This window comes from Pholis gunnellus (genome assembly GCF_910591455.1).
Source record: "Pholis gunnellus genome assembly, chromosome: 1".
Lineage (NCBI taxonomy): Eukaryota > Metazoa > Chordata > Actinopteri > Perciformes > Pholidae > Pholis > Pholis gunnellus.
Window position 1 is genome coordinate 5,007,254 of NC_136528.1, and position 129,218 is coordinate 5,136,471.

At 42.3% G+C, this 129,218-nt stretch overlaps 3 protein-coding genes across 3 annotated transcripts; 1 reads left to right on the plus strand and 2 right to left on the minus strand.

Annotated features, from left to right (window-relative positions):
* Positions 1 to 28,562: 28,562 nt before the first annotated feature.
* On the plus strand, positions 28,563 to 41,948 carry pepd (peptidase D). The gene is made up of 15 exons (XM_079168463.1): positions 28,563 to 28,668; positions 30,932 to 31,115; positions 31,626 to 31,753; positions 32,020 to 32,083; positions 33,865 to 33,912; positions 34,809 to 34,870; positions 35,451 to 35,495; positions 36,335 to 36,410; positions 37,206 to 37,252; positions 38,159 to 38,227; positions 38,614 to 38,691; positions 38,959 to 39,107; positions 39,516 to 39,700; positions 40,389 to 40,580; positions 41,562 to 41,948. Exons 1-15 carry the CDS (start codon positions 28,652 to 28,654, stop codon positions 41,703 to 41,705), a joined length of 1,488 nt encoding a protein of 495 aa, XP_079024589.1. The 5' UTR covers positions 28,563 to 28,651; the 3' UTR covers positions 41,706 to 41,948.
* A 12,194-nt stretch (positions 41,949 to 54,142) lies between these two features.
* On the minus strand, positions 54,143 to 90,450 carry thsd4 (thrombospondin type 1 domain containing 4; the record flags this gene model as incomplete). Its single annotated transcript, XM_079165970.1, has 17 exons — positions 54,143 to 54,285; positions 54,462 to 54,606; positions 55,020 to 55,199; positions 55,341 to 55,514; positions 55,945 to 56,118; positions 57,031 to 57,235; positions 58,000 to 58,129; positions 58,275 to 58,475; positions 58,692 to 58,788; positions 58,920 to 59,095; positions 61,730 to 61,934; positions 83,137 to 83,273; positions 85,957 to 86,059; positions 87,081 to 87,513; positions 88,585 to 88,910; positions 90,138 to 90,204; positions 90,422 to 90,450. 17 exons carry the CDS (start codon positions 90,448 to 90,450, stop codon positions 54,143 to 54,145), a joined length of 2,925 nt encoding a protein of 974 aa, XP_079022096.1.
* A 5,230-nt stretch (positions 90,451 to 95,680) lies between these two features.
* Positions 95,681 to 120,434, minus strand: lrrc49 (leucine rich repeat containing 49; the record flags this gene model as incomplete). The annotated part of the gene is made up of 11 exons (XM_079163451.1): positions 95,681 to 96,038; positions 97,882 to 98,035; positions 100,097 to 100,206; positions 101,520 to 101,705; positions 103,058 to 103,292; positions 108,371 to 108,466; positions 108,976 to 109,151; positions 110,466 to 110,549; positions 112,521 to 112,668; positions 114,588 to 114,649; positions 120,300 to 120,434. 11 exons carry the CDS (start codon positions 120,432 to 120,434, stop codon positions 95,823 to 95,825), a joined length of 1,602 nt encoding a protein of 533 aa, XP_079019577.1. The 3' UTR covers positions 95,681 to 95,822.
* Positions 120,435 to 129,218: the final 8,784 nt, after the last annotated feature.

Here is a 129,218-nt window from a genome sequence, read left to right on the forward strand (position 1 = left end):
AGTTCCATTTACATGTCCTGTGCCCTGGCAAGGGCTTTGACTTGACAGGGTCAGCCTGCTTTGGCTTTGTCTTCTCTTGGGACATCATTAAATTTCTGCTCCCAGCACCTGAACCTCTTTTAGGCATCTGATCACGTTCCTCTCTTGTCTCCCTGAGCTATAATATGTCCTCTTCCCATGCCCTGCCTCAATTTTTAAAATAATAAAAGTTCCTCCTAAGACTGGTCTCTTTTTATTCAGCCGTCTACGGAGATGAGGCTGTGTCGGATTGTCGCAGTGTTTGGCCCAGATTGTGTCACTTAAGGACGGCTGCATTAAAAATCATCATGATGTAGTAGTCTGCTCTACGAAGCCAAACAGGGAAATGAAAAGAAATGGTCAAGGTCAAAACAAGAGTCTGGAATTCATTTGAATGAAAAATATAGCTATTAAACAACATGTACTTGCTTTTGAGTAGATGTTCTAATTACACTGTTTTGTTTTCTTTTTAAAAGAAAAGATTGTGGGTTATTCTCCATAACCCACAATTTAGTTGTTAATCTGCTAGGTGTACACTAGAAAGTCATATATTCCTGCTAGCCATTAACACTTCCCTGCTTTTGGAATAAAAAGGCCTAATTGGCCTACCATGATATGTATACCCTAACCCAAACCATCCAACGAGTGCTAGCCAATCAGAGGCAGAGTAGGGCGGGTCATAACTTTTGCCAATTTAGGGGAAAAGATGTCTTACGAGGTTGGCCTTTCTTGAGTCTTGTCATCATAGTCAGGCTGCCAAGCAACCAGCGGTGCAGTGAGCAGCTGAGAAACTCCCTGGAGTCTCTGCTGTTTCTGGAGCTGTTTCCTGTCTTTATGCTACAGATATATAAATGGTATCAATCGTCTGATATACCTCTTTGCAAGAAGACTAATAAGTGTATTTCCCACTCTCAAACCCGTGGTGGTTTATTGTGTTGTGCACTGTACAGTTAAAAAGGGTTTTCCATTTGAAATGCATTATCATCGTCCTTTGAACCTAAATTTGCTTTTGACCGGCAAACCAGTTGTTGACAATACCCTGGACATGAGTGTACACTTACCAATCAGTCAATAGAGGAAATTGATTAGATGCGATGATTCAGCACTTCCTTTGTGTTGTCCTTTGTTCTGTGGCAGTACTGTCAGACATGATGACCTTGTACAGACGGGGGGGGGAAGGTTTCATTTTAAACATTTAGCCGGTGCTGTTATTCAGAGCAACTTTTTAAAGGACAATTGAGCATCGCTTTTGATGGACACAGTGTCAGAAACCTGTAATTTGTGGCAACTTTCTGTCTCTTATTTTCAACCGTCAAATATAACTCAGACCTCCTGACTTACAGTCACCTTCACAAGCCTGCAGTGAAAAAGACATATCGATATTTGAAACTGGTGGAGGTGGGTGAAAAAAAAGAAGCCATTTTGTTTCATTTTGTCATACCTGTGCTGGGTAAAGACCAATAGATACAAATGTTTTACAGTCTCTGCTACCGAGCAAACTACATTTTCTGACTTGAGTAACCAATTGAGGAGTAGTGGAGCTTCACTTCCAGCTGTCAGCCATCTGTGCACCCATCGCCACCGACTCAGAGGGCAGTTGAAGGGCAAATGAAGTGCATTGAGGGGGTTTTCTTCAAATTCCACAAAGCTTCAAAAGGGAAAACCTGTTCATGTGTTAAAAGAGTTGTCCCTTTTTTTTTGTGACAGTGAACGGATTGTCTATGTTTTTCTCCTTTTCCGTTAGGGCTACAGGGTTTTTCCGTTCTCCTTTAGTGCTCCTGTTGGAGTCATAATCAGGCAGCAACACGCTTCTAAAAAGTGAAGCCAGTGTGGAGGTGTCATTCTTTCTTAATTGGCAGGTTGCTACTACAAAGTGTTCAGGTCTGTGAGTTGTCTGTGTTTTTGTCTTAGAACTTAAACCTTTTGACACATTTTTTCAGTTCATGAAATGTAATTGTAACCTGTTTGCTCGCAGCATGATGGCTACTAATAATGTGTTGCTTTTTCATTTTGGTCTGAAAAACATGTAGACTGTATCCTTACAATTTAGTAAAGTATGTACCACCCTTTCTACCATGAAGGAACATAACGTTCCTCAGCAATGTCAGCATTTGTTCGGTAGTATATTTACCCTGACACAGATAAGACAGTGCCTCTCTCACAGCTACCCAGAATTTTCCTTTGCTCCTCAGAACGAACCAAGATAAGATTCAGTGCTGGATTTTGTCTGCTTTGAATGGATGATTCCAAACAAAATGCTACGGGGATTCTCGGGTAATTGTTTAAGCCAATCGGTTGCAGCGCTGTATCTAGAGCCATCTTCCTTGTCGAAACAACAAGCACGGACCACAATGCTGTACGTCTCATCTCATCATTGGACCGATTGTCCTCTGATATCGTTGTCAGACTCTCGGGTATGTGCTCAGCTTGTCCTGTTTGTGTAATGCAGCGTGATAAAATGGGTTTGTACCTGTGATCCTTATCTGCTCCTCTTACTGTGCTCAAGTTCCCACGTGGATGCAGCGTTTGACCCGAGGGCTGACGATTATAAATGAAAAAAACGGCATATTGCCGGTGGGTTTCTTCTTCTTCTTCTTAATCTCTCCATTCGAGGCACTGAGATATTACACCGTGCATATGAGATGTTCTGGTGACTGTGTGCTAATTAGAATGCAGACAGGATGTGGCGGAGCAGGTGCAGGTGAAGGAGAAGTAGGCTACTAGTGGACACGGAGGTGACTGGAGGGCTCTGTGAAAAGGTCACGCGAGGCAGCTGTGTGCCCACTGTGAAGGATAGTATATGAGACGAGGACGGAGCCAGTGACCCAGCACTCTCAGAGCGCCCTGACAGGCCAAGCTCTGCTTGGCGTACCTTTCATGAGACACAACCTGGTTTCTGACCTGCTTTCATCTCAGCAAAACAGCAAAAAACGAATGGCTTCTTTTAAAAAAATAAAAAATGTTCCCCCCCCCCCCCCCCAGCGTGGCCAATTCCCTTGATTGCAGTGAGAAGCAACTTTTTGAAATTCTTAAACTTCATTACCCAGCATAATGTGATCAAAGTAAACTCCACACAGCCTTCTCATGCAGCAAAGATGAAGCAAATAGAGTGACACCACAGGCTCTCAGTTGGTGGGGATGGCAGCCTCTTCTATACCGCAGCCCGAATTTCTTTCTTTAGATTCATGCTGATAAATCTGGAGAATTTTTTTACATCAAAACATGCCCACCGTAGCTTGAAATATAAACAAACCATTGTATGGAGTAAAAAGTGCATTCCTTTTAAAAAAAAACACTTACAGATAGTTCCACGGTTACATGCATTTTTAGCCGTGACGGGCTCAGTGGTAATTAAACCAATAAATCTGGAAGTGCACCTACTGGGCTGAACAAGATGCCGTTTGATTCTGTTGTGAGAATGGGGAAAGGACAGGGATAGGATGTTTAATAACCATGGGGATTCAATCTGTCAAGATTAGAAAGCATTTGGTGATTTCATTAATGAGTTGTGTTGCATTGAGTGATCACAGTCAGAGGGGTCTCCACAGTCAACAATGGTGGAAAATGTAATTACTCTGAAAGTAATTATTCATTCGAGCTTTGCTCCAAGGATGACTTTGAAAACATGGTGGTTGCCTGATGGCAGTCGATGCCCTTGCCTCGAGTTTTGACAGGAGTGTCAGCTGATAGAACCAGTATTTATTCTTGCATTAGCACAGCTAGTGCAGTTTTGTAAGTTTTGTAACTGGAATGTAATTCTGATCAGCCAGTTTCCAGACTACTTTGTGTTGCTTCTGAGACCGAGAGGGAAGCAAAAATTGATTGGGGCTGGAGCAAAAGTGCACTTCAGTGTGGCTCAGTAAGCAAACAGCAGACAGCGGCTTCCATTTTGAATGAATTTATTTTCAAACGTCTGTTGAGGTTTAAAAGGACCGTTAGTAAAAAAAGAAAATTGTCAAAATGAAATGACTTTTTTTGTGGAAAGAGCGTCTTAGCTTCAGGACTCTGGGAGAGCGTTTCCCTTTGAGACAAGCTATTAATTATGATGGTGCTCTCCTGCTACCACGTAAATATTGTACCAATCAAATTACAGCATTGATATCATCATTTGGAACCAAAACATCATGTTGAGACCACTAATGTATGTGTGCTATCTGTAAAAAAAGATTTAAATCTCAGTTCGACATTGAATTTCATAACTGAATGATAATTGTTAAATTAGATTAAGTCTCGACATTAGCACTATTTATATTATTGTCAATACTTACGTCTGTATAGGCTACTATTAATTAAAACACGTGAAAGGATCAAAAATAAAAAGGTTTCTAAGCAATGGTCATTTCTATCATGACACCTAGCAGTGTAATATACTGCAGATACATGTTAAACTATGTTCTGTATTTCGACCACTACTAAAGCATCACACAGCGTACTCAGCTGATGTTGTCTTGCCAGGATGGTGCAGGAACACCAAGTCTCTGCATGGCAGCTCTGCTCTAGAGCCAAGTTTGTCTTCCTTCTTCGCCATGCATCATACTACTTGTTCAGTGGGATTGGCGTCTGCTAAACATTATACATCGAGCATGAAAAATGTTAAATTCCCTGTGTCTCTGTATCACTGCGTTCATTGGGCATGTGGAGCACATGGACTGAAGCCTCAAAACGTGCTTGAAAGGAATTTTTTTGGCATCGCAGACATGAATTTGTTCCATCTCATGAGCTACACTTGGAATATGAGTCTACGATGGCTGTGTTCTCACTCCCAATGCATCTAATACTGCAGCTTGGTCGGTGCTCCCGAACGTCTGACACCGATGCACAAAGGCACTATTTAGCGTCTGTGTGGGACGCCCCAGGCTTGCAATGAACCCCAATGTAAACATCCCAGTCATGTGACCTTTTGCATCTCGTGAGCTGTTCATCACCTGACCCACCTGGGGCCTCTAGTCGCGTGAGTCATCGGTCCCTCAATGTGTCTTGTTGATCACTCGTTAGTCACATTAGCCGTTAGTCAAGAGAGTCGCCTGACATCATAGTCTGAAGCTCAGGAACACTGACCAAGCTCCCTGCCTTATGGAAGGGGCACGAACAGTTCATGTCCAAGGTAAGAGGGGTCGGCTACAATCTTTCTTGCTCGCTTCAGGGTCCTTGAAGCGAACAAGTCATGGAGGGACGGCAGATTGCAGCCAATCACCCTCTCGGCAGAGCGAATGATGTGCTGCAGTCTGCCCTTGTCCTTGGCTGTGGCTGCAGCGTACCAGACCGTGATGGAGGAGCAGAGGATGGACTCAATGATGGCTGTGTAGAAGTGCACCATCATTGTCTTTGGCAGGTTGGATTTCTTCAGCTGCCTCAGGAAGTACATCCTCTGCTGAGCCTTCTTGGTGACGGAGCTGATGTTCAGCTCCCACTTGAGGTCCTGGGATGTGATGGAGCCCAGGAAGCGGAAGGACTCCACCGCGTCGACGGGGGAGTCACACAGGGTGATGGGGGCTGGTGGGGCTGCGTTCTTCCTGAAATCCACAACCATCTCCACTGTCTTTAGATCGTTGAGCTCTAAGTTGTTCAAACCGCACCAGGTCACCAGATGATCAGACTCCCACCTGTAGGCGGACTCATCTCCACCAGAGATGAGTCCAATGAGGGCGGTGTCATCCGCAAACTTCAGGAGCTTGACGGACTGGTGACTGGAGGTGCAGCTGTTGGTGTACAGGGAGAAGAGCAGAGGGGGAAAGAACACAGCCTTGGGGGGAACCGGTGCTGATGGTCCTGGAGGCTGAGACGTGTTTTCCCAACTTCACGTGGATCCGATTTCAGCCTGATCACAGCATTCAGCCTGCACTGATAATAAACGTTTGCTAGATCCTGGAAGGGTTTCATAGAGGGTTGGTGCCTGTTTTATTTGATGCCGTTTGATGTGCTTTTTTTTTGTACTTTCAGGACTAAGCCAATACTTTTGCAGTCCAAATGAATTCAAAGTTGCTGTGGAGATCTATTAGTTTCTTGTCCTCATTTGTTTTACTGAGATTTGCTTTGAAATGCAGTATGGTTACATACTATAATAGTATTATTATTATTATATTATTAAGGACTGAATAACGCACTAGGACAGCTAATCATTTCAGTATAATAATTATCAAGTACAAAAGGTAACATTTCTAAAGTTGTGGTTGTGTCATGTGATTCGGTTTTGTTGCTTGGTTAACATGCTGTATAGCTGCCCTCAGTTTTACCAGTAGCCTGACACCTTAAACCTGCCTCTTGTTCCCACATCAGCCACCCAGTACTGCATATAGACCGGGCCCGTTTGCGTTCAAGCCAGTGTTGATGTTATCTCCTTTTCCGCCAGCACCTCCTAAATGTTGCCTTCATGAGTCCACACAACTCGGTACAAAGTGTTACATCTCAGAGCAGACGTTGTTAGGACATTGAGCACCAACACCGTGTGTATTATTATGTATTATTATGTAGTGTATTATGGTACCCAAAGGAAGCTTCATGGAGTTATGACCCTGTCAAAATGCATGAACTCCTAGTCATCAAATTTATCTTAAGCTTTTACTACACTGCGTATTGTATAAAGAAATATATTTGTGCTCAGCTTTTACCACAATATGTACTGTTACATTGTGGTATCAAACCATAATGAATTCACAGTGAATTAAGGTCAACCTCTTCCAAGAATTAACAGACATTTATCAGAAAATTTCAAAATCTTCAACCAAGATGAGTTCAAAAACAGTAACCCACTCATTACAGTAATATGCTGTAGTCCATAGTCTAGTCTTCTGGCTCGCCAAATCTCTGCAGAATTAATTCAGACACAAAAGCGTAAACCTCGACACAGCAGAGAGAATATCGGTCACTAATACTGTGCAGTGTCGGTACCATTAGTACCCTTATTTCTATATCTCTCTTGCTGAATATTACTTAAGTGTATTGAGAAGAAATGTAATTATGGAAATCACTGAGTTATTCAAAGAGATAAAGGTTCAATGGAAACCTCACACAAAGTTACATTTATAATATTTAAATCTGTATATTAAGTATTGAAACCACTAAACTACAGAGACTTTTGCTGCTATTCAGTGGACTGTATATAGAGTGAAACAGTGTGTGAGACCAGCTACGGTACAGTGTTGGGAGTGCCCTCTAATGACCAAAACTTGGAACGACCACAGTTGACTTTAAATGTATGGATGTGGATGTGTATATTAAGAATAATAACTCTGAGGAGAAAAAGGAAAAAGTAAGCACCAAATAATTGTCTGAAAAATAAAACACTCAACCAGCATTAGGCAGCACATTCGATGTAAAGTGTTCCAGTTCCAATTTCACCTGCAAGGTAACGTGCATATATGTCTCGCTGTCAATGCAGACAACTGTGGCCAAAAGTCTTTTTGTGGCCGAAACAGAACATCTACACAAACACTAAAACAGCTTTTGTTAAAAACTATAAACGTGTCATTCAACCTTTGAATGATGTCTAAAATATTGGCGAAGTTACACAGTGAAGTGCGTAAAAAGTCAAAGCATCCACATTTTACTCCAAAGCCTATGGATTCTTTTTATGGAGTTCATGTTCTTGCAAGATACACTTTGTGGGATTCCACACATAAGAGCATCATTGTAAGTCACTTTGGATAAAAGCGTCAGTTGAATAACTGCAACGTAATGCGACATCATCACGCCTCTGCCCCCATGGTAGGTGCTGGTGTCTAAAAGATTGCATAGCTTAACAGATCGGGCTGCGGCACTGTGAACACGACGGCGTGCTATTCGTAATGACTCCTCTGTTTTGTGTTGCTTTGTAAAGCAATAAAATAAATAGATTCGCCGTATCACTGTGGAAACCGCACTTCCTCTGTTTGCAAAACCCCTGGAATAAGGTGGAACATGCCTCAGTGACCAAGCTAATATCGCCACATCCCAGGTGTCTTAATAAGGTTTTTCATAGAAGGGATGTCAGATTCTCCCACACAGTGTACACAGTTGACATGCACCAATTTATGGGAAGAATATTATCCAAAATAAACATGTGTACTATGCCAAATATAGAATTCCAATTGTACCCAATGTATTGGTGTTGCATACAGCACCAGAAGGTTTCTGAGGCTCGTGGAGAAAAATAACCTCTTTATTGTAAAAAAAAAATAAAACTCCAATCCAACTATACGACATACTTTATGAAAGTAGACACACACATTGTGGCTTAAACGGGCTTACCATGTGTTACACGGAGGGACGTTTCAGCTTTACACTAAATGTTTTTTTTTGGGAGGCTTACAGTACTTTTGGCTCTCAGGGAAAATAAATCACATTTGCTGATTTTCAGCATGCCCACACTCACTAATCCTGTTTGTGTTCCCTCCTGTGCTTCTTGCTGTAGTGATTCTAATGGCACTGAAATGAAATGAGAAGTGAACAGGGAGATTTTTCGGAAGCTGCTCCATTTTGAGCTAATACAATTCAAAGTGAAGATTTCTTTCACCTGCAGCAAGCACACAAAGAGCTCTTAGATGGCAGGAGAAATCCAATGCCCGGCTACACTCCCCCAGTAACATACCCTGTGTCCTCAAAAAGACTTAGTAGTTGCAAAATGAGTCCTTTTGTCAAATCTCATTAGCCCTGCTGAGAACATTTAATATCACCCGTCTTGTTTTTACTCCACAAATGTAAACGGAGGAGTTTTCAATGTGCTCTCCCAACAGATTTGATAGAAATCAATGGCGTCGAACAAAAAGAGTGGAGAGGTCTGCACTCACCTCATGTTTTCCTTTTTTTCTTCTTTCTAAAAAGCAGCAGGAGAACATGATGATGATTGAGGCAGCTGTGTGTGTGTGTGTGTGTGTGTGTGTGTGTGTGTGTGTGTGTGTGTGTGTGTGTGTGTGTGTGTGTGTGTGTGCACCTGTACAACTGGGATGACAGGCTGCATGTCTATTCCCCTAACACATTTGATAAAATAAACAATTTCATTGCACTGTATGCATGTGTTTTCTCTTACAATGTAAAAATAGATAGAGGTTAAAGCTTAAAGAGTTTATTAAAGATATATAGAAATATACATACATTTATCAACATGGTTGAGGTTTAGGCACAGAAACGATTTGGTTCGGCAGAGATCATGTTTTTTCATGAGAATACGTTTTTTGTTCGGGGAAACATCATGGTTTGTGCTAACCTTTGTCACTATGGTTACAATAATTACTGTTTTAATAGCTGTAGGTAGAAAACAGGAAATGACCAGCAGTCCCCTGTGTTAATCCAACATGTTGTCGACCCACCCGCCGTGACATCCTGCCTCTGCAGACTTTGTTGCCCTATAATGCCGTCACATTATACACTTCTTTGAGTCGAGGGATAATTCCCACGAGAGGGCTTTGTCACCATGACCGTAAACACATGTCACTTTGAGGCGCTCGCGCCAGCATAGAAAAAATAAAGCCAGAAAGGGGCTGTGGTGACATTTGGACCACCATAGTTACGTAATGTTGAAATAGTTTCTGATAGACCTTTAAAAAGGGAATTTCACAGTAAATACAGTGTATTAGATAGAGTGCTCATATGGCACAGGCTTTACTCCATAAACTGGACGTATTTCAACACATCAGCTGATACCAAGTAGCGGTCTAATACCACTGCTCTCTTTGCCACCGGTGTTTTATCTGTGTACAAGAGACTAAGCTAAGTCTGCAGCCCTCAGTAGCTGACTGACTGTAACTAATAGCAGAAACACTTTATCTGTGTGTCCAATGTAGTCAATGACGATGAATCGATGAAGAAAGTGTACAGGGAACTGTGATTGATCCACATTAACTACAGTGTTCGGATCCCATGATGACGGACACCTGATCCACTTTGTCAGGTCAGTATCGGTGACAACACCGGTGTCAACATTTTAAGGGGGGGGGGGACCAGGGGATCTTTAAGGGGTTATAGAAGGTTAACAGTGTATGCCACATAGAAGTGCTGTACGTCATCTGAAAGCTGGGAACCAGACCAATAATTTGAGACGGTGGCCCAGCAGTGTGTGTCAAGTGGTCATTAATCAGAAATAAACAATAATTATTCAATTCATTGATTAAAAGAAATTGTGAAAGTGCAAAAGGGTTCATGATGGAAGTATATGACGGCCATTCCCATGCTCACTTATGTCTCATAAGTTGTTGCTGCAATGTATTGGTTGATTTGTTTTGGCTCTGCATTTAACCTATTTTTAACACTCCAAAGTGTTGAAAATCCCTCCAAAATACCACACGAAGAGACACCATAGGAAAAGGCATGTCTCATATACTGCAGATATTACTAGTTCTTTGTTCCTTTTTTAAAAAAAGAATCTAAAAAAAGAAAACTGGTTGAATATAACTCAGTATCTAAATAGTTCTGGTGTCCTACTCATTTTGGAGTGACAGATTGGGATTTTAACTGTTCAACCTTGCACTGGCATTGAAATGGATTGAGTCACTCTTTTTTTTTTTTACTCTGCAGACCACTCTGTTCCCTAATTGGAGAACTAGAAAATGTGACTCATCTCCTCATAATCTTTTAAGGCGCTCCAAATTACATTACAAACAAGGTCAGAGCGCATTCGGAAATAATAAGATTTCGATAATAATTTTTAATCCCCCCCAGCTGTTTCGACAAAATGGCGTTGCTAATTTATTTTGTACGTCGGTGCTGTTCCAAATAAACAGTTCGGGGTTTGACTCTCAGTACCAGAGATTACAGCTCCCCCCCCCCCCCCCCCCCCCGAAGCCTAAATTGTTGAGTTGGTCCTGAATCCGTCTGCCTGCAACGTCAGACGGTGGAGAGACTATCTCACCCCTTACCCCCACAATGCACTTGGGTTAGGTTCATTTAGGTGTGACCGTGGGATTGGTCCCTCCGGGAGCAATTAGCTCTCGCTAAAGGATCCGGGATGGTGGGGAGCAGCGAGATGTCAAACAATGGCTTCGCCCCTCGTCAGCTAAACGCCTGTTACCCTCGGCTCCTGAGAGCGTGTTGTGTTTCTGCGAGACTATACTCCCCAGCTGCATACACTGCGGCTCAGAGCGACTTCAAACTACCCTGCTCCTCTGTGTAATGCCATGATGGGAGGAGGCGTGTGTGTGTGTGTGTGCGTGCGTGACTGAATTGCTTAAGTAAAAAGCGATAAACCCATTGTGTTGTGTTCAAATCCAGTCGCCCATAAACCACAAGGTGCCTCTTTGTTAATCAAACTCTCAAACATGCACCCGCTTCCCCGTCCAAACCTTGACGACAGGAGACACCTCAGATCAGAGCCCAAAAACTATCATCCAGCTCTCAAAGACTGATGCAAAGTAGATGAAACTTTTCAGAAAACAATGATGCCGGGTGCTCCTCTTCAAAGTCTCATTCATCTCTGCCAGTCACCCTTCAGCGCTGTCAATTAATTCATCGCGCAGAAACAAAGCGCTCTGGATTTGTTCCTGCGATTCCAAAGGCAATGATTTCACTGGGACGCGCTCTCTATGAGATGATAATATATATCCCTGCTAATGGCTGCAGTTAGCGGCATTAGCATGGTGTGAGAGCAACGTCGTCTTCGACGACACTGATAAAAGTTTCGGGGGCGTGCTATGATATTCTTTTTTATCTTTTTCTGAGGCACAAAGACACCTAGTGACAGGAAAAGACCAGTTGTTATGGTTACAAGTTATAAATAGAGCTGCAAGGAGTGGAGGTGACAAGGGAGCTGGAGAGTTTCCAGGATGAAAGAAGCAGATGAAATCCACCCCACAATCCCTCGCTGCAGATCTGCTAATTTACAGGGGGGGGGGGACATCAACGCAGGCAGACTTTGAAACGTCAGTCGACGGAAAGAAAACTTGTGCCGCATCAACTAAAGTACGCGCATGAGCTCACCTGAAAAAAATGTAAATCGGCTGTTTTTATTCCCCGCCGCTAAGTTGCCGACTGATATCTGTGGCAAGAGCTGTGTTAAGGACTGCTGTGACGCTGCAGTTTTAAACGTGTGTTGTTGAAATAGAGCAGCAGTGCGATGTGGACGGCTTCTCTTGTCTGCTGAGGCCTGTGTCGCCAGCCTCTCCTGTGATTTCTGGCATTTGTGTCATGCACATTGTTCCCTGCCCCAGTGATCCAGCACCGAGGGGCCTCCTGATACAGTCCGTAATTAGAAGCAGCTCAAGGATTTAATGAAGAGGCGCTCACTTGATGGCAGCATGCGCTTGAGACATTGCCAGTGGCTCCGACTTCAAAGCCGGAGATACGGCTCGGCGGCAAAAAGCCGGGGAAAGAGCTGCGACGAGATAACAAGTCGTGGCTTTTTTTCTTTTGATTCGCTGTTTAGGTTTGCAGCCAGCGAGGGCATGCAAACGGTTGATCAGTGTGGCGTTGCGCTACTGGGCAATGGGTGTCATCAGCAATAGAGCCACGGTTAATGATGCGAGTGGGAGGCGAGATAAGATGAGTTTCCCCCCCCCCCCTCCTGCTGATTCCCAGCCGGTAACTACCGGGATCACTCCCTATCGTCTACTTCAGAGCGCGCTGCCTTCCAGAAACAAACTCTGGAGGCGCTTTGTGATCAACCCCGAAAGGCTTAGAGGAGGAGGAGGAGGAGGAGGAGGATGTGTTTCAAAGTCATGTTCAACTCTCTTTGACTCTTACAAACCTAAAAAAAAAAAAGAGAGAACTGTAATTCCTCAGGAAAAGTTAAATGACATTTGCAGTGTATGAATGAATATCAATGGCAGCTGTTGGGTTGTTCCAGTTTGCGCGTGAGGTAGGTAAGTATTGGTTAAGTGCTATGCTAATCACACGGTACATGGTGTTGTGTGCTGGTCTGTGAGGATTAATGAAGTAGATAGTGTCTTCAGCTGCATCGCTGAAGCCGCATATTCATTTCATATTAACTACTGTATATTCCTCAGACTTCATCCCGCTGATAAGATACTTTCCTTTTCATGTTGAGATGTTCAAGTCCCTTCAAGTTGCATTGAGCTGTTTCGTAGCCCCCCCCCCCCCCCCCCCCCCTTTAAACTGCCACATAAGATCTTTAGGGTATATACTGTACACTTGTACACACGCTGACTTTAAAGCATTGTGAAGAAGGATTTAAAGAGATAAGCCGTCGTTTTTTCACATGTTTCTAGATGTGATTACAGACATGCGTGCGAAATCCAAGAAATCAGGAACACAAAAAGCAATGACAGAGGATTTCTGCTGCATTTCATGGTGTTCAAAATAGCATAAGTCACACGGTCATTATCTTTTCCGCTGGTCCCACAGATCGTCCCTGTCGCCAAAGAAAGACCACTTGGTTGTTTTTTACTTTGAAGGCAAAAAGTCTGTTGAAATAAAATCCTTTCTAAAACATGGCATTACCCTCCATCCAACACGATTACATTTGAAGAATGACAAGTTTGGGTAGACTTTCTTAGTTTACTTTCTTTTTCTTCTGTTAGTTTAAACCAGGTCTTAAAGGAATATATATTTTGTATGTTCAAGACCCCATTGAGGATCATGCACACCACCTTTTAGTTCTCAGATGTTTTATTCTTTGGTTACATTGAACAACCAATACTTCATCACACAGAAAGTAGATGCAAGATACATTCATGAGCAGCACTTCACTGATGTTTTTTTCTCTCTCTTTTGTGAGGGATGTTCAGTGTCCTGTTTGAGTGCTGTAGATAAATAAACTGACTTTTCCCACTGCCAAAGTCATTGTAGATCAGAGCATCACAGGAATCAGGCTCTTGAGGAATAAATGAAGCCTTGGCGTTCTCTCCTTTCAATCTTCTTTCAACATGTATTGAAAGTAAAAAAAAATACTTCTTTTTTTATTAACAAAGTATTATGTGTTATTACACACTTTTACCTTCCAGAGCAATATGTCACCTGAGCATAGCACAAAGGTCTGTTTGTGCTCTCTGGCATCACGTGGAAACTGGAAACAAGTGATTTGTTTGGGGCTAAGGATGAAATGCATTGCATATTCCACCGTCCATCTTTGAGTTAAGCTTTTGCTTAAAATGACTGCTGGACATCCGTTTGACATATAGACTGCATATAAGAAGTTTGTTTGTGGACTGTCGTTTTGAAGCCTTGAGTTTGTCATTTTGACCATCGCCATCTTGGCTTTTGTCTCTCGCATTTTTTTTTGCAACCAGAAGTGACACGAGAGGGCGGAGATAAGTACAACCGAATGCTGAAAAAAGATTGTTTTCAGGCGACCAAAAAGGTTACAATTAACTTCCATGAACTGAAAACACAGTACTGTGAAAGGGTTAAAGTTCAAAGACGGAAACACACAACTCCCAGACTGGACAACGCAGTGGTGGCAACTGTCAATCACAAGGTAGCCCCGCCCTAAAGCATACTCTGCTTTATTGTCTATTTTACTAAATGGGACAATATTTACTAAATGAACATCACGCTGTGTTGAAGAAGACTTGAAACTAGAGATTGAGACCATAAACTCATGTTTACAATGTTTATTGAGGGAATAAATTGAGAAGTAGTCATTTTCCCATAGACTTCTATCTAATGAAATCAACGTCAGAAAGCTTTGCACGTTTTATTTGTTATGTTAAAAAAACAGAGTTCTTCAACAGGGGGTCCGCGGAGGTACTGCAGGGGGTCCGCGAAATGTTTGGTTGATTAGACAATTTTTTTTTTTTTTAAACATGAATCTGTCCATTATTTTAATAGTTCAGTATTGTATGCAAGATAACAGGTATGTTTATTTATGGCAGTGGCACTAATAGGCCATCACTCATTTTCGTTTTCACATTTATGTTTAAGATAAAAACGTCAATTTGAATAGCTTGTATGCATGATTATCATGCAATTAACAGACAATGTTGATATTGGCATTGGTATCAGTTGACAAGGTATGTTTTTAAATGGCAGTGGCACAGCCACCCTACTCACTGTACCTTGCAGTGGCGGGCCGTGCATTTTATACCTGGGCCTTCACTGCTGAAATACCACCTTATAACCACTTGATGGCGCCACAGCTAGGATTATTATTAGTTTCTTGGACTCTAACTATATACGTATTCATATTAAACCGTTCGGTACTAGTCTTACAAACCAAACAATACGTTTGAATAATACTAGTGCATTTAGAAAATACAGAAGCTTAAATTGTAGGAAATATAATGTTTTCTGCGCTCACTAGGAGACAACGGTCTGTGTGACCTCTGAACCGGAACAAAAACAGCTGGGGCTCTGCAAGTGTTCCGGGAGGCTAGGCTAACTAGCTTAACGGAAAAACAACAGCAGCAACACGCATTCTGCTACACACTCAAGGGCCATTCAGATATTAGATGTAAAAAAACGAACCAGTTGACTTACCAAATGCTGATCACATCCTCTTTTCTTTGTTGACAAAGAGTTTAATCCCACGGTTAAATCCCAACTCACAAATCCGTTTCTCCTCCTTCAGCCATTTAGTGTTAAAAAACAATCAATTTGAACTCTCACTACTCAGACTAAGCCTCTGCTGTAAGTTTCATTTCACAATAGTCACGTGCTCGCCCACTGACCAATCACAGCACACGCTGCATCTCACTGCAGAGCTGCTCCTGAAAACTGAGCTGCACGTAATGCTGACGTGCTTATAGGCCAGCTAGCAGCTCTGGCACGTCAAAGAATACACCCAACATGTCAAACTAAAGATCTGATTGGTTGAACACTATAACAATCAACAATATCGTCCCCATTCACTTAAACTGCACATTCACTGGTGAGTCTGCAGGCCTGGGGCCTCTCTTCTACCTAGAGACACAGAGGTGAGATCTGATTGGATAAAAGCTCTACTTAAAACAAGCTTAGTATTGAATGCACAATAACAAGATATGTTAGGCCCAGTTTAATATAAAACACAATTTTATTCAATATATATAGTCGGGGGTCCCTGCTCCATCTCTTTATCAGTTTGGGGGTCCTTGGCCTGAAAAACGTTGATGACCCCTGTTTTAAATCATATGTAAGGCTGTAACTAATATTTATTTCGTCATCAGTGAATTTGCAAATAATTCCTTGGTCGAATAAATGTCAGAACAGCTCCTTTGTATTAATAAAAACCCTCTATATGACATTTGAAGAAAAGCTTTCAGCATTCAGCATCTACTAGTTTACATTTTAAGCAGTTCGCATGTTGATACTGAGTGTCCCTCTTTACATGAATCTAATTGATTCCTATTGTCATAATGAATTCATCTAAAGTTCAAGCCAAAACCAGGTTAACTGTGGTTTTGGCTGCAGATTGTACAGCTAAAAATATCTTTCCTTAGACACTTCATCATGATAAAAAAAAAAAAAAAACATTTGATTGCATTATCTTGATAAATGATATTAATATTTTAATCTAATTTTATCTCTGGCAGGAGGGGCAATTATTTTGTGCTGATGGAGTGTCACAGCTAAATGAATATCCAGTTGTCACAGCCCACCGCTGAGGACAGAGGGCACCGCCGTGTGAATATAAAGCCCGATATATCCGCAATTAACTTCTACCCTCCATTCCCCTCCGATGCGTAAATAACATTCATGTTCCACAGTTTCTATCAGTTGAGCTTGTTCTGCGGGGTTAGGCGCATTATCAACTCATTACACTGGCACACACACAGGCTCTTTTATTCTCATTAATCTGCCAGTCTCCCCCAACTCTCACTATCTTCACCTAATGAGTATTTATGACCCTGGACTATCCGCTGGGAGCCGCACATACATTACATTTCATATTTTCGTTCATAAAAGAACAGAATTAAAAGTGTTTGAGTGGAAAAACAGCACATTTACAGTCAGAGTGACAGATTAATAGACTTAAAATCTTTAACGGTATATTCCAAATGCAAAACATCGATGGGTATTTTTCATTGCATTGTAACTCACAATGAGGATGTATCAGCCTATCACAATTCACTTGTAGCTTTTCCCCCACCTAGCCATCCTCCACCTTATTTATTAGTCTGCAAATTACACCGCACCTAATAAATAAGGCAGCAAGCAGAGTTTTTCTCTTGTGTTTTTTTTCAGTTTCCATTTCAGTTTTGACACTCCGCATTCACTCCGCAGAGTTAATCGATCTAAATTGGTGTTATTTTCTCTGCAGCATTTGACATCAAAAACTGTTCTTATACACTCTCCCAGCTGTTACACTTCCAAACTCAAACATCGCATTAGAAGAGATTAACAACACTTTCTCTATAATTGTCACACTTTTCTTTGGTCCATGAAAACACAACTGACCTTCAGACTGCTGACACATTTGCATGTAGAGTATGCAGAGCGAGGAGAAGTGCAGAATACAGTCCTGGATGGCCTCCAGTTTTTTCCTTTTTAAAAAACACAGGGAGAGGAAAGGGGAAGTGGAGGAGTGAGATAGACTCTGTGTGGGTGTGCATGTGTTTGCTCATGTGCTGCTCAAGGACTCCTGAAGCCGATCGCCCATGTAGTTCGTTCAGACAGAACACCTGGCCTTTCCCGCCTGATGAAACCAACGCATGAGCTGCAGATGCTCTGCTTTACCCTCTCAACATTTTTTGAGGTCAAATAATACAAGAACATGAAGTCCATCTTGCCAAAGAGAGCCAGCTTAAAATGTTACCCGTGTCGACAAATAACCAAACAAACAACAAAATACTGTAGGCTGTCCGTCATCGTCGTCTGAAACGATACAAAGTAGCACTTTCTGTTTCTGTTGCTCTCATCAGCATCAATTGCATTCAAACAGAGCCGGCCCTGACCAATTTGGTGCCCAAGGCAAGATGTGAGCATGTGGCCCTTGCAGCGCAGCCAATTCCAACTGCATAGCTTTATGTCTTTGAGATTGTTTTTTTTATTTCACAAACAAACCGAAAATAACAACTGTTGCCTCCACACAGCTCTCAACATGGCGACGAACAGTGCTAACAACGCTACGGCTGAATATCATACAAAGAACCTTCAAAGACAAGTGACAACAAATAATAGATACAATATAAATAAGGCTTTCCCTCATGTATTGTGGTGGGAGTAACTGACGTTAACGCTATTTCTTAAATCAGCAAATGTTTCTATCGTCAACAGCAAGCTATCTCTTTCTATTTCATGTTTTTCCCTCCTTAATGTAGTGTGGGCTTTTTTTTGTAACACTTCAAATTAATAGTATTAAAATGGTATAAGTGAAAAAACAGTAAAAGTTTAATTTTGCTTACGTTGTTATGGACGGCGCCCCTAGCATACCAATGATGACTGTGGGCAGGAAAGAGGATGCAAACAGTAGACGCTCCTGCTGAAAACATTGGTCATTTTAGGCATTTGAACAAATGAACAATGCTGTTTCTCTCGTGATAACGGTCATGTAAAAACCGCCTGCCAAATTCACCGTGGTGCGGTTTTTGTCTGGAGACAGTAATATGAATCAACTAGAGAGAACAAGCGGCCCAAATGACGCGTATTTCAAGAACAATGGGACACAGATGGTGTGAGGCAGGTGGCTTTTTATTTTACATAGTGATACGTACAACATCTGCAGGTATAAGATATACTAACAGGTATATCAAGATTTTGTACATTCTGTTACCTATGCATTGTGAAAGGGGATGAGTTGAGAGTGAGAAGCACATTATATCGTTTATGAAGGTGCCTCTGCACCACACCCATTTCTGGCCAACAGCGCTTGCTTTTATCAATGTCTTGTATGGAAAATGAAAAAGACGTCAATGTTCTAATAGATCTCTAAATGCAATTTTCCTTTTAAGATGTCATTGTATATTTTCGGCTTATATTTTACCTTTTGCGTTTTCAAAACACCATTCATGATGTGTGTATCATTTAATTCTGGAAAATGTCTGGTCTATTGTTGTTCATCTCGTTAATATTTTATTTTGACAAGTGTGACGACCCCTCCCTCCCACCAGGGGTCTGTGTGCTGGTTGCTGTCTTCTCTGTGTTTCAGGATGTTGATCAGCAGCTAATGAGCCACGCCTGAGCCTGATGTGATGGTTATATAAATCCAGACATAAATCCAGGGTCTCCTCTCTCCTCTGACTCCTCTTGGCTGTCACGGCTGCTGCTTTGTTTTGATTGTTTGTTTAGTTATTGGTTCTTTAAATAAATGTGTATTTATTACTTTTAACTCGTCTTGTCTCCCTTCATGTTACGACCTTTTGAGCCGGGTCGTGACACTAGATTAACGCTCATACTGTTATTGGATGATGATGAAAGCTGCATTAAACAAATCTCTACCTCTTTCCCCTGGTTATTCCCTCTCAGCCTAATGAAATGTCTCTCAGAAAAGTCATACAGCTGATGACAATAAAGGGCTCTTTACGCAGTCGTTTTTCCACAGCTCCCCTCTTAAGTCCTTGTACTTTGATTGACTGTGTGTAAGAGAAGCATTTGTGTCATTTTAGAAATTGAAACAGATGGTTTCCACTCTTTCTACTCCTGCACTCTTAAACCTGAAGGACATTTTGAGGGTAATAATGACTGTTCCTCGGATCTGCCAAATGCCTGGAACACTGGCACGGGCGGCTGACCTCCGCTGGAAAGAAGTTGCGTAATAATTGATATTATTTAGCAGCTAAAGTGAGGGGCTATAGAGCAATCCAGTTTTAGATTATGGCAAAAATGAATCCAGATGAAATATGTGTGCTGTCCCTAATCCCCTTCAATCATAAACAGCTGTCCTGGGTTATGGATGGGACTGTTGCTTAACCTGACGAGAGAGCAGCCTTTGATCTGGATTTGGCTCTGCCCACACTAACCTGATCCCTTTTCCCCGCCATCTGCCATACTTTTATTACTCCTGTTTTTTTTTTTACAGTATTTGGAAGGCTAAACACCTTCAAAAAGAAGTTTAAATTCCTTTATGAGCCTTAATTTGTTTTTGTTTTTAAGCTTTGCTTTAAGCACACTTTGCTAAGCATGCACACACATACACACACACACACACACATACAAACACACACACACACGTGTACAGGTTGTTACTTTGCATATATGGGTGAGTTCAACCCCAGTCATCACCTTCCTGAAGCCAGTTACAGAATTATATAACGTAGGCTAGTTCTTGCAGCCTGCAGGGAAACAGTTCTGCTGTATAAGCTAATTATTTTGGTACGAGACGGTGTCACTGTTTACACGCGTGAAGGTCAAGGCTGGAATTCACCCAGAGGTGCCTGACATCGTGTGAATTTACATGCAGAGGAAATAAAGAATATTAGCATTATCCTGCTTTATTTATTCCCCTCTCAGGCAGCAAACAAATATCTCATAATGCATTCTGTTTTCCAGTTTCCACTATTTTACATTCAGCTCACATAATTCCACTTTTACAACTAAAAGCTTCTCACTGGAACTATGCAATTTCCCCAAAGAACCACCTTTTGTGTTCCCATATTGTCTCTTGTGCCATTTTGACAGTGCTCATAAATAAAAGATGCATTATTCGGGTAAGGTTTTCCACTTCCAGATTTGTTAACAGTAACCAGTGGATAGCAGCTGTAAAAAAAAAAAAAAAAAACAGTAACCAGAACAATAATTTATATAAATATATTACAATTTTTACCTTCATTCAACAGCTGAAGAGAAAGGAAAAGGAGGACGGGGGGGGACGACGACATGCAGGAGAGATAGCGGGTCAGATTCTAAACCCCAGCCGCTGAAGTAAGGACTCAATCTTAGAACGTGCATGCCCTGTTTACCAGATCACCCACATTCATCATTTGTAAATCCTTGAATAAATCATTGAAGTTATTGACATCAGTCACTTGGTTTCTTATGTGCACATGTAGCTAAGAAAGCTTGCATCTCAGTGGTATTATATGACAACTTTTCAAATAAAACTGGGTGTGGCAGGAGCCTGATGTAGAACTGTGACTAAGTTTTCCAGTTTAAATCCACTGACCTGCTGTAATTAATAATAATACATTTTATTTGTGTAGTGCTTGAACAAAAGTACTACTGTATCAGTTGCAAGTCAGGTTTTTTTAGGCATTTTTTGAGCTACATTGAAGAAAACTACAATTCATCCCTGAACAGCTTGATAGAAGTACTGAGCTCTCAGGTTAACTTCCTACAAGCGTGTTGTGGCCATCAGTGGAAGACTGTGATAGTCCAGGGCAGCTGACGAGTGTAAAGAAACGGGGTACTGAAAAGGATATAAAACCAACTGTTTTTACATCCCAATGGAAATAACTTTTCTAGAACGTCTAGATCTATGATTACTGTCATCTTACTCCACCCAAACGCACAGACCAGATTGATTAAATGTCTATAAGCCAATCACAATGTTCCACATCATCTGAAGTAGACTGCAGCATGGCCGACAGTGATTAAAGAGAAAGCGTGAGGGACATTGAAGTCTATCTATCATATTGTTATCATGCATAATTTGGTATTAAATTGTGTTCAAAGCAAACATGAAATGTTATGTTACTTATAATTGTCAAAATATAATATGAAAGATGTATAGCTTTTAATCCGCTGGCCTTTTGGTCTGGTGGCCATAGAGAAGACTGCTCAAACAGTATTACTCTTTTTCAGATGGATTCGTATGGCAAGTGTTTGGTCAGCCAAGAGAAAGTGATTGGCTCATATTACACACATATTCTTGACTTGCATAACGCAGCTTTATAGTTCCATCTCTGCAAAAACAGAACAACTTGTCCTCTACTCTGTGCAGGGTAATTTACGCAGCTCTGAAGGTCTCCACTGCCTCCTATAGCAGTGTTTATCTTGTTCAGCTCTCTGGAGATCAGCCTCTGCCGAGTCTCCTGACGATAGTGGGCCTCTCACAGGCATATTAACAAGATGGAAACAAGCAAAGCCGACTATATTAGACCATTCATCTCTCGCTCTGGCATCTCGGCAGATGGAGAGGAATTGGCACATCATATTCGTGCCACCAGCACCGCACCCATGGGGATGCAAACGTAGTGGCTGTCAGAACTTTGAAGGATAGAAGTCTTACAGTAAAGCAAAGATGACAGTGCGCTGTTGTTGCCAAATACGAGACTTTTTAAGTATTGATATTTACATTTCATTGAACTCTATGTGTGAGTGACTATTGGTATGCTGATGTTTTTGTCTGTGTGCATGTATTCCAGCTGCCAATTCCTAAGGTCACCTCATAAATAGTTATAAATGTATCTAAACAAATGGTCTGTTTTGTGTTGGGGAAGAATCTGTCCCATAGGCTTATAAAAACATGTAAACCCACTCTTTCATGATATGCAAGGAAATCAATCAGATGATGTCCTGAAGGGTTTTGTTGCCATGCAACCTCGTGGGCACATGAGTGAATAGTCTGTGCAAGCGCAAGGAGATGAAAGAATACACTGACCTTGGAGCAGTGTACATGTCAATTCCACCTGCCAGAGCATGATTCATTTGGACTGTCACACGTGTGGCCACAAATACTGTTCTCCATCCTACAGACACCATGCAACCATCTAGAAAGAGCAGCTTTAAAGGTGCAGTGTGGATGATTCAGATTCAGATTCAACTTTATTGTCATTGCACAGAGTACAAGTACTAGTACAACGAAATGCAGTTTTAGCATCTGACCAGAAGTGCAAAAAGAAGCAAAAAAGGATCAATTAAAACATTATTGCTTGGACCTTTTCTAAGCTAAAACCAAACTAAATTGACTCATCAATAAATGATCTAATATACAGTATTTCAATCAAAAAGCTGGCATGGTAGATCTTCACTGCTATCAGTGTAACAGAGCACAACTATGTCATGTTTTCAGATCAAGACACAGTTCTATATGTTCCATATAGGATAGGAGTAGACCAGACATTCAAATCCACATAGCAAGACGGTCAGATTGGTGGCCATATTTGTGCACCATTCCCATTGTTACCATTGTAGCAGGCTGACTTCCGTATAAACTAAACCCATTTCCGGCAAGTCACTGAGGTGTGGTTTTGCAGTAACGACTAAAACGAGCAGTGGAGTAGTCAGGTTACGAAGCATAGAGAGCCAGAGTAAATGAGTTAAATTAAACAACTAAATGCTTCGTCCACACACACACACACACAGTGTATGAAAGTCCATTGCCATCGCCAGATGAGTGACAACTTTGTTTAGCTCATTTTCTGTAGCATTAAAATCATGGTGGAATTAACAAGCTAGCTAACTAACTTATTCCCCCATGATTAAATTCTACACTCCTTACAGAAAGTGAGCCAAACAGCGGGCTGGTGGCCAGTGAAAGTGCTTGGTCTAACGGTCCCTCCACCTCACGCCCCGACGCTCCAAAGAAGGACAAGCTACCTATCTAACTTACCAACCATCAGTCCCCGGAACTGCATCCGATCTCTTCCCAGTTGAAGACGGTGTGATCCAGAGAGTTACATACAGAAAAAGTAACAGCAGGAGGCATGACATATGCAACATCACACATTTACCACGAAGCCACACTCCCTTTACTGTAAGAAAAGTGTTATTTTTTCCAGCACTGTTCTCATATGTATGCGTTTGTCATAACAACTCTGGTTTCCTTCCTTACTGGAGTAAAAGGGTGTTGTTGTAATTAGCCTAGTGCTGATCTGCTTTAGGAGCTGATAATCAGTGTTACTCTACCTCAAACAGACCCCCCGTAGGCTTTAGCTACAAATTTAACTCAGTTTGTTCAGATAGTGATCAGTGTTTCCATTCAGGTGGAGTTCTATGCGTCATATAGCACAATGTGCAATCAACAGTGCTCTTGTAAGTGCTCTTACCTTCTGGGGCCGATTCTTGTTCTAAAATCAGCGAACAATGAAATCGTATGTGCTGTATCAGAATAATTCATCTTAATAATTAGCATTGACCTACAACCCGCTATGCTTCATGTTGTGAACCAGTGGCGGGCTGTGCATTTTATACCTGGGCCTTCTGTGCTGTCCTACTGAGCAACGGTTATTTGTTTCTAGGGGTGTAACAATACACGTATTTGTATTAAACCGTTCGGTACAAGTCTTACGAACCGAACAATACGTTTGAATAATACTAGTGCATTTGGAAAATGCAGAAGCTTAAATTGTGAGAAATATAATGTTTTGGGTGGACTGCGCTCACGTAACAGACAACGGGCTGTGTGACCTTTTGAACCCGGAACAATAACAAAAAACGGCTGAGGCTGTAGAATACGCCCAACATGTCAAACTAAAGATCTGATTGGTTGAAGACTATGACAATCAACAATACACATTCACATACACAATTTACACATTCACATTCATATCTTTCCTCGCTTTGCCGTTACACAGTTATGTTGATTATTATCAGGATATCTTTCAATGACAAATGCAATAAATACAGTTTTTGTTGGGTATTATTGGAGGGTTCCAAGGTCATAACCTTATTCAAGACATACTGGGACTAATTCTGAGTGGATGTGGCTGCTTGTGTGATTATTAGAGAACACTTTGTAACATCATGAAGCTGCAGACCAGGAAAAAGATGGGGTGATGAAAGAAGAAATGGCTTCAGATGATGAAGACATATTAGACCTGAGGTAATTAGCATATTCTCTGATCTTTTAACTGCTGTCATCATAAATACAATTTATATGGCGTGTCCCGTTTCTCACCTTGGACCAAATTTCGTGTAACCTCAAATAGTCTATCCTCTGTTTACAGTTCACCTCCTATAGGCTGAAAGAAATCTCATCGAGCGTAGTTTTCCCCCAAGCTGTTTAGAATTTAAAGTATTTCAAGTTTTTTGTGTATCTGTTTCTTTTTCTGCAACTCTCCTCACTAACATTCACATTCTGGCTCGCCGTCAAACCTGAGCTCTCTGGTGTAAGTACAGCTTTACACTGTCATACAGCTGCTTGGGGAAAAAGGGCCTTCTGCCTTGCAATTTATAGCTTTGTTACGAACTATTTCCGCCCCTGCTCAAATCTAGAAGTTGCTGTACTATTAATAATATAATGATGTGAGTAACATGACAACAATCTGCTTCTAAAGGATATCTTATGCCACCACGTCGGCCACAGCCGTGGCCTGCGGCATCATGCTTATGGGTTGTTAGTGTGGTCCATTCTCAGGAACGCCTTTAGTGAATTTCTTCTAATTTGGCACAAGCGTCCACTAATTCTGAATTTTGGGGGTCAAAGGTCACTGTCACCTCACGTCCGACTCATTCTTGTGCGAGAGGTATCTCAGGAACGCTTTCAGTGAATTTCTTTCGACTCGGTACAAGCATCCACCTGGACTAAAGGTTGAACTGATTAAAATATCTGGTTCAAAAGTCACTGTTACCTCACAAAACACCTATTTGGCCATTACTCAAGAACTCCAACGCTAATTATGACAATCTCACACAAATATCTAAAAGGATAAAATGATGAAATGATGACATTTTGGACAGACATGGATGTAAACTGAAGCTATGTCTGGTTGGCGAATGCATAAAACCGCAAGGCTGTAATTCTAGTTGCTTTTATGGTGTTTTGATGCGTTTTGGCAGAAGTTCATACTTTTCCTCACTTCTGTCAGACACACGTGGGTCTCACTCACTAAGAACCCACTCAGCAGAATCCATCTGCCTGCAGGCAGCTTTTTACATTTTAATTAAACCCTCTTCTGGTCATTTGAAGAGAGTAAATAATCTGCATCAATGGTGCTTCTCGCCACACTGTTTTGTAGGAGGGATAGTTTCTTGAACAGTCTCATCTTCCACTGGCTTGCATATAAAAGGTCTATAGTTTATTTATCATGGTTGTTATTTTGTATTCCGGTGGTGAGAAGACTTTGGAATGGATCTAAAGTCTCACAATGTTCGCAGAACCTTCTCAAATCCATCATGCCTGATAAAACACACCGACGTTTTCCTATTTTCATCCATATGCTGATGGTCATATTTATCAAAAATTCAGCTAAAAACACAGCTTTCAGTCTTCGCATACGTGGGCAACAGGGAAGCATTACTAATATTCTGCCTCTGTAGCCACTGGAATTTACAGTAACATTTTCCTCATTAGGAATAAATGCTCAATGCAAAATAATTGTTGCGGCTTTATTTAATTGGGGAAGTCGGAAAAATTATTTAGAAATAGTTAAAGGCAAGAATATATACACAAATTTACACCTGGGAGCTGTCATGTTAACGGTTAAGCCTCTTTAGGTTTTTTGAGATGGTTTGAGCAGACTGCGACTTTATATAGTCACACGGTCATCACCGCTTAACTTCTTTTCTGTGAAGAAACACTCTTTTTATTATCTTTAACCAGAAATTGGAATCACGTGTACCCCCAGCTATACCCTGCTTTCTCGCTGGCCTGCATCGTGAATTCATTTTGGCCCTTTTTTGTCCTGACAGTCCTAGTGTCTTTGATGACGCTCCTCCCTCCATTGCCAATGTCCAACGCCCACAGGGAGGAGAGTAGAGAGTTCAAAGCCGAGCAGTACAACTGTATCAGCACAACTTGCAGCTGGCACTAGAGATAAAATGTAGGATGCAGGGGAATTGGCACTCAGTCTACAGTGACAGTGGTGGCTTGAACGCCTGGTGTCCCAGAGTCCTCCTTTGTACTACCAGCAGAAACTCTTTCTCTCTGCCAGGGAGCCATTAGTGGGTAACAACCAAGTTATGGGTGTGTAACCTTAGGATATATATTTTTGGTGTGTCAGGAAGGAGCGTGAATCAAGCCATTGGTTTGTCTGTGAATTAATTTGACTTTTCTGCAAGTTTGTTGTATTTTACAAGAAAAAACAAGGATGACTATAATTGGATTGTACTTTGGCCTTTTCAAAAGTGGCCAATATATGCACATGAATATAATGAGTACTGGGTAAAACTGCCTCTAGTTCAAATCAGGCAAAATGTGCAGAGAGCAATGGCCTCATTTAACTGAGACCACACTTGCAGAAAGGGTGATGGAAGGTTAAGAGTCTTATTAATAATATCCTGAAATCTAAATAAGTCTTCAGTGTTCATTTTTGTATTCAATATTAAGTCCAAACAACAAGCGCACACTTCCAACGTTTAGTCAGGGACAAATTACATTTGTAAATACTTTACTATCTTATTATTATTGAGTTTTTGCTATCTTCCAGTCCAGAAGTTCCAACAGTGGATGGTAAATTTCATATCTACCTTCATTAAGGTTAAAATAAACATTAAAAATAACTTCTGATTCCTAGATTAAAGTGTTTATGAAGCAAATAAAAATGTACATCTACCTGCATCATGTATCAGCAGTCCCTCATAATAATTCATTATTTCTAAAAATCTCTCCCTGCATTGTGACAAAAGAGAGTTGCATCTCCCCCTACTGTTTTTACTGTAAAAGCACCATAACTGAATCAAATCAAAGGAGGCAGTATACTGTACACTGTTTTTATTTGAACGTGTGCCTCTGAAGGTCTCACAAGGTTTTCAGAATATTAAGGTTTTAATATAGACAGGATCTCCTAACTGAGTTTCTCTGCCATAGTGGCTGGAATGGAAATGATTTATATGCATATGTAACTGAAAGTATCTACTTAAAGTTCAAGGAGCATGTTGTAGCCAGAAGTCATTCAGAACAGTCGCTGCTGTCTGAAAAAAAACAAATATGCTTTTGCTGTCTCATTTTTAATAGCTGAATTAAAGGCCTCCCTGTGTGTTTAATGGGTTTCCTAACCCTTGGGTACTTGATAGACTGAAAATTAGTAATTTCTGAGTCCACTCGTTTGATAACGAGCGCTAGAAAAAAATTTATGAATAAATAATTAGTTGATAACATCTGGCACCTATGCATGTGAGTGTAAACAGATAGTTTCCCCTGTAGATTATAGAACATCTAGTGTTATTAGTGTGGGCTCATTTATATTCATGAACATGGATCCGTTCACTTCCTCAGCACATGACCAAAAAAAAGAAAGAACCGAAAGCAGATCTCCTGAGTGACTCTACAAAGTCTTGTGTCTTGCGCTATTCCCCTTTTGAGTTAGAAACAAATAACTATTGTAGGCTATAGCTAAATGATAAGGAATAGACAGGGAGCTGAAACCTGAACGACATCTGCATAACTGTATATAATAGCCATTAAAATTTTTTTTTTTACATTCATCTAATTAACATCTCATTGCAACACATGTTGAGGCATTTTAGCCCCCAGCAGACTTAACTTCATACCTCACCAATGCACTGCAACTGTAGCTATAATTAGAACAACTAACTCTCTAAGAAACTGAAAAATGTGTCAAAAACATTTTGCATGTGGCCTCTGAGTTATTATCTGCACTTGTTTGTGCTGCTCCCTATTGTATTGCAGGATATTGTGTTATTGCATATTGTAAGGTCGTAAAATACCGTTTTGTAATTTTCAGACAACTGCAGCGCTTACAATGGTGTGACATTTAGGGGGTGAAGAATTTACGCCATTATTTTCATTAGCAGCACTTATTTCAGCATTGTTTGGACTGCCTCTTCTTTTAAGCTTTTCACTTGACGGTTTTTAATGTAGTCGATGGTGTTGTCTCGTGCTGACGGCAGCACGTTGTAAACGACAGTCGTAGTTGGAAAAAATAACACGATATGAGCCTCTCAACGTCACCTACCGGTTAAAGCTCTTTTTCTCCGAGACACCTGAACGCAGCACAATATTACGTCAGCTGATACGCGAGGCAGAGCTGGTACAAAACTCACGTGACAGTCTGGAGACCAGCACTTCAATATGGCTGCAGCACCACAGTAAGTTGAGTTTTCTGATTTCGGGCAGCATTTTAGCTGACCAGAACATGTATTTATTTTAGTTGCTATCTTTAAGAGAGTCTTGGTAGCTTCTACTTTCAGTTCACCGTAACATGAAGATGTTACTTCGCTTAGCTCGCGAGCTGCCAGGCAGAGGTGTGCCGTTACTGCACTGTCTCTTTCAACCTAACAAACATGTTGTTGAGTTCTGTTTCGTAATGATGTAGCGTTTGTGGACTTTCTGCACTATCGACATTTGAGGAGGTGTGTTACATCCTTAACAGTCTCTGTGAAAACAAGACATTTTCTCAACAGGCCAAATTAAAGAAAACTTAACTTTAGTGTCAAACAAAAAATACTGGAGCTGGCACACTTTCAGCTGCGTTCAGTAACTCGTTTAATCTGCTCATAGATTTAGCGTACTTCCCAATTCTGAATGTTTAAAACTGAACTAAGCATGCTTATAGCTGCTTTGAAAACCCCCATTTATTTTCTACAGTAAATGCACTTAGCTTCCGACCTTTTTGTTCTGGGACCCCTCACTTTATGCAAAGGATATTCAGAGGTCTTAGAGGTGAAAGTATCCAATATTTCCGATCCTTTGGGAGATTAATTGTGGTTACTGCATTAAAAAACTTTTGGACCCGACGGTGCCCAAAAGGTCTCCGTTTGGTTCCGAGGCTCGGTTCCGAATGTTGCAGAATGGATTTTTCATAAAGAAAGAAAGAAAGAAAGAAAGAAAGAAAGAAAGAAAGAAAGAATAACTTTTTTTTTTTTTTTTTTATTTGTTCGGAAAAAGTCTCCTTAATTTAATCATGTTAACCATTTTACACACTGCAAACACCATTATAAACTATTCTACTAACTAACTAAGAAGATCCGCCACAATATCATGCATTTGACGCCACAGCCAGCGAGCCAACAACTCAGAGAATGCTTCGTTAATCTCGGGCATAGCATCTAACCCGGCATATCACACTGCTAACAACATTAGCATTCCACACAGATTTCAACGGTATCGTCCAAATTACTCTCCGTCAAAGCGTTCAGGAGTTACAGCCAACAAGCCACAGAAAGCACAACTCCCACACTGCGAAATATTAGAACTGTATCATACTGTATAATTTTTCTTCAGACGAACCTGGGAATTATCCCTGTTTGCTGTGTTCATTCTTCAGCTACTATCAACCAGTAACATCTACACAATATTTACTGATCTCATCAAATCTCACAATCCCTTGTGTTATTCAAGCATCAACATTTTTAAAATAGACCTTGTAGTTACAGAACTGTAGTCTCTTTTGTATGGGTTACAATTTTCGAGAAGAGGCCTAAAAAAAGGCTTCGGGTTCAAGAGGTTGTGCATCTGTATGTGTTACAGCTGTTTTGTGTTTTAAAAAGTGCAGTATCCAATTTTGTTTTACAGTATTATAGGTGTATGGTAATGTAGCAGTTTCCATGCATGTATACAGTATCTGCCCAACCTGTGGTGAATGTGCATTGAAAGCTCATGGAAAGCCAGCAGTATAATTGTGTTTTGGGAACACGAGATAACTGCTGATGTTGCAATTGTAAAATAATTAACAAGCTTCATTTTCTCGTGATCACGACGCGACCCACGCAGGCTTGGTGTGATCATTTGATAAAACCGCACCAGCTATCTGCTGTGGTAATCACACCGTGATCTCTGCCAGAGGTTGGACCAAACCTCAGACGCACCTCATGATAACACAATACAACGCCAGAGACGTACTTTTATTGAGGATCTAACTGACACAATCCTATAAAAAAAACAAGTACATCATAAATTTGAAAAGGTGTATATGTATTTATTTATTTTTATCCCTGAGCTATTGCCCTGCAGGGTGTTTGGATTGCAGTGTAGTACACGATTGTGTGTACGTCCTTCAATAAAAACACAATTTACCACATCACTGGGGACGATCTACCCTCACAGAGTCACAGGTACCCCTGTAAACTCAGCCAGCAGCGAATGACACAGAAATCCTTGAACCATAATAAAATACTATGAGGTTATGGATTAACCTTTGGTATATTCCAGGCTGAATCAGATATGTTGTGTTTGTTATCTAATCAGCAAAGCCGTGGGCCAAAGAACAAGATTTATAACCAAGGCCTATCGGTTACAAGCGTGCGTCTCTTGTGCAGTTTGTGACCAGTCAACTCTAATCTTGACCCAAAGTCCTTCAGTTGTCTTTCCGACCAGTACGCCGTCCCATCTTCTGTCTCCCTGTCCTTCCAGAGCCGTCTACTGGCTGGGTAACGACACCCTGAGGGTGTCCGCTGCTCTGTTCGCAGAGAACCGCCGACGACTGTGCAAAGGGCTGAAAGACAAAGACGGAGTGGTGCCGCAGTCACTGGTGTTGCTGCAGGGAGGGGAGCAGAAGCAGCGGCACTGCACGGACACGGACCTCCTTTTCAGACAGGTTAGTTGACTCCGGGGTTAGTCCAAAAACTGAGGCCATCTATGATCCCCAAGCAAGCAGCGAGTTTAAGTCCCTCCAGCACGTCCTGTGTCGGGCACCTCTCCGCTGGTTGTGTCAAAATCCCCTAAAGAGATTCTATCAGGGCACCACCAAAACCTCACCTGGCTTTTGCTCAAGTGAAGTCCGGTTCTTAGCTTGTACGGCGGTGCGTTAATCTCTACCCTCTGTCAAAAATATGTGGGCCAGCCACTCTGCGGAGACATCACTTGTGTTCAACCCCCCCCCCCCCCAACGCTCCCGTCTAAGCTTGCGACTGTAATTGGTTTTGAACAAAAACATCAAAGGGCACATTGAGAGTTTTGTTTGAGCATTCACGTGTGTGAACCGGCTCCTAAGGACAGCATCTCATTTCTACTTTTGTCATCCTCTGACCGGAAGTCACTTTCTGTTCCAGCGGACTGTTTATAATCTCCCTCACTAATGCTCTGGCTGATTCTCTCACTTCTGCAGGAGTCTTTCTTCCACTGGGCTTTCGGAGTAACCGAGCCCGACTGCTATGGAGCCATTGATGTGGACTCTGGGAAATCCGTCCTTTTTGTTCCCAAACTGCCTGAAAGCTATGCCACTTGGATGGGAGAGTGAGTCGCACTAATCTTCAAAGAGCGGCGCACATGGCCAACAATCATCATGGCCGTGAGCTGTAACTTGAGGAAAGGGTTGACAAAGTTGTGTGCACCCAGAATAAACTTATTATATTTGTATTGTAAATGCCACCAATAGCCATTTTAGACTTGCAGACCGCTAGTGTCTGTTTTTAGAGATTGATTCCTAAAAATACCAAATGAGTCTAAGTGTTTTTCTTTCTTTTTTTTTGACTAGATTTGTGTTTTGCATCTGTTGACAGGATCTTTCCCAAAGAGCACTTCAAGGAGAAGTATGCATTGGATGAGGTGCAATACACCTGTGATGTAAGTCTATACAGTTGTCTGTGTGTCCTTGTCCTTTTTTCCCCGTGCAGTAACTGAACCTTGGTGTTCAGTCACCTTCCATGAAGTTGCAGCAAAGGACTTTTTTTTTTTTTTTAGGTGAAACTCATCATTCTTCTATTTGAACCTCTTTGCAAAGATATCGGTGGCACCAGATAGCGGGAACAGTATTCGGTTTGCACGGGAGAAGGTGTCATTGCCTCCATTTTTAGTGCAGAGGGTGCAGTCCATGACATCAGTGGCTATTGACTGAGAAAATGTTGCCGGTATTTGGGTTTACACAGAGTGTGTGTGTGTGTGTATATATATATATATATATATATATATATATATATATATATATTAATTACATTACGCTCCTCTGATGGACATCAAACACTAAAATTCTCATGGAAGTCCCTGGAGAATTTTGGTGTTTATTTTTGAATTTTATTTGAAATCTGTTCATTGTATCTAGTCTAAAACATACACTCCTCCTCAGACAGTCTATAATTGCCTATTTTGAGAGTTTGGGAAAGTGTTTGTTCTGTATATCGGTGTTGACAGCAGATTCCCAGGGGCGCCAAATTGGACGGTTGACGGCTCCAGAGCTATTTTGGAGCTGTGAGTGTTGACAAATCAAAAATAATATAGTCTGACTTTAATATAACAGCTTTCACTGGCTAACAAATCACTCTGTGAGTCTGTGTGTAAATGAGATTAGATTTCCTAATTATTCACAGGTTAAGATGTGCCAATTATCACTCCAATCAACAGCCAATTCTTCCGTGAAGCAGCAGCAGCTCAACACAGCAGGATATGCTGAAAACAACATTACATCGTATAATAATGCCTCTTCGTTTGTTTGACTCAGTTGCTGGTGTTTAGCATTCAGTTGGTAATGCTGCCTACCAAAGGACCTAAAAGAGAACAGTATTTTTTTTTTTATCGGAGCAAGTTCATGAATATTTGAGCGGTTTTCTATGTTTCAAACGATCGCACACGGAATGTGTTTTTGCGCACACGCGTTTATCAGCGTCGCCCTGCTTGGCATGCAAACGGTTCTCCCTTCGCTTGTTGAATGCAGCAGCTTGTGGAGATAAATGTGAGTAATGTATTTTTCAACCTTTTTTTTTTTAAATATCTGGCCAGAGTTTTCTTGATATCCATATTTGTTTTGATCTGTGATGATATGCAGAGAATTCTAAGTACAGGATGTGCAGTGAGTCACATGAGCTTTCTCAAACCTACCTTGGCTCTGCTGCAAGTAAGCTCCACATAACAACAAAAACCAATGTAACACTCCTCGTTTTGTTTATTTATTTGACTGACAACTGTGTGTAACAACTACTGCGCACACGTAGTAATCTTATCCATGCATGAAATGCATTTAAAACAAAAGATATTTTCTTTATTATATTTCTTAGGCATAAGAGCAATTAATCCGATGTCTTAAAATTAAGCTGCAATTTAAATTTGATGTGTACGGGAGGGCTTCTTCTGCAGTGACTGTTCTGAAGTTTAGTGGTATCAATAATAACAGCAATACTCAAATATCACCAGTGTCTCTGAGCGCCGAGTCGGGGATCTGTTATCTGACATTTAGGCTGTTGGCAGCGGAGTTCTAAATTTGCTTGTGGTTTGTCATTCAGTGTGCTGCTGAGTACCGCAGAGACCACGTAGACGCGGCGTCTGCCAGAGTGACCTTTATTCTGCAGACGGAGTCACTGCTTCCCCACTGTGCATCTCGGTCTTCTCATTAATCCCTGTCTGCTTCCTTCTAGATTGCTGATGTCCTGTCCAACCGGAGCCCAGCACTGCTCCTAACACTGGTATGCCGACGGTCTCTCTGTATTATAGCGTGTGGTTGGACTGTGCATCACTCACTCCTACCTGATTACAGCTAGTGATGCAGTAGTTTTATTTTATGACTGATAACAGGACCAATTCTTCAAGTGTCTTGTGGGAGACTTTAACTGAACCGACTGAAGGATGATAGTCTTTAACACTCTAAACCCCCCAAAAATGCCGGCGGGCTTGAAAAGCATGTTTTCTTCAAACAGTCGGCAAAACTACACTGTTTATCGCAGCCAGAAGCTGTAAAAACCGTCATTATCGGGAGATTTTCATCTTTCCGACGGTCCTTGAACACGTTCCACAAAGTTAAACATTTTAATATTTCATGTCTCGTTTCAAATTCCGCCCCAAAAAACCTGCGGTCCTCACGATCGCTTGGAAAAACTGTTGGATGTATAGATTCCAGTGTTTTTCAATTTTCACAGAAGACATGTTTGTGTTTCCTCTACTTCGAGCCATGATTGTGCTGTTTTTCATAAAGGTGCAGGACTTGCATATTGCAGTGAAAATCAAGGCCACAGAGAGTTCAATGTGACGGGAGCAAAAAAACACCCAGAATTGGGGTTCAGAGGGTTAAAAGGTCCAGTCAGATCTGCCTCTTTCTCGCCTGACCACACTAAATAAATTGGATAATATAAATCCATTTCGTCACACGAAATATCTACCTGATTGTTCAACATTTAAAAACCTGACACTTGTATTCATCAACTGCTGAATGACGTACAGTCTGAGAATAAATGCTTTCACCAGATGATCCATCAGCCATCACAGGATCGATCATCAGCCTGGATATGAACCAGTGTTGTATGTTGTATTGACATGTGAATGGTGGAGATTTCACTTGTTTGTGTGTGTTTTTCTCTCCATGCAGCGCGGTCAGAATACAGACAGTGGGAGCATCTGCCGCGAAGCCTCCTTTGAAGGAATTAGTCGGTATGTTTAATCAGCGCCAGTTGCATTAACATAATTATACTTTGTTTAGGGAAGTTATTTTTATTTATTTTATTTTATAAGCAAGGACACAACAGACTCTCATGCATACTGATAGTTTCTGAATAATCTGATTCTAAATATAATTTAATTAAGCAAACAATTTTGCTTGTTGTCGGTTAATTGCAACGTTACTGTTCTCAGCACTCGTCTGTGTTCTTTTCTGTCCACACTCTGACCTTCACTGCTTTGAAAAATAAGTATTGTACTGTATACTTGTTTCAAACCTAATACACACATTTGAATAAAATTGCATTTGATTTGCAAGTACATGCAAATGTTTATTGAGGTTATGCAGATTTAGAGAGAGATCATAGGTCAAGTTTGGTGATGTTGGGTAAATTTAAGGTTTTTTTTTTTTTTTTTTTTTTTTTTTTTTTTACAACGTGGGAAAAGAGGAAGTGATGGAGAAAAATGGAACCGCAGGAAATAGCAGACATTCACTATTTGAGCAATAAAGGCAGAACGTTGTCCAAAGACTCATTTCATGTTTCTTGTTCCTTTTTTATTTATTTTTTTTCAGTTTCCAAGTGAACAACAGTCTTTTACACCCAGTCATTGTGGAATGGTAAGTAAATTCAAATGTGTTTTGTACTATTCAGAAAGCCCACTCAAGATGAGAATTAAGACTTCATGTCTTCGCTCCCTTCATTACCTAAACATTCTGCCCAGTGAGGTAATTGTGTGTCTGCAATCAGAAACGGGAGCTTTTCTTTCTTTCTTTTCTTTTTTTTTTTTTTCTTTCCTCACCGAGTGAGAAGCCGGTCTGCACAGACGTAATGGACTTCGTGCTCTCCTGGTTGTCCTTGGCATTAGAGTTTGCGCTCTCCAGATGAATTGACATTTTCTGAAATAAGGAGGAATGCTTTTCAGGCACACCTCCTGGGGAGAGAGAGTTGATTGAACCCCACTGCACGGAGCTCACACGGCTCTCTTTTAGAACGGGCTGTGTGGTTTTTATTTCTTTTTCTACTCATTTCTGTTACTAGTGGTTACCACTGCCTTGTCCTATTTATTTGTTTCTGTTATTGTAGAAATCCTTAATACTATTGTATCAAGCCTCCCAAGGTGCAGCTACTGCTTTCCTAGCAAAGATGAATCGTCGAAAGCATCAGTTCTAACATCGTCTCTCAGCTTAGATTCAAATCCAACACTGTGTTACGTGTTATTGTGGTTTAAGACATGTTCAGCCCCGCAGCAGTAGATTATAGGAGATTCCCCACAGGTTTCATTTTATATACAATGTTCCTAGACATCAGCTACTGTATTAGAAAGGTGAATTAAAGAAGAAGTCTCTCTTCCTTTAGCTCAATGTGAAAGGTGAATTATGGATGTTCTGTGGCTGTGCATTGGATATGTATGGACCAGAGCTGCTCACTCACCTCCTGTTTCCGTTTGTGCCTGCAGCCGTCTGGTGAAGACTGATATGGAGCTGGAGGTCCTGCGCTACACCAACAGGATTTCCAGTGAAGCCCATAAAATGGTGAGACACATCTCGGACAGAGGGAGCATCTGCTCGGAATGGTCTATGCCTTTTAAATTATCAAACAATAAAAGAAAGGAGCAGAAACAATATACATGTTCAGAGTATGAAATGGCCAAAGTATGGAAGTATCAAGCAGCTTATTTAGTTTAGAACTCGCCCAAAAGATTCCGGATCCTCTGAGGCTGTACACTGTTTAAATGCCATCGATTCTGACTTCATCCAGCAGCTCGGGGGCCAGCAGTTAACAGAGATAGCCTTTGACCAATAAGCTGTAACTTTTAAAGGGATATCTTACTTCTGCGCAGGATTTCACTCTTAACACCATGAATAACCTCGACAGGAGTCGGAGGAGCAGTTAACCTCTCAATGTTATCTGTCCTCTGAAGTCGGTCACCATCAGCGTTCAATCTTCTTTTACTCCCGTCGTTACGAGTGCGATCGTCGGACGTTTTCAGCGCTATGCTTTTGCCCAGAGCCACCTCTGGCAGATGTTCAGGTATAATCTTCCCTGTAGGGTGCGCGGTAAAGACAGGAAATGCTCTCCCAAATCAGCAAGAGGGGCACTGACTCTTTATGTCTGTTTTGTTTTTTTTGTAAATCTAGCAGACTATGCTTGAGGAAATAATCCACAATTCATTCTAAAGCATTTTATAAACGAGTGAGGAAAAGCTCATGAAGTCGTACAGTAGAAGAAATGTTTTCACCAACTCATGGTTACTATTTTGCTGTATTTGAACAGTCCATAAAGGTTTTTATTTAAATCACATGTATAATCCCACTGTTTCTCTGTAGATCATGAAGAATGTGAAGCCTGGACAGAAAGAATATGAGATGGAGAGGTAAGTGGAGTGTTTCTCTACTCTTTTATAGCTACGTTTCTTTATGTTTGGACGACTTGACCTATTGGATGAGTCGGTTCGTATTCTCACGATCAACATTTTGTTCAGAATCTTGGGCTGATTTTCACAGCTTTTTCAAATGTGATAAACAAATAAATTCAGTCGCCAAAACATGCTTTTTCCAGTTAAAGCACTTAGACAAGGTGAAGGTCTCTCTCTCTCTCTGAAAAGATATGAAGAGAGTGACGCAAGAGAGTATCAAGAGATGTTTTTTTAATCTCTTATACTTAAATCCCGTCGTTCTGTGTCGGTGGGTGTAAAGCAGCCGTCTCTTTGGCGCCTGCACTTTGTACAAAATGCAGTTTCTCGTCTTCTCACTGGAAGAACGGGATCACAGATTACAAGCGTTGGCCGCCCTCCGATTGCTTCCTGTGTGTTTCAGGACTCATCTTCCGTTGTGCTGCGGTTCCATCACTAACTATATTATGAGTAACTTATGGTGTGCTATACAAATAATTTGACATGACTTCACGCCAAGCTGAGAGCAAAAGAAAAGAAACTTTCATTTAAATGTTTTATTAAATATAATATTGTAATCATTTTTAGTTGGTTCTTTTTAATCATGTGCCGTCAGAGCCGCTAATGGTTATTTTGCCGTTGTTGTGTTAAGAAGCACCGGGAACCCTGGACTCTACTAAGCTCTGTGATGCTGTCCAGATCCATGAAAGTGTTTGATGTGCTCGGACATGTGATGATTAAAGAACAAGCGCTGAATGAATTTTTAAAAAGCATGCAGTCAGGCAGAGGGCAGTGAAAGTCCTTCAACCCATCTCTGCTGTGCTGATATTTCAGTTTCTTTATTCTCACAGGGGTGTTCTCTGACAGACCGCTTCTTTTTTTCTGCAGCCTCTTCCAGCACTACTGCTACACTAAGGGAGGGATGCGTCACACCTCGTACACCTGTATCTGTGGAACGTAAGGCAATGGTTGACTGTTTTGCTGTTAAATGTCTTAACTGAAGCTGAAATGATGCTCCTGCAAAAGATGCATGTAAACGTTGTGTTATCCAAAAGCAGAGTTAAGAACGCAGAGGAAGCTGGACTTCCTCAGGGTTACTGTCGGCTAGCTGCATCATTGTGGATGAATCATTTTGAGACACTGTCGCTCATCATGCTTTGGCCTTTTGCTTTAAAGACCATGTGCAGTGAGTACTCCACAGGCATTAGTGGATACAAGCTATTTCCCTTTTCAGAGCCACTGTGTCTGGGCTTTCTATTTAAAAGGGGTTAAAGAAGTTGAAAGATTAGAATTTTATTTATGTCTTTTCAATTCACATAGTGTTTATATTTTTTTAACAACAGGGGCAACAATTCCTCCATTCTCCACTACGGTCATGCCGGTGCTCCGAATGAAAAGACGATTACGGGCGGTGACATGTGGTGAGTAGCTCTCAACGGCTTTTAAATGCCAGCGCCTCCTAAAACTGTCTGGGAACTCGCTCGCACGCTCTACAGCTTCTCTTAAAGGCGGAGCTGTTGAAGTGCCACCAAGAGGCATCGTTACTGTTCTGTTTCAATTGTGATCTTTTAGTGTTTTTGCTTTCTGCGTTTGTTGTACTGTAAACAACACTTACGACACAAACCTAAAGCACTTATATATAGAAACACTTTGTGCTGAAACCGTTTTGAAATCTTGTCCCCTTGCAGTCTGTTCGACATGGGTGGAGAGTACTACTGCTACTCCTCAGACATCACATGCTCCTTCCCAGCCAACGGCAAGTTCACTCCGGACCAGAGGGCCATCTATGAGGCCGTCCTCAAATCCTCCCGAACTGTCATGGCTGCCATCAAACCAGGTGATCATCATTCACTCAGTTTAGCTATTGAGTACACTTCACTGACAAAAAGTAAAGCGAGGAAAAGTACTTCAAATGTCATCGTCTGGCCTCAAAGAAGCATGACCAGCAGAGAGTGAACTGATAGTTTAGTTGCCTTTTTTTTTTTATTTTTTTCAGTACAATTAAACATTTTAATTACAGATGCCGAGCTCTTAATATTTCTTTGAAAACCCTGCAAGTAAAATGCAAACCTGGTCTTGATTTTGGCGGTCCTCGCTGATGCTCTCGTTTACTCATGTAGGTCATGTAGAGGCGTCGGTATTGACTGTTTCAGAACCAGCTAAAAATGCCTCACGGTCACTTTGAAATGACAGTTTGGTTCACAGAAACGTCTGTTCCTCATTAACAAAGCTGCTTGTGTTGAAGGTGTGAAGTGGACCGACATGCACCGCATGGCTGACCGGATCCACCTGGAGGAGCTCGTGAAGATCGGCCTCCTCAACGGCAGCGTGGAGGACATGTTGAAGGTTCACATGGGCTCCGTCTTCATGCCCCACGGCCTGGGACACCTGCTGGGCATCGATGTCCACGATGTGGGAGGATACCCGGAGGCGAGTAGAGAAGGCTTAAATTCAGAGATTGCAAACAGTCAAATACTCCAGACAGAAGAAGAAAACACATTCCTGTTCCTCCAGTAGTGATGTGTCATCAATAATTAAGAGGCCCCTCTGTGCAGAAGTGAGAGTGGAACGGGTTCAGGGTGAGAGCAGGAGAGAGGAAGGGGAGATGCTGTTTGAACTCTGTACAAAATCCTCCACCACAACCTCAGATTGTCAGTTATGCACTTCTCAACTGAATACAGAAGACGGTTAACCCACAGAAGTGGAACTGCTGAGTGTTCAGCAGCAGAAGGTGTCAGCGTGGGAATATGAAAACAGTGCTCAGTCAGTCCGCAGACACATGACAGACTATACTGGTGGCTAGTTTCAGTAAGACAGTCAGACCTTAATTCATTGATCTCTAATCACAGTCTGAACCAGAAAGAGCAGTGGACTCAAAGACTCGGCTGAAACGGTCAAATATATCATTCTTAATTGTAGGCTGCCAGAGAAACTTTGACAGTTTACGATTTGATGAACCGATTCCCACTAGAAGTATGTTTCCAGCAGCGTCTGGGCTGCAGGTGTCCTCCAGTGTAATTCATCCAAAAGAAAAAAAATATGAACTTAATACTATTATCAAAAGTAGAACATTTGTAATTGTGTAGCTGAGGTTTTAATGAACTGTACTGTCGTCCAGGGGGTCGAGCGTGTTGACGAGCCCGGGCTGAAGAGTCTTCGGATGGGCCGTCTGGTGCAGGAGAGGATGGTCCTCACCGTGGAGCCCGGCATATACTTCATCAACCACCTGCTGGACCAGGCGCTGGACAACCCCGCCCAGAGCTGCTTCCTCAACAACCAAGTGCTGGCTCGCTTTCGAGGCTTTGGCGGGGTCAGTGTGCTTACGGCTTTATTTGGTAATAGGGTAATAGAAAGAAGGGTAATAGAAAGCTTGATACTTAGTCCACAGAATGACGTCATCGCTACTCTTCCGTGTTTTGTGTACAACTGTGACGCTAGGAGCTATAAAGATGGAGTATTGTTCCTTTAAACATGGAAGTTATGCAAAGAAAATACAATGTATTACAGCATGGAAGTTCAGGTTTTGCAATCTCTTGAATTGTATCTATCCAGTGTATTTTCCTTGTCTGACTTGTACCATCTAGAGCCTCTATAGCCATTGATTTGTAGGTGCAAGTCACACACTGCAGGGTCTAGGGAAGGTCATGGTCATTTTGAGGTATAATTCAGATCTGGGTAATTACGAAATTCGATCAAACCCGAAGTCATTATGGAACCAAAAAATTCTTCACAAAAACCTTTTGTGAACTGAAAAGTGTTGTGATGGTTACAAATATGAATATATGTCGGAGCCACGACATCTTCAATAATCAACTTAATTTTATGGATCTGTTAACGTAAAGCTTCATTTAGGCTGACGCAGTAGTGCTGCAAGATCGAGTGCATTTTACCAGGACCGTTTGGGTCGTAACTTTAATGATCCCTTTGAAATAAGTAGTTTAGACTGAATCAAACGGGGGATTTGTCTGACTGCTCTTGTCTTGAACTGTTGGACTTACTGTATCTGATCTCAGGCACTAAATTGATGAATTATCATAAATGATATAAGGATGATAATCTACGTTATGGAAAGGATTGAGTCTTCCTGTAGTAGTAGATTCACACTTAACTGTGGTATTCAAGGAAATGAAAGTGTTAAATGAAAAACTTCTCCCTGAATGCAGATTATTAGGTGACCGATCCAGCACGAATACAAATTCTTATATGCATTTACTTTTTTGCATTGACCAAATATTGTCTCCTTTTATTAATCTGTCTGTTTGACTGATTTCTGTGTCACTACTGTGGGCAGGTTCGCATTGAAGACGACATTGCCGTGACAGCGGATGGTATCGAGCTGCTGACCTGCGTCCCTCGCACCGTGGAGGAGATCGAGGCTTTCATGGCCGACTCCGGAAAACCCTTCAGCCCCGTCGTCACCGGTGAGAAGCTCTGAAGGACGTCTCGCTGTAAAGAGCTGCACACTGCGACGTCATTAATTGCTGCAGATGTACAATAATATTCTTCAGTGAAACTTTAAGTTTTTGCTCACTCTTTTCAAATCACCGAATCAAAATGTGTGGGAATCGTGCCTCTTGGAAGAATAAGTTTCATCTTTAAATTGTTCCTCTTTGTAAACATTTATTCACAGCAAGTGATATCAAATTCATTTCAATAAACATTTGAATGGTCAACTGTGCGCAAAAGACTTGTTTATTTTTCGTAATAAAAAGGTCGTAGTAAAGTGTGTCAAAAAAAAAATCTAATGTATTTCATAAAAATTCAGATGATGGAATGTCAAAAGAAATCCTTTTAAAAATTACAAGTATAGTTTGTCAAGAAAAGTCAATATAGTATTTTGAAGACCGTTTTAAAAAGTCATTGTATAGTAAAGAAATTCAGTCTGTCGAAAGTCATACTACAGTGTCGGAAAAAATCAAAAAAAATTAAAGCTGCAAGCAGCGATGTACGGGCCCTCGTATCCTCCCGCACGTCGGAGGTACTGGCGGGATGCCGGCAGAAGCGGCCATAAATATCTGCGACAATCAGACAGCGAGCCCACAAGTTAGAGTTATTTTTAATGCTTGGACTGTGTGACACTGGAAATTATGTAGTGCAAATATTTCACCAGTTCCTGTATCCACTATGTGGCGCTAGAGAACGCGCAAACATGCATTATGTTGCTCTATATCAAGTATAGACCACATCGTGTAAATCCAATTCAGTGTGTCACATAACGCTGTCTTCCTGTTGTCAGTAGGTGGCACTATGATTTTAAGTGGAAATTGTGTACTGTTTATATGTTGGTTGAAATTAAAGATATGTGTAGTTTTGGTTTTCCAAATGTGCAAGGTGTTGTAATTAATGCAGTGCTTACTCTGAATCAACACTACAGGGATACGGAATAAGAGTTTTTCAAATAAAAATAAAGTAACTAAAAAAGTAACTTTAAAAGTAAAGTAACTGAAAAAGTAACTAAAAAAGTAAAGTAACTAAAAAAGTAACTTTAAAAGTAAAGTAACTTTAAAAGTAGCTACAAAAGTAAAGTAACTAAAAAAGTAACTTTAAAAGTAAAGTAACTAAAAAAGTAACTTTAAAAGTAAAGTAACTAAAAAAGTAACTTTAAAAGTAAAGTAACTTTAAAAGTAACTAAAAAAGTAAAGTAACTAAAAAAGTAACTAAAAAAGTAAAGTAACTAAAAAAGTAACTTTAAAAGTAAAGTAACTAAAAAAGTAACTTTAAAAGTAAAGTAACTAAAAAAGTAACTTTAAAAGTAAAGTAACTAAAAAAGTAACTTTAAAAGTAAAGTAACTTTAAAAGTAACTTTAAAAGTAAAGTAACTTTAAAAGTAACTTTAAAAGTAAAGTAACTTTAAAAGTAACTTTAAAAGTAAAGTAACTTTAAAAGTAACTTTAAAAGTAAAGTAACTTTAAAAGTAAAGTAACTTTAAAAGTAACTTTAAAAGTAAAGTAACTTTAAAAGTAACTTTAAAAGTAAAGTAACTTTAAAAGTAACTAAAAAAGTAAAGTAACTAAAAAAGTAACTAAAAAAGTAAAGTAACTAAAAAAGTAACTTTAAAAGTAACTAAAAAAGTAAAGTAACTAAAAAAGTAACTAAAAAGTAAAGTAACTAAAAAAGTAACTTTAAAAGTAAAGTAACTAAAAAAGTAAAGTAACTAAAAAAGTAACTTTAAAAGTAAAGTAACTAAAAAAGTAACTTTAAAAGTAAAGTAACTTAAGTAAAGTTATGACTTTTCGACATGGTACACTGACTTTTTCATGACTTTTTTCGACATCCTATACTATGCTGTTTATAACTCCGCAGCAACTCCCTTCATCAACATCGATTGTCTTCCTTCAGGATGGAGTCCAATCGCCAAAGACGTTGCACTATTCACATTTGTACAATGTGTAATAAATTATTGTGAAATTCTAATGAAGTCTCTCCTGATTGAATGACTTTTTTGGTGATGAATGTATCTTCTCCCATGCCATGCACATTATGCACTGAACACAGACTTCTATTCGCCAAACCTGTAAGGTAGTGTACTGTACTGTTTATATGTTGGTTGAAATTAAAGATATGTGTAGTTTTGGTTTTCCAAATGTGCAAGGTGTTGTAATTAATGCAGTGCTTACTCTGAATCAACACTACAGGGATACGGAATAAGAGTTCTTCAAATAAAAATAAAGTAACTAAAAAAGTAACTTTAAAAGTAAAGTAACTTTAAAAGTAAAGTAACTAAAAAAGTAACTTTAAAAGTAAAGTAACTGAAAAAGTAACTCTAAAGGTAAAGTAACTAAAAAGTAACTTTAAAAGTAAACTAACTAAAAAAGGAACTAAAAAAGGAACTTTAAAAGTAAAGTAACTTTAAAAGTAACTACAAAAGTAAAGTAACTAAAAAAGTAACTACAAAAGTAAAGTAACTAAAAAAGTAACTTTAAAAGTAAAGTAACTAAAAAAGTAACTTTAAAAGTAAAGTAACTTTAAAAGTAACTAAAAAAGTAAAGTAACTAAAAAAGTAACTTTAAAAGTAAAGTAACTAATAAAGTAACTTTAAAAGTAAAGTAACTAAAAAGTAAAGTAACTAAAAAAGTAACTTTAAAAGTAAAGTAACTTTAAAAGTAACTAAAAAAGTAACTTTAAAAGTAAAGTAACTAAAAAAGTAACTTTAAAAGTAAAGTAACTTTAAAAGTAACTTTAAAAGTAAAGTAACTAAAAATGTAACTAAAAAGTAAAGTAACTAAAAAAGTAACTTTAAAAGTAAAGTAACTAAAAAAGTAAAGTAACTAAAAAAGTAACTTTAAAAGTAAAGTAACTAAAGAAAGTAACTTTAAAAGTAAAGTAACTTTAAGAGCAACTTTAAAAATAAAGTAACTTAAGTAAAGTTATGACTTTTCGACATGGTACACTGACTTTTTCATGACTTTTTTCGACATCCTATACTATGCTGTTTATAACTCCGCAGCAACTCCCTTCATCAACATCGATTGTCTTCCTTCAGGATGGAGTCCAATCGCCAAAGACGTTGCACTATTCACATTTGTACAATGTGTAATAAATTATTGTGAAATTCTAATGAAGTCTCTCCTGATTGAATGACTTTTTTGACTGTTTTTCGACTTTAACCCCAGTAGAACAAACTGAAAAAACACAATTGGGTTTCATCATTAAATTCTTTTCTTTACTGCATTTGCACATAATTCACTGAACACACGGAAGTCCAGAAGCATCCAATACATAAACTGACCGATGAAAACAAGGTAAAAACAATACGTCTGTAATAAAATACACTTTCATGTTCTTATATGCATAATATAAAAACAATAAAGGAAAATATTTAAATTGCAGTAATTACTATTTACAAAAGGCATTTTCTTTTAAAAGGAACTTTTACAACTTCAGTACCTAAAATAAATCAAACTATATGCAGGTCAGGTGCAGTAGTACAAAAAGGCTTTGATATCAGGAGAGTAAGGTGACAGTTTTACAGCAGGACAGAAAGGCGGGATAAGGCCTGATGAACATTAGGTAGCCTGGAGGAGTTCACCAATGAGGAGCAAGTGCTTTTCCTCCGTTTCGTCTCTGGCCGGTCCAGGTTGCCTTCCAACCCAGCTGATATCACGCAGAAGTTCCAAATCATCAAGGTTAATAGGGTGAGGTCATCGCTAATGGAAATAACGAGCCTGTTGACGAGGGCAAACATATCAATAGTACAAACTACTAAACTTTTCCCCCTATCATGTCCTACAGCCCGTCAACGGCCTCCCTAATGCACAGACCTGCTTCTTCCTGTTTCGCCTGCCCCCTTACACGAGCCAGGCCATCCTCGCTGAGCGTCTGCATTACTCCATCCACAACTGCCCCTCCATCGACAACTACATGCTGACCCACAACACTGACGCAGCAGACAGATCCGACACAGAGGAGTGAAGCGGCCAGCTGTGGTCAACCTGGTGATGAATGTATCTTCTCCCATGCCATGCACATTATGCACTGAACACAGACTTCTATTCGCCAAACCTGTAAGGTAGTGTACTGTACTGTTTATATGTTGGTTGAAATTAAAGATATGTGTAGTTTTGGTTTTCCAAATGTGCAAGGTGTTGTAATTAATGCAGTGCTTACTCTGAATCAACACTACAGGGATACGGAATAAGAGTTTTTCAAATAAAAATAAAGTAACTAAAAAAGTAACTTTAAAAGTAAAGTAACTAAAAAAGTAACTTTAAAAGTAAAGTAACTTTAAAAGTAGCTAAAAAAGTAAAGTAACTATAAAAAAGTAACTTTAAAAGTAAAGTAACTAAAAAAGTTACTTTAAAAGTAAAGTAACTTTAAAAGTAACTAAAAAAGTAAAGTAACTAAAAAAGTAACTTTAAAAGTAAAGTAACTAAAAAAGTAAAGTAACTAAAAAAGTAACTTTAAAAGTAAAGTAACTAAAAAAGTAACTTTAAAAGTAAAGTAACTTTAAGAGCAACTTTAAAAATAAAGTAACTTAAGTAAAGTTATGACTTTTCGACATGGTACACTGACTTTTTCATGACTTTTTTCGACATCCTATACTATGCTGTTTATAACTCCGCAGCTACTCCCTTCATCAACATCGATTGTCTTCCTTCAGTATGGAGTCCAATCGCCAAAGACGTTGCACTATTCACATTTGTACAATGTGTAATAAATTATTGTGAAATTCTAATGAAGTCTCTCCTGATTGAATGACTTTTTTGGTGATGAATGTATCTTCTCCCATGCCATGCACATTATGCACTGAACACAGACTTCTATTTGCCAAACCTGTAAGGTAGTGTACTGTACTGTTTATATGTTGGTTGAAATTAAAGATATGTGTAGTTTTGGTTTTCCAAATGTGCAAGGTGTTGTAATTAATGCAGTGCTTACTCTGAATCAACACTACAGGGATACGGAATAAGAGTTTTTCAAATAGAAATAAAGTAACTAAAAAAGTAACTAAAAAGTAAAGTAACTAAAAAAGTAACTTTAAAAGTAAAGTAACTTTAAAAGTAACTAAAAAAGTAAAGTAACTAAAAAAGTAACTTTAAAAGTAAAGTAACTTTAAAAGTAACTAAAAAAGTAAAGTAACTAAAAAAGTAACTAAAAAGTAAAGTAACTAAAAAAGTAACTTTAAAAGTAAAGTAACTAAAAAAGTAACTTTAAAAGTAAAGTAACTAAAAAAGTAAAGTAACTAAAAAAGTAACTTTAAAAGTAAAGTAACTAAAAAAGTAACTTTAAAAGTAAAGTAACTTTAAGAGCAACTTTAAAAATAAAGTAACTTAAGTAAAGTTATGACTTTTCGACATGGTACACTGACTTTTTCATGACTTTTTTCGACATCCTATACTATGCTGTTTATAACTCCGCAGCTACTCCCTTCATCAACATCGATTGTCTTCCTTCAGTATGGAGTCCAATCGCCAAAGACGTTGCACTATTCACATTTGTACAATGTGTAATAAATTATTGTGAAATTCTAATGAAGTCTCTCCTGATTGAATGACTTTTTTGGTGATGAATGTATCTTCTCCCATGCCATGCACATTATGCACTGAACACAGACTTCTATTCGCCAAACCTGTAAGGTAGTGTACTGTACTATTTATATGTTGGTTGAAATTAAAGATATGTGTAGTTTTGGTTTTCCAAATGTGCAAGGTGTTGTAATTAATGCAGTGCTTACTCTGAATCAACACTACAGGGATACGGAATAAGAGTTTTTCAAATAGAAATAAAGTAACTAAAAAAGTAGCTAAAAAGTAAAGTAACTAAAAAAGTAACTTTAAAAGTAAAGTAACTTTAAAAGTAACTAAAAAAGTAAAGTAACTAAAAAAGTAACTTTAAAAGTAAAGTAACTTTAAAAGTAACTAAAAAAGTAAAGTAACTAAAAAAGTAACTAAAAAGTAAAGTAACTAAAAAAGTAACTTTAAAAGTAAAGTAACTAAAAAAGTAACTTTAAAAGTAAAGTAACTAAAAAAGTAAAGTAACTAAAAAAGTAACTTTAAAAGTAAAGTAACTAAAAAAGTAACTTTAAAAGTAAAGTAACTTTAAGAGCAACTTTAAAAATAAAGTAACTTAAGTAAAGTTATGACTTTTCGACATGGTACACTGACTTTTTCATGACTTTTTTCGACATCCTATACTATGCTGTTTATAACTCCGCAGCTACTCCCTTCATCAACATCGATTGTCTTCCTTCAGTATGGAGTCCAATCGCCAAAGACGTTGCACTATTCACATTTGTACAATGTGTAATAAATTATTGTGAAATTCTAATGAAGTCTCTCCTGATTGAATGACTTTTTTGGTGATGAATGTATCTTCTCCCATGCCATGCACATTATGCACTGAACACAGACTTCTATTCGCCAAACCTGTAAGGTAGTGTACTGTACTGTTTATATGTTGGTTGAAATTAAAGATATGTGTAGTTTTGGTTTTCCAAATGTGCAAGGTGTTGTAATTAATGCAGTGCTTACTCTGAATCAACACTCCAGGGATACGGAATAAGAGTTTTTCAAATAGAAATAAAGTAACTAAAAAAGTAAAGTAACTAAAAAAGTAACTTTAAAAGTAAAGTAACTTTAAAAGTAACTAAAAAAGTAAAGTAACTAAAAAAGTAACTTTAAAAGTAAAGTAACTTTAAAAGTAACTAAAAAAGTAAAGTAACTAAAAAAGTAACTAAAAAGTAAAGTAACTAAAAAAGTAACTTTAAAAGTAAAGTAACTAAAAAAGTAAAGTAACTAAAAAAGTAACTTTAAAAGTAAAGTAACTTTAAAAGTAAAGTAACTAAAAAAGTAACTTTAAAAGTAAAGTAACTGAAAAAGTAACTCTAAAGGTAAAGTAACTAAAAAGTAACTTTAAAAGTAAAGTAACTTTAAAAGTAACTAAAAAAGTAAAGTAACTAAAAAGTAACTTTAAAAGTAAAGTAACTAAAAAAGTAACTAAAAAAGTAAAGTAACTAAAAAAGTAACTTTAAAAGTAAAGTAACTTTAAAAGTAACTAAAAAAGTAAAGTAACTAAAAAAGTAACTTTATAAGTAAAGTAACTAAAAAAGTAACTTTAAAAGTAAAGTAACTTTAAAAGTAACTTTAAAAGTAAAGTAACTTTAAAAGTAACTAAAAAAGTAAAGTAACTAAAAAAGTAACTTTAAAAGTAAAGTAACTTTAAAAGTAACTAAAAAAGTAAAGTAACTAAAAAAGTAACTTTAAAAGTAAAGTTACTAAAAAATTAACTTTAAAATTTTAGAGCATGGTCCACCGACATTTTTTTTTATGCACTCAAAAAGTCCAAAAGTGAACAACTATGAAAACCTGTGCAAGATGAGCATATTGTTTGTTTTCACGGACGACCGAATGGTGCGTCACTTTAAATTGTTGCCGTCACAAGGAATTGTGGGGCGGCATTACCTACTTTCCTTTGGTAAAGGAAGGTCCAGTGTTTCCTATGCTAAAGGAGCAAAGAAAGGAAGCAGTGAAGCACCTTTCCTTATCATTTAGAACTCAAACAACTCTCATCATGGCGGCCGGCTGGAGACTTGCAGGTCAACTGACTCAGTGAGGAACCTTCCTAAGCAAAAAGGACTTTGACCAATGACGTAAGGTGACTTGTTTTAATCAGCAGTGTTTGATAACGGACATAACTGCCAAATGATTTAGTAAATACATGTTGCATATCAATACTTTTTATATTTGTTTATTTCAACAATATATATATATATTAGATCATCTTACGGTCTGAGTAAGGTTCAGCTAATAAAAGCACTTCAGTTATGGGAAGATTAAGGTTATTATTACATTACAAATAGCAACAAAAAACGAATTATTAAAACTTCTTTTGACCAGCATTTGTATTTATTGTATTTATTAGCAAATACTTCACCACCTTAATAGAGATACTACAGGATTTCCAAGCATGGAGGGTATGGAGACCCAGTTTAGGATACATACTAACTCTAAACAGCTTTTCAACAGGCAATGCAGTGCCTAACATTATGGGATAGGTTCATATTTTTCTTAAAACAATACTCACATGCCCATTTCTACTGTACATTGAAAGGCTAACAGGCTGTAGTCATTCCTTCTCTCTATACTGGTCCTGAAAGGCAAACTTCCTGAAGCAGTCCTGGATTTTGTTCCAATGCACATTAGACTCACGTTAGCGGAGGATCATCTCCGGGTCAGTATGGACTAAGGAATGCTGTTTATATGCATAATATGCATTATTTAAAGACAGACTTGAAAAACTGATGATGGCGGCATGTCAGTATTCATTTCAAATTCAGTCTACAATACTAACAAAGCTTCTTAATCAGGGCTGTGATGGTGACACTCAAGCCAATGAAAGATATACAACACATTCTCTTTATTGACATTCTTGGTGCCCTTTATGATACGATGCCAGTGGCTGGCTCGCCCTGCTTGTTATCCCCTTTTTTGCCACGAGAAGATGGCAGAAACGTGAGGGAATCTGGATAACGGCAGAGTGCTGTGTGATGCGCAGCGCACAACGCTTACATACACTTGGAGAGCTGAAAAGTGGGTCACCCAGCCCACTGAGATTCAGTCTGTATCATTCACTGATGTGGAAATAGGTCTCCTGCATCTGGCCGAGCTAGCAGGATTTGCACTACCAAACGCTGCCGCGATCAGCAGCCAGCTTTGTTTTACTCAAAACCTCGACAAAGAACATTCTCACCACATCTCTGTTTACAATGCGGAGCTACAGTCATTCATTTGTCATTTTTTTAACACGTGCTGAGAAGATAATGTGTTGTGCTGTGTGCATGGTGCTCCAAACTGTGCTCATGAATGCCTTTAAAATGGATATTCTTCTCAAGGAAGATCATCAAGCCTAAAATAATCATAAATCTGCACGTTATTATCACAATTTAGCTCAATTTGATTCCAACTATAGTGAGATTTAGTGGACATAAAAAAACATTCACTGATAATGGATGGCAGGCTCAGCGTGTGCTTGAAATGTAATCAGTTTTTTTTAATGTGAGTATTTAGCATTGAGGTTATTATAACTGGATCCAACGCATATCCATAAATGCTTTGTTTTCTCCAAGGAATTGCTTTAGGACGTTTTGTCATTAGTCATGAAATTTGGCAATGAAACAACCCAAATTATGAGTGTAATGTCGAAAAAAATCTAAAAAGTCATCGTATAGTATGTCAAAAACAGTTCCAGCTACCACGCATCAGCACTCTAAAGAACCATCCATACACCGCTGAAGTGCATGAAACACTCAAACACTGAGTGTTTGATGTGCTTGACCGTGTGATGACTAAAGAATGAGTCCTGAATGAATTCTTAAAAAGCGTCAGAGTCAGGAAGAGGGCAGTTAAAGTTCCTCATCTAATTATTGTTGAAATCCTTTTCCCCCCTTCTGCAGTCTGTTCCAGCACGACTTCTACACTGAGGGAGGGAGGCGCCACACGTCATACCCGATCTGTTTTGCACGTGAGGCTTTCAACTGTCAGCTGGCAACATCATTAAAGGATGAAGAATTTTGAGACGTCGTTGCAAATCATGCTTTGGCCTTTTGTGTTAAAGGCCATGTGTAATGAGCACTACCGGGGCCTCAGTGATCAGTGGAGACAAGCTCATCGTCTTCAGATTAAGAGCTTGAAAAAATGAGCACCATGTCATCACAGAGCTCCTATAGCTTAGTTTATCATCAAAAGTCAAATTAAAGGTAAATTGATGAAACACTTAGAAAGACAGTAAACCTTTTAATGTTGAACAAAAGCTATGATTAAAACACATTTTGAATTAAATAATCTATTTCCTGTACAACTTTGGGGTTTAATAAATCATTCAGTAAAGTTAAACATAGCATTTCTTTATTACAGTTGTTCTTGCAAATATTATTTTCTCTGTGAACTACACCTCTAAACCTGATCTAATACCGACATTGTGAGAGGATGGCAGTAGGATGTTAAGTAGTAATTATTTGGACAAAAGGGAGAAAAACACACAGATCGTTGAGAGACTTTTTCTTTTAACTTCACAAATGGATCGCTGATCAAATGTGTGATAATTTAGATAATTCATCTTTATTAGCTAGCCTATCTTTACAATTGATATCCAAGGTAGTGTCCTGTTTTACTGACTTGTCGACCTTCACCTTGCATTGTTTCTTGATGATATAATACATCAATGACAATATATGCCGCACAGGGATAAGACTGACTCCCTATATATAAATTATACTGATTTAATCATAGTTATTTGAAGCATGGTTAAGATGATTATTTGATTAGTATTGAAGCGTTGAAGTGGACTGACAAACACCGCATGGCTGACTGGGTTCACCTGGAGGAGCTCGTGGAGATCGGCATCCTGAACTGCAGCGTGGAGGAAGTGTGGAAGGTTCACCTGGGCTTCGTCTTCATGCCCCACGGCCCGGGACGCCTGCTGGGCATCGATCTGCGCGATGCCGGAGGATACCCTGAGAAAAACTACAAATGACCACTATTCAGTACATTGGGGCCACAACGTTTCTGTGAACCAGGCCAGACACTCGTAGACCTCTTGTCCTCTGACAGAATGTTATTTCCTGACACTTTCGACTTGAAGATGAACCGTTATGTTAATGATGAAGAAGTGGAACTTCTCCTGTAAATACTGTGTTGTAATACCGCCTTTGTCCTCTAGATGGATGACTTAAATCAGAAACGTCCCCGCCTGGTCCTCTACATGACATTTAACTGAATCAACTGAGGAATCACACGGGAGAAAATATGCTGTAAAGTGTACACATAATTAGTCATTTTCTTTATTTGTTTAAGAACACTCCTCGTTAAAAATCAATGGCTGAACACTAGAAATGTAATAATAATAATAATAAGGCAAATACAGTTGTTTTATTGGTGGCAGACATATTTGGAATACTGAAGAATTCTGGTAATTCATTTACACGCTTCGTGATTGTTTTGGGGGGAAATAATGAATCATGTGCTGGCACACCAGGTTGTTTGTTTTTACCCTTAGGGATCGAATAATTTGCATACTTGAGTCATCTTGAACTTAAACATTGATACATATACAGTACTTATGAAACAGAGGTAAGTGTAGAGTGCATGGGGGGGGGGGGGGATATGATAACATATAAAAAACATATATAAACAGTTGAACACTTGAGAGGTACTGTGTGCAGGTTGTGTATGAAGCTGAAAAAAGGGGCAATATGGTTTATAAATAATAGATTTACTATTAATGTAAACATGATTTATGCCATACCAGATCAATAGATGTTATATATATATATATATATATATATATATACACTTTGTTTTTCTTAGGATCCATCTGCTTCTACCATCCAGCAGGCTGTGGAATGCCTCTACCTAGTTCAGAGGCTGTGATTGGTGGAGAAGCAGCAACGGTTTTATCCCCACAGCCAAGGGGCCACCGGTGGCCGATAAACCAGCAGCCTCACTGGGGAGCCACTACAATAAGTAAAGAGGGCCTTTTTCTGTTCAGCTGCTGGGAGGACTCTCTGAGACCCCTTTAAGAAAAAACTTGTATCATTCATTCTGTCGTACATACTTATATACATACATATTACACAGGCTGCATTTACAGCTCTGACCCGACAGGCAGGGAAAAATTAAAGCGGTTTTCCATTGCTTACGTCAGAAAAACCTCATCTGTGCCACAATGAATACAAACTCTTGTGGATCCATGCTGCATAAAAGAACGAGCATCAGCACCATGGAGGGGTTTTTTTGTGCAGTGTTTGTTTCTTAGGAAAACGTATTAATTAGTCGCTGTCTTCAGTTTGATGAGGTTACATATCTTTGGTCAACAAAGTGGGAGTTAAATAGTTGATTATAGGTGAGACTGCATCAACTTCATATGACATCATGCCATGAATCTGACCATTGAAGTGTAAAGAACCATATCAGAACATATACTTTCTATATATATAGTCCACCTTTAACAGTTCCCAGGTGCTCTCCTCTTCATATCACGTAATCCACAACAGCCAGGAGAGCTGCAAGCTGCTCGGCCTCGAAACATAAACGGATGGATTCTTTATATTAGATTCAACCTCTGTGGTTAAAATCCATAGGTTGCTTTTGCAGGCTCCTCGGTTTGCTACTGATCTCTCTCACCCCTCCAGGGCTCTATTTATCCAGTGAGTGAATTCCTGTCCTCCACTCCTCTTAGGTATTCCTTTCTCCCAACAGCTGCCTCAGAGTGAACCAACAGAAATGTTCCTTCTTCAGTTTCCGCCCCTTGGTAGTCAAATAATTTGTCCATTTAAGCCAAGGTCCAGCTGGTCCTCTTCCCCCTGGCTGACCCAGGAGCCTGCAGCGGGTATTGAGTCCGGCCCAACATGGAGCTGAGGGGCCCCGGTGGAGGGTGCTAGCTGCGGCCCCGATGAATGGACTGTCTGTGGGCCACTCGAGAGCACGACGAACAGCACGTCGTCTTGTAGTAGTCGTACACGCAAAGGCGGGCCTGGACCACCACGTTGCAGTTAAAGTATTTGTCTCTGCAGTTCTCATCTGAAAGAAAAAGAAGGGTCGAGCTTATATTTCTGACTTCCAGCAAATACGTTTGGAGTTCAACACCCTGCTCAATGTGCAATTTCCACCTCAAGCAACAACAATGACCCTTGTGTTCCTAATGGTCCAAGGAAAAGTCAGTAATATTCCAGGTGAAATGCTAGGAGACGACTGACCTATGCTAGGTATGCAGGGCTCTGGGTTGCAGTCCTCCCTCTCCGGCGGTCTCAGCTGCTCATCGCAGCCCTCGCCGGACGTCGCGTCATCGGACAGGCAGCGCACCTCCCGCACGCGGAATCCTCCCTCGCATGTCTTTGAACACTGGAAGCACATCAGTCAAGTCCCAGGTTAATAAAACTCCACCTTAGAGTCGGTCTACAGCTGACGCTGCTGCTACATCCTTAAATGTTGCATTCTGAATCTCGGAAACCTATTTTCTTCATGAGCAAATGAAGGAGAATTATGAAATCTTTAGAAAGAAAAGAGATAGAAGCCCCATTCACCAGAGAGTGATCAAGGAAGTGATTCAAATATTGACTCACTTTCTGTGTCTGTAAGCTCAACGTATACTACAATGTAACCAAACAGGATTTTAACTGATTTCTCCGATTGGAGCTAGCAGGGTCTGTCAGTCTTGGCCGTTGATCAGTCAGTAAGAGCAGTAGGGAGTAGATGCGTGTGCCTGAGGGCATCTAAACAGCTGGAGGTGTTCGAGGGTTTCATATCATACTCACGGCACTCCACTCAGTGTGGTACCACTTTGCTCCGCAGGCCTTGAGGTTGCAGCTCTGCTGGCTGAGGGGCCGATCCAGGGAGGAGCACTCGTACGGAGGCACGATGGCGAATCCTTCATCCGACTTCATCAGACACACCACCGACCTCTGCTGGCTGCCTGCGCCGCACTCTGCAGAGCACTGGGTCACGTACAACAACAGCACAGGTCATATGGATCCAATCACACAGAAACAAGCAAATCACAGTAAAATCGCAGATATTTAGTTACTCCACAATACTTCCCCTATGAGCCCAGTGTGACCCCTCTGTCATCCCCATACCTGGCTCCAGGGGCCTGTGAACCACTCGAGGCGATTCTCACACAGGCCGTTGTTGCAGACCTGAGCGTCCGCGGGCCGCTCGCTGCCACACCCCTCCAGAGGAAGGCTGCTGATGTGGTTGGTCAGGCAGAGGACTCCCCGCGTTCGCACACCCATCCCACAGTCAGCTGAGCACTGTGGAGCAAACGCTCGTTTTACAATTCGTGTTGCCAATGACTCTTGAACGCCCCGACCCTCCAGTCTGCGAAGGCTAATCTGCTGTCGCCTTGCAGCGATCAGAGTCTACGTGCGTATTTATTCTGCTTTAACTGTACTCCACACATCATTGAAAGCGAGGACATTCCCTCATTGATTCATTGAGATTTAAATAAAGGTTGAGTGAAAAGAAATTGGAAAGGTGTTTGTGTGGATCGATCTGAACCACTTTAATAGTTTCCCATTTACAGAACCAGGCCTCTGATTTTTTACACCTTTAAAAGATCAATATCTTATCTGGATGTCAAAACAGCTGCTGGATGCACGAAGACGGATCTACACAATGACTACCACTGTTAATCGAAATGAATGAAAGTCACTCTGTCTCCCATTGACTCTTAACTCCTACCTTATTGCCCCACTCGGTGTAGAACCAGCTCTTGGCACAGGATCCCGTGTCACAGTTCTCCACATCGATGGGCCGCAGATTCATGTTGCACTCCTCGTCAGGAACAAAGTCGCCCACGTTGCTGACACAGCGGACCTCTCGTGACCTCTGACCCAGCCCACACGGCACCGAACACTGCGGAGACAAGAGGCCACACGGTTAGCACTGTACTGTGGAGGTACGTGCTGCTGGTATTTAGTGCACCCAGGGAATCTCTCTATTTGAGAGAATTACTGTTTGTCTTCTGTATGCCCTGCTCAGTCTGTTAACAGACTTTACAGGAGTCGTTTTATATTTTGGGAGATACACGTACGAGCTGTGAGAGTGACAGTAAAGCCAGTAGAGCGCCTTAAAGCTGAAGATTCAGGTGATAATCCTCTTTTGGCTCTTCACTATGAGAGACCACATTGTTTCAATGTTAACATTTCTTACATTTTTATCATAAAAATAGAAATATTAACTGCTTCAATCTGTACAAACGCCAAAGTGTAACAATGACAAGTTGTGGTTTTAAGGGGATTACAAGTCAGTCCACCAGGTAGTAATGTGTATGCTATTTGGTGACTTGCTCTTTGAGTGGAGAGTAAGCCTCTTCCCCTTTCCTTCAAATACAAGTTGATACAAGTGTCAAAGGAAAATAATACATTTTCTCATTAAAGATGATGTTGCACACTAACTGTAGAGACACGTCAGACAGGTGCAATTCAAGCTTCAAGCTATTTATTGTCATATGCACAACAAAAGTGCAAACTCTCAGATCTCAAGCTCCCTCCAAAAGTGCTTATTGAATAAGTAGAAAAAGGAAAGTACAAAAAATGATATCTAAGAAATAAAATAGTGCAGAAGTAGAACAAATGTAACATATATATCAAATAAAATATATTTCTGGTGGACAGTAATTGCAAAAATGAATACTGTAATGTAAACAGGGACGTAGTTAATGTGCTCGTGCGTAATGACAAGTAGCAAATAAATATATACAGAGATGTAAACAGGTAGTAAGTAAAAGGCAAAGCAGTCACATGGTGACTGACAGCTGCCACTCACAGCGGTCCACTCGGAGCGTATCTGCCACTCACTGCAGATCTTCATCTGGCAGGTACTGGTGATTTCAGGCCGCTCCAAGTGTTGACAGCGACTCGTGTGGACGTTGAGGGTGCGGTTTGCGTAGCTCTGCCGACACAGGACCTGTCGGTTTTGCATGCCCAGGCCGCAGGTCTTACTGCATTCTGACCACTCTCCAATATCCCAGCTGCCCAGGTGAAAATCACAAGAGCTTGGTGTTAGGAGGACATCCTTCACGGTGTATATTGCATACGCACGTGTACGGCCATTATATAAATGCTGTTGTTTGTATTGAGATGTGTTCATGTGAAGACACGCTTTGACCACCTGTAAAAGGTTCCGTCTGCAAATCTTGTATTTCTACGTTTTGAAAGAACTATTAGAATGATAATGGGTTGAGGAAGGTTCATGTTTCATGTATAAGAGAACACTGCCAAGGACATAAACACAAAATAGGTGTTAACATACATTGCAGACAACGCACTGATTGTTTGACTACCAGGTAGGAGTGGAGTCTTTTCAATCTCTTGTGTTTTTGATATAAACTGACATTGTAAAAGATCGGTACGGGTAGTTTAAGTTGCAAAAGAATAAAGGCAGTTTGAATGGTTAAACCCATTTAACTACTGTGGAGATGTAAATGTCTAAAGTCAATAAACTATCTTGCCTGCAAATGTAAGGTTAGGTTTCATGGAAAAATACCATCAGCAGGCTTTTAGCTGTTTGCAGGGGAAATTATATCGAACATTTGACCTAGTGCAAAGACTGCTAAGAACATAAAATCCTCTTGAAGGCCTCTTAATGTGTAATAAGATAACACCATGTTGGGCTGGGGAACACAGGACCCGTGGCAACATAGAACCCTGGGAACATAGATACGTTGCCTTTTCTTTTTTACCAGTATTCAGCAGTGTGCACACAGTGTGAGAAGAGAAAAGTGTGGTCTCTCACAAGGCCGGGCAGGGCTGCAGGTTGCAGGCCTCTTCCTGGGGAGTCGGTCTGCTGCTGCTGTCACACAAAGTATCTGACACCTGGCCATGGTTCAGCCGGGAGACACAGTGAAAGATGGAGTGTCTGAATCCTAGCATGCACACAAAGCAGATCTTTTATTTCAAGCACTGAATTCTACAACTCAAAAAAACAAATTGCATGCGTTCTATGAAATGTTACCTGGAGTGGTTTTTCTTTTTTTTACTACAATTAAAAATAGAAATAGTTTGACTGACCTTTACCACAGGAGACAGTACACTCTGTGGCGCCAGCCAGTTTCCAGTTGTACTGTCTCTCGCGTCTGGGTGGCTGTGCGGCGGCGGGAACCTGGTTTTCGGGGAGACCAGGGGGTTCACGCCCGCCACCTGCTGGATTGAAGCGTTCTTGGTGAGTGTTGCTGCGATGGTCGTAGCCCCCCTGTCCATTCACAGCGTTCCCTTCGACATAGACGAGGAAACATAACAATACAATCGAGTCACTGTGGTGAACGGACGGGTAAATTAGACATATGACAATGAATAAAGGCTTGGTTGGTTTGGGTAGGTGGTAGGTTTGATTATTTTCTCAGTTGTTTTGCCTATAAAATGCAAAGAGCAATCAGAAAAAGCTATGGTAAGAAACAATCACGGGGGTAAAAAGTAGGTCTCATCTACCTTCTGGTCTGTGGTTTGGTTGCTGAGGGACGACTGGTTTCTCCGAGGGGAGAATGTACTCATAGTGAACACCAGGGTTCGGCTGCTGGAAGATCATCTGAGGCAAAGTAGATGAGATTCAGTAACAATCATACAACAATGAGAGATGAACAGGTCAAAGGTCAAACTTAAGGAGAAGGAGAGTCACTGCTGGAAGCATCTGGAGGTCCGGGTTGATTTGTTACTTACATAAACGTCCAGGATCTCATTGGTGGGCCCTTCCGCGAGGAAGGACTCCCCAGCCGTGCTTCTGATTTCATTGGGCCGGCGGTAGGTGAACATGGTCCCCCCTCCCTCATACTTCCCCGGTCTGTCAATAGCCCAGTTTCCATTAATGATGGATCGCCCCGATCGGCTTCGGAGAGCTGGAGGAGACGGAGAGAACGACCGCACAATCACCACACTGACGGCCCTGAGCTCAAACGAAGAGGAAAATACTGCCACAACCACTTCCACATAATTATTGTTCAATGTAAAAGCATTTAGGCACAGTGAGAACGAGGAAGAAAGCACAGACTTTCTCCTCCCAAATCAAAGTAATCATAGCTAACGGGATGTCCTAATGTCCTTTACAAACGTGACAATCTGTTTGTGCTGGCAAATATTTCATGCAAACCCGGTAACAAAATCCCTCGAAATGTTTTCCACTGATTTTGTGGATTAAGTACGAGAGGCCGTTAGAAAAGCATTAGAGGCGTAACATTAGACAGGCTGGTAAAAGAGTTGTTTGGACAACTAAAAGCACATTAGAGATGCACAGCGTGGAACAGAGGCCTATTGAGGGGAAATCAGGGACGTGGTGAGGATACGGTGGGTGGCTCCTGCTGGATTCCTGCCCTTGTCTCATATTCCTGTTTGCATTTTAAAACCTACGTATCCATTTAGGGAAAAAATACGCTGCTGTCTGGAATTTTGTGCAGTCATCGTCAATTTAAAGCAAAATACATTTTAAGAAGACCCGTTTAATTCATCCACAAGGAAGTTTCACAGTTTCTTACATCGTGAAAGTGAAAGGAGCCATATCCCTTGTGTGTGTGTTGTCCAGAATGATGGGTACAGTATGCATGTGTGTGAATATAGCAGGAGAAGGTGCATATGAATATGTGTGTGAAAGTGTGTATGTGTGTGTGTCACTGCATATAACTGTACTTGTGTACTTGCGTATATAAACGGCCAGCTCAAATTAAAGAAAGCAGAAAGTACTTGGCATCCAAGTGGTTGGGAATCCATCCTCAGAGTGTTTTTTTTACTGAGCGGTGAAATTCCTCACCTTAATTAAAAAGGATGGTGAGGCTTAAGGAGTAAGATCCTCTAATGAAAGCGTGTTTATGCACTTTCCTCGAGGGAAGGAAAGGCCGCGGAGGGAGGGAGGAAGGGGGAGATCGGTTCCCCTCTTCCTCCGAAAACCTCCCGCTGAGTCGGGGGCATGGCTCTCGTTAAACAATGTCTGACATTCCAACAGTCACTTCTGAAAATAACCCACCAGTGTGTCTCACCGTTGCACCTCTATAAAGACGCCAATTATCTGCGCTGTGTGTTTCACTCGGAGGCCCCAATGAGAGCGGTGGGTGTAATACAGGCTGCATGCTGGAGAAATTGTGAAAAAGTGACACCGCCACCCTGGTTGCTTTGCCTTTTAAATCGGACAAACTCAGCTTTACACGCTACTGTTGCTGCTGCCTGCACAGCTGCCACTGGTACAATTGCCAAATGGCAACTAATCAAATACATTTTTGATTTAATTATTTCTGCCATGAACTTTGTTCTCCAATGTTGTCATACTTTAAATCTGTAACATAATACTACATGCGGCGGATGGAGATGTCTTGAGCTCTGCAACTGATGAAACCGTAAATCTGGAAGGAAACGGAAAATCCCCATTTTTTCCGAGAGGACACAAGAATTGAAACAAGAGTTGAAATATAAAAGTAACTATATTAATATATATGTAGATATTCATATGTCTTAACCTGTATTAACATTTAAGATGGTAGTGCATTTTGAGAATAATTACAGTTACAAGCGTCACGAAAAGTCACCAAAACTTGATAAAGGTGTCACATTTTGATCAAGTTTATATTGCATATACTTGGACATGTACATGTTTAGAATCTATTCATTTATCTATATATTTTATTTGAATCTCCCTCTCCCAGTTTATTTTACTTATTTATTCTAATTTATTCTTCATTAATTCATTTTATTATCATTCATATTGTTGTTATTCCTTGTTTTAATGTCTGTACATAGATGCATGTGTGTGTGTGTGTGTGTGTGTAGGGTTCTGTAAAATAATGATAAACAAAGTAAAAAGTAAATAAAATAAAATAAAAGATTCTCCATCTCAGAAACGGAAATAAAAGTCAATACCAATGCCTCACTGAAAATGTCGAGACATTCAGACCATTTAGCAACAGAGACTAAACCCCCGGGTCACAGTATTATAATATTCTGATCTTAACACAGTAGCATGCTGCGAAGAAACAATCTGTGTTGGATTTTCCCCCCGAATGTAGTTCACTCAGCCAACTAACATGGAATGGATTATGGTGGGAGTGTAAAATATGCACAGCATTGATATTTGGCGTCTAGGCTGTGACCTCATCGCTCAGGAGATAAAACACCAATGCTCAGCACGGCAGCGAAGTTTTGAAATGCCACACGAACAGCGGCAGTAGCGGCAGCGATCGGACGACATAGCTTCCAGGTTTAGTGATGTGGCAGCAGGCATGGCGGCGAAAGATTTAGCAGAGCGCTGACCAATACAATGAAAAAATGTGTTTTAGATATATGTTGCAGGGAAAAAACAATGTAAGTACGTTGACTGCTTTCGATAGCTTGTTCTCAACCCAAGCTGTTTTTGTTCTATTGGTAGTTGACTGCAGTGACTTTGGTGTAAAGCCGAAGCAAGAAGATAGAGGACCGCTGCTTTCTCTGTTGTGAAACTACAAACATGTCTGCAAACAATGTGGTGAGTGTTTTTTTTTTTTTTCCCCCACCTAGGTAGTTCCTGCTCTTCGCCATTTCTGTGACGTTGATCTTGGTCGCTCCCTCTGGGATCTCCACGATCTTGTGGTAGCCAACCTTGGTCAAACTGTGTTTAAACACTCCAGAGATCAGCCTGCAGGTCACGTTGTCGCCTCCGCACACGCCGCACTTGTCCATCACCTTCCCTGAGCCGAGATAGTCATCGCAGCCCAGACTCTGTGAGACAGAGAAGCAAAAGGAGTCGAAAATGATGAAGTGTCGAGTGACAGTGAACAGCTGATGTATCAAACTTGAGCACTGAAAGTGTTCAATAAAAAAGCTATTTCAGTTTAACGGAATGTCTGCACATCACTTGAGCTATTCTTGGTCATAGACAAAGAGCTAATTAGGCATAACATATTATATTTACAACGCTAAGCCAAGTTGCTACAATAGTACAATAACTAATTAGCAGAGATCTTATGACTTTCCAGGAGGCATCATTTTAGCGTGACTGTCTATGAACGGACGCCAGAATTGCCTTCCTAAACCTCTGGGGTGCGTGTTATTCCGTGTCACATTGGTGTTAATATATTACAGGAAACCTGGGGCACAGTAAAAATAGAACAGTTTACATCAGCAGTCCATAAAGTCCCTCAAACCAGCAGTAAAAGCAACTCGCTGTGCAAACAGGTGTTGGAGCGGCCAAGACTGGTTCCAGTGAGCTATACGGCAAACAGCGAGCCGCGGTCAGCGCGGTGCCAGGGTTAGTCCCAAAGTGATCACAGTCGGCAATAAAGAAACCAACAAAGTGGGCATCTGGGGGGGGGGGGGGGGGTCATAATCATAATCATACAAAGGCTTCCGGGGCCTTCTAGTCCGTTTGCAGCTCTCGCATGGCTTCCATGTGTGTTCCCTGATTGAAGATGGCATATTCCTCCTGCTCCGTCCTGACATGCGAGTATATTACCCCTACAGCTGTGAATGTTGGGTCATCACATCGGGAACAAAAAAAAAAACTCCCTTTACAACGTAGCTGCTGAGCTTTATACGTAGTCACGAGTTACCAAACCTCACTCTGGAGATGAATGACACAAGGACATTCACAGGAAGTGTGAATGAGCTGGTAACAAGTTGTGGTTTAGCTGTACCAGAGCAGCCGTATGTCGGATAGAAGGAATCGGCCGAGAGCAAGGAGAGGACAAGGAGGTGGAGAAAAGGTAAAGTGAAGGGGAGGTAAAGCAGGAGAGGTGGGGGGGGGGGGTCTGGCACGTCCCTTACCCGTAGTGTTCTGAGCCAAACCCACACCTGGGCCAAAACAAACACGAAATGCCTCCTTCCACACAGGAAATCAGTGATGAGAGAAAGAACAGCAAACTAAGAGAGCTGGAGGGGGAGGGGGGGGGGGGGGGGGGGGGGGGGTGGACATAAAGCTGCCAAATGCTTCTGTGGTCAGTGTGGAATTATGGTTCAGTACAGCATGGGGCTGAATAAAGCCGGGATAAAAAAAAAACATAATACCATAACATTTGGAGAGAAACTGCTGCGTTTCATGATCTCACTTTACAGACCAGTGAATCTAAAGCAACTTAAAGTACGACAGAGCAGAAATAATGCATGGTAAAAGAAAACAAAAATAACATTTTCACTTGCTACAATAAGTCCACGATGGAAAAGAAATAAAAATGCAGTCAGCCGCCAATGAATATCTCCTCCGCGTCTCCTTTTTCACCATAAATCCCTTCAAACCAAAACAACACAATAATAGCAGCTCGGCAGCCTTTGCCTGACAAAGTGGAAAAAAATGTTCTTCTCATAAAACAGATGCAGACACGGTGAGAGGTTATCTGTGGCCTTTTGGATGGGAACATGTCTGCATCAAAACACACTGATGTAGGAGTGGAGAATAAGCAGTGACATTTATTGACCCCCAAATCTGAATTGTCAATGTAACATCGTATGACTGTGGATTTAAAAACACACGGGGTTTTTCCTTCTCCTTACATGGGAAGAGCCAAGAGGGTTTTTACAGCTACAACGCAGAAAGCATTAGGGAGTAAAGAGGCTACTTGAGATTTAGTGATTTGGACAGTTTCACCATTAAAACCACTAAACTGTCAAGACACTAACGTCCTAATCTGTCCCCTAAATAATCCCTCCGCCATATTGTCACGTGTGTCCTCGGGGGTTGTCTCTGACAAACGTGACCTCAACTGTGAACCCGTCAGCATGAGGCGTCGCAGCAACGGCCCGGGGAAAGCCTCGCCAGCTCTGCGCAGAAGGACGCAAAAAGAAATCTCATGCTGGTTGACAAACGAGTAGGCAGCTTTGTTACTTCACTCGGCGACCACATCGGCACTGTGTTGTGCCATCTGGTGAGATAAATCGCCATGTTTACGGTGGAAATATGACAGAATTTATTCTTAAAAACGTCCCCAAAGCCCACCTTCATCTGGATATGGTTACACGTGTCACGACGGAACAGAGTTGAGTCCCAGTCAACTTGCGAACGCTGAAAACAACATAGTCTTAAAGTGAATCCGAGATGGTATTGTTACACACGATGCAGCCGGGTTAAACTCATCATATTGCAGAGTAAACTCACACAGCCAAAGGCACATGTCACAGGAGATTTCTTCCTCTCCCGGCAAACACAAGACATTTAGAATTAGACACAGAGAAGCCAGTTTCAGTTTTCCCTTCACACGCCAGTGACGTGCGGTGAGGTTGGTGGCTGCTGAGGCACTGACTCTTTCAGAGTCAGATTTACAAATATATGAACCCAATATAGAGTAGCTTCAATCACCATTCAATTGGCAGCTTGCACATTGACTACTGGTTGTTTTTCGTATTTCATATCAGCATTCTTTACACACACATAGGTAAGGTACATATTTGATTCCACCGGGAGCGTGTGCACCGCGATCCGGCTCCAACGGATTTTTGCGGTCAAAGCAAAATATAAGAAGAAGATGAGAAGTGTAGAAGAAGAGCAACGGCAGAACAAGCTTAAACCCGACCCGTGGGCTCTCGCACGCCCGGCACGATGTTCCGTTTGCCTCCCCCTCTGTGCTTCTTCACTGCGGTTTCTGTCAGATCAGCAAGACATAAAAATACACAAAAATAGGTTCTACATATACGTGAAATACATGACCTATTCTATGGAAATAAAAGGACGTATAATACAAGTGTCTACAAATATTACAGTGGTGACAAACAATGAGAAAGCAAAAGGCACGCGCTCAACCCGGTTTGTGAGGGATTGCGCAATCTGAGGTGAGGCACAGCTCGTCGCTGCCTCCCGACAAATTCAGCGATTTTGATGATAAAAACGCTTGAAATGATTGGAATCATAAAGAAATTACATTTATAGCACAGATCAGTAGAGAAATATTCATATTGATTTTACCATTATTTGTTTTTTTACTTTTCATGATGAGAGCCTCACCTCACGTCCCTGCCACATGCCTATGGATCAATGATGGCAACACTTCCACTCTTGCAACTTTAATGTTTGAATACTGAATGTAAATTAGGGAAGAGAATGTAAACCTTAGGGGTCACAGCAGTCACCAAGTGAACTGCGAGTTACATGTTAACACATACAATGAGTGTGTTGGGTCCTAGAAGTAATTAAAAAAAGAAGTAATTTCAAACGTATCTCTGGGGTCATGTGAATTTGGGGACCTTGGAATTAGAGGGAAGAGGCCTTCACTCCTTTTACACTTAACCTCTTGAACCCAGAGCTTTCTTTCACTTCCTGTATTTGAAGGCTTTTGCCAAAGCCACTGCATGTCTCAGGGAATGTTGTTTTCAGGACATTTTTATCAATAGAAATAGTACTTTAAAGCAGCATTAAATACATTTTGGCCACATGGAAACAAACACAAACTTGACATTTGCAAACAATTGAGTTCACACACCCACTAGGCATTGAGCAAAATTAGTAATCATGTGGAGTGTTGTTTCAGGCAACCTGACAAATGTAAATGCAGTGCTCGCTCTCCTTTTAACTCCGCTTTCCTCTCCAACAAACGTCCGAGGGAAATATTTGTCTCTTTAGCTGCTATACGCTCCGTTATGTTCACCAGTTAGTTGCTAACTTCGCCAGTCTGACATTTTGTCGTCGGCATATTTGGGTTCATCGAAGCGTTTTGTTGAAAACAGCTGCTTGCCGCTCCTGGAAATGAGGTCGGTGAGATGAGAGAGTAGCGAGCCAACACGTTGAAGCCGTACTCTGTAAAAACTAAAGCGATGAGTTGAATGACACTAAAACTCTCTGTAGCGCTAAAGGGAACGGCAGAGTTCGGTATAATTCTCTGTGTTTATCACTATGAGCAACAACTTTCACATTACAAGTAGTCCGTTCATTAGTTGATAATATGAAATATTGATGAGTGCAGCTTAAAACGGGGTACAATGCTGAACAAAAGCATTTAAAAACACATTCAATACACTTCTAATGATTTCAAGCAACTAGATTCTTGTGTAGGCCACGTATATAATACTGAGGTTCCTATTGTACAGATAATGTGCAGAGGCCCCTTGATCTGTCCGTTAGAGCGTAATTGTAGAAATGATTCCCAGTTCGCTGGTTCACGTGCACGTGTGAAGAGGCGTCTCTTCTCCGAAACAAAGATTTAGAGGCAGTGAAGAACTGTCTAAACCACTATCAGAGAGTCGGGGCAAATATCAGGCATTTGTTTGATTCCTTAACACTAAACATGCACACATGAATATACAGTTGCAACCGGCACTAAATCTCTTCCCGACAGCTCTGGCATAATGTTACTGTTGCCTTGCAATAATTGAGCTTTCATCCAAGTAGGAGGCCTGGTTCATTGCTCCAAAACTATTAATGCAAATCTGAATAGATCGCTGGTGTTTCAAATGATATCATGCTTAAATGAATGTAACACGCAGGCTTTTAACTCCTCACTACTCTAGTGAATTAAGTTTGAGATGTGGTGGAAAACAGGCTCTTCTACTCTGAGCTGGATTGTCGAGCAAAAGAGTGCGCGAGTGTGTGTTTGTGATTAATTCTGTTAGTTTTACAGCGGTTAAATCTTTTGCGAGGTTTTCTCAGACGCTGTTATTTGCATCTTTGCCAGATTTAGTGAGACATCATGACTTTCCTGAAGCATCAGTCAAGATATTTGACGCAGTTTATTCTGTGACAGAGATGACTACTTTTATTAATTTATACAGCCTTATTAACACGATTTTGTCTGTTCAAATTAACATCAGTGCTCCTTCGTGACTTACTTTTAAGCGGCAGTGTTCTGGTGACTTCCTGAAACCAGGTTGAGATAGATACAAAATGTGTTTTGAGATTGCCGATTGAACGTTTGGTCACCCATTGTTAAGGGTGCTCAGACAGAATAATCTCCGACTGACAAGACACGTCGAGCCCAAGGCTGACGAACGGACACCAGCAGATAATCATGTCCGGAGCACAGAGCTACACTACATCCACTGCATCAGCAGCATCCAAATGTGGCTCAACGTCACCAGTATCCTCTATTCCTGACTTGTATTTAACTGTCTGCGTGATGCATTTTACTGAGTATGGAGGAAGTATGCTGGAATGAGTCCAAAAATCGGGAAATGAGTCTGCATTATTCTGGTTCCCTCGTCTCGAAATCAGTGTTTTTTTAAAATTAGTTTTTGGTCAGATGCTTGACATAAGTTCTGTGGTTAACCCAAGCTCAAGAGCTTTTACGCGTCTTATAAAGGCGGTTGCTAACAAGCGGCTAAATGAGACTACAAAACGTAATAACGCCAACTAGTCTGCCTTCACAGCCTCGTTGTGTAAGCTTGTACTCTTGTGACCATTATATAGCCTAGACCTATACAGCCTGACGTTAGCTTTGTATTTCCACCGATTGCATTCGCGCTTCAAAATTCATAAAAGCCGTGTTTATTTGTGAAGATTATCTTGCGGAACAAAACATTGAAGTATCATAAGCTTGTGTTTGCCACCGATCTTATTTTCTCTTAAATCCCATTTGGCTTTTTCGTCGTGGGAACCAGTGCGATGCTAACTTCCTGTTTGGTGTACAAAAAATACATCATCCCTCTAATGAGGATTTAAAATAACTGAACCTCTCATTGGTTATACATTAAATATGTAAAACAAACATTTCTGACATTAGCTTCTTACATCTTCAAAATACAAAAAACATGAAATACATTTTTGGTTGAATACTAACAGTTCCCAAACAATAATTCATAGTAAATAAAGTGGCTTATATCAAAATCACATTGTCAATCAGCAGACGTGAGGCAGTTTGTCAACATACAATGTCATGTTGTTTAAAAGGGGCATTGACAGACGCAGCTCAACGCAAACACAAAGTTCATGTGACTCGCTGCTTCTCTCCCATATCTGGAGCAACGTGCCAGGCTTCAGTCTGTCCTCAGCAGAGGTTCCCACAGTGAGTTAGTACACTACTGTCGGCACCAGGGCCACACTAGACATTCAGGGCTTTGAACTCATCGACAAAATGTCGGTTAAGAATGACAATATTTGCTGAGAACAACCCACATGGCTAAATGCTGCCAGTCCTAGTTCTGCAAAAAGGCAATGAAATGGAGGAGGTTATGAATAAAAGGATGTTTTCTTAACCTGGAGATGGTCCAGTTGTTAGACCCCCCCCCCCAATGTCTGAATCCACATGAATCCATGTTGGCTGAGGCTCAGATCCCACCAGAACGTTCTAACCTGCGTCTTAGCGGTTTCCCTCTCAGCTTTCCCTCGGAGCAAAAAGCAAAACAAAAAGACAATACTGTGGACCGCTGTCTCCTTCAGAAACAAGACCTTCACATGTACCATACCAATAACATTTATATTAAGAGATTGAACAAATAAACTCCATCTCATTCCTGCTATCAGACAGTGCACTTCCTGCCTGGCAAAGCTGGTGGGATACGAGCACAGTTTACCATGAGGAGTCATGGTAAACCTCTGGGAATAAAGGCATGCTATCTGTCCTCCTACTGTAAAAATGCATCCCAGGGTGGAGGCAGTGCAGTATTTTAAAACGTATTTATGAGCGCTGGGTTAAAGGAGGCCGTTTGGCAAACACATTGGGGATTTCTACAGCTCTTCGCGTAAGAACGGTTGTAATGTTCTTTGGCAAACGGCCAAAGAAACTATCATGATTTAGTCATCTGTGACACACCAGCTCATCTGGAAATGCAATAGAGGCCTAACTTGGCTTCGAAGGTTGAGAATACAGAGGCAACATCGTCCCGACGACAAGGAATTTATAGTGGAAGTGAGCTCAAGACACGACGCTGAGCTCTCACAGACATTTCATAGACGTACAAATCACTTAAGATTATGATTTAAGACGATTTTAAGGTTTAGATTGGGATGAAATAAGATCAGGGTATGATAATACACCCCCCCCTCTCTTTCATATGAAGTGCACATTGTGGTTACCACGGCCACCAACATCTGCCTCCCACATGCTGGGATGCTGTGGATCTTCAACCGCTTTTAATGAGCGGGTGAAGGCGACACTGCTTTGACTTCAGTCAGCACTTCAAACACGCCTGTATCTGAGGAAGCCAGACTGTCATCAAGTTCACATGTGACATTGTCCCAAAGGTACCGACTGAACTACTGACTGTCACTGATTTACTGTGTGAAATACACACCGTTGAGTACAACATATTACAGAAATGTGCTCGTTTTGAGGTTTACACTTCATGTGAATCAGTCTTATACGTATCTATAAAATAAATATATTGTATAAATGTGTCTTCTTTGGGTTACTATGCAAAAATATTTGACTTTCCTTACATACAGTCAGCAGGCGATTTGATCATTTTGGTTTGTGTCAGGCAGACTAGACTAAAGTATTCAACTAAACAACCCCTTTGCCCCCGCACTCTCTCTGCTACTAGGAGATAGAAGGGGGGGGAAAAAGGGATAAAAAGAAGGATGCATTTTGGTCGTCTTGCTAGCAAAGAGCACGGCATAAACCCCTCCTCAAATCGCCCACTGCCTACAAGAGTAACGTTACTTCCAAGGCAAAGGAGCGCCTCGTTAAAGGGCCAGTGTGCAGGATTTAGTGGCATCTAGCGCTGCGGTTGCAGTTCGCAACCAACTGAATACCTAGCTCCCTTTCCAAGACTGAGGTAACATGAGCTGCCAACTTCAAAACAGTCGTTAAGCCGTGGTTAGGTCTTTCAGGACCTTCGCCTCGCCTACATAAGGAGCAATAAAATTCAAAAGGCAGCTGGCCTTGCCGCGGTTTCACAAGCGTGTCGGTGAACTACGATGGCCTTCAGGTAACGTAGAAATGTCTCTAGAGCCAGTGTTTGGTTTGTCCGTTCTGGGCTACTGTGGAAAGACACCATGGAAGAGGACCTGCTCTCTACGTAGATAAACAGGGCTCATTTTAAGCTAACGAAAACACAATTGTTATTTTCAGGTAATTCTACAGTTTTGAAAACATAATTTAGAGTATTATATTCCATTTCTGCCAATAGATCCCCCGAAACACACCGTTAATTACATTCCTTTATGGGGCCACAGGTTACAATAATAAAGAGCCCACTCACGACTACCCCACACTCTTTAGTATTTCCCCTCTGTGTGGAAGCCGCTCCTAGATGTTATCAGAGTTTAGGGTAATTATGGGAATTAACCACAGCCAGGTTTACCCCAGATAAATTCAATCTCTAGTTTCAAGTCTTTTTTTAATACAGCATATTGTTCATTTAGTAAATGTTGGTCCTATTTAGAGTCAAATAGACCATAAAGCAGGGGATGCTTTAGGACGTGTCTACCTGGTGATTGACAGGTCGCTACCACGATGTTGTCCGGTCTGGGAGTTGTACGGGTTTTCGTCTTACACCTTTAACCTTTTCACGGTGCGTTTTCAGTTCATGGAAGTTAATTGTAACATTTGGTCCCCTACAAATGTCAGATTCAGTGTGTGTTGTACTTAGCTTCATCCTCTCATGTCACTTCTGGTTGAAAAAAGCCAAGATGGCGACGGACAAAAAAACCAAACTAAGTCCTCTTCATATTTACAGTCTTTGAGAGGAATCAAGCCCCGACTGTAGCCCGGCTGTGCATGTACTATATGGAAGATGTGACTTCATCAATAGCTCAAAACTCGCAGATTTATTCAATGTGTCCCTTTCCCTCAGATTTCACTTCTGGCTCTGGTACAATGGGAACACTAACTAGACTCATCGTGGTTTGTAACCACAAATAGAAACACAAGTTCTGGTGTTTTTGGTGGTAATCACTCTGCTTTCCACTCTCCACAAGATAGCATTTCATGAAAACCAATATCAACATGTGTCAAACCAAACTGGGAGCACAGACAAGCCTGGATTATTTACTGTAACGTAGTAAGGGATGAGCTGAGGACAAAAAAAAGGAGCAGTTCTGGTTCCAACAAATTTCCAAATTGCATTATAATGTAGCTGTTTGTGCTCTTTCTCGAAACTCACATCAGGTTATCATATCTGCAGGATATCCTAAAAGCTACGAGCACGTGGTGAGACCTTTGAACCCAACAGTAAGAGGAGGCGTCATGAACACCCCACAAACTGCCCGCACAGCACGGGGCGAAGGGCAGAGCGTCTTCGTTAAAGGCTCCCACGCTTGTAAAACGCTCAGAAATAGCATGTGAGCATCTACAGCCGCGCAAACGCGTAGGGTTTCTCCTGACATCACTCCGACGATTTGGATGCACTTCTTTGGGAACAGAGTGATGAACGGATTGGTCTCTGCTGGGCATTAACTCTGCAAGGTAATGGGTTTGATTCCCACTCAGGACATCCACAAAAAGACATAGACTGATGGCACGATGACAGGAGGACTTTACCATTTCAAGTAGATAACCAAAGTGCCAAACTATGTCACTGTTATTTTGGCATTAGCTGCACTAACTGCGGTTCTGACGGAACTTAGTAATTTGTGATAAAAGTGTTCTGTTAGGGGTCACTCCAGGCCCTCTTTAGACAGCTCAGAAATCACACTGAGCTCTGGCTGATTGTACCAAGTATCAGCTTTACATTTTACCAATTTAATAGGAATTTGCTCATAAACATGTCCAATACAGCGAGTGATGATTTACTTCTGTTTGGAGGTCTCAGACAGAGCCAGCCCTGACCAATCTGGGGCCCGTGGCAAGATTTTAGCTAGTGCCCCATGCAGGCAACCTGGTAAATATGGCCTATTTAATAGGGTTAGGGTTTGTTATAATGTTTTTTGTATTATTTCTATATAACAGTAATAAAATTGTATTACTAAAGAATTCAAAATGTACAAAGGTTTTTTCTTCCCTCATTTGGGGCACCCGTATGGATGGATGGGCATCTCTAGAATTCGCCTATATCACCTATGCTTAGGACCGACTCTGATCTATTTACTTATAGAGCAAAATAATTATGTTTTTTGCTCATTTCTGTATTTTGTCATCCTCGTCAAATGTGCAAACGCATTGTGGCAAAGTGAAGGGTTTCTACCTTTTGAGTTTTAAAAAACAAAAAATATGTAAAGGAAATCGTCATTATCATTTTTGTACAAAGCGTAGGACTTGGATCAAACATTCATGATGACTACGTCAACTTGATTTCTCCAAACCCACAACAACTCGAATTCAAACTGCTTTTTTTCCCCCCAAACATCCAAGTAGGTGCTCCCACAAAATATCACAAGAGTAACTCAACCTGCGTTTCCCCCACTGACAGATTCCAACGTTTATTTGAAATTGATAGCTATGTAGTTTAGAGTCATATAAAGCTGGCACAGACATCCTCATCCAGACCTTGGCACTCCAAAAGTTTGCATTAAAGACCTCAGGCACCTCACCGGCCTCATTAATCATCAGCAAACACCAGGTGAGCTAAAACTAACCGAGCAGAGCCACAGGCAGCGACAGGCTAATTCAGGCTTGCAGTCTATCCCTAATAAGAGTTCCAAGTACATCTTTATAGTCCCAGGACAGGCCTGACTCACCGCGTCCTCCGCTAGGAGGGAAATCTAATCCCACAAGTAGCCTGTGAATGTGCAGTGGAAAAATAAACCGCTCAGAGAGCAAGCAGAGCCACAGTGAAAACAGCCACACTGTAAATACTTCCACTCAGCAGATGGACCACAGGATTATGGGGCCGCACCGACAGTCCGAGTTATGGAGTGACACCGTCCACTGCTGCATATAAACACCAGAAAATGGTTGTAAACGAGTACCAGGCTCACTTACATCTACAGCCGTCAATTTAGATGTCTTAACCCAATCTACTTTAACCACCAAGTCCAATATTTGCACAGAATTTCTCTCGATGACATGGGTGCAAAAGGGCATCGACAACTCCCCAAACCTCACTGCAAAGAGTCCCGAAGAAACTTTGCAACTGCAACTCTTAAAGCCAGAGTGTTAGTGTCAGTGGGGATCTCCACTCTCTCCCAGGTTCCTCCAGGACCCAGCAGAGGTGGAGCGGGTCCTACCTGAGACCGCGGCTTCCCCTGCACACGCATGTGGAGGCAGACGAGCAGCAGGAGAGCGAGTCCTGACAGCATTCTCTCACGTGGCTGCAGAAGAGCTCCAACTAGTCACTCAGGGTTTCGAATCACGAATCCAGTGGCTGCTACCAGTCAGCCTCTTCCCTGCCTCTCTGAGAATGCCAAATAAAAAAACACAAACCTCTCTCACTACGGAGCTGATCTCTACGAGCTCCCCCTTGTAAACTGACCTGGGGGAGGTGCAGCTGGGGGAGGTACTGCAGGGGGGGGACAGGGGCTTTTTTAGAGGAGGGAGAGTGAGAGGTAGAAAATGAATAGGAGGGAGAGAGAGAGAGAGAGAGAGAGAGAGGCGGGAGGGAAAGGACGCAGGACGGAGAGTGTGGCAGCTACCGCTGACAGCAAATTGGAACCCAGATAGGAAGCTTCGGGGAATATGTTTCAATGTGACAGAAAATGGATGTGTAAGCAAAACCGCTCTGGTTAAAATTGTGTGGATATAATTGGCAGGTGGGCACGCCGTCTTCTAGGGATAACAAAAAGATCCCTTTGCCCTCTTCGAACCCTCCACCCAACGCCAACCAAATACTTAATTTCAAGCCACGTCGCAATGCTGGAAGCACAACTGCTGCAGCCAAAAAGCCCGGCCTCATCATATGGTTTTCCTATTGCGCCACCATTGTTTCCACGACATTAAATCCTAATTGACCAGGATATACTTTACTGAGGAAAGCAGAACACTTCTCATCCTTCTATCTGATTTTATTCTTTTTTCCATTAAATTATATAGGCAGACCGAGTACATCTGGGACATTGCGGATGGACCCGATTCTACACAAAGAGACTTCTGGAAACAAGCGCGAGATAATTGAAAACTGTCCTGTTTTGAAGTGGCACCCGGAGAACATAACAGGCTGCTGCAAAAGTCCCATTGTATGCACTGAAAGGCTGCGTCTCAGATGGCCCAGGACAACGGCACACATGGTGGGAACGCAAGGAGAGGAGCGGGAAGGAGACGGACAGATGGACCGACAAGATGATACAACATAAAAAACACTAAGAAGAAATAAAACCGATTGAATACTTTACTGGTGAAACACAGAAACACTTCGGCCACACTGATGCAACTATTTATTAACAGCGTAATGCATTTGATATCAAGTTGGTTGTAAATTAGATTTAAAAGGTGTAACATGTAATGTATGGCTGTAAACGAATGAATATATATTCGAATTGTAAGATATTCGAAAATGAAAATGATCTTAAAAAGCAGCACTGTCTGCCTCGCGTGCACTGATCCATACAGAACTAGTAAAAGACTGGAAAAATGACTTAATCACAACAGTCCTTTAGGAGGATGCAGATCAGCAATGTGTTAAACACAAGCTCACAGTAAAACTATATCCCCATTAAAATGAATGGCTCCTCAGCTTAGGACTGTAGGTTTTATGTGTGCACTCACACTTTGGAACAAGTCTGCTGAACGGATTGCCAAATGTTTGCTTTGTGATGATACACATGTCGGCAATATACTTAACAATTCGCACCCGGCCACCTTTCATAATATTTTGCAAGGCTGCATGGTTCACGGAGCAAGTAGAGGCATCGAGTGCAAGGAAAGCGTGGCAAGAAAACAAAATATCTCCACCCCTGCAACTCAGCAACAAATTCGATCTGGATTTGGACAAAACAGCTCACTCCATCGGCTTTGTTTTCATAGTTAACCCCCTTCTGCCGCCGCCACAGTGTGCACAGTAAGCTGTCAAAGCGGCAAAGCGGCAGACGTGTGGAAGGGGGGAAGCGGCTCTCGCGATGTACATCGTCTCCCTGATCTGCCTCCTGATCTGGACGACCTCATTATGGAGGCATAGCGCCCAGAGGTCGAGCAGGGCCAGACTGACCCTCCAGTACACCCCTGGGGGTCTTTGTTTCCTTCAACGAGTGGGTCGTCGGCCCGAAGCAACCTCGGCTTCCGGGGCCCCTGATTCCTCCAGTCTCCGACCCGCACACACACACACACACACACACACACACACACACACACACACACACACGTCAAAGTCGTGCTCTGCAGCAGGTGGGTTCGACGTTACTGCACAGAACGCTGTCAGTGTCCGGCATGGCACGTGCTCAATACAATAGCTGTATTCCGTTCTTATTTTCTGTCACGCTTCCCGTCTCTTTTGGGGCCAATTTTGAAGGACGTTTAAATCCAAAGCTCATTAGCAGAACCGTGACGCCAAACAGTTCATGCAGGTGGGACACGCTCTATACCTGACAGATGTAATGCTGCCTTTGCCATTAATCTGGCTTACATCACCATGCTTCACACTGAAATGGATGAGAAAGGAGGATGCAGCCCCCCCCCCCATACACGTCCGCAGCCATATTCACAATCTCGAACAAATCGCTGTTGCTTTTCAATCACATTCAAACATCTCCATTCATTCTATCTGCCGAAAACTAGACTAGTAATAGCAACTTATGAACTAGTGCAGCAAAAGGCGTAAAGCGTGGAGAGAAAACACATGATTTGTGTGCATCTGGGATACATATTAGTCAGCAGAGCCAGCCGTGTAGGTCCTAGAATTGCTCCCTCTGAGCGATGTATTTGACTGAAAAAGGCAGGAGCGCAGTGGAGGGAGCCGGGTTAATGAATAAAGCAGGTCTAGAGGAGATTTGGACTGGGAGAGACAAGGTGGGGCTTAAGGAAGCCGTGTCTGTTCAAAAACAGCTGATGGGGGATGACACAGTCTGCAGGAGAAACATGAAGTAATTACTGTAACTCTCCAGCACAGAGCTAGAAACAGCTGAGATGAACCGCTTGTCAAGAAAATGTAAAGTAAGTGAATGACATGCTCTTCACAGCCCATGGCAAACTTGTTGACCATCTATACTGTACATTTCGGACAAGGTCTCACTCCGTAGCTCTACGGGACGTGATTGGACTTCCGGTGTGTTTGTTGGTCCTATTGCTCTCAGTGTGAAGATACAGATGGACATGTGACACCAGGACCCCTTTAAAGCAGATAGGTGATTGTTAAAGGTGGAATTTTGAGGGGCCCATTCCTTACTCAGCAGTCTTGACCTCAACAAAAAGCTCTTGTGAAGCACAATCCTGAGACTGACTGACGAGACAATGAACAAAAAGGCCAGACAAGTTCCTTGTAAACTCATTTGTCTGTGTGTTTAATGTCTCCATGCACCTGCTGGAGGCCTTTTGTTAATAAAGCTGTTAGACGCCATTAGATAAGAGTCTAATTTACGACGGGGTTTGACCCTGAGCAGCAGGGAACCTCGAGCACAGACCAGCTCTCCGTTACACACCCTTAGCAGCAGATTTACACATCCACGAGCGCACACACGCTGACACATGCTGACCTAGAAATGCACATTTATAAATAGGCATTTATGATGATTTAAAACAGACACAGTCTCACAAAACACTTGCGCGTACCTGGTAAGTGCAACATCCACTCTCACACCTGCATATCTTATCTTGTTCTCAAGGGACCCTGACATGCCAAACAAACCGATGAGGCATACGATGCGCTAAACAGTCTCTTCAATTTACAGCCACTCAGATAGAAGCCAATCCCTGTCAACGGACGTCAGTCTGAGGAAGACCTGCGTGAACGCTGAGCCCTAAAAATACAACCTTGTAGAGCGTACCCTCATAAATCAGTCTCCCAGACCGGACACTGGGACTCCACCCTTCAATCCACTGAAGAGCTCAAACCTGCTGTGCTTCAGCCATGTCACATCACCTGTGCAGCTATCAGACGGAACCACACACTCAACACATCATCATGGAACCATGAGTCAGCACGCTGTGAAGGGGAGATGCGTGATGACCCTGGCAAGGCAGAGCTAAAGAGGGAAAAGCATCACAGAACATCTGGCCACAGCAAAACAGAATACTAATAATAACAAATATTGAGGATGTAAAAGAATAATCTTCCACAAGGGAGTTAACTTCGCAATGTTTACATTTGTGTTGCTTCATTTGGGAATAAACTTCCTTCATCTGCGCATAATCTAGTCCAGTGAAGTCAGTCTAGGTATTTTTGAAAGTCAATTAGACTGATGATGGATCTGATTGTGCAGATACTTTCTTTTGCTGACACCAATATGTTGAAGCTGTAGTTGTGCTGAACTGCCAGAATACGACCGAATACAACGCGTTTAACCTCTCACAAGGTTAAACGCTCCTCTGTCTCCTGAAGAAAGACATTTATGAGCTGTATCAGAACCCAGCAGAGGTTTGGCGGTGCAGAACAAGTGTCAGACCCCCCCCCCAGAAACCAGAGCGCACACGCCTCCCGGAGTTGCACAGGTCACAGAGAGCCGGTCGGGGGCCGACGTGGGCCAGTGACAGCCAGCAGGGCCCAGCAAGATCAAGGCAGTTTAGGGCAAAACTAAGTCATCCATCTGTCATCCCCTTCGCAGCATAACTTCTCAAACGCCATTTGTCTTAACCGTCCTGTGACTGGATTTCCCACAGCCCCTCACCAGCGACAAGTGCTCCAACAAGTGTCATTAACACAGGACGCTGTGTCTCCAGGGCTGTCGCTGAACCTGACCTTTTGACTCCCTGTTGGAGGGAAGCTAGAAGAAACAGTATCTCTACTCGAGGGATAAATTAAGCAGCACACATCTATATTCCCTCTCAAAGTGTAGGACTGACCAACACTGCCATCCCTGCAGCAACGCAAGCAGTTAAAATCCCTGGACTGATGTCACGAGCACTAATTGCAAAGACAGCATCTTTCCCCAGCAAATACCACATCATAAATGTTACCGCACATGTCCGACAACCGCCGACAGGCTCCGCCGACATGAACCCATAACCATCTGCGGCGGGTAATGGCGGGGAACACCCTGCGAGCGTGCAGCAGCTGGGGCTTGCCGTGACAGAGAGATGGGATTGAGGTATCTCCGCTACAGTCTTCACCGGGGCAGGCCGTATTTCAGAGCACTCATCCGCCTTTTAACAAGTCCGGCCGTCCCAGTCCACCGCAGCGGGGAATGCACAAAACAGATGCAGCTGTCAGAGGAGAGAAGCGAGGAGTGGGGCTTGGGATGTTGTTTGATGAGTTTGGGGCCTCTGGGTGCCGGGAAGCATGCCAGTGCTGAGAGGAAGACCGTGGCCACGCTGGGTCGGACAGAGCCTAAATTCTATCTGTCATCTTTATTAAGAGCAATACGTCATAATCCATTCCGAAATCAGTCAGTCCCATGTTGACGGAGACCCCTCCTGAATTGAAACATTTGGGCTCATGCTATATTTGGCACATTCATCGTCCACATGTTTGCATGTAACCAGATTTCAACTTGAGCTTTCATGACTTCTTTTAACCATCTTTCATCATCATCATCATCGTCGTCTCCCTCCTAATTGCGAAGAGCAGCAGTGGAGTAGGCTAGTGCAAAGTAAACCCAACTACCGGGTCTAGAGTAGTGGGCTTCATAGAGTTTTACCCTCGGCGGGGCCCACCACCGCCAGCAGGGACAGTGTGTGGTCATTGATCGGCCCTTAAAAACACACACACCCTTCTCAAATGCCCTTCCTTGGTACAAAGGGAGAGAAGTCGCAGCTGAATGGAATTCCCACCATAAAGGGATCTTTCTTTCACCGTTCGTCTGAAATGAGGAACCACATTCGGGGGGAGGGAGGGGGGGGGGTTCAGTGCCTCAGAGCTGGCTGTTAACGTCTCCGCACTCGCATCTATACACAGCGTTTCCACTTGTAAAAGACAAACGGGGATCCTAAATAAGCTGATCAAAAGGATACCTGGATATTAAATATACTCGACAAAACTCTCACTACTTCTACGTAGTTCTCTCCTCACTTTATATGCAACGCTTGATCAAATGCAGAACAAAATAAAACATTTTGAAAGGTACATATGAAAACCTGTACAGTTCAGGTTCAAAATCACATCATATCGTAGGTACGCATTGGCACCGTGTTTGAACCGGAATGGAATCAGAAAAAGTGTTGGAGCCAATATGAGACTTAACAGCATACTTCACCACAAGGGGGCAGTTAACATGCTGGTGATGAGTTCCATCACACAATCGAGTGATACATACTTGTGAAGCAAGACAAAACTTTGTGTTTTACAGTTTTATCTCATCTTAAATATACTCTGAAGAGTATAAATAAAATATAAAATGTTAAATAAATAATATACCTCAGTAGATACCCCTCGCATGAATTTTGAAGCTTTTACAAGTCTTAAAAAGGGCTTTTGCTGGCAAGCGGCTAAAGGAGACGACAAAACTAGTCCAGCTTTACAGCCTCGTTGTGTATACTTTTCTGTAATATTTCAAAAATCCCATTGTTTCTTGTGTCGAGGGAACAAGTACTTCTGGGGTTGGCCTACAAAAATACGTCATCCCTGCAGTCCTCTAAACAGCAAACAATCTATTCAGGCAGTGAGATGAGGATGAAATCACATCAGTCCTCACATCAGTCCATCAGTAGCAGTGCCACAGTCCAAAACTGTAGTGGTACGGACCTCAAAAGACCTTGATTTGCCTCATCAGCTAGAGAGACGCGAGTCCCTCGAACAGGCCAATTTTGAGGGTGTCACTGTGTCAGATTCCAAAAATCTGACATGGACACCTGCAGCGGCACCAGAAGCCAAAGGTCAAATGGACAGAGCTGGGTTGTTATTCATGCCGCTCGAAAGGTGTCAGGGAGAAATATTGGGGACCACACAAACTGTGGGGCCGTGTGGTCGGCTTCCCTCAGCAATCAGCAGCAGTGCGTCACCGCAACAACAGCACATCCATCGGTGCTTTTGTTTGCATGGAAAATCAAATGTGGAGTGATGTCAGCATGTGGCACAGCGATTAGAGGGGGTTTGGTGCCTTGCTCATCAGTGGCCAGCAGGTGTACTGGCACCTCTCCAGCTTACCAGTCCACACTCCATACCTGGTACGTGTGCAGTCATTTCGTCCAACCAAGTGCATGTGTTGTCAACCAACCACTTGAAATGGCCATAACATGTTTTGTATGCGTGATTTCAATAATGAATGAATAAAATATATACACCTATCTATTCATACGGATAGCAAAGTGATTCTTTTTTTCAACCAAAAAGTCACACATTTTTGACGACTAGCTGCTTCTTGACAATGTCATCAATGTGTTTTGGGGGACGCTGTGAGGACAGGCCCTGACCCGCTGGATCCTCTCTGTTTGAAGAAGTAGAAAAAACGTTATTGTGTGGTTTTGGCTTTGAATCAGAGGCATCAGAGCACCTGGTAGGTCAGACTTTGAGTTTATTGCTTCTGAGTGCCTTGGGGATAGGGAGCGCACAAGCTCGCTCAGAGTTCGAGAGAAACCTATTGATCTACGGTATATAGTAAAGAAGAGCTTTAGTTCTGTTAGTTGGGACAAAAGATGCAGTTTTTGTATGTACAGAGAACCGAGGACATTGAAAACCCAGCGCTGTAACAGTGGGTATTGCTATAACAACCACATAAACAAGAATCAAACTATATGACTTTTTTTTCAGCTTTCCCACATGAACCAAAATGTTGTATCGATCTTGGTCTGTCATTGTTGTTCGTCAGGTCAGAAACTATGACCTGACGTTTCCACCACAACTGGGTTTACCGCAGAGAAACAACTGCAACCGGCGGTCACGCATGTTGTAAAATACAATCTGATAAATGTTTGTTCAGTGACCCGCTTGTAAAATGAACTCACGCAGCTTGACTTTTACCAGAGAATTCAGCACATGTGCTCACTCACGATGAATTAAACACACCTTTTAAAAAAATACCGATGCTATGATATTCCTGAAATTCCAACGCTAGAGACCTTCAAAGAGTTAACTCATACACCGGACTCCACTGAGCACAGCAGCTGGTTGGCTCCTATAGGCAGAGCTGGAAGCCACCAGGGCCACATCAAAACAGTGCACTTATTCCACATGGACCCTGTCTGCTGGAGCAGCTACAGAAACAACAGCGTTTAAAGTTAGCCACTGACAAGCTAACATCAGCTAACAGCTGGACGACGAAATAACATGTCAGAGTGTGATACGATGTCTTTCAAAATGGATCTAAACTTTTGATCAAAACTGTTAAAAACTGTGTCAAATATTCCGAGACAATTTGCATCAGCCTGACCGGCAATTGTAGATTTGAGGGTGCACTTTATATAACTGCCTTTTTGGATTATCATTACAGTAGGCAGTATTATCATGTCATTACTATGTCACCATTTAACAAGCCTGGCTCCAGCCACGGTAGCGGACTTGTGACATTTGAACTTAGGTATGGCAGTCCTTGAAGCAAAATTGCTAATGTCAGAATGCTAATAGCCATTAATAGCCAAATGTTAGCATGCTAACATGCTAATTTAATTTTATCAGGCTAGATTTAAAAGTTGAGTTCATTTTTTTTTTTAACCCTCATTTATTATAGTATTTCAACAAGTTATAAAGTATCATGTTAGGTCAAGCAGAGTGCAACAAACCAACTGACCGTCAGCTGATTCAAACCGGCACCCATGATGACCGACACTTCAAACATCTGCTGGAGCAGGGGTGCAATGACTTCTCTTGCTTGGAGCACTATGTACAGTGTATATTCCACATGTCGTGGCACGTTTGTGTTGGGTGCTCTTACCACTGAAGGGGAGAGTAGAGCAAATTCCCACAATAATGTATAATTTCAATGATGAGAGCCGTTGATGATTTAAATAAAATGCCCCAGTAGTTTTTATAAGATCCCTCGGCTTGTAGCCGGGCAAATCTCCTGTTCAAGTGACTGGAACAGCTGTGAAAATCCCAGAGGGGAGAAAAAATGTCTTTGAAAAATCTCCCAGAAAGACTGCTGATGAGTTTGAATCATCAAATAATCAGCCAGTGGTCTGAGGAAGGAAAATAAATGGTTAATCTATAGCAGATTTGTAATTGCTTGATTTGACTTATAAATGCCAATTAAGTTTCCCTTATTAGAAATGATAATTCAACCCTTCCGGAGGATCACCATGTCGTGTGTGTGTCAACAGTGGAAATGTGATCAAAGCCAAAATAAGAGATCAGAGGGCTTTCTATGTCGATTAAATCTTAATCTTCAGATTGTCGCGGGATTACGGCAAATGGAAATACACAAGGTCGACAGAGCAAAGTAGGAAAAACCAACTGGAAATGAGCTCTTTGTCCAACACATTTCTTCCAGTTAAACCCTGATTAAAAGAACGTCAAAGTGAATCCAGCACATGTACAGAGCCGGCCTTAAGAAGGCCCACACTTCCTCCTCCTGACCTCCACATCACTCCTCCACATCACGCACAAAGACCTCTCACTCTGATGCCATGCTGCCCTCTGGTGGTCGCAGCCGTTACTACAGCAGAGCTCCTGCCTGAAGTGTGATACATTTTGGTCATACTAAAGATGAACTGTCCAGTTCTTATACACCTTATAACACCAAGTGACTATAACATCATTATAATCTCATTTAAATGAGAACAGAGTTAAAAAGATGTGTGGGTGGGATTAAACCTTCAGGTTGGGTTGGAGTTCGGGTATGTTCATGGTTTACTTAGTAAGAAATGTATCTAATAGACAAATGACTCGTCGTCAAGCATGGACTATCCAAAAAGGTTAATAGAACATCCAAATATTGGCCAAAATACTTCTACAACCTGTTCAATTATTGGCTGGCAAGTAAAGTAAACTTCCAGGATCCTCATACATGCATGTCCTCTTATTAACTGTGCTTTGGTTGGCAGATATTAAAATGTAAAGGACGTTAGGATCCAACAGCAACGTCAACTTGTAAAAAGTAAGCTTATGGGAGGCTTAATGTTAGCATCAGCAACACGCAAATGTATTACTTTCCACAATATATCTTCGCAAAGACCACGGATCTGGTAGACACGGGGAGAATCATAGGACAAAGGAAGCAAAGATACGGGCCTACCGAACATTTCCCCACCACGCAGAGAGAAGTGTCATTCAGCCCACACGGCGTCCCATCGATCACCCTCTCCGACTGTCGCACATAGAACCTGAACCCTACGGCCCGGCAGTTGAGTTCACAATGCTGATCCCCAAGAACTGAAAGCAAAGATTTAGGAGATTGTGAAAACTTTGATGACATATTATTTGGGATATAAGTGCAAAAAAGACAATGAATGACATTTGATTGACAGCACATAATACAAATCAATCTACATCCTAACATCTATTGTGTCGATAGAATACCTTCACCATGTGTCTCAATAAATAAAAAGAACTTCACATATTGACATTGAATTCAATACTTAACTATTTGAGGTTTATGTTTTTCGACATGCTTTGTAGATGTAAGGCCCCAAAGATGTATGATTAATAGCGGTGTCATGTAATCCCGTGTGGGGTGGGCCAAATGTTTGAAATGACGCAGAAATAATCTAAAATAAATGTATGAACGAAAATAAGGAATAGATGCATTTGAAGAGCATGTAGTAAAGGCACATTGAAAGGATGAGAATCCTAAATATATATCAAGACCTTTTATTTCGCATGAATCAAATCAAATTCTTAAATTCCCAAAAGACTAGAGATGTGAAAAGTGCCGTGCACAGGGCCACATTATGTCACGATGGCACGAATGCAACAATACACAAGCCTGCTATTTTCTATTAACTCTAATCCCAGTCAGTCAAAGCGCTAAAACAACAATTGATTAGAATTAAAAATTAAACATTTAAAAAAAAATGTTATGCTTGCTTTGTGCCTCGGCTGCTGCTTTAAAACTGCAGTGTATGGCAACATAGCGACAGTTTAGAAATAATGTGTGTTTAAGTGCCCTAAAGTAGCAGATAAGTGCAAATTCACAATATCCCACAGCTAACGTTAGCACCAAAGTTAGACAAACAAACAATAAAACGTATCCTAAAAATGATCCCATTTGTATGGAACCAGCTCTATGATTTTAACTGAAGAGTCCACGTTTCATTTGATGACACAAAAACAGCGGCGAGCGACCACAAAGGATGCCGATCCCTGTTCTTTACATTTTGTTCAGGTGCTTTATCAATTAGATACACCGTAAGCCCAAAAGTGAGGTATTTCTTAAACAGATGTACAAGAGCACGTTTAAGCGCTGTTCAAGATGGGCGACAAGTAATCCAGACTCAACCTCATACGTTTAGCCGAGGTTATTTAATCTTTACATCTGCATTACCCGTCAGTCAAGGTCTGCCGAACAAAGACCAGATCTCAAAATACACACGGCGTTTGACAGGATATTAATCTGGAGCCTGTTAGTTCCATTTGTGTTCTCAGAGACATTACATTTCAGGAGGTGTTTTGACTGTTGCCCGGATACCTCAGGTGAGTTATGTCAGAGGGTTTGTATGGGTGAACATTTGTCAATGAGCGAACAGACAGATGACATACTGCAGCGCTTACATCACAACACACCTCAGTTCATACAGTGGGTCATAGGTTGGGGGCAGCTGAAGATGTAACTGAGAGAGAAAATGTGATTCATTGTGAATTGTGTGCGTGGCCTTAAGATTGTGTCGCCTGGAGCGCTTTTTAGGCTCGCGTTCTCCGACTTACAAGCAGGACATACTGTCTATATAGTTTCATAGACAGGCTGTATGGCCTTACTTTCTTGTTCTTCTATTTGTCTTTTCACCCTCTATTAAACGCGCGCAATGTTGGTCTGTTAGTCAGACTTGTGCTATAGCGCCACCATGAGGTTGGCATTTGTAGTTTCATTGGATAGCCATGAAATTGGGTACCAGTGTTTGGGCTACTTTTGATTAAGTTCGGCTGGGGAAAAATAGCGTTGGGCTGGTAGATGAAATTAGGGGATGCTTTTTTTTTATATTTGTGGGGGGGGGGGGGGTTAAAAATACAAGCCGTCAAGTACACAGATTCAAGATTCGCTACATTCCGCTTGAGTGGCCTGAGTTGTATTCAATGGCTGTAAGGGATGAGGGAGCACCTATTATTGACGTCATCGTTTGTGTATTTGCTTGTCTGACCGCACTCTTTGTGGGCTGCCATAGCCTATTCATTTAACATTTTATCTCTGGTTATTTGACGCACATATGAAGCTTTGTGTGCTGATTTGTTTTATATTGCACGTGTTGTGGTTTTATGGTCTTACAAGGGTTTGTGGCAGGGTGAGGATACGGACCGATTGGTTGGCTTTTAAGTTGTGATTGGGATGGAAAAAACTGTCAATCTGCTCTGGTAAAACGGTTCTGTACACACATTTATGTCCCACTAAGGACGGATTTAACAACGTTGGAGACAGTAACCATCATCAGGTCAACATTTCAATCAGTCCAGTACTTTCGTTTATGACAAAACATCAGCAAAACGAATGACATTCCCATCAGCCTAATCTGCAATTTGTGTTTGGCGCTAATTAGCAAATGTTAGGATGCTCCAAACTATCACCTGCTAAGCATTAACAGCTTACTATTTTAACTGTGAGAATGACAGTTATGTATGGCTGTAGATTAGCCTTGTTGTTTTTCAAGTAACTATAGCTACATGGTTACAGCCTCACTGTTTACCATCATTTACAGTTTTTATATAAATGTTTACAAGGTGTTTTTTGAAGCCCCATCAGCTGTTGCCAGCACAACAGCTAACATTACTCTCCCCGGGGGCCACAGAGGAAAGAAATTACCACAGCAATGTCATGTTACTATATGACTTAGTCTCCAAAAATGTAAAGTGGAAAGACATACATATAGATATGCACAAACTGTCCTTAGAGCCGCATATGACCTACCCTCATTGAAAGGTTCCCACTCGTACAATCTGCCCATGAAAGGTCGGTTGTTGTATGAAGAACACTGAACAGCCCTGATGTGTCTGCTGGATGGAGGACAGGCCTGAGGATGGACCATAAACATCAGACACACATACATCTATTTTACACAAAGACAGATAAATCCTTTTGTAACCACAGCAAGCTCACATTTCTCATTGTCATGCTCTGCAGCCATTGATTGACTGCTGCAGACAACCTTCTGTGTTTTACCAGTTTCAACCCCGTGCTTGCAGCTCAGTCTTTCTTGCCAAAGTAGTTAGATGAGGGCTCGCCAGTGTAACTCAAACTCCCCGACATCCCCCCCGTATCTCCTTTGTCTAAACAAGCCCCTGGTCTGCTTTGCTTTGCATAATATCTGGGTCACCCCACACCAGAAACAATATGCAGAACCAGACATTGTTTGAATTTATTTGAATGCGAACGATGGATTCTATAACCTCGGATCAGATAAGCAAAGTTCATCCACGCACTTTACAGCCGGAGTTTAACTGATACGGTTTGCTGTTACCAATATTAGTATTAACATTAAATATTTAGTGTATTTAGTTAGTTCTAACAAATGCTTGTTTTGCACAGGTTATGAACAAAAAGAGAGTTCTAAGCAACAGAGGCATAACGGTGAGAAGCTAACGTATCGGCCTCCACCACCTTCCAGCACGTCGCAGCGGGCGTGTCAATGCTCGCAAGCTAGCAAATATCTTGCTCCTGGAATCCCACAATGCCTTGCTCAGTGCTGAGTTGCGCCGCCCGCAGTGGGTATTTATCATAGTCTTAACCGTGAATTCTATCCGGCTGTGGCCACACAAAAAATACTTGTATGTGTGTGTTCATGCTCATTGGCATGTTTAATTCAGTGTTGCACTGTGGAAAAAAAACGTCTGTGCAAGTCTTACGCTTCTATCTTCTGCTCTAATATTCTTTATTTAATTGTACTTCCACTCACAGCTTTATCAACAAAGGAATTAAAGGAATCGAAAACAAATCAGAACAATAACAAAAATCAGTAATGTTATTTATCTATTTAATTCCCATGTCTAGCCAACATGCTGGGAATAATAATAAGAAGGTGCAGATTTGCATACATTACTGTTGCAGATCCTGTAGTGAGCATGCTCCCCTGTGCAGGAGGAACTAGGTAGGGGGTTGTAGGGTCTCTCTTGGTGCTGCTGGGGTCCAGACGTCTGGCTGCTTGACTGCGGCTCTTGCTGGACCTGAACCTGGTTGACGGAACCAGGCTGGTAAAGAGGGGCCCACACTTGGCTATGTTTGGGCTGCTGTGCCCTGGGCTGCACGTAGGGTCTGCTGTGACGATGGAGGATGTTGGCGGGGTCCAGGTTGTTTGACCTGTGGCCGCCGTGGCCTCTAGCGGCGGACTGGTGGGCGTCAGCTGCAGCAGAGCGTCTCCGTCTGTGGGGGCGAGCCGTCCCAGGGCCCTGGCCCCTGTCCGTCTGCAATGGAGTGACATAAGGAGCTCTCCCGTAGCCATACCTCCCCGGGGTGATCTGAGTGACCCTCCTGAGGACACAAACATGATGAGATCACCAACTCGACCAATCCAGTGCCGGTTGTCACCACCATCTCTAGACCTACACACGTCTCTGCTAACTTCAATTGAATCCAGTTACCCATCGTCTGCCAAATGAAAGTATCAAACCTCGTAAAACCAACCAGAAATTGTACAACAAAGGCCGTGTAGCATATTTGGATCCACACCTTTTTACTTTATCTTTTAGCAAAGTTTCTTCTTTCGCTGAGGAAACTGTCACGGTTCTTCATCCGAAACAACGAAATCAGAGAAGCGTCCCCCCCCCCCCCCCCCCCCCATTACTCAGCTGTCAGTGCTATTTGTTTAAAGGCAAGCACAACAGGAAGGAGGTCGCAAAGCTGCAAAGCACAAGTCGAGCCTTTGACTACATCCATAAAAGACTAGCTTCACACTGAATGGCAGTTCGACGGCCCACAGCGATGGCTCCAAAGAGTCACTTTTAGACCAGAGCTGCTCAGCATGCAGCACAGCCACACAGGCTCTTTTAAGAATTGCAGATATTGACAAAGACAAGAACTACTGAAAAAGACTTCCTTGTTGACCATCATGATAGTAAAATGACTTCCAATAGACAGAGTCAGTTTTTTCACAGTACTTTGTTTAACCCTCAGGTTAAATAAATGAGTATGAACTACAATAAAATAAATAATTATGAATTATTTTGCGCCAATTTGCACGGCACCTTGTGTCTTCAGCTACTGATAAGTGACAAGTTAAAATGAAATGCTGATGATAGTGGTGGAGAGCGCCATCTAACACAGCTCCAAAATCCCTTATTGGTGTTCAACTGGTTTGGGATCTGGTGAGGGTGATAACATAAATATCATACTCATCAGGTATTGACTCCTCATGTCCTGTCTGGAAGCGTCTGCATTTCTAATGTTTCTTCATTCATTTAATCTGTTTGTTTTTTTCTTTTGTCACCCATCTCAATCCAAACACTTCCTCGAATTAGATTTTAAAAAATCCCAGACTTGGTAAAATACCAATTGTAAGCACGCTGATTTAAACATCTCAGTTTGTGCAGGACGATACCGTACCTCCGTCCACCGGGCCGGGTCTCCTTCTCCTCCCTCAGATCGCCCCGACTGCTGCCGTTGTTGTTGGACCTGCCTGCGTCGCGGTGCAGAGGAACCGTTGGCCGCAGGGCTGAAATGACGTGGCCTGGTTGTTGGGGGTGAACACCGGCTCTCCTGGAGGGGTACTGGGACGGAGTGTAAACAGGCAGGCAGGGCCTGCTCTGCTCCTGCACCCCTCCTCCACAGGTCCGGGAGCAGGTCGACCAGGGCCCCCAGGCGCCCCAGGAGCCCTGAATTTCTCCTTGCTCTGCCCTGAACTCCTGTTGAGGCGCTGCTCTCTCAGGAACCTTTATGGAGATGAAACAACCGAGATTAGTGATACCATGGAGCGCCGGAAAGTGCCACGCGAAGTGCGTGCCAAGGATTGATGGAAAGCCTCCATCAGCAAGACTTTAATCTCCCCGGATCATGGCGTTGTGTCAAGGCTCAAGTCAGTGACCTCATCTCATCAACATGACTATCCTGCCCCTCGGCTTCCACCGCTGTCCATGAAACAGACCTCTGTTCACGGTTATAAAGCCCCGATTTGGCTGATTAGTGGGTGTCTGTTAAAGGCCTATCCCCTATTGGCTACCTGCATTTCTTACTGTTGACTCTTAGCCAGGGACATATTAGCGTTGATCACTGCACTCTCTGTTTGAGGAACCAGCCAGGGGGAAGCCTTGTGCCAAGGCGGCTTTATCCGCCGAGCAGCTTGGAAGTCCCACTCTTTAAGGGAGCACTTTGTCTCCATTCACAGCAAGCTCTCTGGGCAAACACATGGCCGTAGTAAAAAGCTCAGCTGCCTTTGGCTTTTAGCAAATGGAGAGAGAATACAGAAGCATTGGGGACAGTTGGCAGGAAGTTCCTCTTGTGTCAATCAGCCTGTGCAGCTATTCAGACCTCTTCTACCCTCCCTCAGCCTTTGTAACTCAACGCCACTGTCATCTCCCGGGGTCAGCCACAGGCCACACAGCTGGACTCCCCGGCGGAAACACATTGAGCCGACTTGCAACCCCCCCCCCTTCTAACCCGACTGGGTAGTCGATCTGTCAGTCAGCTTCATCCACGAGGCGCATTCCACTAGTTTTCTTCCGTGTGGCTCTTGAGTCTCTAGAGGTCAAGAGATGGCTCGCTGACAGCTGACACAAGCCCTCACGTTTCCACCGCAATCGACAGAACGTTTCGCTCATGCTCCCATTACAAGTTAACGGATTAGCACCCTGGTCAGGTTCCCTGTGGGGGGGGGGGGGGGGGATTGCACTGTTTACACACACTGGGACAGCGGAAGCAGGAGTGAAAGTCTATCACTTAGGGCGGCGTTTGGCTGCCAACGAGACACGATCATGCATGCCATCTCCAAGCGGAGGAGCGTTCCGCCAGCCTGCGCCAACAATGCGTTCAGACGGGTTGATAAATCAACATGAAAAAATTCCTGGAAACATCCAAGGGAGATCTAGCAACGCGTGCACGAGGGTGTCAAAAAAGCTCACAGAACACAGATTTATTGATTTTTATAAGCAACTGCTGCTCACCCTTCTTTGGTCTGTTGAGCGTTGGCAGTCCAGGAGGTCTGACAGCAACAGCCAGAGGACAGAAGCTCTACAGCAAAAAACAGACTGTTTACTGACACAACCAAGAATGTACTGTACTCAGCACTGTGATGCTAATAAAATAATGCTAAATTGAGAGATTAATGGCCCATCAGAGAATGAGACAGTTACATAAAAACATTCATCTGCATTTAAATAGAAATTACTAAAAAGAAAAAAGCTTTTAAAGAAATAAGAAATGCGTAATTGAAACACTTTGACGTTACCTGGCAATCCAGACGCAGGCTGCCTGCATAGCTCCTGAATTCTTTAAGTTGGACACTTAAAATGTGAAATAGAGAAGTTTAAATTAGCATACACCTGATGGGTCCTGACATTTTCGGCACAAGCGCTGTCTGTGGGACCCTGCAGTAAAGAGGCAGTGGAGCTAATGACTATCCATCTACATATAATTCATCTTTTTAGTTGTTTAGAGCATCAAGATGTGAATAGTATCAAAATGTAAATATTACTGTCCCTGTGTGCCATAACTATCCCACCAACGTTAACCTGCCACTACATCCCTCTGCCTCAAGACACTGACTCAGGAGGGGTTGAAAAGAAACGACTTCTACCCACTTGACCATGTGAGTCGACCTTCTCGGGACCTCTGACTCCTAATGAGGCAGCACCCCCTGCTGAAAAACTGCAAAAGCCCATTAGACAGCAGGTCTGGGGGTGGAGTTAGAGAGGGACTTTCGCCTCTCACCCCAGGCCATATAACTCAGCCCCGCTTGTCTAAATTAAGCTCATTGAACCAGACAGGGTGGTCAAAAAGTCCTGCACACTTAATAGCGTCCAAACCAGAAGAAAACATACAGAATACACGTTGTGCGATTATTGTAGGGAATAAAGAAAACTCCCCATAGGATTACATTTTTAATTAAAGAAAGTAATTAATAATCAACATTGACAGCCCGCGCGTCTCATCCCGTCCGTACCTGCAGGTGATGAGAGTATGGTGAAGTATTTGCTACTCCACTGTACTTTCTAACTACTGTATCCTACACTGTAGCGATCACAGATGATTCACTTCCAAGCGCAGGTATCATGTGTCGGGAACATTAATCCAGGTGGATATTCGGGGTTTTCCCTCCAGAAACCTTGTACTAAGCCATTTAAATGAGCAAATCCGTATCCGGAGTAGCGAATCAGATCCTGGCGCAGGAGAAACTCCGGACCTTGGTCATCCTTGGTGATTCCGGCGCTTCTGCTTGCTTCTTTTACGCGCAAAGCCACTGGATGACAGAAAGTTGGAAAAAACCGACACGAAAAAAAAAGAAAACAACCCTCTTCTGCGCACCTCCGCCGCAACAGGCTCTCTCTCTCTCTCTCGCTCTCTCTCTCTCTCTCTCTCTGCGTGTGTATGTGCGCCATGTAAATATGTAGGTGTGTGTGTGTGTGTGTGTGTGTGTGTGTGTGTGTGTGTGTGTGTGTGTGTGTCTCCACCTTCTCCCACTCCTCGAGTGGCGCGCTTACATGCGTCTGTGTGTGGAAGAAACATACTCTGGCATCTCTTCCTCTTCCTCTCACACTGAAACGTCCAAATCGCTGAAGTGAAGCCAAAGCTCAAAAAGCAGCACCACGCGCCCCTGTTGGTAGACACCAAGGGGACATATGCGACTTTTTTATTTTCCTGAAACTGCGCGCATTGTGGTCACGTTAACCAGTTTGGATACTCTGTAATGGTTTAACCCCCGGACAGGAAAGAGGCCAGTAGCACTGACTTGAACATTTGCATGGTGTTGCTTTTGATTTACTAAGCTCTACCACATTCTAAACAACAAGTAGAACAACAGCAATCACAAAAATAAACTCTGTTATACAAAATTGATATTCAGCAGGATTAAAGAGTCAGTTCAAATCACAAAAATTAAGAAAAAGGAGAAAGAACTTTTCGGGTTGATGCATCTATTGGCTGATGAATTCGCTCAGAACAGCCGTATTGTTGTCTCAAAGGGAGAACAAATACAAATGAAATGGAGGGACATTATAATCTACTACTTGGCACCATCAATTCATTCATTAAGAGGAAGCAAGTCACCCGGATTCAGCCATCGCTTTGTCCAAAAACACAAAACTGGATAAACTGAAAGACTTTAAGGCTCATTAAAAAATGTGACATGGTTTGTACAAAAAAAACCTCCATATTTATGAGGGTGGTTCTAAGGTTCTGCACACTTATGGATCGACACCCTACAGGTGTGGTGACTTTTTTTCTATAGGGCAAAATCACTGACATCTCATATTGGTGAACTAAAAAGGCTTGGTGTGCTGTTTTGTTTGGCATGTTTAATTTGACAGAACCAAACAGAGCTTTGCATGCTTCAGTGGTTTACACACCACACTGTGTGACATACAGTACGCGGCTCATTACAGCCATTGTCTGGAAACATGCTGGCTTGACAATGGCTTCATTATGTAGTCTAAATGTAATCTGTCAAAACTGTGTAGCCTGCACCTACACATCCATCCGCTCCTCCATGTGCTACTGCCCTATATGTATACACGTCTCTATGTAGGAATCTGCAGGGGAGCCGATCCTGTTGTTGGCCCCACTCACTGGTGCATATACGTCGATGCTGCTCAGGAATTTTCCTTTAACCCCAATGTTTCCAAACCCTTCACAGGCAAACGAGCCTCCAATTTAAGCTTCTTTAATGATCCACCGTTCCGGATGACCCATTGAAGGCCTCTCAAGACGAGACGTGAAGGAGAGGGGAGTCCCTGATGTCCCACACTGGATAAGAATATGCATCGATTTGCCAATGGACACCTATTAAACTGAAAAAAAATAGATATCCATTGACACTTCAATAGAATAATATAGTTTACATCACTTCAGTATTTGCAAAAATAAATAAATACATTTCATATAACTTTCGGTTAATAATATTTGAACAAAAGCCAGATTATTGCACTGGTAACTAAAATAATGTAATCTGATTCAAAGTAATATAAAAAAAAGAAAACAAAGAAAGAAAACGAAATGGTTGATTTAGAAATAAGCAAACAATGTTGCATTTGTTATGTTAATTGTGACTTTTAAACCTCCAAACAAATTAAAATGACAGTTTCAGGTGCTTATTTTTGGCAGTGAATGGCCAACAACAAACAACGCACTTGGTTCACTCCAGGAGAAACTATTAGTTGGTCCCGTGAGGTGGAACGAATTGACAGCCGTGGCTCCAGATTGGACAAAAGTCTATCAGAGGGTCTAGCACAGCCTCCAAACCTGCGCTCTGGGTTTATTGAAGAGAATATTGCATGACCCTGGTCCTCTGGAAAGTCCATGTTAGTGCAATTATGCTTCCTTCGCTCCTCTCACTCTTTTTTGCTCGTACTCTAACCTCCTCTATGTGTGCAAAATGACTACAACATTACTCTGTTAAACAGGTACAAACAGCTGAATGAAACAAGTTCAGGCATGTTCTCTCGGGGGTTGTCAAAAGGTATTCTGGGACATGTTGGTAATAACTAACTAAAATAGAAGTACGCAAGGCAGAGTCAGAGAAAGTGGGTCAAACAAACGTGGATTAATTTGATACATATACAGTATTTATTGGATATACAAATACCTGAGCCCTTCTTGGCTGATCTCCACTGTGCGTTGGCAGAACAGAGGCCTGCAATGATGCCGTTGTGAAAGAAAAAAACACTGCATTGAATTTATCATGTCAATTTCATCTGAGGCTTAGATTTTTTTTTAATAGCCATTGTAATGAACACGATAACTCAGAGCAACTGAAAACTCTGCCTCTATATGTGGTCGGGCAAATAAGGTTTGGTAGAATTTTGTTCAAAAATGCCAAAAGCAAAGCTCTGTAAAAACAAATACTACTTTTTAATTTGAGCAACAGTTTGATTGTGGGTTATTACTCACCGAGACATATGTGCTTTGTGTCAATGTGTTGGGCCTTCTTAACTGTGTGCGCCTCAGGAGTTGCTGCACTGTCTGGACCTCCACACTGCTTCGGCTCTGACTCATCGCTCTCGCTCTCGCTCTCTGCCTCTGCATCTGCGTGCTGTCAGTAGTCACGGAGCTCTGTCAAGTCCTTTGTGACAAGACTTCTCTCACACAATGTTGACAGCCATAGTACCATAAGAAAAGACTAAATGTGTCAGCACAAACCAATGTTGTTCATCGGAGCTGCTCAAAATAAACTTGCTGGAGCTTTTTGACAGCAGACATTCGCACCGAATGGTTTCTTGTCAAAATAAAACACGGCAGTTATTTTTGATGTCGGTATGAGATCTTTGTGGGAAAGGTGGGCCACATTACGCAGTCGTACTTCTTATACAACATGTTTAGGTACACGTCTTTGTCTTCCATTGGAGGATATACTACATCATGCTATTTAGCGGGAGCAAAAAAATGTAATATTTGTGTTTCTATAAATGTCTGTACAAATGAACTAAAGAAGCCTTTCACACGATTGTCTAAAAGTCTGGTTTGGATTCAACTTCCTCCAGACAGTGCACCACCTGTGTGATAGAGGTGAATTTCACAGATGGATAGAAAAAAAGAAAGAATTCTTTGAGAGCTATTGGTCACCAATGGACAACCAGAAAACAACCGAATGTAATACACAAACTGATGGTGTAAAAAGCCCATGGCGTGTGCCTGATGTTGTTTGACACTCCATGTCGGTGCTGCGCTCCCCTATAACATGCGTGATGAAATAAGGGGTTAAAAGAATTCTTTGTGGGTTTGAGTACGGGAGCCTGGAACAGGTGGTGATAAACTGGTGAAGCCTCTACGCCTTTGGGGACATTCCAATCTGAGTTCACACTACCAAGGGCTGCGTGGTTGCTGGACCTACTAGCACACACACACACACACACACACACACACACACACATATACACATATAGACCCTAGGCCTCACCGGAGACCGATGATCTACGAGATGTTGATAATGCTGTCCTTCAAAGTGAAGAGAAGAGGGGGAGCATTAACATATTTTAGAGGTGGACTTTAGAGGTGGGAAAAAAAGGTTTCCAGAGAGAGCAATAGTGTTAATAGAGAATCTTTTAATACTAAGTACAAGACAGAAAATCAGTGGTAAACAAAGAAAAAGTCATTGTCCTTGTTTGTGCCCTCCTTTTATACGTCAGATGGGAGAAAGTGAGAGAGCGATGCATGAAACATTATTTAAGACACGGAAAAAATCACTCGATAGTCTCGACAAAAGAGACGCGGGTCATTTTCAGCTGATGACAAAAGCTTTTGTTTTGACAGAAAGCTTTTAAAGTGCAGCTTGCTCCGTAGGGGACCACGATGCACTGTGACCCGACACGTCCCCCTTTCACTCTCTTCAAGTATAGCACAGCTCCAAGCGTTGAAGAATCGAACAAATTGTTTTCAGCGGAAATCTACATTCTTTGTCATGACAATTCCTCTAAATCATTCTGCATCCTTCTTAAAGAGCTACACACTCGTCGGGGGAACTACACCTTTCCGTTTCCACCGACGATCACAGCTGATAGTCGGCGATAAGTTACCGAGTGATGGCGTGTTAACTAAATGAGTTTGTGATGACGCGCTGCAAGGCGCCCCGGGAAAAGATATGTCCACGTGTTTGTGTGTGTGTGTGTGTGGTCTTAAGTGTGAACCTTTGGTCCTCTTCACTTGGTCTCAGAGAGCTTCGCGAGGCTGGCTTGGCGGAAGGCTGCCCGGTCCCTCATCTCCAACACGCTGTCCCTCACCATCTCTGCAAACATGGAGGGCCAGAGCTTGTGCAGGGCCTCGCCCTTCAGATTGGTGTCGGACGCCCTTCGGACTAACTCCTGGAGGTACTGCTCTACCATGGCGGCGCGGTCCGACGACTCCACGGTGCCCTCCTGCGAGGAAAAACGAAGAGAACATCGTTCATGTTGACTTATGTTGTTGAAAGGGCTTACAGGTGAGGTGCAGTGGCGGGAAAACCACGGTAAGAAAAAGGTAACGATTGCACACTAGGTACTACGATTGACAGACACAACGTGGATCGAGGTAAAAAAGTGTTCTCATAAGATGTATCATAAGCTGTCACATTCACATGATTAACATAGTTGCTGAAACAGGATATTGATAAACAAACAGGTGGGTCAGTGCTGTCTGAAAACACATCAAAATGATTGACACAAAATGCGTATTAACAGAAGCCAAAATGTGTTTTCAACGATGTCATTTTTGAAAATCCCGTCTTGAAGTTATGTCTTAGAGAGAAGTGGAATAACTTTGAACTGCTTCACTTTTGACGACTTGAGGTGAATAATCTTTAACAGAAAGAAATGTTCATCTTGCAGTTGCCACCACCTCCTGCATGCTGTGTGCAAAGCTTCTTTTTTTGTTTGTGAAGGAGGCAATCTGAACAGGAGGCAGAAAAGCACAAGCAATGTCATTCCAAAACCAGCACCCACATTGTACTGTAGCGCTCGATCTGCACAAACACAACCTAAAGCGCCACTGTATGCTCTCTTGGTTTGAAGGGAGGTTGAGATTGTATTCAATTGGATTGCTTTAAATTCTTGGCATTATTCGCTGATCGAATAAAACCTTCCCTGACTGCCGAGTGGGCTGGTGTCCCAAATCCTGATTATCTATTGTGTTGGAAATGAAGATGGAAATATGTTTGGGGCTTTAAACCACAACACAATGGCACTGAAAGAGAAATCAGATGCTGTGATGAAATAGTGCATTCAGGGTACATCTGCGATTGCAGGTTGCCAAAGTGATATGCACACACTCACACACCAATCATACAGGGTGGATGGTGTGTGTTGATTCCCTGTCTAATGGCGCGCTTGATTTGGCGTATATTGATGCCTTTTACATGTAAATACTGGTAAGCTGGGTATCACGTTCCTGACTTGGTGGCTTCTAGACTTCTTTGTGAAAGCTCACCTAGCAACGCAACATCAAATCCTCTTTATTGTTTGAACCGATGATAAAGAGACGTGTATCTGACATATAGTGGGCAGGGTTCGTCAGGTTGTCAGGTTGCAATTGGCAACAATTTTGTGGAACTGGCAACCAATTCTTGGCCTTTGGTTGCCATCAGTCGCAACCACTCTTTAACGTAACATTTTACAAATATATGTTGCATTAAAATATTGCTGTGACACCTGCACACAGGTTTAACCGCGTGCGCACCGGCATCTATTTTAGGGACAATGGCGAAGCAAATAAAGTTGTTTGCAGGGTCAAAAATTATACTGCAAAGCAGGAACAACAACTCGATAAGTGAGACGCAAAGTTCACTAGTTCAAGGCAGCACATCCTGCAGAACCACGGGGCTAGACGAGCACTGGAGGTCGAAGCAACACGGGCACGATGACGTAATGAGGTGGAAGCTGCAAGAGCTGGCACACTCACCATGATGAACACCGCCATTCGCAAAGATTTTCATTATTAAGTTAGCGTATTACTGCATAGCATCCTAATTACTCAAAATATATGGTGGCTAAAAATGGCAACCATATTTTCATATTTTGGCAACCAAAAGCCGATGCCTCCAACCTGGCAACCACTTTTAAAAGTTGGCGTTGAGTCCTGGTGGGGCTTAGGTTAGTCACTGTACAACTCAACAATGCCATGGTGGCTTTTGGTAGACAAATGGATTAATGTGGGGCCCGATCTTAACTAACTAACTAACTGTTGTTGCAGTCTTTCAAACCACTAGTAAAACAAAACAGATCTGACCTCAAGGCTCTCTGCACTGCAGTCTCTGCTTGGGTAGTTGAACAGCGCTCTGCTCAGGCCTTCTCCCAGGAGCTTCCCATTGTCTCGCAGCTCCTCCGGACTCAGTCCTGCCCGCCGGCCACGCCCCTCCAACAGGAATTGCAGCTGGCGCTTCCTTCGGGGTGAAGAGAGAAGAGTGAGTCAGACACAGAGCGAGGACACACACAGACACCTGGGGTGATACAGTGGCAGAGAAGGGAGCAACACCAAGGTACTAAAAATGTGTTGTTGTGTCCATCAAATACCACTTTCTCACCTGAGAATCAAACTCTCAAATTTGAATGTCAGTGTTTTTAAGTGCTTTAAAAGTGATGTAAACTACATCATATGTAGCTGTCTATCAGTATGAAATCTCATGTGTTGCACTACTGCACCAACATGTTCCACGGGCCAGTGCCAGGGTGCTGAAATAGTCTTTTAAGAGTAGGCTGGAGGCAAAAATTCCATATAGGATCATATGGGTTTGTGAAGTGTGAGTGTGAGTGTGCGTGTGTGTGTGGGTGTGTGTGTGTGTGTCCCAAAGCACATTTGTGTGTTTCAGTCACACATCATGCTGACGAATAAGATCATATGCAACAGGAGCATTAAGCATTACAGCGTTCATTCCACATTCATTCTCGATATCTTCCTTTCAGTGAGACCCCGAGTGATAAAGTGTGTTAAGTAGAAGGAACTTTCCTCGTTCTCAACAAGGTCAAAGGTCAAGTGAGATAGAAATCAAACTAACTTTTTCTAGTGAAAGACCTCCATTTTGGGTATTGCCACCATTCAAATAGCAAACATTTTGTGTGGAATTGAGATGTTAGCAAGCTAGCATTAGCTTAGCAACACTAGCAGGGAAGTGATGACTACAAATAGCCCCATTAGGCAGAGAAGAGTGGCACTATAACTTGTTTTCCTTCAAACAGTTTGCCATGAAAAAGCTGGCCAAATGATTCATTTTACAGGAGCCACAGCAAACTGTGAACAAAATCCCACAGCTATGGATTAAAAGCAGCATAATAAATGATTATACAAATATTAGATACTATCACATCTGGGTCAAACTGAATTGTTTTCAGATACCTTTTATACTACTTGTTTCTTATGCTGCAATATTAGACCGAATCTACTAAATGAATGTTTGAAAGAATTTAGTGTAATGAGATCAGGAATAAGGAAGTGTCGGTTAAAGTGATTGATGACAGAGAACACGTGACGCGCATTAACGTGAGCAAATGAAACTTACACTCTATTGTGTTTTCTGCAGATGTTACAGTTGTTATCTCATTTCCCTTTTCCAGTATTGTTTCATCCAGAAAAAGCACTGTATGTGACATGCAGCATACAGCAGGAGGGTTGTGTTAGATAAGAGGACAAATCTAACAGCATTTAGTGAAATAAATGGAAATATTGACTCAAGGGCTAATGACTGCATGCCGTGATTAAGATTTCAGTGACGATGCGAAAATAATCTCCGGCTTCGGGCTGTTGTGTACTATCTATCCACAGACGTTATCATTATCTATGCATGAATCAGGATGAGATGCAGCCAACGCTTGTGCTAAAGTTTACTAGTTCATTTGCAGAATGAGGGAAATTGGGGACAAGTTGGCAGCTCAAATTCATAACTGGGCTCATGCACTAACAGTAAGTGACATTAAAATGGAAATGAGAGCGACACGTATCACAGATTTCTTACAGAGTCAGATGATTCGATCTGGCAATTTTCCAATCTTTGAGAGGAGCAGTGATACTCCTGTGCGCAGCTTTGCTTTTGACTTTTAGGCTTCCCATAACTAACCAGATGATATATAGGAAACCATTTTTTTTTTAAGTTCTTGTGCGTGACAAATTCAGCAGACTTCTGCTTCGCGACGATGTTTTTTATTAGGAGTGACAGACCTCGAGAGCTTTTGGCTGGGAGAGAAGAATGTTTGTGTCAAAGTGCCAAGTACCCACCCTTTTACCCTGAGACACAGTCTAATTCCCCTGGCTCCTCAGTGCCAGGCTCCGTCTCGCTGTCTCACACAAACACACACACACACATACAAATGTATACACGCATACACACGTTAATAATCCACACATTCTTGACATATTCAAACACACAACAGACACAGGACACGGCGCACACCTGCCATTAAGTTGCAGTTAATGTTATGTTGTGGTGAACTGCGCGAGATCAAGTTCTCACCTGGACTCCTCCAGCAGCAGGAGGAGCCGGCAACGTGGCGTTTCGGTGGCTGCTATGTGACCCAGTGTGCCGAACACGCGCTCTGCAGCGATCACATCGTTCATGGTCACCTAAGGCAGACAACACAAACCAGAGTTTTGCACACAGCAGAGGATCCGTGATTGATTTGTTACTTCGTGTGCATCGAAATGTGAAAACACAAAAGTAAGAGTTGCAGCTTTGTCATGGGTTGTTGCCGAAACCTGTGGCTCCATGCCTGCTCCTGTGCGGCTCGCAGCTCTTTTATTCATAATAATATAATTTTTTGAATGAGTTCAGCATCATGGGATTTACCAACAAAAACCTCATGCACGTAGCCAACTAGCTGTCTAAACTTAAACATACAGCACTCGCACTTTCACAGAAGTTGGTTGGAAAATGTAGCAGGCTAGGCTACTGACTGAATAGCTATGGCAGTCAGGAGAGCATAAAAACTAAACGCAAATATAAAGATGAGCACAGGACATTTTAAATCTGAATGGGAGGACTTTTGGTTTCCCAAAAGGCACAGAAAGTTGCAAGCACAAGGTAAACGCGCTGAAGTGTCATTCAGAAAAGCAGACTCGGTTTTGTATTTTATGAAAATTAATGAAGCATTCAGGGACAGTCACATTAGCATCATACCAGCTGGCATGGCTGCTTCTGCTCGTGCTAAAAATGCCTCAGAGATGCTGTTGCTAGCCCGAAAGTGACAGTTTGAAATGTTTGGTGTCAGACCTGTGTTAAGTCATTAGGCCTATAAGCCAATGCTGCTGATGTAGTGTTGTGTTGTGCTGCTCTTTGCAATGACATGTGGGGGGGGCAGTTATGCTGTTAACCCATTGTGTCAAAAGCTACAAACAGTAATCACAACTTTGTACTGTGTAACAGTATATCTTAAAAGATGATTTAGAGGCAAAATCCTCAGGTGCCTCAGGTGCTGTAGATCATTCCAGGAGACAAGGGCCCATCATTTATGGCTGGTAATAGTAAAGGAAAAGATTTGAGACATTTTGTGAAATAGGCTTATTTACTTTCCGGCCGTGGAGTTAGATGAGAAGAATTTTTACAGATTAAGAAATATGGCGTGTTAATTAGTGATCCTCAGAGGTGCTGGACAGAGAAAGGCTAGCTGATTTCCAGTCTTTGTGCTAAGCTAAGCTGACAAGCTGCTGGAAGTAGCCTTACATTTAACGAACAGACTTGAGGGCGGTAGCAACCTTCTTATCTCCATTTTTACAATATTGTGCTTCTGAAATGGCATATCAAACACATTCTATTTCATTTTTTCGTAACACATACTCCATTCAACGCCTCATCATTGTTACTGGTGGTTTTGTGTCTTACAAAGTCAGCAGGAGACGCCACCTTTAACGCAGCAGGAAGAAGGCATTAACAAGCTCACCTCCTGGCCATTGATCCTCTGCAGGTTGAGGTGGTGGAGGCGGTAGACGGCGAAGGAGCGCCACAGAGCCAGACTGACCACTGGGTTGCCCTCCGGGTGGATGGTCAGCTGGTCCAGACGCCTCACCTGAGCCAGGGCCGCCAGCTGAGGCAGACGGCTGAAGTTGGTTTCCAAGAAGATCAGGTGCTGTAGCAAAAGAAACAAGTTAGTTATAGCTACTGTATATTCATTCGTGGCTGTAACTAACTTAGTTGATCATGGAAAAGACTGAACTGGTAAGGAGTTTTAATCCCCTCAGGAGAATCGATATATATTTACATATATACGCTTTCAAGAACCGGTGAGGTGCTTTGGATCAAATCGACCTAATTATACTGTATGTTACATGAGCAAAGTTTGGCAATATACCGGCACTGACGGTATTTCAAATGAGATATTAATACCATGTTGATAATACACATATGATAATATCGTGGAAGCACCTCTTAAATATGGCTTTTGTACAGAGATGGATACAGACTCTCTCTCCACCTCCCTACACTCGTATTTTGAGAGTAATTCATTTGCCAAAAAAAAGAGACAAAACACACGATAAACAAAATTAAAGATGAGCTGATAGCGTCATAATTTTTCTTTCCAAATTTTCTCTGGTGCAGTTTGTTTGGGCAGTTGTAAACCCAGTTAATGTACTCTGGTGTGGACCAAAATGACCACCTCTCGCAGGCGGGAGTACGGGGATGCCTGCGTGGATATTAGTTGAGATGAACACTTGAACTTGTGCAGAAGTCCGATGTTTGCTCGACATCTGGGCCGACAGGAACATGCAGAATATGCCACACAAAGTCCACAAAAAATAGTGACATTTATAAAGTAAATCGAGATAAACTGGAGAAAGGTAGTCGAGTGTACAGCAGATCAGTGCCGAGTCAAAGTGAAATAACTTCTCTGAAAGTTTCTTTGTACTTTCAACTTTACTCTGATTTGGACTAGCCAAATGGACTATGGCTTATGAAAGCGCCCTTAGACTTAGAGAAAAACTTTACTTGCAAAAACAAACTTTTTGGTTAAATTCAAAGAAAATGGAAATTTCTTTCTCTACATTTCCCTTTCCCTTTGTTTCTCTGTGTGAAAGTAGATATATATTTTCTGATCAGTCCTACCTCTTAACATGCTCAGGAGCAGGAACACCTGCGAGGCAGCTAAGTGGGGTTGAAGTAAAAGATTTTGAGAATGATGTAGGCCCTTGCTTTGTGGTGATGACAAATTAGCTTGGGAAAAAAATGTGCACCAAGAAGAAATGTATGTTTTTGTGCAGGAGGGTCAGAATGACCACAACTGGATATCCAGCACCTTTAGTTATCATTGCCTAATATAGAAAATGGACTAGTGGATAATGGGCCAAAGGCAGTTTGGTGTTCGATGACACTCCATCATTTACTACAACCACAAAACTGAAACATGCACACTCCATTTTTTCTTTTTCTCTTTTCGTCAACACAATCCCATGGCTCATTACGGAGCGTGTCCAGTGCCCTCACCGACAGATTGGGGAACTTGACCCTTGTTCGCGGCAGTGTTGGTACAATGGCGTCTAAGCTGATGTAGCGGAAGGCGATTGCGGTGACGGCGCTGGCGGTCTGAACACCCCAGCCCCTCTCCAGGGCCTCCAGGGCTCCGGGTCCGAATAAACGCAGGGTGTCTCCGTCCAGCTCCGCCAGGTGGCTGTCGGAGAGGGACAAGCTCTGAACGCTGCCGCTCCCTGCTTCCACAAGCCTGCAAAAATAAACACACGCACAAAAAGACATTGTAAACCAGTCTTGATACGCTGAACGCAAAGAATTTGAAGGATATCTTTGGGCAAAAAGTGCTTAGAAAACATTTGCATGCCAAAAGAAGGGAAAAGCTACATTGCTGCTGAGTGTGCGGCGGTCTCGTAAATGTCCTATTTGTCTCGCCTAATTGCTTTCTATTCTCCTTTACGAGAGTTGAAGTGCCCTTCCGTGATAAGAGAGTCGTGAGAGTGGAGGATCTGGGCGAGTCTCAAGGAGACATAATCTCCCCGCCCGAGCCCGCCGCACAGCCCTCTGGGTCTGCCGACACTCGCGGGGGCCTTCTCAGCATAGCAGGGGGCATCAGATGGCTTCTCGCCGCACGCTACCAGACGCTGATCACTTTGTGTTCAGCCCTATTCATATTTCCCACCCTTCCGATCTGGAAAGCCAGAAGACTAATGCTCTGATTACAGAACTCCAATCCAAGATTCTTGTTGAGACCGATTCTTTTTAGAAAGTTTTGTGTTTGAGAAGAGTGTGGGAGTCAGTAGCAGAGAAAAGAAAAGGATGGCAAAGGTGCTGTGGCCAGAGAGGTGAATACATTAAGGAAACAAAATGAAGCTTTTGTTGTGACCGAAGCCTCTTTGTTTGTTGCAGGCACAGCAAGACTGATCCCCCCCCCCCAGAGGTGACTCCTCTCTTTGCCGGAGTAAAGTAACTGTAAAACAAAAAGGTATGCAGGAGGAGACTGTAGTCCCGACCCAAATAAAAACGGTTTACCTGGACCGCTAAAAGCAAAAACATGGAGAAAAGAGAAAAGAGGAGAGATCTGTGGTCCGCTTGTAGGTGGCCATACTGTTTAAGTAAGTGTACAGTGCGACATAACTCAAAGGCTGCCCTATAGAGTTCAGTCAGTTTTAATTAGTCCACTTAGTTTTAAATACCCTTTGGGAGAGCTATTACACAACTTACACTTGCAAGTCAACACAATACAACCGGATTAATCAAGTAATAGAGCCTGAACCAATAAACCAGTGAGTGACAGGGAGTATCCTGCATCATATTTGTATCCAGACACATTGCTCTTAATCCATGCACCTTGTATGAAAGCCATTTTTATCCCAATATTAAGGGGTGATCGCGGCAGAATACGGAGGGTTGCCATGGATATATTAAGAGAAGTGGATATGACGTGGCAGAATCATCCTTGCTGACAATTTTTCCCAGTGGCCAACCGCCAAAACCCAACAAAAGAAATCCCCGGATGGCAAAGAAAGCTTGTAACCCCAAAGACCATGATAACACAACACACGTCTGTGAGACTGAAGGACATTCAAAGACACTTTGAAGAACACATGCGGTCAGTTATTACCCTGGTTCTTTGCTGCACTATTAACATGTCGAATTGACATGGGCATTGACACTCAAAATAGTGCAGTCGAGTGCAGCTACAAAAGCACAGAAATTATAAAAGAGTGCACTTTTCCAGGTGAGGCAATGTCCAAATGACAAGAGCATTGATCGAGAGCAGGTGTAAAAAGCTGGTATAGTGAAGAGATGTTGAAGTTGCAGAGTCCAAGTGACTTGGAGGGCAATAGGCGGGGATGCGCCAGACGCTGAAGGCAGTTTAGCCAAAAGGAAACACCACGTACGCCTCCGATAGCAAGAATGCCAAAAGTGGTACATCAGGATGAGAGCGGCGCAGGACGTAACATGCAGATAAGTCACGTAAAGAAGTGAGTAAGTAAGTTCTGTGCGCCTGGACGCGTGCCATTAACACACTCTGCACTGCGTCATGTATTGTTCCCCCATAATCACAGCTAAAAAAAGGCTGCCAGCTGGCCCCCCGAGTCCCCCTTGTGACCAGCCGCTAGCGCCGAGAGGCGAAGCGATCGAGGAGCGGAAGAGCGTATGAAGAGTCTATCACGGCTACCATGGACCCTGCTCTGGCCTATTAACGACTCTAATTCAATTAAGGCTATCTCACTTAATCCTACACAAGTTTTTAAAAAGGGACATCTGTCATCTCTCAACAACTTAATCCCCCCCCCTCCCCCTGAAAGACGTGGCTTGTAACGTACACATGTCTCCAATCTCCTAAATACCGTGTGGTAGTGTGACGCGCGTGAACCATCACTCTACGAGCAGTCATTTCAAAAGAGCATTTGACAGTTACAAAGTGGAAACAAGTGGTTCAAGTGGCAGTCAATGGCGCACTGCGGAATCAGATGTTAGGCTTAACTGGTGCCAAGTCCTGCAGACTGTTACAGTAGAGTGTGTTTCTACAGTCTGTAGCTGTGTGTGTGTGTGTATATGTGTGTGTGTGTGTGTGTGTGTGTGTGTGTGTGTGTGTATGTGTGTGTGTGTGGGGTGGTCTTTGATTCATGGTTTCATTTGAGGAGCCAGCTCAACTTCTTTCTCACCGTTCTGACGGTAAGTCATGCATGAGCCTACAAAAGCTCTCAGCTGAACCTTTAAACTAAACAATTATTGTATGAATGGTACAAAGCTCCCCCCCCCCCCCACAAATACATCTTAAATTGCTCACATAGGAATAAACTGACACAGTCCCGCGTCGGCAGTGACACAAGCTGTTGTCCCAAAACTTATTGCAGCATCGCAATGACGCTGAATGTGCTGTCAACATTCTCATTTCAAATGTGTCACCAAACTGGGGGTGCTAATGCAAACCAGAGATGGCATCATATTGTCATCTTTTTTCCTTTTTGTCATCACGTTTAACTACATTCTGAGGCAGTGTTAATCGTTTTTCTTGAACTGTTTTCACACAAAACATTTTGTTTACCAGAGCGACTAACAACACTGGACATTTTGAACAGCATCATTTTCTGAAGTCCAACAATGCAAATATTGTCAATGTAGAAATGATGGAGACTCAAATTATAAAACAAATCCTGAATGACTGATAAGAATACATAGCAACAGATGCAATCATAAGAAACAAGCCCCCGTGTGCTAAACGCAATTGGCAGTTTGTATCAGAATTCTTACAAACTGAACGGAACACCTTAGTCTAACAGAATAATAATCGCATACATTGCTCTGACTTTTCTAAATTTCAGAGTAAAACACAGCTGTTTTTGTTTAAGTTGTCTCTAATTGAGATGATAGCACCAAGAGGTTGCAGATGTGCCAGGTCCAGCCCCTGACCTACACAGGAAACCAAGAATCCGTTGAGATTCTGGAGCAGCGGGATTCTGGATGACCCGCGCTGTTTCTTCAGGGTGCAAAAGAATAAACCTCCTCCTGCTGTTGGGATTCCTGGGAATTCACCCCCCCCCCCCCCCCCATGGACCTGATCCGTGATGTCATGCAAGAGTGTCGACTCACAGTCCTCATAAATATGAGACGAGTCCATCCATCATCTGCCCCCCCGTGTGCTCCACATTGGGGAGGATGATGTCATTTTTTACCGGCATCTAGAACAACTATCTGACGTAGCCTGGGCTACAATGTGTAGGCTTTATAACTTTTTTTTTTATTTCCCACCACCTGTACACTTTCCCGGGTATCTTTGAATTTTTACCTCTTGGCTTTTTAGTTACAGGTCTTGCTTCTCTTTCAAGTAACTGGTGGTGCCATGGTTTGGATGAGCCCTTGTTATTCTGCTGTTCAACACACAAATTCCATCTTAACAAAACCTGGCAGATTGGATCACGTTAGCTGCTGTTCGTCACCATAACCTGTTAAGCCACATGACTGAAATTATAATAGCGCCTGTAAAGGTAATTTTCATATCCTGGTGCAGGAAGGAAAAGCTGTCTTTGAAACATTTAATAATAGTCCTTTGACACAGCCCCCACTTTCATCCCAGTCCTCGCCCTCATAACTCATCCAGACCGGGATCACGGTGTGCAGGATAATATATCAGAGCCCGGTGCTCACATGAACTCTGCAGAGACTTTTGATTTAGAGCACCTCCAGCATCACGTTATAAACAGTGGCAGAAGAAAACTACCGTCAGACATCTTAGACGTGAATGGACTGATTATATCGGAGAGCTCACAGAGCTCAGGAGCAGCCAAGACCCACACACACACCCGGAGGAAGCTAAGGGGTCACTTTGTGGCTCAAGGCTATTTCAAGAGGGGTTTGATGCACCAGCTGTAGCAGGGATCGAATCTGTCAGCGGGATGATTTCTGTACATGTTCTATTAAGGCTATTCTGCCAACCCATGAGTAAAGAAAAAAAAGAGTACTGCAGCTGCTAGAAACACTGCGTGAAAAATTGACAATGACAAGGAGGTCAGGTAGGTAGGAGCAGCCAACCAGCAATCTTAATTTCAGTGTTATTTCATGTCCCATTGCATGAAGGGAACTTCTATTCTACTGACAAAAAAAAGAGGCGTAACAATGGCTGATTTCTCAAACCATTGGCAAATAAAACCAGAACGTTCTGCAGGGCTAGATGCCTGAAGGTAAGATGCGTTTTGTTTTGTGAAGTGATCCTTTACTCAGGAGTACAATACAGCTAGATCCCATCAGAAAATATCAGTTTGTGCAATCAGTTTGTGTCCCATACAGTTACTGGTCAGTACGGACAACTTAACTAATCTATTGAGACTATTTTAGAACCCGGACAGGTGAGGGTTATTGTTGGCTTTCTGTAGATTTCTTTCTTCAGGGCGGGTGTACACCAATCGGCAACCTCCGCAACTTTGAGTTCCTCAAATGGCAACTTAAGGCTGGCTCCAAAAGCTATTCAATCCCAAAAGACCCCAATGTCTATAGCTAAATTCCCTGTTCATTTTAATATAACTCAGCCGTTTAAATTATCTCAATGCTTAAAGTTAGGCATGATTGAGGGCGTGGTCGCTTTGAGTGACAGGTGGGTCCCATGTCGCTAGCTGCTTGGTGTCTGCTCTGCCGCGTCACTCAGACGCACCGATGATCCACCTCTTTCATATATGAATTAGAAGGAAGCTGGTGACGGCCGGAGGCACCCACTTTGAACTTCACAACGATTCTTCAGAAACCAAACGGGTGACGAGACGGAGACCAGGTCCATATTTCATACACTCTATCTATAGTGTACACACTCGTGCATTTTTGTCTTACTTGGGATCTCGTGGGCTGTTTGGGCGGCTGTTGGTGCGAAGTCTGTTCTCCGTTCCCGCTGATGGCCGCTCCGGTCCTGAACCTGGGCTTACCCGTCTGATAAAAAAATCAAATAAAAAAAGACTCAGCAACACAGCAAACTATTCTTTTCAGAACCCTCTTAGATAAATTGGAAGCAAGCCTGTAAAGCCGTGCTCATAATAGACTCTTTTTTCTTTTTTTTTTTAAATCAGCTGAATTCAGACGGCCCTGACATAATGGTCCAGATTTTTGCAAACATAAAACTGGTTTGAAATGATCAGGGCGCCCCAGATGTGTCTGCCAACAGCTCTAAAGTGTTAATGTGTGGATAATCCATGCTCAACATCAGCACCATGGCCCCAGATCAGAATTCTCCTCCAACCGAGGAAACTCATGAGTACTGTATATCAAGTCAAACCCGCTGGTAATCTAAACCCAGCGTTCATTGATCCCTTATGCTTTTATGTTCTCATCTGAGCGACATTTTGTACAGTCTAACCAGTCATAGTGCACTCAAGAGTCGCGAATCGTCCCTCTTGTGGCTCTAGAAGCGTGCCTCAATCGCCTGCTGATGTGGTGCGTACCTGGGTTCATCTGGAGAGGGCTCCTGTGCGAGGCCATTGGTCTGGGCGGGGCTGTGGGCGGGGCTGTTCTCCGGACTGACTTCTTCTTTAGCACCATTTGTTGGTGGCAGCTCCAGGCAGGCCCTGACGCCCTCCCACTGCTGCGCTGCATTACGGATCACCAGACGCCGCTTCTCCTTGAGGGACGCAACACACACACAACACACACACACACACACACACACACACACACACACACAGAGGAGGTTTCAAGTGACAGCTGATACTAAGCTAATGGAACCACTCTGTTTATCTTGACATAATCACAGGCAAACATGTACCTCCTGCCTTGCTTGTCTCTGAGGTATGTTGCTGAAAAGTGTTTACTGGCCTTTCTGGCAGATATCACCCCTTATTAAAGTCAGATCTGAAATTGTATATGCATGTGTTGGTCCAATTTATACGCTCTAGTTACAGCAGCATTTTCATTTAATTGCAGTTGCAGCAATAAAAGTGACATCCCCACCCTGCAAGAGAGATTATTTCTGCTCCTTTGCGGTCTTTCAATTGTTCTCTCCTGGCCAAGCTGTAGTTTCGATGCGCTCGGTTTACGGAATGTGCCACTCCCCGACGGACGGGTGAGTCAGTATCAATCATGGCGCATCCTTCACCCTTACGAACTCTTGGCTGCGGCATTCAGTATAACATTTTCTCAACACCAGGGATTAACGGGAGTTAGGTTACTGAGAGACAATGCGTTCCGCACAGAGACCGTCTCTCAGTGAAAAGACACCACTGCAGGGCAGACACGGCAGAAGCACCATCCATGTGTACTTTTGCACACACACACACACACACACAAACGCAGTTTACTGCAAAACAGATGCCCGTGCAAGACAGAACATCTTAGGCCATTTAAAGAAACATAGTTTACAGATACTGTAGCACTGAGGATGTTCCTAAAGGGTACTTCTATTGTGTGATGCTGATGCTGTGAATACATTTGAAAAGATGAAAGTCCATGTCAGCATCCAAAAAGTGTATTTAATGGATCAAAAGACACATACGTTGGAAGACACATAAAGAGGAGGGGGAAAAGTAACAAGAAATCCTGAGCATGACCTAAACAGTTCAGAGCTTTCTCATCGACTGTGTTTTGATGGGTAAAAAGCACCATTTTAAGAGGCCAAAGTGGCTGTTATTGTCCAAACACACACTTAATCCTGACTTTAACCTGGATCCCAAAAGTATAAAGGCCTGAAGCTAACCAACACTGCTTTAAACTACAGTATATATAGTGTAACATTCATAACATCTCATCAGAAATACGGTATGTGGTAGTTCTGGAATGCTCCATCCAATACTTTGAACCACGCAGTTATCTTCTTCCTACCAAGAATAACAAACCATACAACACCCAGCAAATGAAAAAAAAGGGCACATTGGTGCAGAGGACACCTGTAAATGTGCTCTATGAGATGTAGGCCGCCATGTGTATTTGCTACCGGTACCTTATGAATGGTCTGCTTGTGGCTCTCCCTCTTCTTCTCCTCCTCTTTTCGAGCCTGTACACCAGCCATGCGCCGATCCTCGTCCTGCAAAAGATAGCTCGTGCAATCAGAGTGTCGCTCCATTCATGAGTTCTGAATTATTCAGTTATTCAGGAGAGAGGGGAGGAGAGGGGGCGGGGGGGGGGGACCACCACAAAAGACGCCGCCAGGAAAAGGCTTGTCCTCTACAGAGCGGGGGGGGGGGGGACTGGACCGCGGTGGAGGATGGGAGAGAAACTGTCACAACAGCCGGCTGCATCACAGGATTATCTGTCTGATTTTCAGACTCGGATCAACCGGTCCCAGCTGTTTGGCCAAAATTCCCAGAATGCAACGCTGCCAACACAATCTGAGCGCGCGAGCCCGAGAGCTGGGGGATATTCGGCTGTCTGTGACGAGCTAGAAGAGACGACGCTTCAGCCGGATCAATGGTGGCAAAACTCTAGCCTCACTGGAGTTCAGACACTGGTGTCAGCTGGTGGAGGCAAATTAAAGATGTGAAGCCTGTGTGTCATTTCAGCAACAACAATGTCTTTGTTTGGGCAGCTTACACGTAGTCTATTAGGCTGATTATTTGACTGTTAAGGCCTCAGTCAACTACTATATTTACATTCAATTTAGGACTAATTCAAACATTTTAACCTCTATTTGTCATTTAGGCTTTATTTTCTATATTTAAATGATTTCCGGGTAAATATTATAACCAGAGTTGGATTATATGTTTTATCACTCAATAATATGTAATGACTATAAGACAATTGACTTCTGGCTCATATTTCCTCGCTGGAAACAGAGAGAAACAGCATTTATTCATGTTTCCCCAAAGCTCAAAAGGAGTACTGTATCTCCTCATTTGCAGTATTAACTGTCATTTCATTCGTAATTCCACTTTGCCAGCAGTCAGGCATAGATTTCTATCTCAAATAATCTGTTCTGCCTGCTGATAGCATAGTGCTCTGGGGGCAAGTTTTTTTGCAAAACGGTTAGAGGGGAAAATATAGATCTTCAGTGACTACAACCAAGTCTGCCCCCAGCAATATCGTGACACAGTTTGCAAAGATGGAAACGCTGGTCCTGGGCTGACTTTGTTGATGTCAAATAATCAAAACTTTGCATCTCCGTGGCAATAAAACACCTTCCCTGTTTTCAGGATTTGACAGCTACAGACGGCGGTTTGTTGAAGGGGTTGATGGGCCCCGGAGATCGTGAAACTTGCTAAACCTGTCAAGGAGCACATGGACCTTAAAATTCAAGTGAAAACATGAAAATTGTTGAATTGTGAAAAGTTTTTTTTCTATTCTTTTTATGTATCAGCAGTATGTTCTGAGGGCAAGGTGTGTGGTACTTACAGATTCCTTTTAAAGTGCAAGCTGAGACCTGGGTGCTCCCTGCTTGACAGCCTCTAAAAAGCATGCTGCTATTTCACTGTAGCACTTTGCTGGCATAAATACAATGACTTCATGTTTATGCTTGAGGATAATCATTGTTTTGTTTAACGGTAAACGTAGCGTGTGTTGTAAATGCTTAGCTTAAAGTCATAGTTTAGTCAGCGATGCGGGTTTGACTCTTAAAAAGGCACAAAACAAAGACTGAGTGTCTAGGAGATGCCCTCTGTAGACAGTGAATAGGAGACTGCCTATGAACGGGTCACCGTAAGTTTCTTTTGAACAGTAAAATCATAATAAAGTTGATGTCAAGACTCAGCATGTGCAGCGCATAAAGTTAAAGGCCGTTAGCTGAACATGACCGTCTGATGAACCACGAGTTGTGAGGGTTTTATAGCTTTAAGAGTGTCATAACGCTACATTCTCCTGGCTGTCTAATATGTTTGAAAAAAGAAAAGAATTGCCGAAACAATGTGTCGAAATAAAAATATAATTAAAAGGGACAATAAACAAAAATTAGAGCCACAGTTATTTGGCCAGGGGCTAGTTTTCCCTCTGGTAAACACACACACACACACACACACACACACACACACACACACACACACACAGTAAAACATTTCGGCCTTACTGTGATGCGCTTCATGTCCAGCTGTTTCAGATGAAGCACACAGCGCAGGACGGCCTGCTTGTACCATGTCTCCAGGGCTACAGGATTCCCATCCAGGGTGAGCTCGGATAGGGAGCGTGACTCTCCAAGGCAGGCTAGCCGATCCAAACTAGACACAAAGGGGGAAAAAACTGTTTTTTCAAAGAGCTCGAGAGTCAAAGTTGCACAAAAATACGAACGTACGAGTCATCCAACTTTCCCCAAACCTCTGTTTTGATTCTATGATTCTCTCTACTTTGAATCTGTATTGACAGAATGGAGCTAAGCTGAAACAAGACGTGAAAATATCGGTAATTTAGCAGGCACACTGGCAGCTCGACATTACTCAGGGGGGGCCAATGACTGTTGATATTACCCTGTGGCAAACAAAGACGTGCTCAGTAAAGCGGTGGAGATTCCATCATCGCTAATTTATGATAATAACCTTGATGAATCATTTGCCCGGAAACACTGACTACATTTCACTGTGCCTGATACTAGCCGGGTTCCTTTGGATGCAAAAAAGGATCGGACAACAAAACCTCTGATGAACTGGTGGCGCTCCAACAAATGCAAAAGCAACAATTTCACAATTCACATTGCATTTGGGGGTTGACCTCTCTTCTACACTGAAACATGCTGTAGGTCTGAGACTATTATCCGTCTATTACACGCAGTAACCTCTGTATTAACTCCCATGCATGGACAATACGTTGTGTCAATACATATAATAACTTATAATGAAGACATTTATATTCTAGCGATAATGAAGAGGTGATTTTAAGTGACAACTTGAGAGATCCCAATGGAGCCATTTTGCGGCCAATGCCCTCTCGGGTATCGTTACTATGATAAAACCGCTCGATGATTGGTTGGAGTAATGGAAAGTCTACATGCACCTGTCCATGGTTGCAATCAAAGGTGAAATATGAATATCAGAGTGGGGTGTGGTTGAACGACAACTCCTGCACCCATTTCTTTACTGACTTCTCATTATTATAATGGTCTGTAACACCGGATTTAGGAGGTGGCTGACGTAATAAAAAAGGGGAAAAGATAAGGTACATTATCATAATTCAGGCAGGGAGAAGTAAACAATCATGACACGTGAAGTAATAATTGCAAACATTCAAGAGGCTCCAACATCCTCGACTGACTGCACCAAGCAGACAAACCTCTACCTAGCAACAGAGCACAGCTGTATCAGCACTGAACACTTTCTCAACACGCACCGTTTCCACAATGTCATGGTGAGCATCCATTCAAAAGAAAAGGTCATAATGGTGTCATGTAGAAGAAGAAGAAAATGTGTAAAATAAATGTACATCAGCAATCACGCTATACTTACAGTGTCACTCTATATCGTGTGATAAAGGAGTTCACAAATATAAACTATTATTTATTTGCTGCCTCTTTCTTCATCATGACCCTCTCTGAAGCCCTGTGTCAGACACAGATTCATGCCGACACCAGAGGAGACGGGCTGTCTCGAGACGTCAGGTCAGATCTATCATGGCACAAGGTGACTATGGTCAAGGATGCTAATGAAACATGTCCCGCCCTGAATCCCACACACAGGCCCCTCCTTAAAGCTGGCCGTATTCAGTGGGAGGGCTATGCTAGCGTTATCAAGTGAACTCTGTGACATCTTTACTGCTGGGTTCAGACAGGGAGAAGAAAAAGAAACGGACCACAGATATTGGAAAAAGTGTGTAAAGCAGGTTGACGTTTGCGCTAAGCAACAAAAGACACCTCTCAGTCCCCCTGCTGCCCTCTCTTTAGCCTGCTTCACTGCTGCCTGAATAACTTTAAAGTATTGGCACACCCTTCTTCTTAGACAACAGCTAATTGCTGACAATAAGAACACATCTGGGTTATGTTTTTCTAGGTTACAGTAACTGCCCCCCCGAGGTGTGTATTCTGCCTGCAGCTTCTCGGTCCGGGCCCTGCCAAGAGCCGAGAGGGCGGACGTGAAACTGTACCGGCCACCATCTCCGTCCCTGCCCCGCGGGGAGGAAGGGGAGGGAGTTAAGCGGCACGAGAGCTTACCTGCTGATGTTGTTGCAGCTGAGAAAGAGGCGCTGCAAGCGGGGCAGGCGGTCCACCTCGGTCTAGAGGGAGAAAGAGAAAGCGGGAGAGGGGAGAGTGAGAGACGGAGGGATGCGAGGAGGAGACGGCGCTCGGGAAGAGGGCACTGCATCGTCGCTGTCGTCAGAGCTCCGTATCCCTCTCCATTTCCTCAGTCACCTTGCAGCTCTTGGCTCCGGCACACAGCATCCCCATCCAATCCTGCGCACGCATACACACACACACATACACACACACACATACACACACAGCACGCCGCCTTGTCTGCACATGGAGAGGAGGGGCAGGGAGAGAGAGGGAGAGAGAGAGAGAGAGAGAGAGAGAGAGAGAGAGAGAGAGAGCATGAGGATGAAAGGGGGAGGGGAGAGAGAGTGGAGAGTGTGCGCTGCGCTAATGCAGAGATCCCCTGCTGCAGGAGGGCGAACTCGAAATGCCACTAGAACACATATACACCCAGTCGCGCGTGCGGACACACACTGTACCTCGTCATGGAAGAACAATAGCTTGGGTACATACAGCGGTAACTGACTGGGGGTGGGGGCTGTTTCTTCATCAGGCAGGCTAAGTTAATCAATGCAGAATTTAGTGAGGGGGGCGGGGTAAGGAGCAGCAGCTGGCTAGCTGGCAAGATGTTCACAGAGGATACACAGGGACGTGGGCAATGTCAAGACCACAATTACTTCAGCTAATCAGATGCTGAGTGTGTGTGTGTGTGCGTGTGTGTGTGTGTGTGGATGGCCAGCGTTGCACAAGGCTTGAAGACACTCCCAGACCCAGCAGCAGTCCGAATGAGCTGCGTCAGCTGGCCGCTCCATACTGCAGCCACCGCCTCCAGAACTCTTGCCGGTCTCCAGTCAAACGAGAGATCAGCCTATACAGCGTTCAGGCTACGCCAGCTTCTCAAGCAGGAAACGGTGCAACACTGCAGCACACAGCCTGGTCGTTCAGAAGATTCCCCCACCACCTCCGTCCGCACAACCCTTTTAAATATAGCACGACAATTACTCATCCTAGTTTCACCCATCGCAATGCCCGAAACGCCCACCACAGTACAGCGAGCAACATCAGGGGGGCCATGCTGGAGAGGGAGAGCTTGTTTTGTAATGGTTTCGTGTGCGGCTGTTTGTGCTCCATCTATGGCGTTAATAGAATGAAATCATCTCCCCCGTATGGATCGGTTTCATATCTAGTTATATCTGAGCAGTGAGGTTTTTACAACACGCTGGCACACATTGAGAATAAGCATAAAGAATAAGGAGGCCCATACAGACCGACACATCAAAATAACCTGCTACAAAGGAAACATTTGCTGCACATGCCTCCGCTTACTAAGACTGTAGACTTCAGGTCTGTTTTGTTGAAAACTGTTTCACAGTGTATTCATTGTACTGTTCTCTGCTCAGCTTTCTACATTATCAGACACTGAAAAAGAAAAGTACTATTTGCACGTAATACCTGATGAGGCTGAAATAGTTACCTGACAATATGACTGTTATAATACGGGGATCTGTTGTTTTCCCAGCATTAAAACTCGATTCACGACGTGAACAAAGTAGTGAATCTGAGAAATAAAACGTTATTTTCTGATTGTTTTCGTGGTTACGTTCTGAAGCACAAATAAACACGCCCACACTAGTGCACCTGTTGTGTTTTTTTCCCAAATTCCATATTTCCTTTTTTAGGAATGTCGTGTTTTACGATTCAAGCACATTTCGTCATCGGAAAAAGTGTCCAATCATACGGTGGATGAGTACAATTTCAAGAGTTTGAAATATTTAAAAAAGTTGCACGTAACACAATATTGCACTCTTCTCTTATACAAGAAACACTCCATCCTGTTGTAAAAAGTAAGTGCTCTAAATGTAGCAGTTATTGGCGAATTCAGTTGACAGGCGACCCCCCCCCCCACAAGTTTCCTGTCAATGTGTGTCTTGCGCTCTTATTGGCTGTAGCTCCCCGACAGGTATGATAAGTAACCTGCTAGGTGTTGCATTGGGCTTAAGTCGTGCAGTGAACTATACGCTAACCGCCTCAGTGTGAGTGTGATTGCGTCTGTATGTGTGTGTGTGTGTGTGTGTGTATGTGTGTGTGTTGAGGAGCTAAAACTCGCCCTCATTGAAATACCAACACAGAGAGCAGAGGAGAGAAACTGCGTGGTCGTGAATTAAACAAAAAAGTAGGGGATTAGTTCATTTTCTGTTCGTAGAGCTTAGGCGCTGTGAAAGAAACGCTTAAAATGATGGGAAAACCCTGCATCCACATTTTGGCAAATTCTACAATAATCCGCGGGTTACAGTTGATTTTTTCATCTTTATCATCAAAATACCACGATTCTCTCCGTGTTTTCAGCATCGTGGAAAGTCTGTACTCTATATTTTAGGAAATTCCTTAATTTGCCAAATTAACATTTGTCAGGTGACTTGAGATTGTGTTGCTGAATATATGATTTATCAGCTGTATGCAAACATACCAGCTTATTGTCATGCATGGAGAGCCAAATTATGCTTCTTTTGTCAACAGCATATTGAACATAATTTGCATTCAGACCAAGAATGTGTCTGGATTTTTTGTTGTTGTATTAGATTGTGTAATGTTTTACTGTGCATCTCAGCAGAACAGCTGTTCTCTTTCCTTCTTTTAAATATAAAAACTGCTCGTCATGCTAGCTAAATCTAACCCTCCACCGCACTCCCAGTGTCTCAGTCCAGTCCCTGTATGGATGCTGGGGAAGCGCCATCGCTGTCTGAGACTAAATATAGCAGCCCTGTCTCAGACAGAATGATGTCATCACTGAGCTGATGTGCTGTATAACAATCGCCCACCAATGTGGTCTCTCTTTCTCTCTTCTTTTTTTTTTTTTGGAATACAGTTTGATCAGAGCCAATCGTCTGACAGGATCCGATGTGAGGTTGGGTACGAGCGCGTTGCTGTGCGTGTGTCAGCCTGCGGGTGTGTATCTGTGTGGCTGCGCCTTCCCCTCTTCCTCCCGGCTCCACCCTCTTCTCGCTGACAGCTTGCGTGTCTTCAGTTCTCACACTCACACTGAGCTCTGGCAGAGGCATTACTCCACAAACACAGAGCTATCACCGCTGTCTCTGGTGCATGCAAAAACACACGACGAAAGAGCATGAAAGCTGCTCAAATAACACACACAGGTACACGACGTGAATGCTAAAGAAGGGGGGGGGGGGGGAGTTTAGTCGGCACACATCTGGCCTCAAGTGCGCTAGACGCTGTGCGTTATGCACAACTGTTGAGACAACAATCTGGTGTTAAGTGATTATCGTTGCCATGTCTTTGCACTGGTTTCGTTCTATTAATTAATAGTCTGGATTGCTATTTGCAAAAGTTAACTTTGCTTTTTTTCAATTACAGTTTTTCTATGCTCTTCGCCCTCTTTTTTTGCTGTTATATTGACCGTCTTTTATAATTCAAGTTTAAATATCAATACTTTCCACAGCGATGTGAGGCCGACTGCTGATTTGATGATCCCCTCAGTTTCAAATTTAAAAAGTAAATCAAAAAGGTACAACTCAGCTATGTAATGTTAGCAACGGGGAAATTATGTAATAGAGCGTATTCAGATGTGATGAGGAGTGATGTATTTCTGACCCCATCAATCACACACACACACACACACACACACAGACTAGAGCTGACTATTCTATAACGGAGCTTTCAAACGGCATTGTACATTTTTTGTACATTTTCAGTGATCGTGATGCTTGCCTCACTACTGGCCCCACAAGAAGACAAGTCCATGTGGGGGGAAATAAACTCCTGCTAATCCATAAAGCCAGTATGTAAAATACCTTACTTATTGACTGCCACAGGATTTCTCATTGGACAGAAAGTGTACACTATAGACTGTATATAAGAAGTGGATGTAGTCACCGTGACGTCACCCATTGGCTTGTGGACTGCGGTTGTGAAGCCTCGAGTTCAGTATTTTGGCCGTCGTCCAGCTTTTTTTTTGCAACCGGCAGTGTACAACCGAAGGCTGAATAAGACATTTTAATTATTAACTTTCATGAAGTGAAAACCCACTGTGATAGGGTTGAAGTTGTAAGACGAAAACACGGACAACTCCCAACCGAACAATGCTGTGGGAGCGACCTGTCAATCAATGTAGCCCCGCCCTAAAGCATCCCCTGCTTTATGGTCTGTTTGACTCTAAATGGACCATCATTTACTAAATGAACATCATGCTGTATTGAAGAAGACTTGAAACTAGAGATTGAGACCATAAACTCATGTTCACAATGTTTACTGAGGTAATAAATCAAGTGAGAAGTAGAGTCATTTTCTCATAGACTTCTATACAACCAGAGGAGTCGCCCCCTAATGGCCAGTAGAGAGAATGCAGGTTTAAGGCACTTCCACATTGACTTCACTTTTCAGAAGCGGAGGTTGCCGCCTGGGTGTAAACAGCAAAGGTTTTATGAAATTACTATGCGTTAAATCGCCACTGCATTATTAACTATCACTAAGTTATTGTGTTGTCGTTTCTATGAAAATGTTATGGATTTAAGTCGAAATGTATGGTAGAAATTGTGGAAAAAAAGTTTGGATGACAACATTAAGAGAGATGCATTAAAACCTGAACTGAATATTAATTGTGTTAATGTTTTCGAAATTCAAATATATTAACTTGAAGATAAAGTATGCATTCAAAACATATAATGCTTATAATGTATGTATTGGATGACTGAGCCTTACGTCTAAGCCTTATCTAGCCGAGAATTCCACTTTTCATGTGCCTTGAATGAACGGGGACACCTGGACACCTGGAGGAGGATTATTTACTTCGTGCCTGATACAAGCACTTGGCAGCAAACACCACTAATGACAGAGGCTGGGGAATCTGCTGAGGTGTGGCATTCTTCCTCTCCCGTGCGTCAAATGAAACATTGCATCTGATAATTAGGACTGGAAGTGGTTCTTGATCAGATCTTGCAGGCGGAGGACAGGGTGAGTGATGGGAAGAGGTTTCTTCGACAACACAATGTTGGATTCCATTCCTTATTTTCTACCCCCAAGAAGCAGGAAAGGGTTTAGGGGATTTGCATACAAATGAAGGGGCCTGTTTTGGCATGTTCTGTTTATCAGATTAAAACTAAAGGAATCGGGGGGGAGCGAATCTTCGCGTTAAGAATATCCAGTTTCTCTTTCACTGCGCCAGAAAGTCAGAGGGAGGTTGCGGGTAACGACCTACGTCTCCCTAGGTAACAGCACGGAGATACATTTCACCGCAGACTGTCTTACAAAGATGCTATTGATGTTGTGTCGACGTTTGTTATTTTGTGACAAAGAAAACTGCTACATGTGATCCCATAACAGGGGAAACAGTAACCATGCAGAGGACACGGGCCAAAGGAATGACATGAAGATGAAAGACGGGGGCGCGCTACTCGTTCTTTCATCCTATGATGAACATGTTCATAAGGAGCAGTTGTCAGGGTGCATGTACAACATATTTGTTTGACACAACATATTTCCAACATCTACTTGCACTTTCAAATGAAAGAAAGCAGAAGCCCCACTAAGGTAAAAGGGCAGCAGAAGATACAGTCTTGGTTGAAAATGAGATTGTGTGAACAGTTCCTGCGTATGAAGGAGTAGAATAGTGACCGTGCAGTGAATAAAAAGGAAAGAGGCCCCCCCCCCCCTCACCACAGCAGAGACGCAGTTGTGTCGCAGGTTGAGTTCAGTCAAACAGTCCAGGCCCTGCAGGTTTTCCACTCTGGAGATGTCGTTTCCCGCCAGGTTCAACGCTTGCAGCTCGCTCAGGTGAGACATGTTTTCCATCCTGCAGATCTGGATGGAAGGCACAAGCGAGACAAAGATATTGCACACCATAAAACAACGTGACCTGGCATTCATAGATCATGATATTCTACATACAGAGAGACAGACAGGGGGAGCCAGGGCTGGCAGAGCGTGACGCAAAAGGAAAAGAGTTCTTTAGCGCGCACACAGCTATACATGTTTTTGGGTGCAATGGGGTGGGCCAAAACGCAGTGTGCTCCATTTTCTTGGCGATGCCTGAGGCTTCGCCTTTCTACTCCCCTCATTTACCCTAGAGTCAACCACTTCACGGCAACGGTCTGTATCACTTGTGAACATCTTGAATGGCTGGTATGCAGCCAGTCACATGGAGTCGTGACTGCTGTTTGACCTCCCAAACCGCGACAAACAAACAAGCAGCTGAGGGTCGGTCAATGGCGACACGGTGCACAGTTCTCCCCGCTCCTCTGTATGGGAGACTAGTACTTCAGGGCCCCCGTCATAAAGACACTTAATCATTAGCTGATCAAGGATTCTGTCAAAATGCAATGCCCAACCATCAGTTTAAATGTTAAATACAGTAGGTTGATTGGAATAGAAATTTTGCAAAAAAAAATTTAATAACGAAACGTTGTTAAAATGAGTAATAAAGATGACTATGAGAATCAAAAGTTCCTGGGCTTTGGACAAGTTAGTACAGCACTCGCAGATGGTCCGAGAAATCTGGTCCTAGTCAGCGGATGAATTGAAGTTGATCTATTTCTTGTTTTAGGGAGTTCAGACATTACAACAGAAATAACAGCGCTCAGCAGTTTCTGAAAAGTGGCTTGAGTGAGAAATGAACACATTCCGGCGACGTTCATTAAAACCATTCAAATGTTCAGAATCACAAACCAGGGAGGGCCGACTGCGACTGTTATTTGTTTAAGATGCATGCACAAAAGTGCTGACAGTGCATATACAGGTGGATGATAATACACAATAGCGCATCAAGTCAACCTGCATGGTCAAGTCTGTACCGACCGGGTACAGCAGAGTGAGATCATCCCGCTGCATTGAAAGACCTTCCCAGCGGTTGTACTGTGGTGTCACAGCTGAATGCTTCCTGTCATCACACACTAACAGGACAAAGGCACCTAAGAGGTAAGACACGAAGGCTTGTGTGGTCCAGATATCAGGACGGTAAAATGCATGACTGTAAAGCAGCCGGTGGATGGCACACAGCTGCACGCTTAGTGAGCCCTCCTTACGTAGATTACGGTTTTAAAGTTAACATTATTATAAATTCATTAATTATCTCAGGCCCAGACGTTGGCATCCCGGACAGACCTAACTACAGTTATATGGAAGAACTATTTTCTTCTAACGTGAAACTGCTCACAACAAGGTGGGGCGACTGTGGCGAAGTGGAGAGCAGGGCCAATCAGAGGATCGACGGTTCGATCCCCGGCTCAGGCTCCATTGGTCTCATGTTGATGTGTCCTTGAGCTTAACCCCAAAATTGCTCCTGTAGCTGTGCCGACGGTATAGAATCTGAATTTTAAGTCGCTTTGGATAAAAGCGTCCTGTTGAGTTTTTCAAATGTTTTGGCGCTTTGAGCACCACAGGCAGAGTGCCATAAAGCCCCATTATATGGGAGAAAGGAAGAACATCTCTCCGGCGGATATCTCCAAAACTAAGCAACTCACACCAAAACAATATAGCACTTAGAGGGAGAATATAGTTTGCATTTGGGGGTGAACTGTCCCTTTAAGCATTGGTAGAAAACTCTTGAGAATGTGCCAAAACCTCGTGTTAGAGGTGACGTTAATGACAGCAAAGCGTTGCGGCGCGTGCTTGTGGGGAGTCTCTGCTCCAGCTTCACCCTAACCCAAAGTGCTATGCTTACCACACATGACAGATAAAGTCAAACTAAATCATGTCTGGATTTGCAGGAGGGACGTAATTATTTCCACCACGGACATGTCCTTAACAAACCTCCACAACTCTGTGATGCTTTCCGTTCGTTTCACACACCCCCGTAGGGCATTCTCCACTGTCTTCTGGTGCTCCAGTCAAACTGCTCGAGTGGAAAAACACCACCGCCGAACTAGAGATTGGATATCCAACGTTGTCAGGTCACATCGTAACCCCGACACTTGGTCACTGAGGGACAAGTGTGCGTTGGATGCACGCTCCCAAAGAGAATATCTCCTTTTGAATGCTGGAAATGAAACGACATCCTGTAATGGAAATGAGGGGTGAAAAGAGGTGGTGATGGGGGGTGATGTGAGCCTCACTGCTAGAAGATGGGAGGAAGAGAGGATGACAGTGATGTACTGCTTGCGGTTAAAGCGGGAACACAAAAGGAAATAGGACGAGCAGCTGGTGTTCTACGACTTAACAACAACCGTGACTTCTATATTACTTTAATATTTCAATTAAAGCGATTCACAATACGTTTGGGTGGTCAGGGTCTCCAGTGAGTTTGGAAAACGTTGAGTAAAGGTTATTAACAGTTATTTAAATGCGCCAAAACAGGAGGTTCTGAGGTCAGTGAGTGAAAAGCAACCCGTCCTGGTTGGAACAATAGATTTATCATCTGCTCCCCATCAAGCTCCTGCCAACACATGGCTACCTCTGAATGCAATGTGCTCTCATTAACAAAGCCAGTACAAAAAGATATGTATCGATTTACTACTTGACTCCTTATCAGAATTGTTTAAATGAACTGTAGAGATGTAGTTAGTTAACACAACAAGTGGACAGGGATTTGAAGCAACGAAGCGTCGTCTGTCGGGGGAAAAAAACAACGCTGTGAGCGGTCTTTGAATAGTGAGCGGGACGCCGTGCTTGTGCAAAGAGCAGCCAACATCAGAGCGGGAGGGGAGTCTTACCAGGTCTCTGGAGCAGCTCTCTGAGGAGGGGCGTGGGCGGGCATGCTGGCAAAACACTAATTTGTCCAAGTGAAGCCTTTCCATTCTATCTTTCTTTTCCAGGAGCTGTTAAAGTCCTCATCCGACTTCACATCCTTTTGTTTCCCAGGTTTTAGGTAACATGAGCGAGCCACGGTTCTATCGTGGAGGCTGAACAAACAGCCCCTCAACAACAGTTTCAGACTCAAATGAATTGAAGAGCAATATAATCGGCTTCAGCTCATCACCATTCGCTGATGGAGAAAACAAGGAACAAGGAATGCCTGTTGGATAAACTATGCTCGGGCCGCTGAGGATGTGGGAGTAGACCCTTGATGAGAACCTGTGGCTTCTGATGGTGTGCAATCCTTTGCTCTCTCACAGTGCTTAAACAACTGCTGAAGTGAACTCCCTAAAAAACGAAGGCAGGTGAACGGCTGATCATAACACCCACCAGAGTTTAAAAAAGACACTGCAATATCAAACAGAGAGGGACCTTTTTTAGTTCAATCAATCTACGAAATAGAGCCTCACTGCTACAGTGCATGGATTGTCACGCCTGATGAGTCACTTCTGCTGAACTTTACGGCTCAAAATCATGATCTGCAGTTACAGCATACGCAGCTAAGTGACCGAGACTGAACACACTTGTAGTGTAGTTTGGAGTGCACTGAATGGACGGTACCTGATTGTCGTGCAAATCCAGGATGTTCAGTTTGGACAGGCTCTGCAAGCAGCATATCTTACGGATTCTGAGACGGGACATAAATTGGAAAATATGACTTAAGAAATGTACACGTAAATTCAATTTGTCACAATGTCAGCAATCAATAACACATTGTTTTGCCCCTTCTTTAATGTACCAGGGTTCTATTGAACAGGTACCAAGCGGAGGACAGCAAGCGTATTAAAAGGTTACATTCCCAGAAACCCAACATACAGTACAGAGGCTGAATGTTCAGGACTGTCTATCAAATTACACCGAAGGATGAAAGGCTGGATTCTCTCGAAGAGTGTCGATGGAAGCCTAAATCAGTGGCATTCTATACTCTTCAAGAACCACATATGGCTGCGGAGGGAGGTCAGAGAAGATGAATAGATAAATGTCATGTCCTACAGAGAGTTAAACAAATGCCCCGAGGTCGTCTGAAAGATCTTGATGTTTTTCACAATGATTTAATCTTCCTTCCTGCCGACCATTTGAATTAAAAGATTACTGGCCCCTGCTGTGATGTAGCAACAGCTAGTATATAAAATGTATAAAACCATACATGCAAACAGGATGTCTAGACTAGCCTAAAAGCAACTTTTACATATTTTACATTAAACCACAGATCTCCAGATGTTTAATTAAAGAACAATATGTCATTTGATGTCTTTGCAATGTCACCCACTCACACATGAGCTGTACAATACTACCTGTGTAACAGAGGCAACTCTGTTCAAATTCTTGCGTTTCTTTTCTTTTGACTCCACCGATGACATCTCACCTGTTCTTCCCCAGCATCAGGATCCTGAGAGAGCTCAGAGATTCAATGCCAGTCATTTGGGAGATGTGATTGTCGTACAGGTTCAGGAAAACGAGCTGTTGCAGATGTGACAGATGCTGGATCCCTGTGATTAGATTGTGCTGGAGGTTGAGAAGCTGTAGTTCACCCATAATGCCCAGCTGGGGGCATTCCGCCAGACAGCGCCTGGAAAATGATTAAAGAACAGTTTTTGCGTGATTTAGCCTTTTTATGGTTGACTACAGTTCAAGACTTCTTTTTCAGAACATAGCGGCTGTTTTTCACCTTCAAGGCATGACATTTAGTTAAGCAAATGAATGATTTAACATCTCACTGTATATATATAGATTGACTTATATCGGCTCACCAATTTGTCAGCAAACGCATATCTTTGAGCGGAGGGGTGGGTATTTAAAGGGACTTTGCTGCTCCCTGGTGGCAATTTGGAGCACGTGCCATTTGAAGTGAAAGTGCTATCCTTTCTACTGTCAATACTGTGACAAGCATGACTCCATGAAACCAACCACGACTAAAGAGAATGAACAACAATGCGAGTAAAGATACGTAGAACTGTCGTGGCACATGACATGTCAATCAAGCGTCCAGATTACAGTGACAGCTAATCTAAAATGTACTGTATTATACAAATAAAAGTCTAACCTGTTGGAATTGTTATTTAAAAAGAGACCAGATGTACCTGTCCATGTCGATTCGTTGAAAACTGGATGCAAAACTGTCACAGGGCGATCGAGGGAAGGGAAAACCAGGGACTGCATTGTATCTAAATCCTTCAGAACCACCTGATACGGACATTAAACACTGACTTCAGGATACACTAATAAATAACAGTGTATTGCATACAAATCAGCAATCTTATTTGTAGACTACAAACTCTAAAGGAAACTAGTTTCCCAATTTCATAATATTTTCCAAGTGGCATTGCTGTATTTACCTGCTGGCTGAGCAAGGCTTAAGGTATTCCGGTAGTAAGTGGCCCCTGCACTGTGGGATGGCCTCCTAGATTTATCTCTTGAATCTTGTGAACCATGTGAAAGTGCATCCAAACCGCTAGGAGCACCACATCCTAGTGGCACTAGATCGTGTACAGGGGGATCTGTAGAGTCACTGGCAAATGATGGCACAAAGGCTGTGTGGGCAAGTCCTCTGCAAGCATGCAGCCTGTTCTCTACAGAGATGTATGGTATAGAACAAAGTGTGCAAACAGTAAGATCATGTACATACCTTAGCCATTTATGAATATACCATACAATGCTAAATCACACGCAAAAAGTGTACAAATGGACTGGTTAAAGCTTACCTGGGTTGTACTGAGTCGTGTTTTTTTCATCTTGAGAGTCAGTCTGTATTAAAACATGATGAATTGAGAAGCACTTATTGGGGGAGAGTGTAGGCTATTGACCACATATCTCGTCTCACAGTGTTCTTTGTCATGACTCACCATTCTCTGGGCCTTCACCGGCACCGGTGATTTGGCACTTGAAAGGTGCAACTTGCAGCTGTTGACCTGCAAAAACATTTTTTACGAATTCGAACGTTAGCATGTAGTTAGCTAGTTAAGCTAGGCTACTAACTTCAACTAACGATAACCGACTATTTTCTCCACTGAGTCTGACGCTTAAACTTTTATTGGTTAACCCATTATACTTCGAAGCAATGTTAAAAGACTATTACAATTGGTATTTACCATGGGGGCGAGAAACACCCATCTCTCGTTGACACTGTTGTGTTTCTGAGCTCGCATCGTTTTGCTCCCAGTTCGCTCCGACTCCATTTATGTTGGCAAACGATATTTGCTAAAACCAACCGAACACGCGCTCTACTTCAGCAGCGGTACTGACTTCCCCCTCGTGAATATTTAACAGAAATAGGCGAACTAATTTGCCACAAGACACTTTAAGAGCAAACGTTAGTTTGTCCAAAACCGATATTCATCTTTACTTCAGGCACAACAAACTTCTTGGGGGAGACAAGCCCTGTTGCCACGGTAACGAGGGCGTTGCTTGGTTACGCTCACTTCCGGTGTCACTAAAAAGCACTCCGTAGGAAAACTATATGAGCGCCTCTGGTTTTCTGGTTCTCAGCTGCCAATGTAGTTTGCTGTACGGACTGTAACTGACAGAGGAGGCATACTTACATCAAGTACAGAAAGTGTGCAGAACAGGGGTCAGATGGGGCCCACAGCTCATAACACTAGGGCCCCCTACCGGGTTAAGCTGGCCATGTTTATTAAGCCTTAAGTCTTGCTGTCATTGTACGTCACACTGAGGATAATTGAGGATAATAATTAAACAGGTCAAGGGTAAAAAAGCCGAGCAGCCAATCGCACACGCCCCACCGGAATACACCTACTACAGAATAAACAAATGGTCTGATGCACACGGTGGCCTAAGTTAACACAAGCAGCCTCTGCTATGGTCAGTCACATTTACTTTGAGGTGTGGGTGCAGTGCTCTTTTTCCAGCAACACAGATAAACAAGAATAATCATCTCACAATTAGAATAAATTAGGCACATAGGCAAAATGTTGGTGTTTTTGACAACATTTCTGAATATAAGGCCACTATAACCCACTGGGGTTGTAAAACAAAGTACTATATTAGTAGTGATGCTAATTACAAACAATATTATTGCGTGGCCTTTTTTTCCATCCTAATTCTAAACATAATTAAAAGGGAACACCTCAAAAAGCAAGCAATTACTTAGTACCTGCTCGTGTGAACATTTCATTTTGACTTGGCTCCTATTTTTGCAGTCCGGGTTAAATTGGTGTAACGCTAATGCAAGAGATTGCTATGATAATGACCACAAGAACATTGACAACGGACCTCTTCTCACAGTGAAAGGAAAAGGCACAGGGGCCACAAATTACACTAATAGGGGCTCTGTTCCAGTTAGGTGTGTCGGCAAAGCCATGGCAGTGAGTCACTCGCATTTCTCAGATACCTTGGAATTGTTCTTTGCTGATTCATTCTCGCCATTAGTTATTAGCCTCTGGTCAAAATATAGCTCAAAATCTACCCTGATTGAGATTCTTGCAATTCCAAGAAAAATGTGAAATGCGAGTGACTCGCTGCCATGGCTTTGCTGACACACCTAACTGGAACAGAGCCATCATTAGTGTAATTTATAATGATTACCCTTGCCTTTAATGACAAAACATATATATATATATATATGTATGTATATAAATGATTTGACATGCCATGGATGGCCCTGTCTTTGGCCACAGTTTTGATGCTCTTTGTTTGCTCTATTTACAAAATAGACAGGTGTAACAGGTGACTACCCATTTAATCTCAGGCAGTAAAACCACAGAACACCAAATGTGATGAAATAGATTTCGTTTGTGTATTTTCAGCCTTTTTACTCTGGCAGTAATGAGCGGTTGCTCAGAGAACAAAAGTCCAGATTCATCAAAGGGACATCCCACACACTGCCTGTCACAATCTATTCACGAGGCACAGACTGACACATATTATGGGAGGTGATCATCAACAGTTTGTATGACAGGCCATATTGGGGGGAAAAAGTACAATGTACAGTCAATTCCAGTTATGTGTAGATATATCTACAGTACTTTTAAAGCTTTGCCAAATGTCATGAGCACAGAGATGGATATACATGCAGGAGTGAAAATGAGATTGTTTGTTTTTTAAACTGGACGTGGGGGCTGCAGAAAAGTATACATTCAGTCTGAGTCTGCAGCACAGCAAAAATGATATATATTGTTGGTTGTTGGAAAAACATACACATTGGCGCTTTTTTTAGAACAGAAAATGAGAAAATAAACATGGTGTAATTGCATCAGCAGCGCTGATTTGTTGGCCGCAGCACAGCATGACTCCTGCCTTCACTGATTGAGGACCTGTAGATGTCGAAACAAGAACGTTATTTGAAAACATATTCTCGTTTTTATTGCTTGTCAAACCAGACCAACGGAATTCGAGCTTCAGTTCTTTATTCGTGTAACACACTGTGTGTGTAAGAGACTTTAGGAGAAACCAGCACGGTCGAAACACTGGCTTATGTGTAAGTGTACACGCAAAGAATAACAGGTCCAGGAACAGTTTTATTGTGCGCTTACATGGTCCTCAGCAACCTCACTTCCCCTGTAACCTAGAGTGTACACAAGACAAGAGAAGGACAATGAAGAGACTTGTTGCTTTTTCACTTATTTTCTTATTTTGATTAAATTAATGTAAGATCTCTCTTTAGTTGTAATCGATGACATCTGTGGTAATTACAAACTCACGTGCCTAAATCACCCCCGGTTTGGCTGCCAGAGATGGGGGTTGCAAGTGTTTCCTTGCAGCCTTGACAACCATCCCCCATTTATTGCAGTGTCCCTCAGACATGGAAGTAAGAAATAGAGAAAAAAAAGG

Bases quoted from the DNA above. Each gene is read 5' to 3' on its own strand.
- pepd (XM_079168463.1), top strand. The intron at 38,228-38,613 runs GTAAGGCAATGG...TTTTAACAACAG, and splicing joins TACACCTGTATCTGTGGAAC to GGGCAACAATTCCTCCATTC. The intron at 39,108-39,515 runs GTGATCATCATT...CTTGTGTTGAAG, and splicing joins CATGGCTGCCATCAAACCAG to GTGTGAAGTGGACCGACATG.